The sequence below is a fragment of the Gallinula chloropus genome (assembly GCF_964237585.1).
Source record: "Gallinula chloropus genome assembly, chromosome: 6".
NCBI classification, from domain to species: domain Eukaryota; kingdom Metazoa; phylum Chordata; class Aves; order Gruiformes; family Rallidae; genus Gallinula; species Gallinula chloropus.
In genome coordinates this window covers 24,326,849-24,468,218 of record NC_140091.1, presented here as the reverse complement: position 1 = coordinate 24,468,218, position 141,370 = coordinate 24,326,849, and the positions used below count along the sequence as shown (strand labels likewise).

At 51.7% G+C, this 141,370-nt stretch overlaps 8 protein-coding genes and 2 long non-coding RNA genes across 10 annotated transcripts; all 10 read right to left on the bottom strand.

Moving 5' to 3' along the window:
• Positions 1–27,178: 27,178 nt before the first annotated feature.
• LOC311193459 (histone H2A.V-like) lies at positions 27,179–28,194 on the bottom strand (the record flags this gene model as incomplete). Its single annotated transcript, XM_084266289.1, has 4 exons — positions 27,179–27,252; positions 27,459–27,588; positions 27,675–27,788; positions 28,087–28,194. The coding sequence occupies 4 exons, from the start codon at positions 28,192–28,194 to the stop codon at positions 27,179–27,181; spliced, it is 426 nt and encodes a 141-aa protein (XP_084122415.1).
• A 3,996-nt stretch (positions 28,195–32,190) lies between these two features.
• On the bottom strand, positions 32,191–33,206 carry LOC311193458 (histone H2A.V-like; the record flags this gene model as incomplete). The annotated part of the gene is made up of 4 exons (XM_084266288.1): positions 32,191–32,264; positions 32,471–32,600; positions 32,687–32,800; positions 33,099–33,206. The coding sequence occupies 4 exons, from the start codon at positions 33,204–33,206 to the stop codon at positions 32,191–32,193; spliced, it is 426 nt and encodes a 141-aa protein (XP_084122414.1).
• A 163-nt stretch (positions 33,207–33,369) lies between these two features.
• LOC311193457 (histone H2A.V-like) lies at positions 33,370–39,547 on the bottom strand (the record flags this gene model as incomplete). Its single annotated transcript, XM_084266287.1, has 5 exons — positions 33,370–33,401; positions 37,472–37,601; positions 37,687–37,800; positions 38,120–38,197; positions 39,482–39,547. 5 exons carry the CDS (start codon positions 39,545–39,547, stop codon positions 33,370–33,372), a joined length of 420 nt encoding a protein of 139 aa, XP_084122413.1.
• Positions 39,548–43,256, bottom strand: LOC311193456 (histone H2A.V-like; the record flags this gene model as incomplete). The annotated part of the gene is made up of 4 exons (XM_084266286.1): positions 39,548–39,558; positions 42,501–42,630; positions 42,716–42,829; positions 43,149–43,256. 4 exons carry the CDS (start codon positions 43,254–43,256, stop codon positions 39,548–39,550), a joined length of 363 nt encoding a protein of 120 aa, XP_084122412.1.
• A 163-nt stretch (positions 43,257–43,419) lies between these two features.
• On the bottom strand, positions 43,420–49,274 carry LOC311193455 (histone H2A.V-like; the record flags this gene model as incomplete). Its single annotated transcript, XM_084266285.1, has 5 exons — positions 43,420–43,451; positions 47,538–47,667; positions 47,754–47,867; positions 48,188–48,265; positions 49,200–49,274. 5 exons carry the CDS (start codon positions 49,272–49,274, stop codon positions 43,420–43,422), a joined length of 429 nt encoding a protein of 142 aa, XP_084122411.1.
• A 5,969-nt stretch (positions 49,275–55,243) lies between these two features.
• Positions 55,244–57,401, bottom strand: LOC311193283. The gene is made up of 2 exons (XR_014617380.1): positions 57,286–57,401; positions 55,244–56,035 (listed from the first exon to the last, which is right to left on the bottom strand). It is a non-coding gene; the product is annotated as an uncharacterized lncRNA (long non-coding RNA).
• Positions 57,402–98,726: 41,325 nt separating this feature from the next.
• On the bottom strand, positions 98,727–99,742 carry LOC311193454 (histone H2A.V-like; the record flags this gene model as incomplete). Its single annotated transcript, XM_084266284.1, has 4 exons — positions 98,727–98,800; positions 99,007–99,136; positions 99,223–99,336; positions 99,635–99,742. The coding sequence occupies 4 exons, from the start codon at positions 99,740–99,742 to the stop codon at positions 98,727–98,729; spliced, it is 426 nt and encodes a 141-aa protein (XP_084122410.1).
• A 4,000-nt stretch (positions 99,743–103,742) lies between these two features.
• LOC311193453 (histone H2A.V-like) lies at positions 103,743–104,758 on the bottom strand (the record flags this gene model as incomplete). The annotated part of the gene is made up of 4 exons (XM_084266283.1): positions 103,743–103,816; positions 104,023–104,152; positions 104,239–104,352; positions 104,651–104,758. 4 exons carry the CDS (start codon positions 104,756–104,758, stop codon positions 103,743–103,745), a joined length of 426 nt encoding a protein of 141 aa, XP_084122409.1.
• Positions 104,759–104,921: 163 nt separating this feature from the next.
• Positions 104,922–110,763, bottom strand: LOC311193452 (histone H2A.V-like; the record flags this gene model as incomplete). The annotated part of the gene is made up of 5 exons (XM_084266282.1): positions 104,922–104,953; positions 109,027–109,156; positions 109,243–109,356; positions 109,677–109,754; positions 110,689–110,763. 5 exons carry the CDS (start codon positions 110,761–110,763, stop codon positions 104,922–104,924), a joined length of 429 nt encoding a protein of 142 aa, XP_084122408.1.
• A 5,966-nt stretch (positions 110,764–116,729) lies between these two features.
• Positions 116,730–118,887, bottom strand: LOC311193316. Its single transcript, XR_014617383.1, has 2 exons — positions 118,772–118,887; positions 116,730–117,521 (listed from the first exon to the last, which is right to left on the bottom strand). It is a non-coding gene; the product is annotated as an uncharacterized lncRNA (long non-coding RNA).
• Positions 118,888–141,370: the final 22,483 nt, after the last annotated feature.

The following is a 141,370-nucleotide window of genomic DNA, read 5'->3' as shown; positions in this document are numbered from 1 at the left end:
TGTGAACATTCAGCTACTACAAAAAAGTGACTGTGCCCCTTCCCCGACCAGGAAGGAGTGGGCACCATGTTTTCAGAAGGATCAATAGAAAGCAGCAAGCGTGCCTTAAGCAGTGTCAAGCTGCTCAAAATCGTAGAGTGATAATAATACAAGTGTCATTTGCGTGGTGCTGGGAGCCTGCTGGCCACGTGCTCAACAAGAAGCTGAGGGCACCCCTGCTTCCAAGCAAATTTCTGCTACAGAATACGCAACTCTGGAATTGGGAAATGAGGTGCTGAAGTGATCACTGACCTTTGAGAGGGAGACAGGAGAAAAACTATGAATTTGAGTAGATAAGCTCGTGAGTGAAAATAGTTAGGAGAGGGTAAATCTTCTATTAGATAAAATGGAACCTTCTGCTCCAGTCAGGCAGATTCGTAGATTCATGTCTAGCATCAACCCTGAAACTTGGAATGGAGATACCTGGTCTGACAGTGATGATGCTGAGTTCAAAGGAACCCCTGTTTCTGAACCTCAACCCCAATTCCCATTAGACCTCTGCTGAAAGCTAAAACTGCTGCTGGCAGTGATGACCAGAGTCACACCACTGCCGGTACAATTCCAGGCTCACCAGCGGAGCCGGCAAAGATGCAGGACAAATTCTCCAGGTGGTCGGGGCAGTCGGGCGGGGACTGTGTGTGGCAAGTTTCTCTTGCAGGGAGAGACAGGATTATGTGAAATGAGGAGGAAGATGGAGGGTACGGGGGGCCACGAGTATTTTTAACCCCCATGCCAGGAGACCACGATTATTCCTTGACCGCACAAGCTGCACACTGAGCAGGTGTCATAAATCCACAGGAGAGAGAGGGGCTGCTGGAGATTAAAGCCACAGGCTACTCCCATCTGGCAGAGGTGGTACAAAAAGCAGCCTGCATACAAGCACTGTATGAAAGAGACGTGTGTAAGGAAATCCCTGATGTTAGCTCCCATTGACCCAGCACGATTAACCCCTCTTATTCGTGGTCTTTCTGATTGTCTTCAGAAGTTTGTAGAAAATACTCAAGACTGCATTCAAACTGGTCATGAAAAAGCCAGTCACAAAAGCCAGCACAGCCCTATACCCACCGGGACCAACTTTGTACGAGAAATAGATAAATACAGACACTGAATAGGCTGGGTCAGTTCACCCAGGGGAAAATCTCCAGGCCTTGCCCAGCGAGCCTGCCAACTCTGCACCCAAAGCCCTGAAGCCGGTGGGAGATTTGGACCGAACAAGGAATGCAGTGAGTCCTGGCACAAAGCCCTGAATCTGGGTGTACCTCGACAATTCCTGCATGGGGCCACTACCGAGGACCTCTGCTCCTGAGTCCAATCTCTGTGCAAAAGCTGTAACTCAGCAGAGGGAAACTCTCTAGCTCCTAACATCCAAATCCATCAAGAAAGTGCTCCTTCTGCACCAGAGCACAATCTAACTGAAATGGGACCCCAGCACAGCAGACAGCAAAATATTTCTGTCCCCAGAGAGGGTAGCGAGCCACCCTGCCTGGCTGCTACTGGAAATTCAGTGGCACTCTGATAAAAGCCACTGAATTTCCAGGAGCACTGTTGCTATTCCCATTGCACCCTGAAGAAGATCGGTAGATTTTCTCATTGTTACAGGGGCCTAAATGCCAATAATCACCACAGAAACAGTACAGACCTTCAGCATAAAACCTGGGTGATGCGAGGTTAGAACCACCGGAATTGAGGAAACAGTGAAAAATGCCCCACTGCAAAAGTAACTCTCTGGCTGCCAGGAGAGCAGAGGTTAACCAGAGCAGAAGTATTGGGTGGTGCCACAAACACTGACATTTTAGGATTTGAAATAAGAGGGAATCAGGCACAATGAAACCGAGACTGTCAGAAACCTCTGGACTCTTACCCCCTCCACAATCACTAATGTTCAGCAACATCCGTTGCCAGCAATTGCCGTTGCAAGGACTGACTGGGGGGTAACAGCACTGGAAGAAGGGATGTAATGAAAAGAACTTACTGGCTTTACAATTCACCGCTATGGCCAGTAAGGAAACCTACCAGGCACTGGTGTTTTACAGTGGACTTTCGACAATTAAGTGTTGACACCACGCCTTGAACTGCCACAGTGCCAAACACTGCTCAGAAAGGAACATTACTACAGGGAACTGCCTGCTCATGTGAAGTTTCTCCTCCACCAGAACCCTCAGGTCCTTCTCAGCAGGGCTGCCCTGCAAGAGCTCTTGTCCCAGTCTGCAAATATGTCTGGGATTCCTCTGGCCCAAGTGCAAGACCTGACACTTTGCAGTGTTGAACCCCATTAGGTTCCCCCTGGAGCCCCATGAGGTTCCCACCTTTCCAGCCTGTCATTCCCGAGGACAGCTTACATAGGATGGTCAGCATGGCTGCACAGAAGGACTCTCATTTCTCAGAAATGATCAGAAATGTGACAGGGTTTTTTTAGGAACAGGAATAGGAGGTTAAACAGCATCGCTGCCAATGAAGTAGCTGCAGAAACCAGTGACCTAAACGGATTGAAATTTCAAGCCCTTACAACCTTCTCTTTCAACGCTGGCATTTAACTGCATATCACATGTACTATAGCATCTATTACCTCTGTGGGGAGAAGTAAATTGGAGACCACCAATTAAATAGAGATACACTTAACGTTGCCCAAAATCGCGTTTCCCTGGCCCTTGTTTCTAAGCTTGGCTGCGGATACAAGCAATGGCAGCAGCAATTATATGGGAAGGTGAGGAAGACGCCCGACTCACCGAAATTTGCAAAGTAAAGTGGGCTAACCACTGATCCACATCACTTCTGTCTTCATCGCTGTCACTGGCCACAGAAGGCAGTCCTGATGAGCTGTGGCATTCAGATGGAGACCGTGACCTAGGGTGGAAGAGTTCCACCTCTCCACCCTCTTCACACAGCTCAACATCATCCGGCTCAACATCGTCCGGCTCAAAATCGTCCTCGTACTCTGAAATAAAAGACCCAGACTGTGAGACAAGAAACACCCTTGGGCAAACTTTCAGCAAGGGCAGCCTTTCTCCAGTCTGCCTGTTGAAATCTCCCTCAACAGAAAGGAGACGGGGCTCAAGCCAAGGGGCATGGTCAGCCAGCTACAACAGGCAGAGGGAGCACTGGGGAAGGGGCAGTCGCCCCCATGGTTGGAGCAGGGACGGTAGGAAAGGTGAGATGACAGGCCTGGAGCAGAGGGAACAAATGCTCAGGCAGGTGAGGAGGCTAGAGGGTCAGGCGGGTGTCAGCAAAGCGCTGCCTGGGGCAGTGTGGTGGGGAAGGCACTGGGAAGAGCCTTAAGCCAAACAGGTCTCTCACTCCCACTGCCCACAGGCAGAAGAGCAAATATCTGGTGATAAATCTTGCCTGTACCTTGCTGCTGTGTGCTCTCCCCATACCCCTCCCCTTCTGCACCAATCGCTCATGTCCTGTCTCCCTTAGGAGCTCATCTCAGACTCGCTGCCGCACAGCCAGTCCCCTTGCTACCTTCTGCCCTATGGGTCCTCCGCCTGCTACTGCTCTCCTCTCCACTGTGGACCCTTTGCTGTGCCCTGCTTTCCTCCTGCTTTCCCACGTAGCTCAGGCTGCTGTTTCAGCGCCTCAGACCTTCTTTACTCAGTTCCATGGCACTTGCACAATCTTGCCTCCTGCTGCTTGGCTCAAAGGAGCCCCCCCCCTTTTCCTGCGCAGGCACAGGCACCACCACATTGCGCACGTGTGAGGTGTTTGAGAAGAGGATGCTCCAGGCAAAGCTGGAGGCCCACGAGCCCAGGATCACCCTGCTTGTCCTTTGGAATACCGTACCATTTGGGCAGGTGTCTTCCTCACTGTCTTCCTGCTCTCCATCAGAGAGGCTTTTCTCTTCTTCTTCTTCCTCAATGATTTGTTCATCAGTGATGACTTCTTCATCAATGACAACTTCTCTATCGATCACATATTCCTCAATGATTTCTTGGACAATTTCTTCAACTAAGATTTCTTCCAGAATGATGTCTTCAATAACTTCTTCCTCTTCTTCTTTGACTTTTTTGCCAACAATTTCTTCGATGTCATCGATTTCATCCTGGTCTTCTCTGTCATAAACTTTGTTGTCTTCTTCATCATTGTATTCTTCTTCATCGTTGTCATCTTTGTCATCATCATCATCTTCTCTGTACTCCCAGCATTTCTCCATTTTTTCCTCAGGAGCTCCTGTGCTCTCTTCACTTCCTTCTGAGTCCACATACCTCTCCTTGTTGTTGTCTGTCCTCTTTGTGGGAGGGGATGGCTTTTTGTCCATACCCCTGGAAAGTATGCACCTATAAAAACCCAAGGCAAACAGGAAAATGTCACATTGTGCTGTCTCTGCACGATGGTAGGGCAGCCAGCACATGGAGCTCTTCAGCTTGTCACCAGCAGTGACGTGATGTACCTGTCTGCCTCGGCACTGCCACTCAGACAACACCGTAACTGAGACGGACTGGCTGGGAGAAGCACCCTAAAATCTGCAAGTGCTCCTCAGACAGTGATGCAGTTCCTCCTTGAAGGAGAGCAACACTCTCTGCATGTCAAGCTGGCAATGCAGCTTCAAGCCAGAATTATCCCAGGTGTCTGCTAATGTCAAACTGCACTGAGCTCCTTTTCCCCCCTGTGTTGTTATGGAAGGCTTGATTGCCCTCATTGTCCCTCATGTTCTGGCTGTTCACAAGTGCTCTGCAATATCCTACAGTCAGTCACTCTAGGAATCCTTCCATTTTGCAGTCAGGCACTGTAGGCAATGTGACCATTTGTGAAGAGAGCCCTGCCTATGAATTATTTGTCCATGCTCTATTTTTCAGGGGCCTTGGAGATACTGAAGCACTTCTATTGTTCAGAAAGGCTGGACCAAGGCAAGCGGGAAACTCTCACCTAGGTCAGAATTAGCCAGTTTCTGGAGACTCTGGAGTTCACTAAACTGACTGCAGGTCTTCCTAGGGGTTGCACAGAAGCTGAGATTTGGGCAGTTCCTAAGCTCTAGAGTCATTAAACCCATTTGAATTTGTGTGCTACTGGGAACATACCAAGTTGCACATTGACGTAAATCACGTTTGGTGCCAGAGTGGAGTAGAAAAAATAGGGTACATTAACAAGGAATTCTTTTACTAACCACTGGGTCCTTAGTGAAAACGGGGACTAGACCACTGTGGAGGTTCTCTTCTTCCAACTGCTTGCTGCTCCATGTGTGCAAAAGTTTTCCTCTCTGGCGTGACTTTGTAATCACGCAAGAGGAAGATTTGAGTCAAATCAAATCTTTGTGGCAAAACGGCAGCTGTTGCTCACAGCACTGACTTTTGCCTCAAACCATGAGCCTTCTGCACACATTTGCCATCTGAGATGTGGCTAAAAGTGAACAGCGTCTGATTCTGCAGCCAGGGGAATTACCACAGGGTCTCATGTTACAGGCAGAGCAGTTTAGAAATACCTTCTCCTCACCATCCAAAGGAAGCCCTGGAAACTACAGGGAACTCAGCAGCACTGAAGACAATTCGTTCCCTCTCGCTTCCACCAGAAGCATGCAAGTGACACCACGTGCACATGTGCCACCCTACCCCTGTTCCCCCACACTCAGCTGCTGAGGAAGTGCTGGCTGCCACCTGACCAGCTGACATATCCAGTGCAAACATGGTGCGTGGCTGCACACACTCGCCAGAGAGGCTCAGGAGGCACAAACAAGCAGAGGCCTCGGGTGGCATCCTGGCCTGTGGGACTCTGAGGGATAAGCTCAATTCTGCATGTTTCAAGGGACAGATGAGGCTCTACAGAGCTGTGGGGTGCCGGGAACATTCAAAAAGAGGAGACGAGAGAGAAACCCGCTAAGAAGCAGGACACTGAGTCCTTGTGAGCAAGCAGCGTGCATTTGTCTCTGTACCTGTAGCAAGGAGACGCTCCCTCCACCTTGAGGAACGCAAAGGATCCACTTCTGCCTCCCACCCAGCAGCGCTTCCGATGTTTGTACTCGCAGCACGTGCTCAACCGGTCCACCCGCAGCCCATTGAGGAAGAAGGTGAGGCTGAATGGGAAACCGTGGTGCCTCCAGGAGATGAACTGAAAGCTTTCTGCAATCGCAGAGGAAAGGGTTCACAGAAAGTGGTTATGCTTTGCTGTCAGCCTCTTGCCATCATCACATCCCATCCCCACAAAAGCAGCCAGCCCTCCCAGGTCAGGTACTTTGGCTCTCGGCTCTATCAATCGGGTGGCAAAAGTCCACCTCCTCCCCACACCACAGCATTGGCTCTTTCTAACCCCACACTACCAAGCTGGGCAGGCCTGTGACATGCAAATCCATCCTCAGCAGGGCCGCTCGCTCTGCAGCGGAACAGAACCCAGAGCCTCACGGCCCAGCAAGGTGCCCTCTGCCACCTGCCCTATGAGAGCGTGCGGTATGTGCAGGAAGGTTGGGACACCCGGCGTGTGCCTGCCTTGATGGGGCCGTGCAGCAGCGAGCCAGAGCTCCTGCAGTGTAATGCAGGCGTTCCTCAGCGGGCGCCTCCTTGCAGAGTGCAGCCAGGCTCCCGATGGGGACAGCGGCCATGCCAGGGGCTCTGGGCCCGCACTAGTACGCTGGGACTTGTGCGCACATTTTAGCCAGTTGCCTGGATCAGCAGGAACTCTCTGTCTCTGGGCCCTTACCTCCTTCCAGCAGGTTGCCTTTGTAAACACAGATGTTTTCTCCTCCACAGTGCTGCTGGTAGACTGCGATTTTGTCTCTGTAATCATCAGCACTGCGAGACAAACGGACACGTTTCCCTAGGAAGACCATGGTAACACGTGCGTTGCTGCGGAGCAGGGCCTGGGGGGATCCTCTGGCATTCTGAGGCAGGAGAGACACAAAAAGCACGTTCATTCACCTTCCAGCTCTGACTGAAGCTGAACACAATAACCAAGCTGTGGTAGATGCAGACATGGGTGGCACTTCTGTGTTTTGATAGCTACAAGCTGTCTGTCATTCAGGATTGTGGTACAGGCAGCTTTCAGCATCAGACAAACACTTACCCTTCTTAGAGGTGCCTCTGTGTCATTTGGTGTGGCGATGGGATGATATCGTCTCCCTCGGTATATGACACTTCTCGCTGCCTTGGTGGGTTCAGCTCTCTTTTTCAGGGGTGGATGTGGCACTGGTACCATAGGTTTTTTTATGGTGGGGATATGACAGGGGGATATACCAGCCACAGCTCCCACAGAGATCCTATGGTTTAAGCCATTCCATTCCTCCTGCAGAAAGGATTTAACCAGGTCAAACAGGCTCTGCAATAGTAGCTATGGAGCATAGGAAATGTACCAGGGTCTGCCCTGTAACTCGATGCTCTGAAGTTTGGTCATGAAAACAGTCCTGGGCTGTGCCTCTTTCCTTTCCTTTGCCAGGCTACAGGCTGATTGCTTGAAAATGTCTCCCCCAGATACACAAGACACTGTGAGCCAGGTAGTGCTCATCCCCATGCATCGTTCTAGTCACTAGCAGACAGAGTCCTTCTCAGCCCCTACAGCCCTGCTCTGCGCTCTCAGCTGGCAAGCCAATTCCCAAGCAGCCAGAATCTTCCAACAGGAAGATCCCTGGCATCAATCATACAAGATGTGGGTCAGAAGGCTTCTTGCCCATTTCTAGGGAGCTCTAGGCCTCTTTTGGGATGAAATGCCAATGGAGTGACGAGGCCCTGCAAAGCAAGAGATATTAGAGAAGAAATGCTGCAAATGTTGCATGATCTGGATCCAAGCTCAGCATCGTGCCTTTATGCCCTGGGACTGACTGAGCTGTCTTGGCAGTGGTGAGCATGGAAGAGATCACCTTAATAACCACCACTTGACGCAAATTCTTGGAAAAAGACTCATGAGCATCACGACACGGAGCCAACGTGGTGCAGGAGGGAGCTGTTCTTATACTGTCTGCCACTCCTCAGTAGCAGGTCACAGTCCCATTCTAAATCCGATGGTCCCACAGAACTCCTCACACAAAGTCAATCCCGTTCTTTTGTTCTAAACCAGAAGGCAAGTCCAAAACTCACCTGAAAGCAACCGTGTGCACATCACGATCACATTTGGCTACTCCCAAAAAGGGAGTAGAAAAGGATGAGCCCCTAAGCAGGAAGAGTGGTGGCAGGAGATGCTCTAGGCTAAGCCCCAAGGGGCCAGAGGTGTTATGTGCACACTTTCCCTGTGTGTGCTTACACACAGCACATGGAGTGCTGGGGGAAACTCACCGGTTGAAAGTGAGCAGCTGGTTCTCCAGCCACAAATGCTGGGAACCCACCCCTTCTGGGACCAGCTGGTGGATGTGGCAAGTGAACAGGTCCAGCACCTTCCACTGCTCTTCTGGATGGCTCCACCTGAGCGAAAGGAAATGTAGGTCGTTGAGGTACCACATACTCTAGCAGCAATGCCTGAGCTCGCCTTCTGTCCGCCTGTCACTTCCTCCCTGCTCCAAAGAGCTGCCATTCTCTGAACCTGTGAGGGCGACTTAGCAGGAGGAATGGCAAAAAAGAGAAAGGCCTGTTTTGCTGCTATACAGCTGTAGATGAAATCTCGACACACGGTGTGAACACATCCAAAGCTACTGACATCAACGGGGCCCTGGCTCCCTCTCCGTGTGACAGAAAATCTGTTCAGAGAGAGAAAATTTGCTTGCAGAGAGATTTTATACTATGGGAGATAAGCCGACCTAGTTTTCCTCACTGTGATGATGATGATGATGGGCCATTAGACCAGGAAAACAACATCTTAGATTCTAAGGGAAGGTTCAAAAGGCGAGTTAAAATAAAAGCTGATGGCCTTTAGGACAGCAAGTTGCCCGCACTATACAGTTCCAGGAGCTAAACTATTTCAGCAGCATTATCCAGCTGTCCCTACAATTCTCTTATTTTCAGAAGGAAACGCGGCCTCACCGCACTGGCAAACTGCTGAACACGGTCACGTACCCAGCACTCTTGGTTAAAGCCTGAACTCTTCGCCGCAGACCCAGCACAGCTGCGAACTGGTGGGAAACGAAGTGGCTGCTGCAGATTTCCTGGAGCTGTATGTGGTCTCCAGGAACTCCAGGAACTCTAGAAAAGGAAAAAAACCAGCTGGAGTCCAGTCACGAATGGTGTGCCCCAGGACTTAGTCCTGGATCCAGTCTTGTTCAACATCTTTATCTATCACCTAGATGAAGGGATTGAATGCTCCCTCAGTAAGTTTGCAGATGACACTAAGCTAGGAGGAAGTGTTGATCTGCCTGAGGGTAGGGAGGCTCTTCAGAGGGATCTGAACAGACTGGACCGATGGGCTGTGACCAATGGGATGAAGTTCAACGAGGCCAAGTGTAGAGTTCTGCACGTGGGACACAACAACCCCGAGCAGCGCTACAGGCTTGGGGGATTCTGGCTGGAGAGCTGTCAGGCAGAGATGGACCTGGGGGTGTTGGGTGACTGTCAACTGAACACAAGGCAGCAGTGTGTCCAGGTGGCCATGTAGGGCAATGGCATCCTGGCTTGTATCAGAAACACTGTGGCCAGCAGGTCTAGGGAGGTGACTGTGCCATTGTACTCAGCATTGGTGAGGCTGCACCTTGAGTGCTGTGCCCAGTTGTGGGCTCCTCACCATGAGGAGGACATTGAGGTCCTGCAGCGAGTCCAGAGAAGGGTGACCAGGCTGGGGAAGGGGCTGAGGGCAGATCCTATAAGGAGCGGCTGAGGGAGCTGGGGGTGTTCATCCTGGAGAAGAGAAGGCTGAGGGGAGACCTTATCACTGCCTACAACTACCTAACAGGAGGTTCCAGAGAGGTGGGCGATGGTCTCTTCAGCCAGGGGACAGGAGATGGGACAAGGGGAAATGGCATGAAGCTGTGCCAGGGCAGGGGCAGACCACATGTTAGGAAAAAAAATTGTACTGAAAGAGTTGTCAGGGCCTGGCACAGGCTGCCCAGGGAGAGGACTGAGTCACCTTCCCTGGATGTGTTGAAAAAAAGGGTAGATGAGGTGCTCGGGGATATGGTTTAACACAGGACAGGTACGGTTGGACTGGATGATCTTAAAGGTCTTTTCCAACCTTGTGATTCCGTGAAAAACAGCGGCAAAGTCTCAGTGTACAGTTTCCAGTACAGAACAGCATTGTAAAGAGGAAAAAAATCACCAACCAAACCCCAGAAAAGCAAAATAGCACTGGTGGAGAGATTTGGGAGGGATGAGTGATTCTCAGGTTCCTTCAGGAAATGACATTTGCTAGTCTGCCTCTGAAAAGCCAGAGCCCTTTAGTCATATCTAGCAGAGCATGCAACACCTGGAGCATCCAAAAGAACCCTTAGCATAAACCCAGGGGTTGCTGCTGTCTCTTGCCAGTGTGGCCCTGAAGCAAACAAGGCACTCGCAGAACCTGGGGCACGATGCTCTTTTGGTGGCTTCAGCACATGGGCAATGAGACCACGTACGACAAAAGCATGACTTCCTGCTCAATGCTCAGCATTTCTCTGGCTTTTTCTATTTCATCTTTTCCTTGCATGCCCTTCGGAATGCTGAGTTAAAACATTAACACCTCCAAACCCCATTTAACTGAGTTAACTTACTTCCTTAGTAAGGACGGGTTCCTTGCATCGGCGCTGGTGAGAAGGATGTCCACCAGCATCACCAACTAGAGGTCCAGGTGCCCTCTGCATAGAGAGAGGAAGGGCATTCAGGACTGGAAGAGCCTCTTCAACCTGCACCATCTATCTTACTCAAAGCGGGTCAAGAATAGGGCACAAAGACGATCAGGGGGCTGGAGCACCTCCCCATCGAGGACAGGCTGAGTGTTGGGGATGTTCAGCCTGGAGAAGAGAAGGCTTTGTGGGGACACACCTTAGAGCAGCCCCCCCATACACAGAGGGGGCTGTAGGAAAGCTGGGGAGGGACTTCTCACAGGGTCGTGTAACAATAGGACAAGAGGCAATGGCTACAAGCTGGAAGAGGGCAGGTTCAGGCTAGACAGAAGGATGACATATTTCACTGTAGGCTGGTGAGCCATTAGCACAGGGTGCCCAGGGAAGTGGTGTCTGCCCCCTCCCTGGCAGGGTTCAAGGCAAAGCTGGATGGGGCTTTAAGCGACCTGGGCTGGTGGGGGGTGTCCCTGCCCATGGCAGGGGGCTTGGCACAAGATGATCTCTAAGGGCCCCTCCAACCCCAACCATTCCGCAATTCTGTGAAATGCAGAACCAGTTAAAACTGAACGGTGTATTTCACCGCTGACTTTAGTTTCCTCGTAGTTCAAGACTACAATAAAATTCCTCCTCTGCCTGTTCCACAGAAGAAGTGCCTTCTGAGCCAGATCTCCAAAGCAGGGCTGCTGGAATAAGCTTTAGTTGGACTTGACACCTGCAACTCTGCTTCCTAAAAGTCCTCCCTCGCTCTCAGGACTTTACAGCACAGGGAAACTTGCTGACAGCCACGCTGACAATCCTGAATGTACTGACACCGGCCTAACCTTGGGTGACAAGGCTGACAAAATGGAAAGATCAGAGCCCACTTCTCACAAAGATGAACTCTTTTATCCCAGGCTCTGACATGCCATGTTGGCATCCTCAGCTTATCCAGATCTCTCTTTAATGACACGATCCCAGAAAAGGGCAGCCAGCCTCAAGGGAGGATGGATGAGCCCCTAAGCAGGAAGAGTGGTGGCAGGAGATGCTCTAGGCTAAGCCCCAAGGGGCCAGAGGTGTTATGTGCACACTTTCCCTGTGTGTGCTTACACACAGCACATGGAGCGCTGGGGGAAACTCACCGGTTGAAAGCGAGCAGCTGGTTCTCCAGCCACGAATGCCGGGAACCCACCCCTTCTGGGACCAGCTGGTGGATGTGGCAAGCGAACAGGTCCAGCACCTTCCACTGCTCTTCTGGATGGTTCCACCTGAGCGAACAGAAATGTAGGTCGTTGAGGTACCACATACTCTAGCAGCAATGCCTGAGCTCGCCTTCTGTCCACCTGTCACTTCCTCCCTGCTCCAAAGAGCTGCCATTCTCTGAACCCGTGAGGGCGACTTAGCAGGAGGAATGGCAAAAAAGAGAAAGGCCCGTTTTGCTGCTATACAGCTGTAGATGAAAACTCGACAGACAGTGTGAACACCTCGACCTGCTTAACTTGGAACGTGTTGTCTAACATGCAGAAGGGCAGAGAAATATCTTGAGTGGAAAAGCCTTTGCAGGAGCCAAAACTGGCTGGAGAAGCAGCGTACCAGGTGACCTTTTCATACACTTGAGGGGTTTCAGACACCCTTCTGAAGTCCTGGCACCAGCTAGGGCCAGAGATGGGGGCAGGCTGACTAAAATCATAGGAAGGGAGGTTTTAAGCTAGAGTTCCTGTGGTGCCATTGTTCAAGCCTCTTTCCTGCCCCACAAGTGCTGTGGTAGATACAGCCATGGGTGGCATTTCTATATTTTGGTAGCTACAAGCTGTCTGTCATTCAGGATTGCGGTACAGGCAGCTTTCAGCATCAGGCAAACACTTACCCTTCGTAGAGGTGCCTCTGTGTCATTTGGTGTGGCGATGGGACGATATCGTCTCCCTCGGTATATGACACTTCTCGCTGCCTTGGTGGGTTCAGCTCCCTTTTCAAGGGGTGGATGTGGCACTGGTACCGTAGGAGTCTCTGTGGTGGGGATGTGACAGGGGGATGTACCAGCCACAGCTCCCACAGAGATCCTATGGTTTAAGCCATTCCATTCCTCCTGCAGAAAGGATTTAACCAGGTCAAACAGGCTCTGCAAAAATAGCTACTGAGCATAGCAAATGCACCAGGGTCAGCCTGCGCTTTACATTTAGGAACACACATAGCTCTGGAACAGCCCTGTAACTCTGTGCTCTCAGGTTTGGTCATGAAAACAGTCCTGGGCTGTGCCCCTTTCCTTTCCTTTGCCAGGTTTGGCACATTTGGCTACTCCCAAAAAGGGAGTAGATAAGGATGAGCCCCTATGCAGGAAGAGTGGTGGCAGGAGATGCTCTAGGCTAAGCACCAAGGGGCCAGAGGTGTTATGTGCACACTTTCCCTGTGTGTGCTTACACACAGCACATGGAGCGCTGGGGGAAACTCACCAGTTGAAAGCGAGCAGCTGGTTCTCCAGCCACGAATGCTGGGAACCCACCCCTTCTGGGACCAGCTGGTGGATGTGGCAAGTGAACAGGTCCAGCACCTTCCACTGCTCTTCTGGATGGTTCCACCTGAGCGAACAGAAATGTAGGTCCTGAGGTACCACATACTCTAGCAGCAATGCCTGAGCTCCCGTCATCGGATGGCTGTGACCACTGGCGTGCCTAGACCCAGTGGAACATGCAAAAGACATGCAAAACCACGAATCCTTTTTTCTTTTGTATTCAGAGAAAAGAAACTTTTCAATCTCACCAGTCCTGATCTCTGAAGATGTCTTCTTAAGCTAAGATTGCTTAAATATCCCGACAAGTCTTTGTCCATAATGATGTTCCTCGTCGCAAGAAATCTGAAATGAAATCAACACACACACATATAATCCCCTTGAGAGCCAAATTCATCCAGCTTAATTTACAAAGACCTTGCCTGGGCTGCTCAGCCTTTCGGCTTCAGACAGGCAGCAGCCCCAGTCTTTACCACACCACTCACTCTCCAGTATCATTTACTCTGCCAGGGCCACACCTTAGCTGCCCGTTCAAAGAATCACATCTCTCTCACTGGAGCCAAGTCGTCTTTTGTCCCACCTGTCTGGAGCACTAGGTACTACTTCTCAAGAGAGACCTTCCCGCACCACCCTTTTCCAAAGGCTCTAGAAGAATCCAGGCATGCTGCAGGGAGGTTCCAATCTGGAACACAACTTTGAGGTGGGTTGTACAGCCACGGTTAAGTTCTGACACTAGTTCCTTCTTTGACGCATTTCCCACAAAAACAGGACGTGCCGTGTTTTGTCAGGGAGAGCCGCAGAGGTCTGCGGTTCCTTGGTATCACTAACACCCATCCCTTCAGGGATGCCCAGGTGCTCAGAAACTCACAACCTGGGCACCTGCAGCCAGGTACTGCCACAAGGCAACGCCTGGCATCAGTGGTTCCCTTCCCTGCCACTCCACCTGCCCGCTCCCAGAACAAAGGACCCGCCTCAGCGCAGGGCTCTGCGGCACAGAGAGCTCCTGGGTCAGGAGGCATTTGTCCCTGCCCAGCCTGACCCGCAAACCCCCGGTCCCCACGTTTCCCAGGCAGGGCAGCCTGACTCCAGACAGAGCCCCCACCCCCTGCCCCACTCACCTCAGCGCTGGGCCACTAATGGTGGTTGTGACCCAGGTGCAGCTGCCAGCTCTCCAAGAAGCTGATCTGCAGCTGCTGAAGTAGCTGAGATGACTCTCCTCGATTGGACGCTAGCGTCCCTCGAACCAACGGCACAGCCTGCGACACCCAGGAGCAACTCCACTGGTGTCCCTCACAGACTGCAGCAAATCTTGGTTTGCGCTGCTCCCCAAAGCTCGGGCTGCTCTCCCCAAGTGACGGACCAATCAGTGCCCCTCACCTTCTGTGAGCCAGGCACTGCCCCAGCCAATAGGAATGACCGTCGCCCTTTACCTAACAACCACCGGTGACGTCACGCGTCACTTACACTAGGCCAAGCGTTCCTGAGCCTCCAAGGAGCAGCACAGCTCCCTACTCCTGTGCCAAGGGCAGCCCACGAGGAAACCAGCTTCTGGGCCTATGCACCACCTCGAGCGAGGAAGGGCCCTGGGGAAGCCGCAGGCCACCAGGAGCCACAGTGCTGAGTTACTGCAAAATACAAACACTGACTTAAATCCCACTGAGCTAATTCATGGTGTTGGGATGAGTGTGTGCATCTCTGTAGAAATGGGGACAGCCAAAAATTCATTTTTTTCTCCTCTCTGTGATTCCCAGAGGCGCTGTGACCGTCAGCGACTGGCTTGGCCCTGGTCAGCAGCAACTCTGGCCTTGAATCAGCTGATGTACGTCTAGGGAGGAAGATGGCATGAGGGTTCCTGGCTATATCCCCTCCCAAAAAGCAGGGTTTCCTCTATAGACACCACAGAGTTCTGGGTCTGATGGCTTGGCTCCCAAGGGCCTGATGGATTCCTAACAGCCTGGGCTGTTAATAGATCTAGACCTCACATATTCTGGGGCCCTACTGCCACTGTGGGTCACAGTGCTCTTTTCCTTTGGCCGGGTCAGTTTGATCCTGGCTACTGTGAGCTGGTCTTTCCCAGTGATGCCAGTGATGGCCAACCTCACGCCTACAGCTCCCACTGTGCCCCGGGGTGCTCCTTACTGCACGGACACTGTCCCTCAGCCCAGCCTGGCTCTCACAGGCACACATGGCTGCCTCCCTGGGGCTGCCCCAGCCCAGACCGACTAACAGCAGATGGACAAAGGAGTGGTGGGTGCTGCGATGGAGAGATGGGACACAACCTGATGCAAGCAAAAGTCCATTTATTGTACACAATTATTCCTTGAAATATGCTCAGAAGATGGTGTGCTTTAAACAGATTGGTCCTTTTGTACATACACTGCTCGTGGGGCTGCATCTGATTGGTCAGTGGTATACTGTCCCGCTAGCAACCCTATGTTATCTTGAGAACACAACTTCTAAGATCTCCCCAGACAACGGGCATAGCTTATCTTTGAGGACAGGATACTTAAGGCCCCTTCTGGCGCCTGTCTTGGCGGGGGGGCCTGGAACTTTGCTTGTCCCAATCTTGCCACATCCCATGGTTTATGGCCTAAAGGTCCCATCACATCCTCATCTATTAACCTAGCAATGCTTGAGGCTTTGTCTTTCAAGCCCCATGCCACAGGTGAGAACAGGGGCCAGTGAGCAGAGGGAATAGACATGCAGAAGCAGAGAGCAGGAAGGAGACGGAGAGGGGGGGGTGCAGGAGGAAACTTGTGCTAAGCAGCAGCCCAGAGCTACAGAGAGAGGAGCAGAAGGGTGGGAAGGAGGATAAAAGGAGGGAGTAACACAGGCTGGGCGAGGGGGCACAGAAAGAGGGTGAAGATGGACAGAAAACAGCGAAGGGCAGGGAGCTGTAGAGACGTATGGGAAAAAGACAAATGGAACAACAGGCTACAGGACAGATGGGGAGGGATTAGAAGGGACAGACAGGCAGTCAGGGAAAGACAACATTAGCAAGGGTCCCTGTTCCCGTAGCGGCTTACATCGCTTTTAGGTTCTACCTTCCAAAGTCATAAACATCCAGCAATAGCTTGCAAACAAAAGGTGCCAAGGCTGAAAGATATTTCTGGCCTGAAACCACCCCAGGTAGCCCGTGAGCAGCCTCAGGAACACTGGGGCTCAGGGCTTTCCTAGCCATGGGAACGGAGTGGTCCTAACAGTGCCTTACATCCCTTTTTTGTCACGAGAGACTAACAGAGGAGCAGGAAGGAGGGACAGTGAGAGACAGAATGAAAGAGACACAGTGAGAAAGACAAAAAGAGCAGTAAGGAGGGAGAGAGATAAATGGCAGGACATGGAGCGACATGTACAGGCAGAGAGAGGAAAAGAATGCCTTGGAACAGGCATGAGATGTTCTGGGGAAGAAGGAAGGAAAAAGGGACTTGGGGGAGCTGCTGGAGGGGAGGGGACTGGCTCACAGCAGAAGGGGAGGAGGCCCAGAATCCGTGTGTCTAATAGACAGTTTTACTTGGAGGTCCACCACAGGGGCGGAACAGTTTCCCCGAGTGTATACAAAGCCCAATATCAGTGTCTGGCAGCCATCCTGCTGAAGTACCTGGGAAGTGTCATAAGTTTGGCTTCTCAGGCTGAAGTTCTTTCAGTCTCTTGCTTTGTCTGTATGAGGGATCATACAGCACATGTAGACAGGCATTTTTTGTGTGCATGCCATATACCTGCAGAAATCATTCTTTATGGTAGTGCTTCTGCGCTTTCTTTGATCTAAAGTGATCCTACGGACGACAGAAAAGCTAAAGAAAACAAAAACCCCAAAGCTACGAGTCATGTCACTTTCTTGAAGAAAAATCCTTAAGTCCCAGTTGCTATCTAATCACAAAGGCTTTTTCTTGCTAATCACAGAACCACAGAACATTAGGAGTTGGAAGGGACCTCGAAAGGTCATCTAGTCCAACCCCCTGCCAGAGCAGGATCAGGCAGACTAAATCACACAGGAACACAGCCAGGCAGGGTTTGCATGTCTCCAGAGAAGCAGACTCCACACCCTCTCTGGGCAGCCTGTCCCTTACAGTGAAAAAGTTCCTCCTCATATTCCCATGGAACTTCCTCTGCTCCAGCTTGCACTCGCTGCCCCTTGTCCTGTCTCTGGCCATCACTGAGAAGAGCCTGGCTCTGGCTGTTCTTCTCTATTTATAAACATTGATGAGGTCACCCCTCAGTCACCTCCAGGCTAAAGAGGCCTTTCCTCATAAGGAAGGTGTTCCACTCCCTCCATCACCTTGGTGGCCCTGTGCTGGACTCCTTCAAGGAGTTCAGTATCCCTCTTGAACTCAGGGTCTCATAACTGGACAAAATATTCCAGGTGCAGCCTCACCAAGGCAGAGTAGAGTGGGAGGAAGAATGTCTCTTGACCTACTAACCACACCCCTTCTAATACACCCCAGGATACCATTGGCCTTCTTGGCCACGAGGGCACAGTGCTGGCTCATGGCCATCCTGCTGTCCACCAGCACCTCCAGGTCCCTCTCCCCTACGCTGCTCTCCAACAGGCCAGTCCCCAACCTATACTGCTACCTGGGGCTGTTCTCTAGATGCAAGACCCTACACTTGCCCTTGTTAAATCTCATTAAACTTCTCCCTGCCCAACTCTCCAGCCTGTCTAAGTCTTGTTGGATGGCAGCACAGCCCCTGGGGTGTCAGCCACCCCTCCTAGGGTTGTGTCATCAGCAGACTTGCTGACCGCACACTCTATTCCCTCGTCCAGGTCACCAATAAACATACTGAATAGTACAGGTCCCAGTACCGAGCCCTGAGGGACTCCACTAGGTACAGGCCTCCAGACAGACTCTGGAGACCAGACTCCATTCCTCAAAACTCACTGGCTTCTTCCCTTCAAGCAGCTCTCAGTCCACCTCACTACTTGGCCTCTCAGACCACACTTCCTCAGTCTGGCCACGAGGATGCTGTGGGAGACGGTGCCAGATGCTTTACTGAGCTCAAGGTAGAACACATCTACGGCCCTACCAACACCTATCCACTCAGTTATATCCTCATAAAAGGTGATTAGATGAGGCAAGCAGGACTTCCTCTTGGTAAAGCCATGTTGGCTGCTCCTAACAACCCTCTTACCCTTGATATGCCTGGAGACAGCACCAAGGATACGTCCTGCCATCGCCTTCCCAGGGATGGAAGTGAGGCGGACCGGTTTGGCTCCCTCCCATCTCAGCATGGTTATGAATGAGTGTGTTGCAGGGAAAGTGTTTTTCACCACAACTGTGTGGGACCGGCCTTCAACCAGTTTTTAACCCAGCACAGAGTATACCCATCTAATCCACAAGTGGCTAGTTTCTCCAGGAGGATGTCCTCCAAGAAGACGACAGCTGCGCCCCAGAGCCCACTGGGGTCCCAGGCAGCCCTGGCCATGTGGGGCAGGGGGAGGAGCCCTGGGGGCCTGGCCCAGCCTGCCCCCCCACTTTGCATAGGGGAGCACACCCCTGGTATTTGCATAGGGGCGGGGACATGGCTGCATTTGGCATGGGACAGGCTGCCCCACCGCCAAGGGAAGCCAGTTACCTCCCTCCCTTTGTGCCCTAACCCACCCATGGCTGCCCCAGCACCCCTCCCTAACCCTGAACAACCCCTGCATGCCCCAAGAAAGGTGGACTTCAGCAGGGATTCTTGTAAAAAAACCTTTATCCAACCCATTTTCATATAAAACGCCAGGGAGCAGATGACCCCCTTGCTTAAACCAAGATACCACTTTTTCTCTCCTCCCCGAAACTCAAGCCCAAACCCAGGTTTCCTCCTCCGACAGACAATGGTCTCTGATCTCCCTTTTATTTATTACAACAATAAAAACAACCACAAAAACAACAGCAACAACAACAACAAGAACAACGAATTCCCAACGTTTCTTCTGTCCCAGAGATGGTAAAAGAGGAGGGAGCGGGCTGCTTGTTAGTTCTTCCCTCTGCGCCGTCTTCTGCTGCCCTGCTTTCCAGTCAGGCACTTGTGGATGTGAGGGACGACACCTGCACATACAAGAGGAGGATTCCCATCAGACATCCTAAAAGCCTCTTAGAGACACTCTCAATTCCCAGCCGAATTTGGTGACGTGTCTCCTCCCGCCGTGGCTCCGATATTTCCCATTGGTGCTATATTCCCGTGGTCCCACAGTTCTCCCCTCTAAAATTCCCCGCGGGAAGGAGGGAAAGGGAGCAGCAAGGGCGATCCCCACCTCCTCCAGGAATGGTGGCTTTGACTAGGGAATCCAGCTCCTGGTCTCCACGAATAGCCAGCTGCAAATGGCGAGGGGTGATGCGCTTGGCTTTCAAGTCCTTCGAGACTTTCCCTGCCAGCTCTAACAGCTGCAAAGACACTGGGGATGATGCTGAGGGAAAGGACGGGTCTCCCACCTTTGTGCCCCCAACACAAATACAAGAGCGGGCGGCGCGGGGGCGGCAGCGACGGGGCGGCGAGGAAGCGGCGCGCCCCCCCCCGCCTCCCTCGCCGCCCGCCCCCCCCTCCGCCGCTGCCTCGGACTGGCCTCCCGCCCGCCCCCCCCCCGCCTCCCTCGCCGCCCGCCCCCCTCCTCCGCCGCGGACTCACCGGCCGCCTTCCCGCAGCCCCGTCTCTGCCGCTGCCGCCTCGCCAGCCCCGCGGCGGGGAGAGGGCAGAGGGCAGAGGCGCGTGTGGGGCCGGCCCCGCGCAGCCCCACAGGAAGCCGCCGGTGCCGCCCAGGGGCCGAGGGCTCGGCAAGGAGCGCGCTGGCCGATGTTTAGTCTTCGGAGCCTGCAGAGCGCTCTAACTGCTCCTTACAGCGGTCATTCTCTGCAGTGCTTGGTCTGTCCCAGCACCCATCTATGCAGAACTGCGACAGAGCCTAAGAAAAACCCAAAACAATGAGATTTACAGACAAATACTTCAGCAGCTAGCAGCAGTACAAACACGGGATGATGATGATTTTCAACCTTAGTGACAGCAGTGGAGGCAGAATGACCACATTTCTCCTAGTAACCTTTCTCCCAAGACATTGGCCAACACGGCCCTATAGGACTGAGCTTTTTCACTACAAGCTCTCTGGTTTCCACCCTAATTTCTCCAGAGACCTGCAAGTCCCTCCTGCTTGCATGCTTCCGTGCACCTCAGTGGTGATGCTCCAGGTCTTGTACCCAGAGTAGAGTGCAGACACAGGTCCTGTTGCAACAAGGGCGCCTTTCCAGAGCAGAGCTGTGCACTCTCAGTGTGGGCTTTCAAACCTTCTCCACCGCAGAAAACATTCCCACTGCAGAAAGCGCTGTGCAGGCAGCGCTCAGGCTGAGGACTTCAACAGGATGGAAAGGATTTTCTTAGCAAGAGTTTAACTCCACAGAAGTCCCATCCTCGGAGTCACTGACAGGATCTCCAGTGCTGATGTCTTCATCGCTGTCACTGGCCACAGAAGGCAGTCCTGATGAGCTGTGGCATTCAGATGGAGACTGTGACCTAGGGTGAAAGAGTTCCACCTCTCCACCCTCTTCGTACAGCTCAACATCGTCCGGCTCATCATCGTCCGGCTCAAAATCGTCCAACTCAAAATCGTCCAACTCAAAATCGTCCAACTCAAAATCGTCCTCGTACTCTGAAATAAAAGACCCAGACTGTGAGATAGGAAACAGAATTCACAGCTCAAACATCCGGTCTGTTTAGGCAGATTGACTTAAGTCATCTCTTGTCGCCTTTGCCAAGCAGATGCACCAGTGTTAACAACAAAGCCATTTAACGCACTGTGCTGTGGGGACTCTGATTAAGACCTGGGCAGGCTCAGAAACAAAATGCAAGAAGGTCTTTTCTTTTATTCCAGGAGAAAAACGTCTTGCAAGAAACACCCTTGGGCAAACTTTCAGCAGGGGCAGCCTTTCTCCAGTCTGCCTGTTGAAATCTCCCTCAACAGAAAGGAGACGGGGCTCAAGCCAAGGGGCATGGTCAGCCAGCTACAACAGGCAGAGGGAGCGCTGGGGAAGGGACAGTCGCCCCCATGGTTGGAGCAGGGACGGTAGGAAAGGTGAGATGACAGGCCTGGAGCAGAGGGAACAAATGCTCAGGCAGGTGAGAAGAGGATTCTCCAGGCAAAGCTGGAGGCCCACGAGCCCATACCTGCCCCAGGATCACCCTGCATGTCTTTTAAATACCGTACCATTTGGGCAGGTGTCTTCCTCACTGTCTTCCTGCTCTCCATCAGAGAGGCTTTTCCCTTCTTCTTCTTCTTCCTCAATGATTTGTTCATCAATGATGACTTCTTCATCAATGACAACTTCTCTATCGATCACATCTTCCTCAATGATTTCTTTGACGATTTCTTCAACTAAGATTTCTTCCAGAATGATGTCTTCAATAACTTCTTCCTCTTCTTCTTTGACTTTTTTGTCAACAATTTCTTCGATGTCATCGATTACATCCTGGTCTTCTCCGTCATAAACTTTGTTGTCTTCTTCATCATTGGACTCTTCTTCATCGTTGTCATCTTTGTCATCATCATCATCTTCTCTGTACTCCTGGCATTTCTCCATTTTTTCCTCAGGAGCTCCTGTGCTCTCTTCACTTCCTTCTGAGTCCACATACCTCTCCTTGTTGTCGTCTGTCCTCTTTGTGGGAGGGGATGGCTTTTTGTCCATACCCCTGGAAAGTATGCACCTATAAAAACCCAAGGCGAACAGGAAAATGTCACATTGTGCTGACTCTGCACGATGGTAGGGCAGCCAGCACACGGAGCTCTTCAGCTTGTCACCAGCAGTGACATGATGTACCTGTCTGCCTCGGCACTGCCACTCAGACAACACCGTAACTGAGACGGACTGGCTGGGAGAAGCACCCTAAAATCTGCAAGTGCTCCTCAGACAGTGATGCAGTTCCTCCTTGAAGGAGAGCAACACTCTCTGCATGTCAAGCTGGCAATGCAGCTTCAAGCCAGAATTATCCCAGGTGTCTGCTAATGTCAAACTACACGGAGCTCCTTTTTCCCCCTGTGTGTTATTATAGAAGGCTTGATCGCCCTAAATGTCAGACTCACTGTCTTCCTGCTCTGCATCAGAGAGGCTTTTCCCTTCTTCTTCCTCAATGATGTGTTCACTCTTTAATCCTTCTACAGAGCACCAGAAAACAACTGGTTCAAAACTCATTTCACTTACACAAACAGTTTAAATCTGCCATTCACTTTGTCTGTCTCCAGCTGCTCTCCCTGTGGAGACACAGCACTCGTCCCGCAGTCAGACTGCGTCTTGTTCACCGAAAAACTCTCACACAAACCTCTCCTACAATACACGGTACCGGGCACAAAAACGTATTGCATGCACCAAGCCTAACAATGGTTATGAAAATCCCAATTCTAACCACAACGATGTAAATTTCAATTCCCATGGGCTGCAGAATGTTATAAATGATAGCTATGCCACATTGCTTCTGCTAGCCCAAATAGCAAGAAGCCCAGACCACCAAAGGGTCTCACATATGCGCGCAAACCTCCTTTACCAGATTCGAATCCACCCGTGGGGCGAGCACCAAAGCTCTTTACCTCGCGTAGGACGTCTCCTCACGACTTACAGGTATCCCCAAGAAGACATGTCTTTCCATCCTCCCTAAGGGACTGTATGGAGGAAGGTTTCCATCGGTTCTCTCCCCAACCCCTATTTTCTTTGAAAGCCGGCTATCCTTATTTCCCATTCGGTCCCTTGGAGACTTTAACAACAAATCCACCTTTTGCTTTGTGGAAATACTGGGCTCACTGGATTCACGCATGCGTGAGCTTCCTTTTCTAGTACTTTCTGTGGGGAGGTGGTGAGGGTAAACTGCGCATGTGCATTTCCAAAAGCACACAGTTACGTGAATAAGCACTGGAGCAGCAGAAAATGGCTGGCATTGGTGAGGAGGAGACCCCAAATCCCTCCCCCGAACCTCATGCTTCAACTCCAGGAGTGGTAAGGTTTCCTTTCTACAGCACTATAGCCAGGCAGTAGGGACAATGTCCTTGCTATGGCTATAGTGGTGTATTGTTCCCCTTCCATTAGACTTTCAGGTCGTCACAGCATACTCAACATGTGCGGTTTCACCTCCCGGAGCAACCAGAGAGGTGGGTGTTACTGAGACTGAGGGGGCTCTTAAACTCAGATAGTTGGTTTAGAAAGAATCAAGGTTTTCCTGTTCTGTTATTGCTTTCCTTCTAGGCAAAGGACCCATGCTTCTCGTCGCAGAGTTGCAGATGCCGTGGCGATTTGTGAACGATGCCGTATGATAGAATTCTATGAATTGTTAGGAGCTCTTGTTTTTTTGGTTTTGGTTTTGGTTGTGGCTGGTTTCTATTGTTGTTACAGCTGTGTTGACCAATAAAGTTCAGTTTTGTTCAGTTAACCAAGAGTTTGAATATAACCTGAATTCTTCTACAGAAAATGCAATAACCCTTTTAAATTTGCAAAAGCAACATTTCCCAGCATTTTCCACACGGGGGACTGCTGGTCCCAGCTCCCATGGGAATTACTGGGGGTGGAGGAGATTTGCCAAGATCCCCTTCTCCAGGGGCTTGGATTTCACGTGATGGAAACTAACTGTCAGCCCCATTCACCCGTACTCAAAACTGAAGTCCTCCTCCTGGCCTTTGCAGACACATGGGAGCTGCAGCTCTTGCTGGGCATCTACCTGGCTGCTCTCCTGAGCAAGAGTTTAAGGATCATTGTTGTAGCCTACGACTCCACAGGCCCATTAACTTCTTTGTTTTCAACCTCTTGTTGAGTGTGTGGTGGGCTGACCTGGCAGCAGGCCTGGCGGCGGCCTAGCTCTCTTCACCAAAGACATAGGCCCTGACAATACCCTCGTGTTCCCCTGAGACAGGAAAAGTTACTCATGTTGAGAGGATTTTAATAATCACATTCTCCAAACACAGCAGCCTTGATGACAGGGGTACAGACTGCCCTAAACCAAGGAGAGGTTATGGGAAGGTACATGGGAGTAACAGAACATGTTAAGAACCAGCCATAATATGACCAATGGTAAACTAACGATATTTAGCGATGTTTATCAGAACTCGTTGTAATCACTAACCAATCGGTGTGGTGTAAACAGTGTATGCAACCAATTAGCAGTTTTTTAGCTTGCCAAAGCAAGCTAAGACTAGGCCCCTTTCAGGCCTGTGTGCTCCATCTGCCCCCCTGTTGGTTGCATCATGCACGTTCCATAGGGCACATTGCACGGGCCCTGCTCTGAGTCCCCCTTCCTCCCTGGGCTGGGATGGGCTGCTGCCAGGGACCCATGCCGCTGCCAAATTCCCTTGTTTTGCAATAGTTCAGAGATCTTGCCGTTTTCCTTTTGCCAGACAGGTACTCGGTTGACTTCCCACCCTTTCCATTCCCAAGGGAAGCCATTCAGTACATCCCTTGAATATAGAGAAAGAGTCGGGATAGGTATGGACAGGAGAAGGAGATTGTGCCTCGTGGTGAAACACACCCCATGCTGCTGCCAGTTCTCCTCCTTGAACACGACCCTCCCCTTCAGTGATGATATTTTGCAGGGCAACAGCTCGATGTTCCCATGTTTTGCCCTCTCTTTTAGCAGAAGCATCTGTAAACCAAGCATTCAGTAACTGTTCTGAAAATGGGGGGGAGGTGTGTGTGTGGTATGACTTACACCCCAGGGGAATTTGTTCTGGTTTCGGTTTCTAAAGCAGCTCTTTCCTGAAGAGCCAGGGTTTTGGCTGCACCCTCTGAAACTGTAAAGCTCTTACAGTGACATTCTATCCAAGAGCAGCGTTTTCTCCCTGAAGCTCTTGGAGACACCCTGTCAGGGGGTGGTGTCCCAGCCGATACAGATTTTATTACTTTGAATGCACCCCTAAGTACAACTGCTTGTTTACGTAGGGTGCATTTGGTTTCTCACAAGGCTAGGCTAAGCACAAACCTCCCTTTTTCCCAGGTAGAATAGCGCTTCTCAGCACCCTTAAAGCTTCGAGAATAAGGCCTGTGCACTTGGCAGAGGAGCTGCTCCTGGGCAGAGCTGTCTCCCGGCAGTGCTGTGGGTTGGCATGAGCATAGTCCCTCTATCCCAGGAGCCCAGCCCAGCTCAGCAGGAAAAGACCAGTTCTTGTAGGCTCCCTCCTGGTGTCTCAGGCCTCATGGGGATCATTCTACGCTGTCAACTCTGACGTTGCCTCCCTTGGCGGGGGAGAAATCCTTCTGTCCAGCAGAGTTGTTTCTCCTGCTCAAACCAGAGCTAGGCAGGAGAAGCAATGTTCCTGGTCTGGATCCACATGAGACAGGACCCCCAGGCAGGGACCGGGAGGGGACTCTTTCCCCTGTGAAAGGAAGGGAGTCAGGCAAGTCACTCCAGTCACCTCATCCTTGCTTTGAGGCCTGTGGCTGGAAGGGGATGCAGCTCTGGCCTATGACTTTCACAAACCCAGCGGAAATGGGATTCCTCTTCCCCAGTTCTGGTGGGCACAAACTAGGCACCTTCTTCCAGGGTCCCAGCTCCCATGGGGTGGGAGGAGATTTGCCAAGATCCCCTTCTCCAGGGGCTTGGATTTCACATGATGGAAACTAACTGTCAGCCCCATTCACCCGTACCCAAAACTGAAGTCCTCCTCCTGGCCTTTGCAGACACATGGGAGCTGCAGCTCTTGCTGGGCATCTACCTGGCTGCTCTCCTGAGCAAGAGTTTAAGGATCATTGTTGTAGCCTACGACTCCACAGGCCCATTAACTTCTTTGTTTTCAACCTCTTGTTGAGAGTGTGGTGGGCTGACCTGGCAGCAGGCCTGGCGGCGGCCTAGCTCTCTTCACCAAAGACATAGGCCCTGACAATACCCTCGTGTTCCCCTGAGACAGGAAAAGTTACTCATGTTGAGAGGATTTTAATAATCACATTCTCCAAACACAGCAGCCCTGATGACAGGGGTACAGACTGCCCTAAACCAAGGAGAAGTTATGGTGAAGATTGATCCCAGGCGAAGGACAGAGAGGTTGAGGAGAAAGAAGTAGTACGTGGGGGTGTGGAGGCTGGAGGATGCCAGGAGGAGGAACTCGGTCACTGAGCTGCCATTGGACATTTGCTTTCTCTGAGCAAGGGACACTGTCAAAAGAGAAGACAGTGACAAGTTCGGGTAGTCTTCTCTGAGCCATGTCTCTTGGACCTTTGTTCTTGGACAGCTCCCTGCCACCCACCCACCCACCCTTTTAATTCTCTAGATCTTCAGCTCTGTGGCTTGAGCTCTGTTTGGTGCTGGCTGAGCATGCAATGGAAGTAGGGCCTTGCCCACATGCTTCTAAAGACTCAGATCTGCTCTCCAGCAGCAGATTCATGGGAACATTCAGGCAAGGAAGATCCTAGTGTTTGTTTTTCTTCTGGTTAAAGTGTTTCTAACACAGAAAGGCTTGTCAATACCTGTACTCCCAGTGCTAAGACAGGGGTATGACAGAAAAGAGCCTGAGAGATTGTTTTTTAATGCATTCCTCCATCTCACCTGTGGAATATTCTTGGAGATCAGAAACAATCAGCATTTCTGCCACACTCAAGGAGAACACAGTGAGGCTTGTGAGTCAAGAGGAGAGCTTGTGGATAATTATTTGGAATTTGCATAGGGGTGGGGACACGGATGCATTTGGCATGGGACAGGCTGCCCCACCGCCCAGGGAAGCCAGATACCCCCACCCCACACCTCCCTTCCTTTGTGCCCTAACCCACCCATGGCTGCCCCAGCACCCCTCCCTAACCCTGAACAACCCCTGCATGCCCCAAGAAAGGTGGACATCAGCAGGGATTCTTATAAAAAAATGTTTATCTATCCCATTTTCATATAAAACGCCAGGGAGCAGACGACCCCCTTGCTTAAACCAAGATACCACTTTTTCTCTCCTCCCCCAAACTCAAGCCCAAACCCGTCTTTCCTCCTCTGACAGACAATGGTCTCTGATCTCCCTTTTATTTATTACAACAATAAAAAAAACAAAAATCCAGCAGCAACAACAGCAGCAACAACAACAATGAATTCCCAACATTTCTTCTGTCCCAGGGATGGCAAAAGAGGAGGGAGCGGGCTGCTTCTCAGTTCTTCCCTCTGCGCCGTCTTCTGCTGCCCTGCTTTCCAGTCAGGCACTTGTGGATGTGGGGGATGACACCTGCACATACAAGAGGAGGATTCCCATCAGACTTCCTAAAAGCCTCTTAGAGACACCCTCAATTCCCAGCCGAATTTGGTGACGTGTCTCCTCCTGCCGTGGCTCCGGTATTTCCCGTCATTGCCAAATTCCTGTTTTCCCACAGTTCTCCCCTCTAAAATTCCCCGCGGGAAGGAGGGAAAGGGAGCAGCAAGGGCGATCCCCACCTCCTCCAGGAATGGTGGCTTTGACTAGGGAATCCAGCTCCTGGTCTCCACGAATAGCCAGCTGCAAATGGCGAGGGGTGATGCGCTTGGCTTTCATGTCCTTTGAGACTTTCCCTGCCAACTCTAACACCTGCAAAGACACTGGGGATGATGCTGAGGGAAAGGACGGGTCTCCCAGCTCCCCGCCCAGGCCTCCGCAGGAAGGCGAGGACCTACCTCGGCAGTGATATATTCCAGCACGGCTGCGCTGTAGACAGCAGCTGTAGCGCCCACTCGCCGACGGCTGGTTGTGCGAGTTTTTAAATGCCTGTGGATCCTTCCCACATGGAACTGGGGTGAAAAAACCAACACTTCATTGGCACCTGTAGCCCCTTAGAAATTTGCATACTAAAGCCCCTTACCTAGCCACCAATTTTTAACCCCACCCCGCCTATCCACAGCTTCTGGGAGCTCCTGTAACGCGTCTGCCGCGACGACACAAATCCCAAAAGATTACATTTCCCACGCACTCAAAAACCAAACAAAGACAAAAAAAGGAGGGGAGAGGCCGAGGCGTGCCCCCAGAAGTGGAGGTCCCCCACCCAGGGATGCGTGGTTTCCCTCACCAGCCTGAGTGGCTGGGCCATACCTGGAGTCCTGCTCTCTGGGAGCGTGACACGGCCTTTGCTTTGGCCTTGCCACTATGCTTCCCCACTTTTCCACCCGCCTGCAATGGAGAAATCCACCTATTAATCATCGTAATTCATCCTGAGAAACCTGCTGCACCATAATCCAGAGGCAAATATGCTCTTGGCCACAACAGGAAACTCGTGGCCTCTCAAACTATCCAAAAAGAGGGAAATTTGAGGGGATGAGGCAGGTGTGAGGGGTGTGGCGGCTGCTTTATCACTCCAGGGGTCTCATTTTCTGCTCCCACTGTTCCTCTTATTTTCTAGAAAAAGCCAAAAAGGGGGGGAAACAGCCCCAAACACCCCCCAGATTTTGCTGTGTTTTCGGGGTGGGTTTGGGATTTTCTCCAGCCACAGTGAGAACGGTTTGATTCCAGATTCATTTTCTCAGCATGGAAGGGACGTGTGAGTCGGAAAGTAAACCCTGACCTGCAGGATTCCAGGGCAATTCCCATCCTGCTCAGCAAGTAGCAGCAAAAAGGGAGCAGCTTCCCTCCCAAACCATAACCGGGGAGGTAAAGGCAGCCGCCGCGCCTCCCATCCTTTGACAGCCCCAGGGACACAGTGGCTCAACCACTCGCCTGCCACTGACCCGATCGGCGGGGTTCAGGGCTGTGGGGAAGCAGCACACATCCTCTCTGGGATGGGCTCGCCAGTGCCGGCGAGACGCTTTGATTGTACAACATGGCAGCCCTGTGGAGCACGAGGGCAATGGGGGAAGGGGGCCGAGGAGCAGTTTTTAGCTGGCTTCCCGGCATCCCGTCACGGGAAGGCTCCCGGGGAGTCCCTTGGGAAGGGCAGGTCATGGCACCGTGACCACCGGCATCCCCAGAAGATCCCAGTAGACCTGGCCTGGCCACCGCTCTCACCCCTCACCATTTTAGCACCATCCTCTCTTGAGTTCGGGTTCCAAGTTGGCACTGCAGCTGCCTCAGGAGGTACTGGAAAATAACCCTCCGGAAGATGAGGAGGAAGCCCGGCCTGCCACAGCCACCTGAAGCCCATCAAGGCATCCCATATGGATCTGAACATTTTCCTGCTCGCAGTACTGGTCCTCGGTCTCTCACAGGAGTTCCGCCTTGCAGACAGCTCCACGGCTGTGGCGCCTCTGCCCAGGGCACACAGGGAATGAGGGCAAGAGGCTGCTCGACGGCTGGAGCCATGGGGCATGGTGATGCGGGCACTTGGCAGCACAGTGCCCACTGGACGGGCAGCCCGTGGAGCCAGTGTTTTGGCCGCCCCCCTTGTTTGTTGCATCACGCAACCAGGGACCCATGCCGCTGCCAAATTCCCTTGCTTTTCAATAGTTCAGAGATCTTGCCGTTTTCCTTTTGCCATACAGGTACTCGGTTGACTTCCCACCCTTTCCATTCCCAAGGGAAGCCATTCAGTACATCCCTTGAATACAGAGAAAGAGTCGGGATAGGTATGGACAGGAGAAGGAGATTGTGCCTCGTGGTGAAACACACCCCATGCTGCTGCCAGTTCTCCTCCTTGAACACGACCCTCCCCTTCAGCGACGATATTTTGCAAGGCAACCGCTCGATGTTCCCATGTTTTGCCCTCTCTTTTAGCAGAAACATCTGTAAACCAAGCATTCAGTAACTGTTCTGAAAATGGGGGGGAGGTGTGTGTGTGGTATGACTTACACCCCAGGGGAATTTGTTCTGGTTTCGGTTTCTAAAGCAGCTCTTTCCTGAAGAGCCAGGGTTTTGGCTGCACCCTCTGAAACTGTAAAGCTCTTACAGTGACATTCTATCCAAGAGCAGCGTTTTCTCCCTGAAGCTCTTGGAGACACCCTGTCAGGGGGTGGTGTCCCAGCCGATACAGATTTTATTACTTTGAATGCACCCCTAAGTACAACTGCTTGTTTACGTAGGGTGCATTTGGTTTTTCACAAGGCTAGGCTAAGCACAAACCTCCCTTTTTCCCAGGTAGAATAGCGCTTCTCAGCACCCTTAAAGCTTCGAGAATAAGGCCTGTGCGCTTGGCAGAGGAGCTGCTCCTGGGCAGAGCTGTCTCCCGGCAGTGCTGTGGGTTGGCATGAGCATAGTCCCTCTATCCCAGGAGCCCAGCCCAGCTCAGCAGGAAAAGACCAGTTCTTGTAGGCTCCCTCCTGGTGTCTCAGGCCTCATGGGGATCATTCTACGCTGTCAACTCTGACGTTGCCTCCCTTGGCGGGGGAGAAATCCTTCTGTCCAGCAGAGTTGTTTCTCCTGCTCAAACCAGAGCTAGGCAGGAGAAGCAATGTTCCTGGTCTGGATCCACATGAGACAGGACCCCCAGGCAGGGACCGGGAGGGGACTCTTTCCCCTGTGAAAGGAAGGGAGTCAGGCAAGTCACTCCAGTCACCTCATCCTTGCTTTGAGGCCTGTGGCTGGAAGGGGATGCAGCTCTGGCCTATGACTTTCACAAACCCAGCGGAAATGGGATTCCTCTTCCCCAGTTCTGGTGGGCACAAACTAGGCACCTTCTTCCAGGGTCCCAGCTCCCATGGGGTGGGAGGAGATTTGCCAAGATCCCCTTCTCCAGGGGCTTGGATTTCACGTGATGGAAACTAACTGTCAGCCCCATTCACCCGTACCCAAAACTGAAGTCCTCCTCCTGGCCTTTGCAGACACATGGGAGCTGCAGCTCTTGCTGGGCATCTACCTGGCTGCTCTCCTGAGCAAGAGTTTAAGGATCATTGTTGTAGCCTACGACTCCACAGGCCCATTAACTTCTTTGTTTTCAACCTCTTGTTGAGAGTGTGGTGGGCTGACCTGGCAGCAGGCCTGGCGGCGGCCTAGCTCTCTTCACCAAAGACATAGGCCCTGACAATACCCTCGTGTTCCCCTGAGACAGGAAAAGTTACTCATGTTGAGAGGATTTTAATAATCACATTCTCCAAACACAGCAGCCCTGATGACAGGGGTAGAGACTGCCCTAAACCAAGGAGAAGTTATGGTGAAGATTGATCCCAGGCGAAGGACAGAGAGGTTGAGGAGAAAGAAGTAGTATGTGGGGGTGTGGAGGCTGGAGGATGCCAGGAGGAGGAACTCGGTCACTGAGCTGCCATTGGACACTTGCTTTCTCTGAGCATGGGACACTGTCAAAAGAGAAGACAGTGACAAGTTCGGGTAGTCTTCTCTGAGCCATGTCTCTTGGACCTTTGTTCTTGGACAGCTCCCTGCCACCCACCCACCCACCCACCCTTTTAATTCTCTAGATCTTCAGCTCTGTGGCTTGAGCTCTGTTTGGTGCTGGCTGAGCATGCAATGGAAGTAGGGCCTTGCCCACATGCTTCCAAAGACTCAGATCTGCTCTCCAGCAGCAGATTCATGGGAACATTCAGGCAAGGAAGATCCTAGTGTTTGTTTTTCTTCTGGTTAAAGTGTTTCTAACACAGAAAGGCTTGTCAATACCTGTACTCCCAGTGCTAAGACAGGGGTATGACACAAGAGAGCCTGAGAGTTTGTTTTTTAATGCATTCCTCCATCTCACCTGTGGAATATTCTTGGAGATCAGAAACAATCAGCATTTCTGCCACACTCAAGGAGAACACAGTGAGGCTTGTGAGTCAAGAGGAGAGCTTGTGGATAATTATTTGGAATTTGCATAGGGGTGGGGACACGGATGCATTTGGCATGGGACAGGCTGCCCCACCGCCCAGGGAAGCCAGATACCCCCACCCCACACCTCCCTTCCTTTGTGCCCTAACCCACCCATGGCTGCCCCAGCACCCCTCCCTAACCCTGAACAACCCCTGCATGCCCCAAGAAAGGTGGACATCAGCAGGGATTCTTATAAAAAAATGTTTATCTATCCCATTTTCATATAAAACGCCAGGGAGCAGACGACCCCCTTGCTTAAACCAAGATACCACTTTTTCTCTCCTCCCCCAAACTCAAGCCCAAACCCGTCTTTCCTCCTCTGACAGACAATGGTCTCTGATCTCCCTTTTATTTATTACAACAATAAAAAAAACAAAAATCCAGCAGCAACAACAGCAGCAACAACAACAATGAATTCCCAACATTTCTTCTGTCCCAGGGATGGCAAAAGAGGAGGGAGCGGGCTGCTTCTCAGTTCTTCCCTCTGCGCCGTCTTCTGCTGCCCTGCTTTCCAGTCAGGCACTTGTGGATGTGGGGGATGACACCTGCACATACAAGAGGAGGATTCCCATCAGACTTCCTAAAAGCCTCTTAGAGACACCCTCAATTCCCAGCCGAATTTGGTGACGTGTCTCCTCCTGCCGTGGCTCCGGTATTTCCCGTCATTGCCAAATTCCTGTTTTCCCACAGTTCTCCCCTCTAAAATTCCCCGCGGGAAGGAGGGAAAGGGAGCAGCAAGGGCGATCCCCACCTCCTCCAGGAATGGTGGCTTTGACTAGGGAATCCAGCTCCTGGTCTCCACGAATAGCCAGCTGCAAATGGCGAGGGGTGATGCGCTTGGCTTTCATGTCCTTTGAGACTTTCCCTGCCAACTCTAACACCTGCAAAGACACTGGGGATGATGCTGAGGGAAAGGACGGGTCTCCCAGCTCCCCGCCCAGGCCTCCGCAGGAAGGCGAGGACCTACCTCGGTAGTGATATATTCCAGCACGGCTGCGCTGTAGACAGCAGCTGTAGCGCCCACTCGCCGACGGCTGGTTGTGCGAGTTTTTAAATGCCTGTGGATCCTTCCCACATGGAACTGGGGTGAAAAAACCAACACTTCATTGGCACCTGTAGCCCCTTAGAAATTTGCATACTAAAGCCCCTTACCTAGCCACCAATTTTTAACCCCACCCCGCCTATCCACAGCTTCTGGGAGCTCCTGTAACGCGTCTGCCGCGACGACACAAATCCCAAAAGATTACATTTCCCACGCACTCAAAAACCAAACAAAGACAAAAAAAGGAGGGGAGAGGCCGAGGCGTGCCCCCAGAAGTGGAGGTCCCCCACCCTGGGATGCGTGGTTTCCCTCACCAGCCTGAGTGGCTGGGCCATACCTGGAGTCCTGCTCTCTGGGAGCGTGACACGGCCTTTGCTTTGGCCTTGCCACTATGCTTCCCCACTTTTCCACCCGCCTGCAATGGAGAAATCCACCTATTAATCATCGTAATTCATCCTGAGAAACCTGCTGCACCATAATCCAGAGGCAAATATGCTCTTGGCCACAACAGGAAACTCGTGGCCTCTCAAACTATCCAAAAAGAGGGAAATTTGAGGGGATGAGGCAGGTGTGAGGGGTGTGGCGGCTGCTTTATCACTCCAGGGGTCTCATTTTCTGCTCCCACTGTTCCTCTTATTTTCTAGAAAAAGCCAAAAAGGGGGGGAAACAGCCCCAAACACCCCCCAGATTTTGCTGTGTTTTCGGGGTGGGTTTGGGATTTTCTCCAGCCACAGTGAGAACGGTTTGATTCCAGATTCATTTTCTCAGCATGGAAGGGACGTGTGAGTCGGAAAGTAAACCCTGACCTGCAGGATTCCAGGGCAATTCCCATCCTGCTCAGCAAGTAGCAGCAAAAAGGGAGCAGCTTCCCTCCCAAACCATAACCGGGGAGGTAAAGGCAGCCGCCGCGCCTCCCATCCTTTGACAGCCCCAGGGACACAGTGGCTCAACCGCTCGCCTGCCACTGACCCGATCGGCGGGGTTCAGGGCTGTGGGGAAGCAGCACACATCCTCTCTGGGATGGGCTCGCCAGTGCCGGCGAGACGCTTTGATTGCACAACATGGCAGCCCTGTGGAGCACGAGGGCAATGGGGGAAGGGGGCCGAGGAGCAGTTTTTAGCTGGCTTCCCGGCATCCCGTCACGGGAAGGCTCCCGGGGAGTCCCTTGGGAAGGGCAGGTCATGGCACCGTGACCACCGGCATCCCCAGAAGATCCCAGTAGACCTGGCCTGGCCACCGCTCTCACCCCTCACCATTTTAGCACCATCCTCTCTTGAGTTCGGGTTCCAAGTTGGCACTGCAGCTGCCTCAGGAGGTACTGGAAAATAACCCTCCGGAAGATGAGGAGGAAGCCCGGCCTGCCACAGCCACCTGAAGCCCATCAAGGCATCCCATATGGATCTGAACATTTTCCTGCTCGCAGTACTGGTCCTCGGTCTCTCACAGGAGTTCCGCCTTGCAGACAGCTCCACGGCTGTGGCGCCTCTGCCAAGGGCACACAGGGAATGAGGGCAAGAGGCTGCTCGGCGGCTGGAGCCATGGGGCATGGTGATGCGGGCACTTGGCAGCACAGTGCCCACTGGACGGGCAGCCCGTGGAGCCAGTGTTTTGGCCGCCCCCCTTGTTTGTTGCATCACGCAACCAGGGACCCATGCCGCTGCCAAATTCCCTTGCTTTGCAATAGTTCAGAGATCTTGCCGTTTTCCTTTTGCCATACAGGTACTCGGTTGACTTCCCACCCTTTCCATTCCCAAGGGAAGCCATTCAGTACATCCCTTGAATACAGAGAAAGAGTCGGGATAGGTATGGACAGGAGAAGGAGATTGTGCCTCGTGGTGAAACACACCCCATGCTGCTGCCAGTTCTCCTCCTTGAACACGACCCTCCCCTTCAGCGACGATATTTTGCAAGGCAACCGCTCGATGTTCCCATGTTTTGCCCTCTCTTTTAGCAGAAACATCTGTAAACCAAGCATTCAGTAACTGTTCTGAAAATGGGGGGGAGGTGTGTGTGTGGTATGACTTACACCCCAGGGGAATTTGTTCTGGTTTCGGTTTCTAAAGCAGCTCTTTCCTGAAGAGCCAGGGTTTTGGCTGCACCCTCTGAAACTGTAAAGCTCTTACAGTGACATTCTATCCAAGAGCAGCGTTTTCTCCCTGAAGCTCTTGGAGACACCCTGTCAGGGGGTGGTGTCCCAGCCGATACAGATTTTATTACTTTGAATGCACCCCTAAGTACAACTGCTTGTTTACGTAGGGTGCATTTGGTTTTTCACAAGGCTAGGCTAAGCACAAACCTCCCTTTTTCCCAGGTAGAATAGCGCTTCTCAGCACCCTTAAAGCTTCGAGAATAAGGCCTGTGCGTTTGGCAGAGGAGCTGCTCCTGGGCAGAGCTGTCTCCCGGCAGTGCTGTGGGTTGGCATGAGCATAGTCCCTCTATCCCAGGAGCCCAGCCCAGCTCAGCAGGAAAAGACCAGTTCTTGTAGGCTCCCTCCTGGTGTCTCAGGCCTCATGGGGATCATTCTACGCTGTCAACTCTGACGTTGCCTCCCTTGGCGGGGGAGAAATCCTTCTGTCCAGCAGAGTTGTTTCTCCTGCTCAAACCAGAGCTAGGCAGGAGAAGCAGTGTTCCTGGTCTGGATCCACATGAGACAGGACCCCCAGGCAGGGACCGGGAGGGGACTCTTTCCCCTGTGAAAGGAAGGGAGTCAGGCAAGTCACTCCAGTCACCTCATCCTTGCTTTGAGGCCTGTGGCTGGAAGGGGATGCAGCTCTGGCCTATGACTTTCACAAACCCAGCGGAAATGGGATTCCTCTTCCCCAGTTCTGGTGGGCACAAACTAGGCACCTTCTTCCAGGGTCCCAGCTCCCATGGGGTGGGAGGAGATTTGCCAAGATCCCCTTCTCCAGGGGCTTGGATTTCACGTGATGGAAACTAACTGTCAGCCCCATTCACCCGTACCCAAAACTGAAGTCCTCCTCCTGGCCTTTGCAGACACATGGGAGCTGCAGCTCTTGCTGGGCATCTACCTGGCTGCTCTCCTGAGCAAGAGTTTAAGGATCATTGTTGTAGCCTACGACTCCACAGGCCCATTAACTTCTTTGTTTTCAACCTCTTGTTGAGAGTGTGGTGGGCTGACCTGGCAGCAGGCCTGGCGGCGGCCTAGCTCTCTTCACCAAAGACATAGGCCCTGACAATACCCTCGTGTTCCCCTGAGACAGGAAAAGTTACTCATGTTGAGAGGATTTTAATAATCACATTCTCCAAACACAGCAGCCCTGATGACAGGGGTACAGACTGCCCTAAACCAAGGAGAAGTTATGGTGAAGATTGATCCCAGGCGAAGGACAGAGAGGTTGAGGAGAAAGAAGTAGTATGTGGGGGTGTGGAGGCTGGAGGATGCCAGGAGGAGGAACTCGGTCACTGAGCTGTCATTGGACACTTGCTTTGTCTGAGCATGGGACACTGTCAAAAGAGAAGACAGTGACAAGTTCGGGTAGTCTTCTCTGAGCCATGTCTCTTGGACCTCTGTTCTTGGACAGCTCCCTGCCACCCACCCACCCACCCTTTTAATTCTCTAGATCTTCAGCTCTGTGGCTTGAGCTCTGTTTGGTGCTGGCTCAGCATGCAGTGGAAATAGGGCCTTGCCCACATGCTGCCAAAGACTCAGATCTGCTCTCCAGCAGCAGATTCATGGGAACATTCAGGCAAGGAAGATCCTAGTGTTTGTTTTTCTTCTGGTTAAAGTGTTTCTAACACAGAAAGGCTTGTCAATACCTGTACTCCCAGTGCTAAGACAGGGGTATGACAGAAAAGAGCCTGAGAGATTGTTTTTTAATGCATTCCTCCATCTCACCTGTGGAATATTCTTGGAGATCAGAAACAATCAGCATTTCTGCCACACTCAAGGAGAACACAGTGAGGCTTGTGAGTCAAGAGGAGAGCTTGTGGATAATTATTTGGAATTTGCATAGGGGTGGGGACACGGATGCATTTGGCATGGGACAGGCTGCCCCACCGCCCAGGGAAGCCAGATACCCCCACCCCACACCTCCCTTCCTTTGTGCCCTAACCCACCCATGGCTGCCCCAGCACCCCTCCCTAACCCTGAACAACCCCTGCATGCCCCAAGAAAGGTGGACTTCAGCAGGGATTCTTGTAAAAAAATGTTTATCCCATTTTCATATAAAACGCCAGGGAGCAGACGACCCCCTTGCTTAAACCAAGATACCACTTTTTCTCTCCTCCCCCAAACTCAAGCCCAAACCCATCTTTCCTCCTCTGACAGACAATGGTCTCTGATCTCCCTTTTATTTATTACAACAATAAAAACAAAAATCCAGCAGCAACAACAGCAGCAACAACAACAATGAATTCCCAACATTTCTTCTGTCCCAGGGATGGCAAAAGAGGAGGGAGCGGACTGCTTGTCAGTTCTTCCCTCTGCGCCATCTTCTGCTGCCCTGCTTTCCAGTCAGGCACTTGTGGATGTGGGGGACGACACCTGCACATACAAGAGGAGGATTCCCATCAGACTTCCTAAAAGCCTCTTAGAGACACCCTCAATTCCCAGTAGAATTTGGTGACGTGTCTCCTCCTGCCGTGGCTCCGCTATTTCCCGTCATTGCCAAATTCCCGTTTTCCCACAGTTCTCCCCTCTAAAATTCCCCGCGGGAAGGAGGGAAAGGGAGCAGCAAGGGCAATCCCCACCTCCTCCAGGAATGGTGGCTTTGACTAGGGAATCCAGCTCCTGGTCTCCACGAATAGCCAGCTGCAAATGGCGAGGGGTGATGCGCTTGGCTTTCATGTCCTTTGAGACTTTCCCTGCCAGCTGTAACACCTGCAAAGACACTGGGGATGATGCTGAGGGAAAGGACGGTCTCCCAGCTCCCCGCCCAGGCCTCCGCAGGAAGGCGAGGACCTACCTCGGCAGTGATATATTCCAGCACGGCTGCGCTGTAGACAGCAGCTGTAGCGCCCACTCGCCGATGGCTGGTTGTGTGAGATTTTAAATGCCTGTGGATCCTTCCCACAGGGAACTGGGGTGAAAAAGACCAACACTTCATTGGCACCTGTAGCCCCTTAGAAATTTGCATACTAAAGCCCCTTATCCATTTGCATAATTACACTGTATGCCATCAATTTTTAACCCCACCCCGCCTATCCACAGCTTCTGGGAGCTCCTGTAACGCGTCTGCCGCGACAACACAAATCCCAAAATATTACATTTCCCACGCACTCAAAAACCAAACAAAGACAAAAAAAGGAGGGGAGAGGCCGAGGCGTGCCCCCAGAAGTGGAGGTCCCCCACCCAGGGAGGCGTGGTTTCCCTCACCAGCGTGAGCGGCTGGGCCTTACCTGGAGTCCTGCTCTCTGGGAGCGTGACACGGCCTTTGCTTTGGCCTTGCCACTATGCTTCCCCGCTTTTCCACCCGCCTGCAAGGGAGAAATCCACCTATTAATCATCTTAATTCATCCTGAGAAACCTGCTGCACCATAATCCAGAGGCAAATATGCTCTTGGCCACAACAGGAAACTCGTGGCCTCTCAAACTATCCAAAAAGAGGGAAATTTGAGGGGATGAGGCAGGTGTGAGGGGTGTGGCGGCTGCTTTATCACTCCAGGGGTCTCATTTTCTGCTCCCACTGTTCCTCTTATTTTCTAGAAAAAGCCAAAAAGGGGGGGAAACAGCCCCAAACGCCCCCCAGGTTTTGCTGTGGTTTCGGGGTGGGTTTGGGATTTTCTCCAGCCACAGTGAGAACGGTTTGATTCCAGATTCATTTTCTCAGCATGGAAGGGACGTGTGAGTCGGAAAGTAAACCCTGACCTGCAGGATTCCAGGGCAATTCCCATCCTGCTCAGCAAGTAGCAGCAAAAAGGGAGCAGCTTCCCTCCCAAACCATAACCGGGGAGGTAAAGGCAGCCGCCGCGCCTCCCATCCTTTGACAGCCCCAGGGACACAGTGGCTCAACCGCTCGCCTGCCACTGACCCGATCGGCGGGGTTCAGGGCTGTGGGGAAGCAGCACACATCCTCTCTGGGATGGGCTCGCCAGTGCCGGTGAGACGTTTTGATTGCACAACATCGCAGCCCTGTGGAGCACGAGGGCAATGGGGGAAGGGGGCCGAGGAGCAGTTTTTAGCTGGCTTCCCGGCATCCCGTCACGGGAAGGCTCCCGGGGAGTCCCTTGGGAAGGGCAGGTCATGGCACCGTGACCACCGGCATCCCCAGAAGATCCCAGTAGACCTGGCCTGGCCACCGCTCTCACCCCTCACCATTTAAGCACCGTCCTCTCTTGAGTTCAGGTTCCAAGTTGGCACTGCAGCTGCCTCAGGAGGTACTGGAAAATAACCCTCCGGAAGATGAGGAGGAAGCCCGGCCTGCCACAGCCACCTGAAGCCCATCAAGGCATCCCATATGGATCTGAACATTTCCCTGCTCGCAGTACTGGTCCTCGGTCTCTCACAGGAGTTCCGCCTTGCAGACAGCTCCACGGCTGTGGCGCCTCTGCCCAGGGCACACAGGGAATGAGGGCAAGAGGCTGCTCGGCGGCTGGAGCCATGGGGCATGGTGATGCGGGCACTTGGCAGCACAGTGCCCACTGGACGGGCAGCCCGTGGAGCCAGTGTTTTGGCCGCCCCCCCTTGTTTGTTGCATCACGCAACCAGGGACCCATGCCGCTGCCAAATTCCCTTGCTTTTCAATAGTTCAGAGATCTTGCCGTTTTCCTTTTGCCATACAGGTACTCGGTTGACTTCCCACCCTTTCCATTCCCAAGGGAAGCCATTCAGTACATCCCTTGAATACAGAGAAAGAGTCGGGATAGGTATGGACAGGAGAAGGAGATTGTGCTTCGTGGTGAAACACACCCCATGCTGCTGCCAGTTCTCCTCCTTGAACACGACCCTCCCCTTCAGTGATGATATTTTGCAAGGCAACCGCTCGATGTTCCCATGTTTTGCCCTCTCTTTTAGCAGAAGCATCTGTAAACCAAGCATTCAGTAACTGTTCTGAAAATGGGGGGGAGGTGTGTGTGTGGTATGACTTACACCCCAGGGGAATTTGTTCTGGTTTCGGTTTCTAAAGCAGCTCTTTCCTGAAGAGCCAGGGTTTTGGCTGCACCCTCTGAAACTGTAAAGCTCTTACAGTGACATTCTATCCAAGAGCAGCGTTTTCTCCCTGAAGCTCTTGGAGACACCCTGTCAGGGGGTGGTGTCCCAGCCGATACAGATTTTATTACTTTGAATGCACCCCTAAGTACAACTGCTTGTTTACGTAGGGTGCATTTGGTTTCTCACAAGGCTAGGCTAAGCACAAACCTCCCTTTTTCCCAGGTAGAATAGCGCTTCTCAGCACCCTTAAAGCCTCGAGAATAAGGCCTGTGCGCTTGGCAGGGGAGCTGCTCCTGGGCAGATCTGTCTCCCAGCAGCGCTGTGGGTTGGCATGAGCATAGTCCCTCTATCCCAGGAGCCCAGCCCAGCTCAGCAGGAAAAGACCAGTTCTTGTAGGCTCCCTCCTGGTGTCTCAGGCCTCATGGGGATCATTCTACGCTGTCAACTCTGACGTTGCCTCCCTTGGCGGGGGAGAAATCCTTCTGTCCAGCAGAGTTGTTTCTCCTGCTCAAACCAGAGCTAGGCAGGAGAAGCAATGTTCCTGGTCTGGATCCACATGAGACAGGACCCCCAGGCAGGGACCGGGAGGGGACTCTTTCCCCTGTGAAAGGAAGGGAGTCAGGCAAGTCACTCCAGTCACCTCATCCTTGCTTTGAGGCCTGTGGCTGGAAGGGGATGCAGCTCTGGCCTATGACTTTCACAAACCCAGCGGAAATGGGATTCCTCTTCCCCAGTTCTGGTGGGCACAAACTAGGCACCTTCTTCCAGGGTCCCAGCTCCCATGGGGTGGGAGGAGATTTGCCAAGATCCCCTTCTCCAGGAGCTTGGATTTCACGTGATGGAAACTAACTGTCAGCCCCATTCACCCGTACTCAAAACTGAAGTCCTCCTCCTGGCCTTTGCAGACACATGGGAGCTGCAGCTCTTGCTGGGCATCTACCTGGCTGCTCTCCTGAGCAAGAGTTTAAGGATCATTGTTGTAGCCTACGACTCCACAGGCCCATTAACTTCTTTGTTTTCAACCTCTTGTTGAGAGTGTGGTGGGCTGACCTGGCAGCAGGCCTGGCGGCGGCCTAGCTCTCTTCACCAAAGACATAGGCCCTGACAATACCCTCGTGTTCCCCTGAGACAGGAAAAGTTACTCATGTTGAGAGGATTTTAATAATCACATTCTCCAAACACAGCAGCCCTGATGACAGGGGTACAGACTGCCCTAAACCAAGGAGAAGTTATGGTGAAGATTGATCCCAGGCGAAGGACAGAGAGGTTGAGGAGAAAGAAGTAGTACGTGGGGGTGTGGAGGCTGGAGGATGCCAGGAGGAGGAACTCGGTCACTGAGCTGCCATTGGACACTTGCTTTCTCTGAGCATGGGACACTGTCAAAAGAGAAGACAGTGACAAGTTCGGGTAGTCTTCTCTGAGCCATGTCTCTTGGACCTCTGTTCTTGGACAGCTCCCTGCCACCCACCCACCCACCCTTTTAATTCTCTAGATCTTCAGCTCTGTGGCTTGAGCTCTGTTTGGTGCTGGCTGAGCATGCAATGGAAGTAGGGCCTTGCCCACATGTTTCCAAAGACTCAGATCTGCTCTCCAGCAGCAGATTCATGGGAACATTCAGGCAGGGAAGATCCTAGTGTTTGTTTTTCTTCTGGTTAAAGTGTTTCTAACACAGAAAGGCTTGTCAGTACCTGTACTCCCAGTGCTAAGACAGGGGTATGACACAAGAGAGTCAGAGAGATTGTTTTTTAATGCATTCCTCCATCTCACCTGTGGAATATTCTTGGAGATCAGAAACAATCAGCATTTCTGCCACACTCAAGGAGAACACAGTGAGGCTTGTGAGTCAAGAGGAGAGCTTGTGGATAATTATTTGGAATTTGCATAGGGGTGGGGACACGGATGCATTTGGCATGGGACAGGCTGCCCCACCGCCCAGGGAAGCCAGATACCCCCACCCCACACCTCCCTTCCTTTGTGCCCTAACCCACCCATGGCTGCCCCAGCACCCCTCCCTAACCCTGAACAACCCCTGCATGCCCCAAGAAAGGTGGACTTCAGCAGGGATTCTTGTAAAAAAATGTTTATCTATCCCATTTTCATATAAAACGCCAGGGAGCAGACGACCCCCTTGCTTAAACCAAGATACCACTTTTTCTCTCCTCCCCCAAACTCAAGCCCAAACCCATCTTTCCTCCTCTGACAGACAATGGTCTCTGATCTCCCTTTTATTTATTACAACAATAAAAACAACAAAAATCCAGCAGCAACAACAGCAGCAACAACAACAATGAATTCCCAACATTTCTTCTGTCCCAGGGATGGCAAAAGAGGAGGGAGCGGGCTGCTTGTCAGTTCTTCCCTCTGCGCCATCTTCTGCTGCCCTGCTTTCCAGTCAGGCACTTGTGGATGTGGGGGACGACACCTGCACATACAAGAGGAGGATTCCCATCAGACTTCCTAAAAGCCTCTTAGAGACACCCTCAATTCCCAGTAGAATTTGGTGACGTGTCTCCTCCTGCCGTGGCTCCGGTATTTCCCGTCATTGCCAAATTCCCGTTTTCCCACAGTTCTCCCCTCTAAAATTCCCCGCGGGAAGGAGGGAAAGGGAGCAGCAAGGGCAATCCCCACCTCCTCCAGGAATGGTGGCTTTGACTAGGGAATCCAGCTCCTGGTCTCCACGAATAGCCAGCTGCAAATGGCGAGGGGTGATGCGCTTGGCTTTCATGTCCTTTGAGATTTTCCCTGCCAGCTGTAACACCTGCAAAGACACTGGGGATGATGCTGAGGGAAAGGACGGTCTCCCAGCTCCCCGCCCAGGCCTCCGCAGGAAGGCGAGGACCTACCTCGGTAGTGATATATTCCAGCACGGCTGCGCTGTAGACAGCAGCTGTAGCGCCCACTCGCCGATGGCTGGTTGTGTGAGATTTTAAATGCCTGTGTATCCTTCCCACAGGGAACTGGGGTGAAAAAGACCAACACTTCATTGGCACCTGTAGCCCCTTAGAAATTTGCATACTAAAGCCCCTTATCCATTTGCATAATTACACTGTATGCCATCAATTTTTAACCCCACCCCGCCTATCCACAGCTTCTGGGAGCTCCTGTAACGCGTCTGCCGCGACAACACAAATCCCAAAAGATTACATTTCCCACGCACTCAAAAACCAAACAAAGACAAAAAAAGGAGGGGAGAGGCCGAGGCGTGCCCCCAGAAGTGGAGGTCCCCCACCCAGGGAGGCATGGTTTCCCTCACCAGCGTGAGCGGCTGGGCCTTACCTGGAGTCCTGCTCTCTGGGAGCGTGACACGGCCTTTGCTTTGGCCTTGCCACTATGCTTCCCCGCTTTTCCACCCGCCTGCAATGGAGAAATCCACCTATTAATCATCTTAATTCATCCTGAGAAACCTGCTGCACCATAATCCAGAGGCAAATATGCTCTTGGCCACAACAGGAAACTCGTGGCCTCTCAAACTATCCAAAAAGAGGGAAATTTGAGGGGATGAGGCAGGTGTGAGGGGTGTGGCGGCTGCTTTATCACTCCAGGGGTCTCATTTTCTGCTCCCACTGTTCCTCTTATTTTCTAGAAAAAGACAAAAAGGGGGGGAAACAGCCCCAAACGCCCCCCAGGTTTTGCTGTGGTTTCGGGGTGGGTTTGGGATTTTCTCCAGCCACAGTGAGAACGGTTTGATTCCAGATTCATTTTCTCAGCATGGAAGGGACGTGTGAGTCGGAAAGTAAACCCTGACCTGCAGGATTCCAGGGCAATTCCCATCCTGCTCAGCAAGTAGCAGCAAAAAGGGAGCAGCTTCCCTCCCAAACCATAACCGGGGAGGTAAAGGCAGCCGCCGCGCCTCCCATCCTTTGACAGCCCCAGGGACACAGTGGCTCAACCGCTCGCCTGCCACTGACCCGATCGGCGGGGTTCAGGGCTGTGGGGAAGCAGCACACATCCTCTCTGGGATGGGCTCGCCAGTGCCGGTGAGACGTTTTGATTGCACAACATCGCAGCCCTGTGGAGCACGAGGGCAATGGGGGAAGGGGGCCGAGGAGCAGTTTTTAGCTGGCTTCCCGGCATCCCGTCACGGGAAGGCTCCCGGGGAGTCCCTTGGGAAGGGCAGGTCATGGCACCGTGACCACCGGCATCCCCAGAAGATCCCAGTAGACCTGGCCTGGCCACCGCTCTCACCCCTCACCATTTAAGCACCGTCCTCTCTTGAGTTCAGGTTCCAAGTTGGCACTGCAGCTGCCTCAGGAGGTACTGGAAAATAACCCTCCGGAAGATGAGGAGGAAGCCCGGCCTGCCACAGCCACCTGAAGCCCATCAAGGCATCCCATATGGATCTGAACATTTCCCTGCTCGCAGTACTGGTCCTCGGTCTCTCACAGGAGTTCCGCCTTGCAGACAGCTCCACGGCTGTGGCGCCTCTGCCCAGGGCACACAGGGAATGAGGGCAAGAGGCTGCTCGGCGGCTGGAGCCATGGGGCATGGTGATGCGGGCACTTGGCAGCACAGTGCCCACTGGACGGGCAGCCCGTGGAGCCAGTGTTTTGGCCGCCCCCCTTGTTTGTTGCATCACGCAACCAGGGACCCATGCCGCTGCCAAATTCCCTTGCTTTTCAATAGTTCAGAGATCTTGCCGTTTTCCTTTTGCCATACAGGTACTCGGTTGACTTCCCACCCTTTCCATTCCCAAGGGAAGCCATTCAGTACATCCCTTGAATACAGAGAAAGAGTCGGGATAGGTATGGACAGGAGAAGGAGATTGTGCTTCGTGGTGAAACACACCCCATGCTGCTGCCAGTTCTCCTCCTTGAACACGACCCTCCCCTTCAGTGATGATATTTTGCAAGGCAACCGCTCGATGTTCCCATGTTTTGCCCTCTCTTTTAGCAGAAGCATCTGTAAACCAAGCATTCAGTAACTGTTCTGAAAATGGGGGGGAGGTGTGTGTGTGGTATGACTTACACCCCAGGGGAATTTGTTCTGGTTTCGGTTTCTAAAGCAGCTCTTTCCTGAAGAGCCAGGGTTTTGGCTGCACCCTCTGAAACTGTAAAGCTCTTACAGTGACATTCTATCCAAGAGCAGCGTTTTCTCCCTGAAGCTCTTGGAGACACCCTGTCAGGGGGTGGTGTCCCAGCCGATACAGATTTTATTACTTTGAATGCACCCCTAAGTACAACTGCTTGTTTACGTAGGGTGCATTTGGTTTCTCACAAGGCTAGGCTAAGCACAAACCTCCCTTTTTCCCAGGTAGAATAGCGCTTCTCAGCACCCTTAAAGCCTCGAGAATAAGGCCTGTGCGCTTGGCAGGGGAGCTGCTCCTGGGCAGATCTGTCTCCCAGCAGCGCTGTGGGTTGGCATGAGCATAGTCCCTCTATCCCAGGAGCCCAGCCCAGCTCAGCAGGAAAAGACCAGTTCTTGTAGGCTCCCTCCTGGTGTCTCAGGCCTCATGGGGATCATTCTACGCTGTCAACTCTGACGTTGCCTCCCTTGGCGGGGGAGAAATCCTTCTGTCCAGCAGAGTTGTTTCTCCTGCTCAAACCAGAGCTAGGCAGGAGAAGCAATGTTCCTGGTCTGGATCCACATGAGACAGGACCCCCAGGCAGGGACCGGGAGGGGACTCTTTCCCCTGTGAAAGGAAGGGAGTCAGGCAAGTCACTCCAGTCACCTCATCCTTGCTTTGAGGCCTGTGGCTGGAAGGGGATGCAGCTCTGGCCTATGACTTTCACAAACCCAGCGGAAATGGGATTCCTCTTCCCCAGTTCTGGTGGGCACAAACTAGGCACCTTCTTCCAGGGTCCCAGCTCCCATGGGGTGGGAGGAGATTTGCCAAGATCCCCTTCTCCAGGAGCTTGGATTTCACGTGATGGAAACTAACTGTCAGCCCCATTCACCCGTACTCAAAACTGAAGTCCTCCTCCTGGCCTTTGCAGACACATGGGAGCTGCAGCTCTTGCTGGGCATCTACCTGGCTGCTCTCCTGAGCAAGAGTTTAAGGATCATTGTTGTAGCCTACGACTCCACAGGCCCATTAACTTCTTTGTTTTCAACCTCTTGTTGAGAGTGTGGTGGGCTGACCTGGCAGCAGGCCTGGCGGCGGCCTAGCTCTCTTCACCAAAGACATAGGCCCTGACAATACCCTCGTGTTCCCCTGAGACAGGAAAAGTTACTCATGTTGAGAGGATTTTAATAATCACATTCTCCAAACACAGCAGCCCTGATGACAGGGGTACAGACTGCCCTAAACCAAGGAGAAGTTATGGTGAAGATTGATCCCAGGCGAAGGACAGAGAGGTTGAGGAGAAAGAAGTAGTACGTGGGGGTGTGGAGGCTGGAGGATGCCAGGAGGAGGAACTCGGTCACTGAGCTGCCATTGGACATTTGCTTTCTCTGAGCAAGGGACACTGTCAAAAGAGAAGACAGTGACAAGTTCGGGTAGTCTTCTCTGAGCCATGTCTCTTGGACCTTTGTTCTTGGACAGCTCCCTGCCACCCACCCACCCACCCACCCACCCTTTTAATTCTCTAGATCTTCAGCTCTGTGGCTTGAGCTCTGTTTGGTGCTGGCTGAGCATGCAATGGAAGTAGGGCCTTGCCCACATGCTTCCAAAGACTCAGATCTGCTCTCCAGCAGCAGATTCATGGGAACATTCAGGCAAGGAAGATCCTAGTGTTTGTTTTTCTTCTGGTTAAAGTGTTTCTAACACAGAAAGGCTTGTCAGTACCTGTACTCCCAGTGCTAAGACAGGGGTATGACAGAAAAGAGCCTGAGAGTTTGTTTTTTAATGCATTCCTCCATCTCACCTGTGGAATATTCTTGGAGATCAGAAACAATCAGCATTTCTGCCACACTCAAGGAGAACACAGTGAGGCTTGTGAGTCAAGAGGAGAGCTTGTGGATAATTATTTGGAATTTGCATAGGGGTGGGGACACGGATGCATTTGGCATGGGACAGGCTGCCCCACCGCCCAGGGAAGCCAGATACCCCCACCCCACACCTCCCTTCCTTTGTGCCCTAACCCACCCATGGCTGCCCCAGCACCCCTCCCTAACCCTGAACAACCCCTGCATGCCCCAAGAAAGGTGGACTTCAGCAGGGATTCTTATAAAAAAATGTTTATCTATCCCATTTTCATATAAAACGCCAGGGAGCAGACGACCCCCTTGCTTAAACCAAGATACCACTTTTTCTCTCCTCCCCCAAACTCAAGCCCAAACCCATCTTTCCTCCTCTGACAGACAATGGTCTCTGATCTCCCTTTTATTTATTACAACAATAAAAACAACAACAAAAACAACAGCTACAACAACAACAAAAACAACAACAAATTCCCAATGTTTCTTCTGTCCCAGGGATGGCAAAAGAGGAGGGAGCGGGCTGCTTGTCAGTTCTTCCCTCTGCGCCGTCTTCTTCTGCCCTGCTTTCTAATCAGGCACTTGTGGATGTGAGGGACGGCACCTGCACATACAAGAGGAGGATTCCCATCAGACATCCTAAAAGCCTCTTAGAGACACCTGCAATTCCCAGTAGAATTTGGTGACGTGTCTCCTCCTGCCGTGGCTCAGGTATTTCCCGTCGTTGCCAAATTCCCGTGGTCCCACAGTTCTCCCCTCTAAAATTCCCCGCGGGAAGGAGGGAAAGGGAGCAGCAAGGGCGATACCCACCTCCTCCAGGAATGGTGGCTTTGATTAGGGAATCCAGCTCCTGGTCTCCACGAATAGCCAGCTGCAAATGGCGAGGGGTGATGCGCTTGGCTTTCATGTCCTTTGAGATTTTCCCTGCCAGCTGTAACACCTGCAAAGACACTGGGGATGATCCTGAGGGAAAGGACGGGTCTCCCAGCTCCCCGCCCAGGCCTCCGCAGGAAGGCGAGGACCTACCTCGGCAGTGATATATTCCAGCACGGCTGCGCTGTAGACAGCAGCTGTAGCGCCCACTCGCCGACGGCTGGTTGTGCGAGTTTTTAAATACCTGTGGATCCTTCCCACAGGGAACTGGGGTGAAAACGACCAACACTTCATTGGCACCTATAGCCCCTTAGAAATTTGCGTACTAAAGCCCCTTATCCATTTGCATAATTACACTGTATGCCACCAATTTTTAACCCCACCCCGCCTATCCACAGCTTCTGGGAGCTCCTGTAACGCAGCTGCCGTGACGACACAAATCCCAAAAGACTACATTTGCCACGCACTCAAAAACCAAACAAAGACAAAAAAAGGGGGGGGAGAGGCCGAGGCGTGCCCCCAGAAGTGGAGGTCCCCCACCCAGGGAGGCGTGGTTTCCCTCACCAGCGTGAGCGGCTGGGCCTTACCTGGAGTCCTGCTCTCTGGGAGCGTGACACGGCCTTTGCTTTGGCCTTGCCACTATGCTTCCCCGCTTTTCCACCCGCCTGCAATGGAGAAATCCACCTATTAATCATCTTAATTCATCCTGAGAAACCTGCTGCACCATAATCCAGGGGCAAATATGCTCTTGGCCACAACAGGAAACTCGTGGCCTCTCAAACTATCCAAAAAGAAGCAAACTTGAGGGGATGAGGCAGGTGTGAGGGGTGTGGCGGCTGCTTTATCACCCCAGGGGTCTCATTTCCTGCTCCATATATTCCCGTTGTTTTCCAAAAAGAGCCAAAAAGGGGGGAAAACAGCTCCCAACGCCCCCCAGGTTTTGCTGTTGTTTCGGGGTGGGTTTGGGATTTTCTCCAGCCACAGTGAGAATGGTTTGATTCCAGACTCATTTTCTCAGCTTGGAAGGGACGTGCGAGTCGGAAAGTAAACCCTGACCTGCAGGATTCCAGGGCAATTCCCATCCTGCTCAGCAAGTAGCAGCAAAAAGGGAGCAGCTTCCCTCCCAAACCATAACCGGGGAGGTAAAGGCAGCCGCCGCGCCTCCCATCCTTTGACAGCCCCAGGGACACAGTGGCTCAACCGCTCGCCTGCCACTGACCCGATCGGCGGGGTTCAGGGCTGTGGGGAAGCAGCACACATCCTCTCTGGGAGGGGCTCGCCAGTGCCGGCGAGACGTTTTGATTGTACAACATGGCAGCCCTGTGGAGCACGAGGGCAATGGGGGAAGGGGGCCGAGGAGCAGTTTTTAGCTGGCTTCCCGGCATCCCGTCATGGGAAGGCTCCCGGGTAGTACTTTGGGAAGGGCAGGGTATGGCACTGTGACCAAGGTCACAGATCGGTGACAGGAACCCATCACCAGACCTGCCTGTTGTTCCCGTGTCCCCCCCACCCCCGCAGCAGCTCAGGCCCCTTGCTGAGTGGAGCTGCGGCTCTGCGCGACTCCGGCCATGGCTCCCCACTGGCAGTGGCAGCTCCAACCTTCACCCGAACAGCCCTGTCACCTCCAGGCTGGTGCCGGATGCCCTGCCCAGGCTGCCGCACTGCTGCACTCATCCTCCTATCGGCACCAGTACTGGCCTCGGTACCCACCCTGCAACCCTCTCCAGCAACCCCAGAGGATCCCAGTAGATCCGGCCTGGCCAGCGCTCTCACCCCTCACCATTTTACCACCATCCTCTCTTGAGTTTGGGTCCCAAGTTGCCACTGCATGTGCCTCAGGAGGTGCCGGAGAATAACCCACCGGAGTGTGAGGAGGAAGCGCGGCCTGCCACAGCCACCCGAAGGCCATCAAGGCATCCCATATGGATCTGAACATTTCCCTGCTCGCAGTACTGGTCCTCGGTCTCTCCCAGGAGTTCTGCCTTGCAGACAGCTCCACAGCTGTGGCGCCTCTGCCAAGGGCACACAGGGAATGAGGGCAAGAGGCTGCTCGGCAGCTGGAGCCATGGGGCAAGGTGACGCGGGCACTTGGCAACGCAGTGCCCACTGGACGGGCAGCCCGTGGAGCCAATGGGAGAAGAGCCCTTTCAGGCCTGTGTGCTCCACCCGCCCCCCTGTTTGTTGCATCATGCACGTTCCATGGGCCACATGCCATGGGCCCTGCTCTGAGCCCCCCTTCTCCCCTGGGCTGGGCTGCTGCCAGGGACCCATGCCGCTGCCAAATTCCCTTGCTTTTCAATAGTTCAGAGATCTTGCCGTTTTCCTTTTGCCATACAGGTACTCGGTTGACTTCCCACCCTTTCCATTCCCAAGGGTAGCCATTCAGTACGTGCCTTGAATACAGAGAAAGAGTCGGGATAGGTATGGACAGGAGAAGGAGATTGTGCCTCGTGGTGAAACACACCCCATGCTGCTACCAGTTCTCCTCCTTGAACATGACCCTTCAGCGATGGTATTTTATTTGGTCTTTATTTGCAAGGCAACCGCTCGATATTCCCATGTTTTGCCCTCTCTTTTAGCAGAAGCATCCGTAAACCAAGAATTCAGTAACTGTTCCGAAAGGAATGACTCTTTGGGAGCCCATGGGAGAGGCTTCTGCTCCTCATGCACACCTGGGAGTTTGTGAGACAAATCCAGCATTTTAGTTTTCATTGTGATAAATCTCTCCTAACTTCTGTTGTTCACTTCTGCAACACTTTTCTATAGCCAGAGGCAGCAGATGTCCAACAGCAGCTCCATCAGCCTTTTTTTTTCCCTCATTCCCTTCGCTTCTTTTATTGTTTTTCCCCTTTTATCTGCTGCTTCTTCTCTCTAAGCCTGTCTCTGAGCCAAAGCAATTTGCATGCATCCAAGGAAGGATCTGCCATTAGTGCTGATCTGTCTGTCCTCTTAGTTAAGATATATTTAGCCATCGCCTCTGGGGCTTTTTTTGTTGGGTTGTTGGGGGTTTTTGTATTGTTTTGTTGGGGTGTTTGTTTGGTTTTTTTTTTTGTTTTTGTTTTTGGGGTTTTTTTTTGCTGTTCAGTGGCTTTAAGGAGCAGGTGCCAGCAACAGAATGACAAGATTAAAAATACCTGCTGTCAGATAGCTCTCCCTATGCAGATGCTTATTGCTTAACCCTACTGAAGAGCTCTGAATAATAGAAATATTGCACCTACTGCATCCCATGCTGGTGCCCTGCCCATCCTTGCACAGCATCTCCCTCCCCATCGAAGGGGCTGACCCATGGGAGCTGAGCTGCTAGCTGGGGGGTTGCTGGGGTTGTGGGGGGGTGGTGGCGGCCACAGCAGAGAGTCTGTCCTGGCCTTAGTGGGGAGGATGTCATCAGAACAGCCCAACCCTGTTCCTGCACCTGAGTTCAGCGCCCACGAGAACATGCGCGATCTACTGCGCACGCGCCGACTCCTGCCCGCAGCGCTCCCAGTTACCCGCCAGGCGCATGCGCAAGGTGCACCTCCCGGCGTGTCGGGGGGCGGCACTCCGGGCAGCTTCAGCGCACTTTACTGCGCATGCTCCTCGCTCCTGCGGCGCTACCGCGGCACCGTCACTACGCAGCGTCCGAGCGCCGCTTTAAAGCCGCGCGCTTCAGCCACAGCCAGTCCCGCGCAGCAGCAGCAGCACCAGCACCGGCAGCAGCGGCGGCAGCAGCTGCAGCACCGGCAGCGGCAGCAGCGGCGGCAGCAGCTGCAGCACCGGCAGCGGCAGCGGCACCAAGCTTTTGCCCTCAGCTGTGCACGGCCTTAAGGCAAGAGCAGTGCCCCTCACACAGCCCTGCTTTTAGCTGCTGCCCAGCAGTCACACACTTGCCAGCTTCTCGTACTGCCCGGCTACAGAACCGGCGTGGGGACACCCAGGAAGCGGGGAGGGGACAGGGACAGGGCACGTCACCCAAACTAAGCAGAGGGGGACTCCACACCAGTGACATCGTGCTTGGTGTAAAGGGAGGCTGGTGGGGGGGAGGGCAGCAGGGGGCTGGAGCGCACGGCTCCAGGGTGTGTGCTCTGGGGACAGTCCGGCTTTGGGGCAGCTCTGAGCTGTACAGCCTGAGCCCTGCAGTTTGGGGAGAAGCTGCACCGTGCATCACCAGTTTCAATCTATTTTGCTACAAAGTCCTCTTTTTGCTAATTCTCTATTACTTCCAGCTAAACTCTCCTCATCCCTGCACAGTAGAATTGCACCTTTGGTTTTCTTTTCCCTCCCCTTTCCAGCCCCCTCCCCCTTGCATGGAGCACCCATGCGTGCGGCCCTACCAACCCCCTTTGCTCATGTTCTGAAAGGAGCCTGAACTAGACTGACACCACATTTTAGTCCTGAACTGGGCTCTCTCTGCTCCTTCTCTTCCGATTTCCTCTTCTGACCCACCGGCTTCCGTCAAGACCAACAGACACAAACACTGACCCAGACCGCGATACGCCCAGCTCAAATAACAGTGCTGGAACCCCCAGCCCTGGGGTTACGGTGCCACGTTCTCATGGGGAACACGAGGTCCCTGATATGGGGCTTTCTAACAAGGTGCTCGCAAAGGGCTAAAGGGCACTTGCTAACAAGATCCTTGTTAAAGGGGGGCTTACTAACAGGATGGTTTGAAGTGCCATAGTGGTTATGTCAGAGGTGACCCTGCCTAAACAATGTCTCACTTGAACAACTCCTAGTTAGTCTTGAGTGATTAGTGTTCTTGAGATAATTTAAAGCGGACCCAGGACTGATAAGGAGGTGGCATCCCAAGGAAGATGGTGCCTGCGACAGAGAAGGAGGAAACATCCCAAGGATAATTGTGCCCATCTGGAACAATCACAACTACGCATGTGCCAGGGGAAGGAGGTGAAAAAGTTCAACCCGATGAAGACTTTGAGCCTTCCTTGCTGAGACCCCCTGACGACCACCACCATGAGACAATGCACAGGTGCAGTTGGGAGGAGTGTATGGAAATGACTTCTTGGGACTCATTTTAACACAAAGCAGGACAGGTTACGCATATGTATAGGTGTGTTGGGAAATGCCATTAATATGTAACATTCTATTGTACATAGTTCAGGTGAATTGCCGTGTTTGGTGTGCATGTCTGTGGTGGAGCAACCCCCATGCACCCAGTGCTGAATAAACACACCTGCTTTGTAACTCTCTGTGCGTTGTGAAGTTTCTGCACATCATTCCTGAGCTCTCCCCTGTAGCAGGGAAAGAAGAGAAACCTCAGAGACTTTCAGTGCAATGCTCTAAAGCCAGCCAGAGATTCGTTCCTGCATCTGAAACGTTAAAATCCCACTTGGAGTTACAGAATTCTCTCTCTCATTAAAAAAATACCTCAAAAAACGACCCTGACAGTTTACCTGCAACTGCTGTAACATGGTACTCGTTGTAAAAATCAGCTCACTGAATATTGTCATCATGAGTGGCCAGTGTATAAATGAAATAACAGAAAGTGACCTTCGAATGGAACCTTGAACTGTAACACTGTTCTGGAGTTAATATCATTTTGTAAAAGAAAAGGAAAATGGGACAAGGTGCCCTATGTGGATTTACACTTTTACTTAAGAGAGAAAGAGTGGAAAAAGAATGCAAATCCATCAACCAAGAAATGTCTCTTACCATCAAAGACAAAAAGGTTCAAGGACTTTGCTCTGCATGTACCTCTACCAAAACATGCTGTAAACATTTGGCCTTAAGAGGAATTGACAGAATTAGATATTGCTACCACTGCCCCAGTAATTCCTGCTGTACCTTCCTCTGAGCATGGAAGATTTAAAATAAGCTAAAAAGAGAAAAAAGAAGAAACAGGTTACATTTCTGGTGGACATGGGAGCAGCGTTCTCAGTGTCGGTTCTCAGTGTCGAATAAACAAAAGGGAAAACTGGAATTAAAATGGCAAATATGGTGGGAACCACAGGGAAAGGGGAAAACTGGCCCTTCTTACAACCCTTGAATTTGCAATTTGGAAACAAACTTTTAACTTGTAAATTGCTGTATGTTCCAGAAAGTCCAATACCCTTAATTGGAATGAATCTATTATCTAAACTGAACACATAAATTGTTTCTGAAAAGGGGGAATTGTTGTTAAAAATCAAAAGATACAAGAAATAACCCCAGAAATAAGTTATGCAGTGGTCCTTGCCCTATGGAAAACCAACATCCCAGGGAAATCTAAATTAGCATAGCCAGTACAAACTGAATTGCAAGAAAGTGCAAAACCAGTTAGGATTAAACAATAGCCAGTGAAACCTGAGGCAAAACAGGGAATAAAAAAAGTTGATAGTTTTTGAAATATAAGATTTTAAGAGAGTGTGAATTTTGCAGTTGTTGTGAGTGGTTTGAGAAGCAATCCTGCACTGTAAAGCACATCAAGTGAAAAGAACAAAAATAGCAAAAATTCAGAAGGACGGTGAACAACTATCAAGAGTCAGGTAACATTGCCTCCCTTAATCATGAGAGAAATATTGCAAACAAGACATCAAAATGCCATCGTGGTGCAGATGCCCTTGTGATGTTCCTAAGGAGGCACTTGGTGTCAGTCTGAATGCTGGAAAGGGCTGAGTCAGTAACAGCAAACTGCAAGGTATGTTTAAACAATCCAGTAGGACAACAGAAAACTCAAATGGGTAAGTTAAAGACAGGGGTGAATCTGGGAGATTACTGATGTTACAGAGGTACCTAAATGTAATGGCCAGAAGTATGTTTTGGTTGGGCTTGACACTTTTCCTGGATGGCCAGAAGCCTTTCCCTGTCGCACCAATCAAGCTAAGGAAACAGTGAATTGGCTCCTACGGGAGATTATTCCTAGATCTGGAATACCTTTTGGGATACCACCTGATAGAGGACCACATTTTGTGGCCACAGCGGTGCAGAACATGGGCAAAATCCTAGGAATGCCCTGGGATTCGCACGCCTCCTGAAGACCGTGGCCTAGTGGGAAAGCGGAAAAGAGGAATCCAACTTTGAAACGACAAATTGGCTTCTCGACAGATATTGCTAAATTGAAAGGGCCTCAGGCACTTCCACTGACACTGTTATGAAGAATAAAACCCCGAAGCAGAATGTCAGTAAGTCAAAGTATGGAAAACCACATGAAACTCCTAATGCAAATACGCACGTCACGGAAAAACAGGATGTGTCATCATTTGCTGTCTCCTGGAAAGACTCCAGCCAGACTCCACAGAGCGTAGCGGTGTAGAGTCGACCCCTGACGCTGGAGAATCCAGCACACAAGTTTCGACCTGAAGACCTGGAATGAAAAACCTCACAAGGAAAGCAGAATGGACCCTACCAAGTGTCGTTAAGCACCTTTACTCCAATCAAGATTGCTGAATCAGATGCTTGGATCCACGACACCACAGCGAAGCAGGCGACACCCACTAGCTGGACAATGGTTGGAAATCCAGAGACTTTAAAGTTAACGTGATTAACAAACTTGTTTTTCTGTTTGCTCTGCAGTCTAGGATGGTGGAAGCACGAATAAAAGAGAAATCATCATCAAACCAAGAGCAGGTAGCAAATAGTACTCAGAGACAAACCTGTATCTTGAGTGATTGAGAAATAAAAGGAGGTGAACAAGCTCAGACAAGGAAATAAATACAAACCAAATACCAATAGAAGTAAAAAAAAAAGTAATTATAATTTGATTAAAGAACTTGTAAATTGGCAAAATATATCACAAATTACTTTAGGACGGCCTATATTATGCTCCATTGGAAGAAATCTCCCTTTAAAGGAAATAAAACTTGGCATCTGGCACAAGTGACAATTTGACATTCAGTAAAGCAGCAATTTGATTATGTGAAAGCACTGAGTATAATTATCAATACTTTCAAAGGGGGGAAATGTTACAGTCACCCTAGTAAGACACTTTAATGTCTAGGTTATTTTGGTTGTAGTTTAGGATATGATTTGGATTTTAAAGGAGCTACAGCTGCTATGAGAATATACAGCACGTTAGGACTTTTAGGAACAAGAAAGAAAGAACTCCCCTCAAAAGGGAGAATCAGGCAGCTGGGTTTCCTCCCCCGAAAGGCAAGCCTGGGTCTGGAGGAGCAGCGGGGAACCCCAGCCACGCGAAGCACCGTAACTTATTCTCCAGAGCTCCTAAACCCGTCTGCAGACTCTCAGCAGCAGCAGCAGGACTTGCTTTTCCAGTGAATGTGTTTTCTGCACGGTCACCAACTTGACTTGAATCTTTTCAACGCCCACGAAGTCTGGTGTGGGAAGAAGCACGCCCGGTTCCTGAGGATTCCTCTGCCGCACCAGCTGCGGGTTTTCCTGTAGCTCTTTCCAAGACGCATCTGCAGCGTGAAACTCTGCAGTTTCAACGTCGCTTCAGTGGGGCCCTTCAACGGCTTCAGAAGACGCTTGCGCACGGCCTTCTCCAGGACAGCATTTGCCAGCATCTGCAAGGGCAAAGCACAAGTCCAGCTCAGCTCCTCCTCTCCAGCAGAGCTGAGCCCAACGTAACCATTCCCAAAACAGACACCCGAGTGTGAAACCTACATGCTGGCCCCACTCGTTACACCAGCTGAGGTTGCAGATGTTTGCTGACAAGGAAACAGAAGGCAGAGCAGAATTTGCACTGTTTTCATTTACAGTGATGTGGTAAAGAAATAACCCCCCCCATCCAACGCCTGAGCCCACCCAGACCAGAAAAACAAAAATTAAAATTAAAGAAAACCCTGCAAGCCATGGAAACCCCAAAAACCCAATTAAAAAAAAAACCCAAATCCCAAACAAACCCAAACCAACCCAAAATAAGAAAAACACAAACCAAAATCACCTCCAAACCAAAAGCCAAGAAACCCGGAAACCCCGGACACCACAGAAACCACAACAGAAACCCTAAGGCCTCCTCCACCCAAACAACCCCCCCGAGACAGCAAACCCACAAGCCGCAAGTATGAAGAGACACAAACCCACACAAACCCCGCAGACACCCCCCGTGTCCCCAAAACCCTGAAAAACCCGCCAGCCCCAAAGCGACCTCCCCTATCCCACTAAAACAGCCCCACAAGCCTGCACCGGCCCCACTAACCCCAGGCCCAAGGCAAAGCCCCACAGAACCCCGATAGTCCCAACACCCAGCGAAAACCACAAGCCTGAACAGAAACCCCGCACCGCCTCCTTCCCCCCCGCCTCCCCGACCCCGCCGAGCACCAAACCCAAACAGCTGCCGAGCGCGGCCCCAACGGCAGCCCCGACCCCACGCCCCGGACACGCTCAGAATGCTCGGGAAGGGCTCAGCAGCGCCCCGCCCCGCCCGCCCCCTTCCACGGGGGAGCGATGGCAGGCGCTGAGGAACCTGCCCGGGCTGACTCGCCTCACCCGTGCCGGCTGCTCGGGGAAGGGGAGCTCTGGCCTGGTCGCACCCCCCGAGCCCCCGCGGCGACCCGCGGCGCGCACGGCCCGCGAAACGCGGAGCTCCCCCCTCCCGGCCCAGACACCCCGCCGGAAGCCGCGCAGAAACGTCCCGGCAACGGACCGGCGCCGGGAGAACGCCGGCCGCGGGCGGCGGAAGAGAAGGCGCGGCGCCTCGCCGCCCGCGGGCCCCGCACCGGCCCCGCGGAGCCCCGGCCCGCCGCGACCCCTCGCGCCGCGAACCGCTGGGCCCCGGACGACCCCGCGCGGGGCGGCGGAGGCGGCGCCTCACCGGGAGGGAGCGCGGAGCCGGCGGCAGCGCTCGGCACGCAGCGCGGCGTCACGCAGCCGGGACCGGCGGCCAGAACCCCGGCCAAGTTCGCGCGCTCCTTCCACGGCGGATGCCCGGCCGGGTGCGAGCCCGACTGTGCGTGCACCGGGCGCAACTCCCGGCATCCCGCGGGACGCCACAGCGCCCCAGAGCGCATGCGCAGGATACTCCGGGCAGCTTCAGCGCGCCCTGCTGCGCATGCTCATCGGTCCCGCGGCGCTACCGCGGCGCGGTCGCCAGGCATGGCACGCGCTTTTAAGCGCTCTGCCGCTCGAGCCGCGACGCCCGGCCGCAGCACCGCAGCGAGTCCGTAAGGAGGCAGAACGCAGCGGGTTTCGTGCGCTGCACCACCCGGCCGCAGCACCGAGCTCATTGTGCCCGCTCTCCTGCGCATGCGCAAAGTACACGGTCCCGGCTTCCGCGGGGCATCACATCGCCCCAGAGCGCATGCGCAGAGTACTCCGGGCAGCTTCACCCCGCTCTAGTGCGCATGCTCCTCCGGCCCGCGTCGTGGTCGCTAGGCAACGGCCGCGCGCTCGTTCTGTCCCCAGGAAGCTGGGAGGGGACAGGGACAGGGCAGTGCACCCGAACTCTGAGCACAGTTAAAAACGACCCCGACGGTTTACCTGCAACTACTGTAGCATTTCCGTGACAGATGGCAGAGCCATAGAGTCTGCTTCACACAGATTCGTAGCTGAACCTCTGCCAGCTTCTGCCTTCCTGTCTCAATCCTGTTTGGGGAGTTTCACATTCCAACCGTGCCATAGAGAGCTAAACAGACAAAGCCACGGCTCCACCAAGACATTAACCCCCTCCATAGTTCCTTGTAAGTTTGTGCACTGGGCAATGTCTGACCTAAGAAGGTGAAGAGACTTGCTAAGGGCCAGGTGCACACCTGTTGCATGATGATATACATACACAAGGACATATGTTGCCCCATATGAATTGAAATATGATGAAAGACTGAAATATAGATGTCTCTGCCTATTCTTTGTGCTAAGAACATCTGTTACCCTTATTCTGATCTGGAATAGTAATAGTCTAAAAAAATACCAGAGTGCACTTACGCTCCTTTAAAGCTTCTGCAGTCAACTTGCTGGTTTACTGAGGAAGAACATGTGTGTGGAAAAACAGAACATTCTCCTGCCTATGGCTATCTTTAGGATAGGCTCCTTCTTACTGTTTTGTGCACGTCCTTGATTTTGCCTGCTAAAGAAAAAATCTAAGGTCTTCTGAAAGCCCGAGTGACCATCAGTAACACTGATGCTCTTGAGAAAGAGCAGATTTTCTTGTGAACAGTGGTTTGGAAAGCTATGAAAACAAAGAACATTGAATGAATCTGAGAGATACATACTATTCTTTGAGAAGTGTATAACAAATATATGGGACCTGAAAAGCCACAAGAGAAGAGAGATTAGAATGACTGGTTCTTGTGCCAGAGGTATATGTAAAATATATCTATAGTGATATATTCATTATACAGCTATAGCACTAATCCTGGGCTGCTAAAGAAAAAAAAGATTATGACCTGAAGCTGAAATCAAAGAAGAACCTTTAGTTAAAAGGAAGGAAATGTAACAAACTACTCACATAGCTTTACTTAATCTGTATTTTTTCCTCTTACTCTCCAGGCTACTGATCCAAGAAGCCGTGGATCACTCAGCAAATAATCCATTTCGCTAAGTATCTGCATCTTGACACAATATCAAAGCACTAATACTTCTCACACCTGATACTAACATCTGCCACGGTCTTGAATGGCATTAGATGGGATACCTAGTTCGGAATTTTAGCACTTGATTTTCTCAGAGAGTATGATTTGCATGGATTTTTAAAGTCTGTGATCAAAAACAGCAATGCAGAGGAGCTCCAGAGCTGTAAATGCCACTTCAGGTGCATCATTTTAACACATTTGAGTGCAGTCTGATTGCCTTATCAAGTCACTGAAAAACAGGTCACAATTTGAACCAACCCTGTGGAAATAAAAGGAGCTATGAAAAAAACTGACCAACCTTTCTAGTGTGGAGTTCAATACAGAGACTGGAGAGAAACAGTATCAGTGCACATTAAGGGGGCTCAGGATTCACACCTAAAGGTATTAAAGGCATTTTTATGTCAGAAATGATTTCCAACTCAGTTGCACCACAGTACGTACTGAAGTGAGGCAAACTACCTTTCGCGTTCATCTCCGCAGCACATCTGACAGCAGGAACACCCCAGCATTCCCCACCCTCCCTACCAGCATCTCCTCCTCTTCCTCCCTTCTGCCAGCCCCGAGTCTTGCTGTTGCTTTGGCCCTCATCTCTAGCATCAGCATCCCTCAGTAGGGCTTTGCCTGCTGATCCTGACGCGGGCAGGACAGGCAGCTTCAGGGCGTCACGGGTGTTCTTCACTGAACACAAGTATGGACCACATCCATCACCAAAGTCTGTAGATTTAAAAACCCAACAGGCTAGCAAGAAAGAAGTCTAGTGAAGCCCCTGGACTACATTTTGGTTTGAACTCAAATGGTTTTAGAAAATTCAGCTGAAGCTGAATTTCTGACTCAGAGAGCTCAGCATTACAGAATCACAGAATCACAAGGTTGGAAGAGACCTTTGAACATCGTCAAGTCCAACCATTCCCATCCTGTGCTAAACCATATCCCTAAGTACCTCATCAACCCTTTTTTGAACACATCCAGGGAAGGTGACTCAACCCCCTCCCTGGGCAGCCTGTTCCAGGCCCTGACAACTCTTTCAGTAAAACGTTTTTTTCTAATATCCAATCTGCCCCTGCCCTGGCACAGCTTCTTGCCATTTCCCCTTGTCCTATCTCCTGTCACCTGGCTGAAGAGACCATCGCCCACCTCTCTACAACCTGCCTTCAGGTAGTTGTAGGTGGTGATAAGGTCTCCCCTCAGCCTCCTCTCCCCCAAGCTAAACAGCCCCAGCTCCCTCAGCTGTTCCTCATATGATTTGCACTGCAGCCCCTTCACCAGCCTGGTTGCCCTTCTCTGCACTCGCTCGAGGACCTCAATGTCCTTTATATGGTGGGGAGCCCAGGCTGGAGCAGTCAGTGGCTGAAGGGCTGCACCCCATTCAAGTGACCCAACCTGGAGCAGTTGGTGATCATCTGAAGCTACATGGGAAGGACTCACGTTGGAGGGGTTCATGGAGGACCATCTCCTGAGGGTGGAACCCAATGCTGGAGCGGGGAGAGGGCAGAGGCGCGTGTGGGGCCGGCCCCGCGCAGCCCCACAGGAAGCCGTGGGTGCCGCCCAGGGGCCGAGGGCTCGGCAAGGAGCGCGCTGGCTGGGGGGGGATGTAACACGCGCCCCGCTCAGGGCTCGGGAGGAGCAGAGTTGTGTTTCCACGGGGAGAATAGAACAGGAAAAAATAAAAAAAAAAAAAAACCAGAAAAACCCCACTGAGCTGATGTGGGGGAAAAGCCCCCAGACAAACCAACACCAACAGCGCCGGGGGTGGCTGCTGGGATTCTCAGTTCCGCACTCGCTGCCTCTGAGCCCCGCGACGGGCAGTGGGCTGAGACCAGGAAGGAACCTGAAGAACCAGGAAGAGGAAGGGGCTTCTCCTTGGTCTATAAGGGTACCCCGAGAGTTTCAGTATATGGCAAAGACCTCATGATGTTTTGCATGGGATGGATTGGAATTTTCAGTAGATCCAATTGTGTGATAGACAAGAGCAGCAGCACAAGCGTAAAGGAGAAGGCAGTCCCTTGGTGGCAGCTTGAACAGATACACAACTGGAGTATGGGAAGCCAAGCAATCCAACCTATACCTCCTTTGGCAGCAGCTTTAAAATTTGGCTGTTTCTGTCAAGGATTGAAAACTACCTGAAACGTAACTAGACTCTGGAAAGTTTGCTGCCAGAGGTGTATGTTTCTGAGTCCTGGGCATTTGGTCTGGGCAATGAGCAATAGTACCCGGACACCTCAACTACCAGGAGATGGGAAAGTTAAACAAATTACTTTGGGATTGCCTACACTGTGCCCAGTTTGGAAAAAATCTCCCTTTCAAAGCTTCCCCAAAGACATCCTTTGAAGATCCTGCCCCATCTCTCACCTCCATGAAGACAGGGGGTTCTGAAGCCCAAATGCACTTCTAAGTCCCGTGCTGCTCTACCTTCCTTCCCTGCAGACCCTTCCACCTCCAAACTCTCCCCAGGCTCTAAGGAAGGGCAGAAACACCCTGTGTGCGCCCCACTGCAGAGACAAACCTTCTACACCGATCTGAATTGCCACACTTTTTACTACGTTTGTCCTTCTTCCCCACCCACCCCCCACCCTTCCGGTTTTGCCATCTTCCCCTGAACCTGCACTCTATAAATACAGGTGTACGCTGGGTTTCCCCAGTTACTCTTCACAAGCAGTTTGATATATGAAAAGGCTCTGGGAAACGGCACATCCTGTGAAGAGGGGGAAGAAGAAATGGGGGTGTTAAGAGCAGCAATGCAGCCCTGCTCCTGCCCCTCAAGGAGCTCCTGAAAGGTGGGGGGGGGTCAGCTGTGGAAATCTGAGGCTCACTGCTGGGGAAGCTGGGGACATGGAAAGGGGCATGGCACCTGGCATCCTCTGCATGCCATCCCTGCTGGGGTTCAGTCTCCCTTCCTTCTGCCCCTTCCCTCTGCTTCTCACCCCGTGCTGACTGAGAAGCTGCGGAGGGACATCTACACGTGGGGCAGCTGCTGTGCAACCCCACCAAGCTGCCGGTGTCTGTGCTGCCTGCCTTCCTCCTGGCAGGCACGAACACTTTAGTTATTTTCATGGCTATGCAACTTTTGACTTAATGGAACGCGAAGTGTCCAATGACTAGAAAACCTCCACAGGCTGAAAAGAAATCGTCAGACATGCAATTCCTTCAGTTTTAATAGATGTGTGTAGCATATTTCCCAAATGAATTTGCTGTCCCTCTGCAATATTGCCAAACCCAAGGACTTAAAAAACACAAGTCAGAATCCAATATTCTGGATAAAAGGAACTTCTTGTGAGGTTTTTCCTCTGGGGTCCCACCCATGGCAGACAGTCCATCACAACGTTCTCCAACGTGACTCCTTTCCTTAAGGGCTTCAGCTCTTCACCAGCCGCCCCAGTGTGGGTCACTGCTGTGGATGCAGTCATAAATCACAATGTCTTTCAGTCCCAGTCCTCCATGGGGTCACAAGCGCGCCCCTCCAGTAAACCTGCTCCATCACGAATCTCTCCCTCGCTCATCTCTGTGTCTCTGTCTCTGTCCACAGGCTGCAAGTGCTGGCAGGGGCTTGCTCCTCCTCCTCCTTCTCCTCCTCCTCCTCCTCCTCCTCCTCCTCCTCCTTCTCTTCCTCCTCCTCCTCCTCCTCCTTCTCTTCCTCCTCCTCCTCCTCCTCCTTCTCTTCCTCCTCCTCCTCCTCCTCCTCCTCCCCCTCCTTCACTGGCCTTGGTGTTGGCACAGTTCATTACATCTTCTCACTTCCTTCTCCGGTGGTAAAATGCAGCTGCCTGCGGGTTTTTTTCTCCTCACGGTGACTCCCAGACGCACTGTGACCATTGCTGATGGGCTCGGCCTTGTTCAGCAGCGATTTTGGCCTTGGATTGGCCGATGTTTAGTCTTCGGAGCCTGCAGAGAGCTCTAACTGCTCCTTACAGCAGTCATTTTCTGCAGTGCTTGGTCTCTCACAGCACCCATCTATGCAGAACTGCGACAGAGCCTAAGAAAAACCCAAAACAATGAGATTTACAGACAAATACTTCAGCAGCTAGCAGCAGTACAAACACGGGATGATGATGATTTTCAACCTTAGTGACAGCAGTGGAGGCAGAATGACTTAGAAACTGAAGGTCACTAAAACCCAGTTACTTGTTATTTCTAGACAGAGTCTCTATATAAACAAGTGTTCCAGTTTTGGAGGTGCCTATGTTGAAAATTTCCTCTGCAGAATACACTGAAAAAATATGCTCTTTACAGGAGTTTGGGGCATCTTGGGGTTTGAACTTTTGTAACAGAGAACTTTCCTGCCACATTGAATTTCCATTTCTGTTTCTGGTGTGGTATCAGTGCCGTGCCTTCTCCCTAAGGTTTTGTTTGGCCTTAAGAGAAGTGATAGAGAGAGAGGCGGTGAGGTGCTGTGGCGTGTTCTTGGAGGCCTGAGGATGAAAATCAGCCCTGGTGGAAACATGCCGGTCCCCTAAATACCTGCATGGCCAATTGTTTATAACTCTTTCTCCTATCTGGGTCCTACTGAGAGAACAGAGCCCTTTGCCCCTCCTCCTGCCTTCGAGAGGGGTTTGCAATCCTACGTGCTGTCTCTAGCTAAGCAGACTGGAAGCAAACATGGGTGCACACCTGGTCATTCTACACCTTGAGTTACGTGGAGGGAAATACTGTCGTCAAAGCAAACTCCCATTCCGTTATCTTTACTCACTCTCTTCTATGGCAATATTGCAGACAATTAATCATCATTTGACTAGATTCACTCTCTTTTTAGGACCCATCAACCTCTGCTGTTTGTAAGGGTGAACATGAAGGCGGGTACTCCCTCTGCCATGGGAGTGCAGAGTTCGGCACCTGCGACAGACGCTCTGAATAGCAGCTTTCCTGCAGGAAGGGGTGATTAGCCATAAGCCAGAGTCTCTCTTGAAAAAGGCTGTATGTAAAGCTGTGATCTCAGAAGAGGAGGTCAGCTCAGTCTTAGGCACATAAACGTTACAAGCCTGGTACACATTTTTCCAGTGTTTGGTGTGCCCAAGCTGAAAGGCGGCTAGATCCTAGTGACCATACCCTAAGTGTCCTCCTGTTGATCTGTTTCTCAAGAACCTTACCAGCATTCAAATACTAACAGAGCACTGTGCTGACAGATCTTTTTTCCTCGTGTTTCGCTGTCATTATAAAAAGCCCCTATATGCCTTCATCTGAGTTGGAGCTTCCATATTTTTCCTGTGTCATGGGGCGCTCCTATGGTAGTTTTGCTAGAAACCCCCTAATAAATCCTGGTGTGTGTGTGTCTTTCGAGTCACATAGGGTTATGATTTCTTACGTTGTCTCCAAATGAATCCCCCAGGAAGCATTCCTGGGGGAAGCTCTGGCTGGTGTCCCAGAGGTGCCAGGGCAGGGAGAGCTCCAGGACACATGGTGGCAAGGTGCACACTGCAAGGCCACCCATGAACCCTCTCAAGGGCTGTCTTATTTCTGACAGCCAAAGGCCTCTCTTGGAGAGCTCTCCAGAAAGCTGCTCACCTACCAGCCCCAAATGTCACTCTTTTCCTTAATCACCAAAGGCCTGATAAGTGCAGACACAGGTCCTGTCCCACCAAGGGTGCCTGTCCAGAGCAGAGCTCTGCACTCTCAGTGTGGACTTTAAACCTTCTCCACCGCAGAAAACATTCCCACTGCAGAAAGCGCTGTGCAGGCAGCGCTCAGGCTGAGGACTTCAACAGGATGGAAAGGATTTTCTTAGCAAGTTTACCTCCACAGAAGTCCCATCCTCGGACTCAGTGACAGGATCTCAAGTGCTGATGTCTTCATCGCTGTCACTGGCCACAGAAGGCAGTCCTGATGAGCTGTGGCATTCAGATGGAGACTGTGACCTAGGGTGAAAGAGTTCCACCTCTCCACCCTCTTCGCACAGCTCAACATCGTCTGGCTCATCATCATCCGGCTGAACATTGTCCGGCTCAAAATCGTCCAACTCAAAATCGTCCTCGTACTCTGAAATAAAAGACCCAGACTGTGAGACAGGAAACAGAATTCACAGCTCAAACATCTGGTCTGTTTAGGCAGATTGACTTAAGTCATCTCTTGTTGCCTTTGCCAAGCAGATGCACCAGTGTTAACAACAAAGCCATTTAACGCACTGTGCTGTGGGGACTCTGATTAAGACCTGGGCAGGCTCAGAAACAAAATACAAGACAGTCTTTTCTTTTATTACAGGAGAAAAACATACCATTTTGGCAGGTGTCTTCCTCACTGACTTCCTGCTCTCTGTCAAAGAGGCTTTTCCCTTCTTCTTCTTCCTCAATCATTTGTTCATCAATGATGACAGGATCTCCAGTGCTGATGTCTTCATCGCTGTCACTGGCCACAGAAGGCAGTCCTGATGAGGTGTGGCATTCAGATGGAGACTGTGACCTAGGGTGAAGGAGTTCCACCTCTCCACCCTCTTCGCACAGCTCAACATCGTCCGGCTCATCATCGTCCGGCTCAAAATCGTCCGGCTCAAAATCATCCTCGTACTCTGAAATAAAAGACCCAGACTGTGAGACAGGAAACGGAATTCACAGCTCAAACATCTGGTCTGTTTAGGCAGATTGACTTAAGTCATCTCTTGTCGCCTTTGCCAAGCAGATGCACCAGTGTTAACAACAAAGCCATTTAACGCACTGTGCTATGGGGACTCTGATTAAGACCTGGGCAGGCTCAGAAACAAAATGCAAGACGGTCTTTTCTTTTATTCCAGGAGAAAAACGTCTTGCAAGAAACACCCTTGGGCAAACTTTCAGCAAGGGCAGCCTTTCTCCAGTCTGCCTGTTGAAATCTCCCTCAACAGAAAGGAGACGGTGCTCAAGCCAAGGGGCATTGTCAGCCAGCTACAACAGGCAGAGGGAGCGCTGGGGAAGGGACAGTCGCCCCCATGGTTGGAGCAGGGACGGTAGGAAAGGTGAGATGACAGGCCTGGAGCAGAGGGAACAAATGCTCAGGCAGGCGAGAAGACGATTCTCCAGGCAAAGCTGGAGGCCCACGAGCCCATACCTGCCCCAGGATCACCCTGCATGTCTTTTGGAATACCGTACCATTTGGGCAGGTGTCTTCCTCACTGTCTTCCTGCTCTCCATCAGAGAGGCTTTTCCCTTCTTCTTCTTCCTCAATGATTTGTTCATCAATGATGACTTCTTCATCAATGACAACTTCCTCAATGATTTCTTTGACGATTTCTTCAACTAAGATTTCTTCCTCCATGATTTCTTCAATAACTTGTTCCTCTTCTTCTTTGACTTTTTTGTCAACAATTTCTTCGATGTCATCGATTACATCCTGGTCTTCTCGGTCATAAACTTTGTTGTCTTCTTCGTCATTGTGCTCTTCTTCATCATTGTCATCTTTGTCATCATCATCATCTTCTCCATACTCCTGGCATTTCTCCATTTTTTCCTCAGGAGCTCCTGTGCTCTCTTCACTTCCTTCTGAGTCCACATACCTCTCCTTGTTGTTGTCTGTCCTCTTTGTGGGAGGGGATGGCTTTTTGTCCATACCCCTGGAAAGTATGCACCTATAAAAACCCAAGGCGAACAGGAAAATGTCACATTGTGCTGACTCTGCACGATGGTAGGGCAGCCAGCACACGGAGCTCTTCAGCTTGTCACCAGCAGTGGCGTGATGTACCTTTCTGCCTCGGCACTGCCACTCAGACAACACCGTAACTGAGATGGACTGGCTGGGAGAAGCACCCTAAAATCTGCAAGGGCTCCTCAGACAGTGATGCAGTTCCTCCTTGAAGGAGAGCAACACTCTCTGCACTGCAAGCTGGCAATGCAGCTTCAAGCCCGAATTATCCCAGGTGTCTGCTAATGTCAAACTACACTGAGCTCCTTTTTCCCCCTGTGTTATTATGGAAGGCTTGATCGCCCTCATTGTCCCTCATGTTCTGGCTGTTCACAAGTGCTCTGCAATATCCTACACTCTAGGAATCCTTCCATTTTGCAGGCAGGGACTGTAGGCAATGTGACCATTTGTGAAGAGAGCCCTGCCTATGAATTATTTGTCCATGCTCTATTTTTCAGGGGCCTTGGAGATACTGAAGCACTTCTACTGTACAGAAAGGCCAGACCTAGGCAAGCGGGAAACTCTCACCTAGGTCAGAATTAGCCACTATTTGGAGACTCTGGAGTTCACCAAACTGACTGCAGGTCTTCCTTGTGGGCAAGAAGCGGGACACTAGGTCCTTGTGAGCAAGCAACGTGCATTTGTCTCTGTACCTGTAGCAAGGAGACGCTCCCTCCACCTTGAGGAACGCAAAGGATCCACTTCTGCCTCCCACCCTGCAGCGCTTCCGATGTTTGTACTCGCAGCACGTGCTCAACTGGTCCACCCGCAGCCCATTGAGGAAGAAGGTGAGGCTGAATGGGAAACCGTGGCGCCTCCTGGAGATGAACTGAAAGCTTTCTGCAATCGCAGAGAGGAAAGGGTTCACAGAAAGAGGTTATGCTTTGCTGTCAGCCTCTTGCCATCATCACATCCCATCCCCACAAAAGCAGCCAGCCCTCCCACGTCAGGTACTTTGGCTCTCGGCTCTATTAATCGGGTGGCAAAAGTCCACCTCCTCCCCACACCACAGCATTGGCACTTTCCAGCCCCACACTACCAAGCTGGGCAGGCCTGTGACATGCAAATCCATCCTCAGCTGGGCCGCTCGCTCTGCAGCGGAACAGAACCCAGAGCCTCACGGCCCAGCAAGGTGCCCTCTGCCACCTCCCCTATGAGAGCGTGTCCACATTTTAGCCAGTTGCCTGGATCAGCAGGAACTCTCTGTCTCTGGGCCCTTACCTCCTTCCAGCAGGTTGCCTTTGTAAACACAGATGTTTTCTCCTCCACAGTGCTGCTGGTAGACTGCGATTTTGTCTCTGTAATCATCAACACTGCGAGACAAACGGACACGTTTCCCTAGGAAGACCATTGTAACACGTGCGTTGCTGCGGAGCAGGGCCTGGGGGGATCCTCTGGCATTCTGAGGCAGGAGAGACACAAAAAGCACGTTCATTCACCTTCCAGCTCTGACTGAAGCTGAACACAATAACCAAGCTGCGGTAGATACAGCCATGGGTGGCACTTCTGTGTTTTGATAGCTACAAGCTGTCTGTCTTTCAGGATTGCGGTACAGGCAGCTTTCAGCATCAGGCAAACACCCTTCTTAGAGGTGCCTCTGTGTCATTTGGTGTGGTGATGGGACGATATCGTCTCCCTCGGTGTATGACACTTCTCGCTGCCTTGGTGGGTTCAGCTCTCTTTTTCAGGGGTGGATGTGGCACTGGTACCATAGGATTTTTTATGGTGGGGATATGACAGGGGGATGTACCAGCCAGAGCTCCCACAGAGAACCTACGGTTTAAGCCACGCCATTCCTCCTGCAAAAATGATTTAACCAGGTCAAACAGGCTCTGCAATAGTAGCTATGGAGCATAGGAAATGTACCAGGGTCTACCCTGTAACTCGATGCTTTCAAGTTTGGTCATGAGACCACCACTTGACGCAAATTCTTGGAGAAAGACTCATGAGCATCACGACACGGAGCCAACGTGGAGCAGGAGGGAGCTGTTCATATACTGTCTGCCACTCCTCAGTAGCAGGTCACAGTCTCATTCTAAATCCAATGGTCCCACAGAACTCCTCACACAAAGTCAATCCCATTCTTTTGTTCTAAACCAGAAGGCAAGACCAAAACTCACCTGAAAGCAACCGTGTGCACATCAAGATCACATTTGACTACTCCCAAAAAGGGAGTAGAAAAGGATGAGCCCCTAAGCAGGAAGAGTGGTGGCAGGACATGCTCTAGGCTAAGCACCACGGTGCCAGATGTGTTATGTGCCCACTTCCCCTGTGTGTGCTTACACACAGCACATGGAGCGCTGGGGTAAACTCACCGGTTGAAAGCGAGCAGCTGGTTCTCCAGCCACAAATGCTGGGAACCCACCCCTTCTGGGACCAGCTGGTGGATGTGGCAAGCGAACAGGTCCAGCACCTTCCACTGCTCTTCTGGATGGTTCCACCTGAGCGAACAGAAATGTAGGTCCTGAGGTACCACATACTCTAGCAGCAATGCCTGAGCTCGCCTTCTGTCCGCCTGTCACTTCCTCCCTGCTCCAAAGAGCTGCCATTCTCTGAACCCGTGAGGGCGACTTAGCAGGAGGAATGGCAAAAAAGAGAAAGGCCCGTTTTGCTGCTATACAGCTGTAGATGAAAACTCGACAGACAGTGTGAACACCTTGACCTGCTTAACTTGGAACGTGTTGTCTAACATGCAGAAGGGCAGAGAAATATCTTGAGTGGAAAAGCCTTTGCAGGAGCCAAAACTGGCTGGAGAAGCAGCGTACCAGGTGACCTTTTCATACACTTGAGGGGTTTCAGACACCCTTCTGAAGTCCTGGCACCAGCTAGGGCCAGAGACGGGGGCAGGCTGACTAAAGTCATAGGAAGGGAGGTTTTAAGCTAGAGTTCCTGTGGTGCCATTGTTCAAGCCTCTTTCCTGCCCCACAAGTGCTGTGGTAGATACAGCCATGGGTGGCACTTCTATATTTTGGTAGCTACAAGCTGTCTGTGTTTCAGGATTGCGGTACAGGCAGCTTTCAGCATCAGGCAAACACTTACCATACTTAGAGGTGCCTCTGTGTCATTTGGTGTGGCGATGGGACGATATCGTCTCCCTCGGTGTATGACATTTCTCGCTGCCTTGGTGGGTTCAGCTCCCTTTTTCAGGGGTGGATGTGGCACTGGTACCATAGGATTTTTTATAGTGGGGATGTGACAGGGGGATATACCAGCCACAGCTCCCACAGAGATCCTATGGTTTAAGCCATTCCATTCCTCCTGCAAAAATGATTTAACCAGGTCAAACAGGCTCTGCAAAAATAGCTACTGAGGATATGAAATGTACCAGCTTCTGCCTGCGCTTTACATTGAGAAACATTGTGGAATAATTACTGGAGGTGACTTAAAAATTAAAACTTATGTTCACACTTCAAGCAAAGGTTCAGCATCCAGGAAACTCCTGTGTTGCCAATAGTCCACTTCACAAAATGTTCCCTAGGCAATCTTGGAGGTTGGCAACATCAGGGGAGCTTGATGTGCTACCCCTGAGAGAACAGTACATGCAGGAGGCACTGTGGCGCAGCTCTCAGATCTACGGGCGCCTCTGTACAGCCGTGCTGCATTATTTCTGCCCAGAGTGAGAACTGAAGCAGAACCCAGCTGGAAATTCATCATTTTCCTGGCAGGATTGTGTTCTTCAGGTCAGCTGTTGCTCATTATAATATCATTAGAAAACAAAACCACACCTCCATCCCAAAAGCTACCTGCCTCTAAGGTAGGACCACCACCCCTCACTGAGCACACGCTCTGAATTTCTGTTAGCCTGGACCTTTAAACATGAAGTGAGGAAAATTTACACCAAGCTCAACAAAGATACGCATGACTAGAGTCACTCAAACTCCACCTGGCAGGGAAAAATAGCATAAAAGTAGCCCCAAACCAGAGGCATGTTAGGGAAGAAACCATCACGAGGCATCGCTGACTTCTGGGACCTGTCGACAGAGCGAGCCTCTCTCCCCCACCCCAGGGCGCCTTGGGGGAGATGTGAACATTCAGCTACTACAAAAAAGTGACTGTGCCCCTTCCCCGACCAGGAAGGAGTGGGCACCATGTTTTCAGAAGGATCAACAGAAAGCAGCAAGCGTGCCTTAAGCAGTGTCAAGCTGCTCAAAATCGTAGACTGATAATAACACAAGTGTCATTTGCGTGGTGCTGGGAGCCTGCTGGCCACGTGCTCAACAAGAAGCTGAGGGCACCCCTGCTTCCAAGCAAATTTCTGCTACAGAATACGCAACTCTGGAATTGGGAAATGAGGTGCTGAAGTGATCACTGACCTTTGAGAGGGAGACAGGAGAAAAACTATGAATTTGAGTAGATAAGCTCGTGAGTGAAAATAGTTAGGAGAGGGTAAATCTTCTATTAGATAAAATGGAACCTTCTGCTCCAGTCAGGCAGATTCGTAGATTCATGTCTAGCATCAACCCTGAAACTTGGAATGGAGATACCTGGTCTGACAGTGATGATGCTGAGTTCAAAGGAACCCCTGTTTCTGAACCTCAACCCCAATTCCCATTAGACCTCTGCTGAAAGCTAAAACTGCTGCTGGCAGTGATGACCAGATTCACACCACTGCCGGTACAATTCCAGGCTCACCAGCGGAGCCGGCAAAGATGCAGGACAAATTCTCCAGGTGGTCGGGGCAGTCGGGCGGGGACTGTGTGTGGCAAGTTTCTCTTGCAGGGAGAGACAGGATTATGTGAAATGAGGAGGAAGATGGAGGGTACGGGGGGCCACGAGTATTTTTAACCCCCATGCCAGGAGACCACGATTATTCCTTGACCGCACAAGCTGCACACTGAGCAGGTGTCATAAATCCACAGGAGAGAGAGGGGCTGCTGGAGATTAAAGCCACAGGCTACTCCCATCTGGCAGAGGTGGTACAAAAAGCAGCCTGCATACAAGCACTGTATGAAAGAGACGTGTGTAAGGAAATCCCTGATGTTAGCTCCCATTGACCCAGCACGATTAACCCCTCTTATTCGTGGTCTTTCTGATTGTCTTCAGAAGTTTGTAGAAAATACTCAAGACTGCATTCAAACTGGTCATGAAAAAGCCAGTCACAAAAGCCAGCACAGCCCTATACCCACCGGGACCAACTTTGTACGACAAATAGATAAATACAGACACTGAATAGGCTGGGAAAATCTCCAGGCCTTGCCCAGCGAGCCTGCCAACTCTGCACCCAAAGCCCTGAAGCTGGTGGGAGATTTGGACCGAACAAGGAATGCAGTGAGTCCTGGCACAAAGCCCTGAATCTGGGTGTACCTCGACAATTCCTGCATGGGGCCACTACCGAGGACCTCTGCTCCTGAGTCCAATCTCTGTGCAAAAGCTGTAACTCAGCAGAGGGAAACTCTCTAGCTCCTAACATCCAAATCCATCAAGAAAGTGCTCCTTCTGCACCAGAGCACAATCTAACTGAAATGGGACCCCAGCACAGCAGACAGCAAAATATTTCTGTCCCCAGAGAGGGTAGCGAGCCACCCTGCCTGGCTGCTACTGGAAATTCAGTGGCACTCTGATAAAAGCCACTGAATTTCCAGGAGCACTGTTGCTATTCCCATTGCACCCTGAAGAAGATCGGTAGATTTTCTCATTGTTACAGGGGCCTAAATGCCAATAATCACCACAGAAACAGTACAGACCTTCAGCATAAAACCTGGGTGATGCGAGGTTAGAACCACCGGAATTGAGGAAACAGTGAAAAATGCCCCACTGCAAAAGTAACTCTCTGGCTGCCAGGAGAGCAGAGGTTAACCAGAGCAGAAGTATTGGGTGGTGCCACAAACACTGACATTTTAGGATTTGAAATAAAAGGGAATCAGGCACAATGAAACCTCTGGACTCTTACCCCCTCCACAATCACTAATGTTCAGCAACATCCGTTGCCAGCAATTGCCGTTGCAAGGACTGACTGGGGGGTAACAGCACTGGAAGAAGGGATGTAATGAAAAGAACTTACTGGCTTTACAATTCACCGCTATGGCCAGTAAGGAAACCTACCAGGCACTGGTGTTTTACAGTGGACTTTCGACAATTAAGTGTTGACACCGCGCCTTGAGCTGCCACAGTGCCAAACACTGCTCAGAAAGGAACATTACTACAGGGAGCTGCCTGCTCATGTGAAGTTTCTCCTCCACCAGAACCCTCAGGTCCTTCTCAGCAGGGCTGCCCTGCAAGAGCTCTTGTCCCAGTCTGCAGATATGTCTGGGATTCCTCTGGCCCAAGTGCAAGACCTGACACTTTGCAGTGTTGAACCCCATTAGGTTCCCCCTGGAGCCCCATGAGGTTCCCACCTTTCCAGCCTGTCATTCCCGAGGACAGCTTACATAGGATGGTCAGCATGGCTGCACAGAAGGACTCTCATTTCTCAGAAATGATCAGAAATGTGACAGGGTTTTTTTAGGAACAGGAATAGGAGGTTAAACAGCATCGCTGCCAATAAAGTAGCTGCAGAAACCAGTGACCTAAACGGATTGAAATTTCAAGCCCTTACAACCTTCTCTTTCAACGCTGGCATTTAACTGCATATCACATGTACTATAGCATCTATTACCTCTGTGGGGAGAAGTAAATTGGAGACCACCAATTAAATAGAGATACACTTAACGTTGCCCAAAATCGCGTTTCCCTGGCCCTTGTTTCTAAGCTTGGCTGCGGATACAAGCAATGGCAGCAGCAATTATATGGGAAGGTGAGGAAGACGCCCGACTCACCGAAATTTGCAAAGTAAAGTGGGCTAACCACTGATCCACATCACTTCTGTCTTCATCGCTGTCACTGGCCACAGAAGGCAGTCCTGATGAGCTGTGGCATTCAGATGGAGACCGTGACCTAGGGTGGAAGAGTTCCACCTCTCCACCCTCTTCACACAGCTCAACATCATCCGGCTCAACATCGTCCGGCTCAAAATCGTCCTCGTACTCTGAAATAAAAGACCCAGACTGTGAGACAGGAAACGGAATTCACAGCTCAAACATCTGGTCTGTTTAGGCAGATTGACTTAAGTCATCTCTTGTTGCCTTTGCCAAGCAGATGCACCAGTGTTAACAACAAAGCCATTTAACGCACTGTGCTATGGGGACTCTGATTAAGACCTGGGCAGGCTCAGAAACAAAATGCAAGACGGTCTTTTCTTTTATTCCAGGAGAAAAACATCTTGCAAGAAACACCCTTGGGCAAACTTTCAGCAAGGGCAGCCTTTCTCCAGTCTGCCTGTTGAAATCTCCCTCAACAGAAAGGAGACAGGGCTCAAGCCAAGGGGCATGGTCAGCCAGCTACAACAGGCAGAGGGAGCACTGGGGAAGGGGCAGTCGCCCCCATGGTTGGAGCAGGGACGGTAGGAAAGGTGAGATGACAGGCCTGGAGCAGAGGGAACAAATGCTCAGGCAGGTGAGGAAGCTAGAGGGTCAGGCGGGTGTCAGCAAAGCGCTGCCTGGGGCAGTGTGGTGGGGAAGGCACTGGGAAGAGCCTTAAGCCAACCAGGTCTCTCACTCCCACTGCCCACAGGCAGAAGAGCAAATATCTGGTGCTAAATCTTGCCTGTACCTTGCTGCTGTGCGCTCTCCCCATACCCCTCCCCTTCTGCACCAATCGCTCATGTCCTGTCTCCCTTAGGAGCTCATCTCAGACTCGCTGCCGCACAGCCAGTCCCCTTGCTACCTTCTGCCCTATGGGTCCTCCGCCTGCTACTGCTCTCCTCTCCACTGTGGACCCTTTGCTGTGCCCTGCTTTCCTCCTGCTTTCCCACGTAGCTCAGGCTTCAGCTTCAGCGCCTCAGACCTTCTTTACTCAGTTCCATGGCACTTGCACAATCTTGCCTCCTGCTGCTTGGCTCAAAGGAGCCCCCCGCCTTTTCCTGCCCAGGCACAGGCACCACCACATTGCGCACGTGTGAGGTGTTTGAGAAGAGGATGCTCCAGGCAAAGCTGGAGGCCCACGAGCCCAGGATCACCCTGCTTGTCCTTTGGAATACCGTACCATTTGGGCAGGTGTCTTCTTCACTGTCTTCCTGCTCTCCATCAGAGAGGCTTTTCCCTTCTTCTTCTTCCTCAATGATTTGTTCATCAATGATGACTTCTTCATCAATGACAACTTCTCTATCGATGACATCTTCCTCAATGATTTCTTTGACAATTTCTTCAACTAAGATTTCTTCCTCCATGATTTCTTCAATAACTTCTTCCTCCTCTTCTTTGACTTTTTTGTCAACAATTTCTTCGATGTCATCGATTACATCCTGGTCTTCTTCATCATAAACTTTGTTGTCTTCTTCATCATTGTGCTCTTCTTCATCGTTGTCATCTTTGTCATCATCATCATCTTCTCCATACTCCTGGCATTTCTCCATTTTTTCCTCAGGAGCTCCTGTGCTCTCTTCACTTCCTTCTGAGTCCACATACCTCTCCTTGTTGTTGTCTGTCCTCTTTGTGGGAGGGGATGGCTTTTTGTCCATACCCCTGGAAAGTATGCACCTATAAAAACCCAAGGCGAACAGGAAAATGTCACATTGGGCTGTCTCTGCACGATGGTAGGGCAGCCAGCACATGGAGCTCTTCAGCTTGTCACCAGCAGTGACGTGATGTACCTGTCTGCCTCGGCACTGCCACTAAGACAACACCGTAACTGAGATGGACTGGCTGGGAGAAGCACCCTAAAATCTGCAAGTGCTCCTCAGACAGTGATGCAGTTCCTCCTTGAAGGAAAGCAACACTCTCTGCACTTCAAGCTGGCAATGCAGCTTCAAGTCAGAATTATCCCAGGTGTCTGCTAATGTCAAACTACACGGAGCTCCTTTTTCCCCCTGTGTGTTATTATAGAAGGCTTGATCGCCCTCATTGTCCCTCATGTTCCGGCTGTTCACAAGTGCTCTGCAATATCCTACAGTCAGTCACTCTAGGAATCCTTCCATTTTGCAGGCAGGGACTGTAGGCAATGTGACCATTTGTGAAGAGAGCCCTGCCTATGAATTATTTGTCCATGCTCTATTTTTCAGGGGCCTTAGAGATACTGAAGCACTTCTACTGTACAGAAAGGCCAGACCTAGGCAAGCAGCAAACTCTCACCTAGGTCAGAATTAGCCACTATTTGGAGACTCTGGAGTTCACCAAACTGACTGCAGGTCTTCCTTGTGGGCAAGAAGCGGGACACTAGGTCCTTGGGAGCAAGCAACGTGCATTTGTCTCTGTACCTGTAGCAAGGAGACGCTCCCTCCACCTTGAGGAACGCAAAGGATCCACTTCTGCCTCCCACCCAGCAGCGCTTCCGATGTTTGTACTCGCAGCACGTGCTCAACTGGTCCACCCGCAGCCCATTGAGGAAGAAAGTGAGGCTGAATGGGAAACCGTGGTGCCTCCAGGAGATGAACTGAAAGCTTTCTGCAATCGCAAAGGAAAGATTTCACAGAAAGAGGTTATGCTTTGCTGTCAGCCTCTTGCCATCATCACATCCCATCCCCACAAAAGCAGCCAGCCCTCCCACGTCAGGTACTTTGGCTCTCGGCTCTATCAATCGGGTGGCAAAAGTCCACCTCCTCCCCACACCACAGCACTGGCACTTTCCAGCCCCATACTACCAAGCTGGGCAGGCCTGTCACATGCAAATCCATCCTCAGCAGGGCCGCTCGCTCTGCAGCGGAACAGAACCCAGAGCCTCACGGCCCAGCAAGGTGCCCTCTGCCACCTGCCCTATGAGAGCGTGTGGTATGTGCAGGAAGGTTGGGACCCCCGGCATGTGCCTGCCTTGATGGGGCCGTGCAGCAGCGAGCCAGAGCTCCCGCAGTGTAATGCAGGCGTTCCTCAGCGGGCGCCTCCTTGCAGAGTGCAGCCAGGCTCCCGATGGGGACAGCGGCCATGCCAAGGGCTCTGGGCCCGCACTAGTACGCTGGTTGCCTGGATCAGCAGGAACTCTCTGTCTCTGGGCCCTTACCTCCTTCCAGCAGGTTGCCTTTGTAAACACAGATGTTTTCTCCTCCACAGTGCTGCTGGTAGACTGCGATTTTGTCTCTGTAATCATCAGCACTGCGAGACAAACGGACACGTTCCCCTAGGAAGACCATGGTAACACGTGCGTTGCTGCGGAGCAGGGCCTGGGGGGATCCTCTGGCATTCTGAGGCAGGAGAGACACAAAAAGCACGTTCATTCACTGTCCAGCTCTGACTGAAGCTGAACACAATAACCAAGCTGCGGTAGATACAGCCATGGGTGGCACTTCTGTGTTTCGGTAGCTACAAGCTGTCTGTCTTTCAGGATTGCGGTACAGGCAGCTTTCAGCATCAGGCAAACACTTACCATACTTAGAGGTGCCTCTGTGTCATTTGGTGTGGCGATGGGACGATATCGTCTCCCTCGGTATATGACACTTCTCGCTGCCTTGGTGGGTTCAGCTCTCTTTTTCAGGGGTGGATGTGGCACTGGTACCATAGGATTTTTTATGGTGGGGATATGACAGGGGGATGTACCAGCCACAGCTCCCACAGAGAACCTACAGTTTAAGCCACGCCATTCCTCCTGCAGAAAGGATTTAACCAGGTCAAACAGGCTCTGCAATAGTAGCTCTGGAGCATAGGAAATGCACCATGGTCTGCCCTGTAACTCGATGCTCTCAGGTTTGGTCACGAGAACAGTCCTGGGCTGTGCCCCTTTCTTTTCCTTTGCCAGGCTACAGGCAGATTGCTTGAAAATGTCTCCCCCAGATACACACGACACTGTGAGCCAGGTAGTTCTCATCCCCATGCATCGTTCTGGTCACTAGCAGACAGAATCCTGATCAGACCCTACAGCCCTGCTCTGCACTCTCAGCTGGCAAGCCAATTAATTCCAGAGCAGCCAGAATTTATCAACAGGAAGATCCCTGGCATCAATCATACAAGATGTGGGTCAGAAGGCTTCTTGCCCAGCTCTAGGCCTCTTTTGGGATGAAATGCCAATGGAGTGACGAGGCCCTGAAAAGCAAGAGATACTAGAGAAGAAATTCTGCAAATGTTGCATGATCTGGATCCAAGCTCAGCATCGTGCCTTTATGCCCTAGGACTGACTGAGCTGTCTTGGCAGTGGTGAGCATGGAAGAGATCACCTTAATAACCACCACTTGACGCAAATTCTTGGAGAAAGACTCATGAGCATCACGACACGGAGCCAACGTGGAGCAGGAGGGAGCTGTTCTTATACTGTCTGCCACTCCTCAGTAGCAGGTCACAGTCCCATTCTAAATCCGATGGTCCCACAGAACTCCTCACACAAAGTCAATCCCGTTCTTTTGTTCTAAACCAGAAGGCAATTCCAAAACTCACCTGAAAGCAACCGTGTGCACATCAAGATCACATCTGGCTACTCCCAAAAAGGGAGTAGAAAAGGATGAGCCCCTAAGCAGGAAGAGTGGTGGCAGGACATGCTCTAGGCTAAGCCCCAAGGGGCCAGAGGTGTTATGTGCACACTTTCCCTGTGTGTGCTTACACACAGCACATGGAGCGCTGGGGTAAACTCACCGGTTGAAAGCGAGCAGCTGGTTCTCCAGCCACGAATGCCGGGAACCCACCCCTTCTGGGACCAGCTGGTGGATGTGGCAAGCGAACAGGTCCAGCACCTTCCACTGCTCTTCTGGATGGTTCCACCTGAGCGAACAGAAATGTAGGTCCTGAGGTACCACATACTCTAGCAGCAATGCCTGAGCTCGCCTTCTGTCCGCCTGTCACTTCCTCCCTGCTCCAAAGAGCTGCCATTCTCTGAACCCGTGAGGGCGACTTAGCAGGAGGAATGGCAAAAAAGAGAAAGGCCCGTTTTGCTGCTATACAGCTGTAGATGAAAACTCGACAGACAGTGTGAACACCTCGACCTGCTTAACTTGGAACGTGTTGTCTAACATGCAGAAGGGCAGAGAAATATCTTGAGTGGAAAAGCCTTTGCAGGAGCCAAAACTGGCTGGAGAAGCAGCGTACCAGGTGACCTTTTCATACACTTGAGGGGTTTCAGACACCCTTCTGAAGTCCTGGCACCAGCTAGGGCCAGAGATGGGGGCAGGCTGACTAAAGTCATAGGAAGGGAGGTTTTAAGCTAGAGTTCCTGTGGTGCCATTGTTCAAGCCTCTTTCCTGCCCCACAAGTGCTGCGGTAGGTACAGCCATGGGTGGCACTTCTATATTTTGGTAGCTACAAGCTGTCTGTGTTTCAGGATTGCGGTACAGGCAGCTTTCAGCATCAGGCAAACACTTACCCTTCTTAGAGGTGCCTCTGTGTCAATTGGTGTGGCGATGGGATGATATCGTCTCCCTCGGTATATGACACTTCTCGCTGCCTTGGTGGGTTCAGCTCCCTTTTCAAGGGGCGGATGTGGCACTGGTACCGTAGGAGTCTCTGTGGTGGGGATGGGAGAGGAGGATGTACCAGCCACAGCTCCCACAGAGATCCTATGGTTTAAGCCACGCCATTCCTCCTGCAGAAAGGATTTAACCAGGTCAAACAGGCTCTGCAAAAATAGCTACTGAGCATAGCAAATGCACCAGGGTGAGCCTGCGCTTTACATTTAGGAACACACATAGCTCTGGAACAGCCCTGTAACTCGATGCTCTCAGGTTTGGTCACGAGAACAGTCCTGGGCTGTGCCCCTTTCTTTTCCTTTGCCAGGCTACAGGCAGATTGCTTGAAAATGTCTCCCCCAGATACACACGACACTGTGAGCCAGGTAGTGCTCATCCCCATGCATCGTTCTGGTCACTAGCAGACAGAATCCTGATCAGCCCCTACAGCCCTGCTCTGCGCTCTCAAATGACAAGCCAATTAATTCCAGAGCAGCCAGAATCTTCCAACAGGAAGATCCCTGGCATCAATCATACAAGATGTGGGTCAGAAGGCTTCTTGCCCATTTCTAGGGAGCTCTAGGCCTCTTTTGGGATGAAATGCAAACGCAGTGACAAGGCCCTGAAAAGCAAGAGATATTAGAGAAGAAATTCTGCAAATGTTGCATGATCTGGATCCAAGCTCAGCATCGTGCCTTTATGCCCTAGGACTGACTGAGCTGTCTTGGCAGTGGTGAGCATGGAAGAGATCACCTTAATAACCACCACTTGATGCAAATTCTTGGAGAAAAACTCATGAGCATCACGACACGGAGCCAACGTGGAGCAGGAGGGAGCTGTTCATATACTGTCTGCCACTCCTCAGTAGCAGGTCACAGTCCCATTCTAAATCCGATGGTCCCACAGAACTCCTCACACAAAGTCAATCCCGTTCTTTTGTTCTAAACCAGAAGGCAATTCCAAAACTCACCTGAAAGCAACCGTGTGCACATCAAGATCACATCTGGCTACTCCCAAAAAGGGAGTAGAAAAGGATGAGCCCCTAAGCAGGAAGAGTGGTGGCAGGACATGCTCTAGGCTAAGCCCCAAGGGGCCAGAGGTGTTATGTGCACACTTTCCCTGTGTGTGCTTACACACAGCACATGGAGTGCTGGGGTAAACTCACCGGTTGAAAGCGAGCAGCTGGTTCTCCAGCCACGAATGCCGGGAACCCACCCCTTCTGGGACCAGCTGGTGGATGTGGCAAGTGAACAGGTCCAGCACCTTCCACTGCTCTTCTGGATGGCTCCACCTGAGCGAAAGGAAATGTCGGTCGCTGAGGTACCACATACTCTAGCAGCAATGCCTGAGCTCGCCTTCTGTCCGCCTGTCACTTCCTCCCTGCTCCAAAGAGCTGCCATTCTCTGAACCCGTGAGGGCGATTTAGCAGGAGGAATGGCAAAAAAGAGAAAGGCCTGTTTTGCTGCTATACATCTGTAGATGAAAACTCGACACACGGTGTGAACACATCCAAAGCTACTGACATCAACGGGGCCCTGGCTCCCTCTCTGTATGATAGAAAATCTGTTCAGAGAGAGAAAATTCGCTTGCAGAGAGATTTTATACTATGGGAGATAAGCCGCCCTAGTTTTCCTCACTGTGATGATGATGATGATGGGCCATTAGACCAGGAAAACAACATCTTAGATACTAAGGGAAGGTTCAAAAGGCGAGTTAAAATAAAAGCTGATGGCCTTTAGGACAGCAAGTTGCCAGCACTATACAGTTCCAGGAGCTAAACTATTTCAGCAGCATTATCCAGCTGTCCCTACAATTCTCTGATTTTCAGAAGGAAACGCGGCCTCACCGCACTGGCAAACTGCTGAACACGGTCACGTACCCAGCACTCTTGGTTAAAGCCTGAACTCTTCGCCGCAGACCCAGCACAGCTGCGAACTGGTGGGAAACGAAGTGGCTGCTGCAGATTTCCTGGAGCTGTATGTGGTCTCCAGGAACTCCAGGAACTCTAGAAAAGGAAAAAAACCAGCTGGAGTCCAGTCACGAATGGTGTGCCCCAGGACTCAGTCCTGGATCCAGTCTTGTTCAACATCTTTATCTATCACCTAGATGAAGGGATTGAATGCTCCCTCAGTAAGTTTGCAGATGACACTAAACTAGGAGGAAGTGTTGATCTGCCTGAGGGTAGGGAGGCTCTTCAGAGGGATCTGAACAGACTGGACCGATGGGCTGTGACCAATGGGATGAAGTTTAACGAGGCCAAGTGTAGAGTTCTGCACGTGGGACACAACAACCCCGAGCAGCGCTACAGGCTTGGGGGATTCTGGCTGGAGAGCTGTCAGGCAGAGATGGACCTGGGGGTGTTGGGTGACTGTCAACTGAACACAAGGCAGCAGTGTGTCCAGGTGGCCATGTAGGGCAATGGCATCCTGGCTTGTATCAGAAACACTGTGGCCAGCAGGTCTAGGGAGGTGACTGTGCCATTGTACTCAGCATTGGTGAGGCTGCACCTTGAGTGCTGTGCCCAGTTGTGGGCTCCTCACCATGAGGAGGACATTGAGGTCCTGCAGCGAGTCCAGAGAAGGGTGACCAGGCTGGGGAAGGGGCTGAGGGCAGATCCTATAAGGAGCGGCTGAGGGAGCTGGGGGTGTTCAGCCTGGAGAAGAGGAGGCTGAGGGGAGACCTTATCACTGCCTACAACTACCTAACAGGAGGTTCCAGAGAGGTGGGCGATGGTCTCTTCAGCCAGGAGACAGGAGATGGGACAAGGGGAAATGGCATGAAGCTGTGCCAGGGCAGGGGCAGACCACATGTTAGGAAAAAAATTTGTACTGAAACAGTTGTCAGGGCCTGGCACAGGCTGCCCAGGGAGAGGACTGAGTCACCTTCCCTGGATGTGTTGAAAAAAAGGGTAGATGAGGTGCTCGGGGATATGGTTTAACACAGGACAGGTACGGTTGGACTGGATGATCTTAAAGGTCTTTTCCAACCTTGTGATTCCGTGAAAAACAGCGGCAAAGTCTCAGTGTACAGTTTCCAGTACAGAACAGCATTGTAAAGAGGAAAAAAATCACCAACCAAACCCCAGAAAAGCAAAATAGCCCTGGTGGAGAGATTTGGGAGGGATGAGTGATTCTCAGGTTCCTTCAGGAAATGACATTTGCTAGTCTGCCTCTGAAAAGCCAGAGCCCTTTAGTCATATCTAGCAGAGCATGCAACACCTGGAGCATCCAAAAGAACCCTTAGCATAAACCCAGGGGTTGCCGCTGTCTCTTGCCAGTGTGGCCCTGAAGCAAACAAGGCACTCGCAGAACCTGGGGCACGATGCTCTTTTGGTGGCTTCAGCACATGGGCAACAAGACCATGTACGACAAAAGCATGACTTCCTGCTCAATGCTCAGCATTTCTCTGGCTTTTTCTATTTCATCTTTTCCTTGCATGCCCTTCGGAATGCTGAGTTAAAACATTAACACCTCCAACCCCCATTTAACTGAGTTAACTTACTTCCTTAGTAAGGACGGGTTCCTTGCATCGGCGCTGGTGAGAAGGATGTCCACCAGCATCACCAACTAGAGGTCCAGGTGCCCGCTGCATAGAGAGAGGAAGGGCATTCAGGACTGGAAGAGCCTCTTCAACCTGCACCATCTATCTTACTCAAAGCGGGTCAAGAATAGGGCACAAAGACGATCAGAGGGCTGGAGCACCTCCCCATCGAGGACAGGCTGAGTGTTGGGGATGTTCAGCCTGGAGAAGAGAAGGCTTTGTGGGGACACACCTTAGAGCAGCCCCCCCATACACAGAGGGGGCTGTAGGAAAGCTGGGGAGGGACTTCTCACAGGGTCGTGTAACAATAGGACAAGAGGCAATGGCTACAAGCTGGAAGAGGGCAGGTTCAGGCTAGACAGAAGGATGACATATTTCACTGTAGGCTGGTGAGCCATTAGCACAGGGTGCCCAGGGAAGTGGTGTCTGCCCCCTCCCTGGCAGGGTTCAAGGCAAAGCTGGATGGGGCTTTAAGCGACCTGGGCTGGTGGGGGGTGTCCCTGCCCATGGCAGGGGGCTTGGCACAAGATGATCTCCAAGGGCCCCTCCAACCCCAACCCCAAGTTCAAGACTACAATAAAATTCCTCCTCTGCCTGTTACACAGAGGAAGAGGCTTCTGAGCCAGATCTCCAAAGCAGGGCTGCTGGAATAAGCTTTAGTTGGACTTGACACCTGCAACTCTGCTTCCTAAAAGTCCTCCCTCGCTCTCAGGACTTTACAGCACGGGGAAACTTGCTGACAGCCACGCTGACAATCCTGAATGTACTGACACAGGCCTAACCTTGGGTGACAAGGCTGACAAAAGGGAAAGATCAGAGCCCACTTCTCACAAAGACGAACTCTTTTATCCCAGGCTCTGACATGCCATGTTGGCATCGTCAGTTTATCCAGATCTCTCTTTAATGACACGATCCCAGAAAAGGGCAGCCAGCCTCAAGGGAGGAAGGATGAGCCCCTAAGCAGGAAGAGTGGTGGCAGGACATGCTCTAGGCTAAGCACCAAGGGGCCAGAGGTGTTATGTGCACACTTTCCCTGTGTGTGCTTACACACAGCACATAGAGCGCTGGGGGAAACTCACCGGTTGAAAGCGAGCAGCTGGTTCTCCAGCCACGAATGCCGGGAACCCACCCCTTCTGGGACCAGCTGGTGGATGTGGCAAGCGAACAGGTCCAGCACCTTCCACTGCTCTTCTGGATGGTTCCACCTGAGTGAACAGAAATGTAGGTCCTGAGGTACCACATACTCTAGCAGCAATGCCTGAGCTCGCCTTCTGGCCGCCCGACAGACAGTGTGAACACCTTGACCTGCTTAACTTGGAACGTGTTGTCTAACATGCAGAAGGGCAGAGAAATATCTTGAGTGGAAAAGCCTTTGCAGGAGCCAAAATTGGCTGGAGAAGCAGCGTACCAGGTGACCTTTTCATACACTTGAGGGGTTTCAGACACCCTTCTGAAGTCCTGGCACCACCTAGGGCCAGAGATGGGGGCAGGCTGACTAAAGTCATAGGAAGGGAGGTTTTAAGCTAGAGTTCCTGTGGTGCCATTGTTCAAGCCTCTTTCCTGCCCCACAAGTGCTGCGGTAGGTACAGCCATGGGTGGCACTTCTATATTTTGGTAGCTACAAGCTGTCTGTCTTTCAGGATTGTGGTACAGGCAGCTTTCAGCATCAGGCAAACACTTACCCTTCTTAGAGGTGCCTCTGTGTCAATTGGTGTGGCGATGGGACGATATCGTCTCCCTCGGTATATGACACTTCTCGCTGCCTTGGTGGGTTCAGCTCCCTTTTCAAGGGGCGGAGGTGGCACTGGTACCGTAGGAGTCTCTATGGTGGGGATGGGACAGGGGGATGTACCAGCCACAGCTCCCACAGAGAACCTACGGTTTAAGCCATTCCATTCCTCCTGCAGAAAGGATTTAACCAGGTCAAACAGGCTCTGCAAAAATAGCTACTGAGCATAGCAAATGCACCAGGGTCAGCCTGCGCTTTACATTTAGGAACACACATAGCTCTGGAACAGCCCTGTAACTCTGTGCTCTCAGGTTTGGTCATGAAAACAGTCCTGGGCTGTGCCCCTTTCCTTTCCTTTGCCAGGTTTGGCACATTTGGCTACTCCCAAAAAGGGAGTAGATAAGGATGAGCCCCTATGCAGGAAGAGTGGTGGCAGGAGATGCTCTAGGCTAAGCACCAAGGGGCCAGAGGTGTTATGTGCACACTTTCCCTGTGTGTGCTTACACACAGCACATGGAGCGCTGGGGGAAACTCACCGGTTGAAAGCGAGCAGCTGGTTCTCCAGCCACGAATGCTGGGAACCCACCCCTTCTGGGACCAGCTGGTGGATGTGGCAAGCGAACAGGTCCAGCACCTTCCACTGCTCTTCTGGATGGTTCCACCTGAGCGAAAGGAAATGTCGGTTGCTGAGGTACCACATACTCTAACGGGAATACCTGAGCTCCCGTCATCGGATGGCTGTGACCACTGGCGTGCCTAGACCCAGTGGAACATTGAAAAGACATGCAAAACCAGGAATCCTTTTTTCTTTTGTATTCAGAGAAAAGAAACTTTTCAATCTCACCAGTCCTGATCTCTGAAGATGTCTTCTTAAGCTAGGATCGCTTAAATATCCCGACAAGTCTTTGTCCATAATGATGTTCCTCGTCGCAAGAAATCTGAAATGAAATCAACACACACACATATAATCCCCTTGAGAGCCAATTTCATCCAGCTTAATTTACAAAGACCTTGCCTGGGCTGCTCAGCCTTTCAGCTTCAGACAGGCAGCAGCCCCAGTCTTTACCACACCACTCACTCTCCAGTATCATTTACTCTGCCAGGGCCACACCTTAGCTGCCCGTTCAAAGAATCACATCTCTCTCACTGGAGCCAAGTCGTCTTTTGTCCCACCTGTCTGGAGCACTAGGTACTACTTCTCAAGAGAGACCTTCCCGCACCACCCTTTTCCAAAGGCTCTAGAAGAATCCAGGCATGCTGCAGGGAGGTTCCAATCTGGAACACAACTTTGAGGTGGGTTGTACGGCCACGGTTAAGTTCTGACACTAGTTCCTTCTTTGACGCATTTCCCACAAAAACAGGACGTGCCGTGTTTTGTCAGGGAGAGCCGCAGAGGTCTGCGGTTCCTTGGTATCACTAACACCCATCCCTTCAGGGATGCCCAGGTGCTCAGAAACTCACAACCTGGGCACCTGCAGCCAGGTACTGCCACAAGGCAACGCCTGGCATCAGTGGTTCCCTTCCCTGCCACTCCACCTGCCCGCTCCCAGAACAAAGGACCCACCTCAGCGCAGGGCTCTGCGGCGCAGAGAGCTCCTGGGTCAGGAGGCATTTGTCCCTGCCCAGCCTGACCCGCAAACCCCCGGTCCCCACGTTTCCCAGGCAGGGCAGCCTGACTCCAGACAGAGCCCCCACCCCCTGCCCCACTCACCTCAGCGCTGGGCCACTAATGGTGGTTGTGACCCAGGTGCAGCTGCCAGCTCTCCAAGAAGCTGATCTGCAGCTGCTGAAGTAGCTGAGATGACTCTCCTCGATTGGACGCTAGCGTCCCTCGAACCAACGGCACAGCCTGCGACACCCAGGAGCAACTCCACTGGTGTCCCTCACAGACTGCAGCAAATCTTGGTTTGCGCTGCTCCCCAAAGCTCGGGCTGCTCTCCCCAAGTGACGGACCAATCAGTGCCCCTCACCTTCTGTGAGCCAGGCACTGCCCCAGCCAATAGGAATGACCGTCGCCCTTTACCTAACAACCACCGGTGACGTCACGCGTCACTTACACTAGGCCAAGCGTTCCTGAGCCTCCAAGGAGCAGCACAGCTCCCTACTCCTGTGCCAAGGGCAGCCCACGAGGAAACCAGCTTCTGGGCCTATGCACCACCTCGAGCGAGGAAGGGCCCTGGGGAAGCCGCAGGCCACCAGGAGCCACAGTGCTGAGTTACTGCAAAATACAAACACTGACTTAAATCCCACTGAGCTAATTCATGGTGTTGGGATGAGTGTGTGCATCTCTGTAGAAATGGGGACAGCCAAAAATTCATTTTTTTCTCCTCTCTGTGATTCCCAGAGGCGCTGTGACCGTCAGCGACTGGCTTGGCCCTGGTCAGCAGCAACTCTGGCCTTGAATCAGCTGATGTACGTCTAGGGAGGAAGATGGCATGAGGGTTCCTGGCTATATCCCCTCCCAAAAAGCAGGGTTTCCTCTATAGACACCACAGAGTTCTGGGTCTGATGGCTTGGCTCCCAAGGGCCTGATGGATTCCTAACAGCCTGGGCTGTTAATAGATCTAGACCTCACATATTCTGGGGCCCTACTGCCACTGTGGGTCACAGTGCTCTTTTCCTTTGGCCGGGTCAGTTTGATCCTGGCTACTGTGAGCTGGTCTTTCCCAGTGATGCCAGTGATGGCCAACCTCACGCCTACAGCTCCCACTGTGCCCCGGGGTGCTCCTTACTGCACGGACACTGTCCCTCAGCCCAGCCTGGCTCTCACAGGCACACATGGCTGCCTCCCTGGGGCTGCCCCAGCCCAGACCGACTAACAGCAGATGGACAAAGGAGTGGTGGGTGCTGCGATGGAGAGATGGGACACAACCTGATGCAAGCAAAAGTCCATTTATTGTACACAATTATTCCTTGAAATATGCTCAGAAGATGGTGTGCTTTAAACAGATTGGTCCTTTTGTACATACACTGCTCGTGGGGCTGCATCTGATTGGTCAGTGGTATACTGTCCCGCTAGCAACCCTATGTTATCTTGAGAACACAACTTCTAAGATCTCCCCAGACAACGGGCATAGCTTATCTTTGAGGACAGGATACTTAAGGCCCCTTCTGGCGCCTGTCTTGGCGGGGGGGCCTGGAACTTTGCTTGTCCCAATCTTGCCACATCCCATGGTTTATGGCCTAAAGGTCCCATCACATCCTCATCTATTAACCTAGCAATGCTTGAGGCTTTGTCTTTCAAGCCCCATGCCACAGGTGAGAACAGGGGCCAGTGAGCAGAGGGAATAGACATGCAGAAGCAGAGAGCAGGAAGGAGACGGAGAGGGGGGGGTGCAGGAGGAAACTTGTGCTAAGCAGCAGCCCAGAGCTACAGAGAGAGGAGCAGAAGGGTGGGAAGGAGGATAAAAGGAGGGAGTAACACAGGCTGGGCGAGGGGGCACAGAAAGAGGGTGAAGATGGACAGAAAACAGCGAAGGGCAGGGAGCTGTAGAGACGTATGGGAAAAAGACAAATGGAACAACAGGCTACAGGACAGATGGGGAGGGATTAGAAGGGACAGACAGGCAGTCAGGGAAAGACAACATTAGCAAGGGTCCCTGTTCCCGTAGCGGCTTACATCGCTTTTAGGTTCTACCTTCCAAAGTCATAAACATCCAGCAATAGCTTGCAAACAAAAGGTGCCAGGGCTGAAAGATATTTCTGGCCTGAAACCACCCCAGGTAGCCCGTGAGCAGCCTCAGGAACACTGGGGCTCAGGGCTTTCCTAGCCATGGGAACGGAGTGGTCCTAACAGTGCCTTACATCCCTTTTTTGTCACGAGAGACTAACAGAGGAGCAGGAAGGAGGGACAGTGAGAGACAGAATGAAAGAGACACAGTGAGAAAGACAAAAAGAGCAGTAAGGAGGGAGAGAGATAAATGGCAGGACATGGAGCGACATGTACAGGCAGAGAGAGGAAAAGAATGCCTTGGAACAGGCATGAGATGTTCTGGGGGAGAAGGAAAGAAAAAGGGACTTGGGGGAGCTGCTGGAGGGGAGGGGACTGGCTCACAGCAGAAGGGGAGGAGGCCCAGAATCCGTGTGTCTAATAGACAGTTTTACTTGGAGGTCCACCACAGGGGCGGAACAGTTTCCCCGAGTGTATACAAAGCCCAATATCAGTGTCTGGCAGCCATCCTGCTGAAGTACCTGGGAAGTGTCATAAGTTTGGCTTCTCAGGCTGAAGTTCTTTCAGTCTCTTGCTTTGTCTGTATGAGGGATCATACAGCACATGTAGACAGGCATTTTTTGTGTGCATGCCATATACCTGCAGAAATCATTCTTTATGGTAGTGCTTCTGCGCTTTCTTTGATCTAAAGTGATCCTACGGACGACAGAAAAGCTAAAGAAAACAAAAACCCCAAAGCTACGAGTCATGTCACTTTCTTGAAGAAAAATCCTTAAGTCCCAGTTGCTATCTAATCACAAAGGCTTTTTCTTGCTAATCACAGAACCACAGAACATTAGGAGTTGGAAGGGACCTCGAAAGGTCATCTAGTCCAACCCCCTGCCAGAGCAGGATCAGGCAGACTAAATCACACAGGAACACAGCCAGGCAGGGTTTGCATGTCTCCAGAGAAGCAGACTCCACACCCTCTCTGGGCAGCCTGTCCCTTACAGTGAAAAAGTTCCTCCTCATATTCCCATGGAACTTCCTCTGCTCCAGCTTGCACTCGCTGCCCCTTGTCCTGTCTCTGGCCATCACTGAGAAGAGCCTGGCTCTGGCTGTTCTTCTCTATTTATAAACATTGATGAGGTCACCCCTCGGTCACCTCCAGGCTAAAGAGGCCTTTCCTCATAAGGAAGGTGTTCCACTCCCTCCATCACCTTGGTGGCCCTGTGCTGGACTCCTTCAAGGAGTTCAGTATCCCTCTTGAACTCAGGGTCTCAGAACTGGACAAAATATTCCAGGTGCAGCCTCACCAAGGCAGAGTAGAGTGGGAGGAAGAATGTCTCTTGACCTACTAACCACACCCCTTCTAATACACCCCAGGATACCATTGGCCTTCTTGGCCACGAGGGCACAGTGCTGGCTCATGGCCATCCTGCTGTCCACCAGCACCTCCAGGTCCCTCTCCCCTACGCTGCTCTCCAACAGGCCAGTCCCCAACCTATACTGCTACCTGGGGCTGTTCTCTAGATGCAAGACCCTACACTTGCCCTTGTTAAATCTCATTAAACTTCTCCCTGCCCAACTCTCCAGCCTGTCTAAGTCTTGTTGGATGGCAGCACAGCCCCTGGGGTGTCAGCCACCCCTCCTAGGGTTGTGTCATCAGCAGACTTGCTGACCGCACACTCTATTCCCTCGTCCAGGTCACCAATAAACATACTGAATAGTACAGGTCCCAGTACCGAGCCCTGAGGGACTCCACTAGGTACAGGCCTCCAGACAGACTCTGGAGACCAGACTCCATTCCTCAAAACTCACTGGCTTCTTCCCTTCAAGCAGCTCTCAGTCCACCTCACTACTTGGCCTCTCAGACCACACTTCCTCAGTCTGGCCACGAGGATGCTGTGGGAGACGGTGCCAGATGCTTTACTGAGCTCAAGGTAGAACACATCTACGGCCCTACTAACACCTATCCACTCAGTTATATCCTCATAAAAGGTGATTAGATGAGGCAAGCAGGACTGCCTCTTGGTAAAGCCATGTTGGGTGCTCCTAACAACCCTCTTACCCTTGATATGCCTGGAGACAGCACCAAGGATACGTCCTGCCATCGCCTTCCCAGGGATGGAAGTGAGGCGGACCGGTTTGGCTCCCTCCCATCTCAGCATGGTTATGAATGAGTGTGTTGCAGGGAAAGTGTTTTTCACCACAACTGTGTGGGACCGGCCTTCAACCAGTTTTTAACCCAGCACAGAGTATACCCATCTAATCCACAAGTGGCTAGTTTCTCCAGGAGGATGTCCTCCAAGAAGACGACAGCTGCGCCCCAGAGCCCACTGGGGTCCCAGGCAGCCCTGGCCATGTGGGGCAGGGGGAGGAGCCCTGGGGGCCTGGCCCAGCCTGCCCCACCACTTTGCATAGGGGAGCAGGGGAGCACACCCCTGGTATTTGCATAGGGGCGGGGACACGGCTGCATTTGGCATGGGACAGGCTGCCCCACCGCCCAGGGAAGCCAGTTACCTCCCTCCCTTTGTGCCCTAACCCACCCATGGCTGCCCCAGCACCCCTCCCTAACCCTGAACAACCCCTGCATGCCCCAAGAAAGGTGGACTTCAGCAGGGATTCTTGTAAAAAAACCTCTATCCAACCCATTTTCATATAAAACGCCAGGGAGCAGACGACCCCCTTGCTTAAACCAAGATACCACTTTTTCTCTCCTCCCCCAAACTCAAGCCCAAACCCAGGTTTCCTCCTCCGACAGACAATGGTCTCTGATCTCCCTTTTATTTATTACAACAATAAAAACAACAACAAAAACAACAGCAACAACAACAACAACAACGAATTCCCAATGTTTCTTCTGTCCCAGGGATGGTAAAAGAGGAGGGAGTGGGCTGCTTCTCAATTCTTCCCTCTGCGCCGTCTTCTGCTGCCCTGCTTTCCAGTCAGGCACTTGTGGATGTGAGGGACGGCACCTGCACATACAAGAGGAGGATTCCCATCAGACTTCCTAAAAGCCTCTTAGAGACACCCTCAATTCCCAGCCGAATTTGGTGACGTGTCTCCTCCTGCCGTGGCTCCGGTATTTCCCGTCGTTGCCAAATTCCCGTGGTCCCACAGTTCTCCCCTCTAAAATTCCCCGCGGGAAGGAGGGAAAGGGAGCAGCAAGGGCGATCCCCACCTCCTCCAGCAATGGTGACTTTGACTAGGGAATCCAGCTCCTGGTCTCCACGAATAGCCAGCTGCAAATGGCGAGGGGTGATGCGCTTGGCTTTCAAGTCCTTCGAGACTTTCCCTGCCAACTGTAACACCTGCAAAGACACTGGGGATGATGCTGAGGGAAAGGACGGGTCTCCCACCTTTGTGCCCCCAACACAAATACAAGAGCGGGCGGCGCGGGGGCGGCAGCGACGGGGCGGCGAGGAAGCGGCGCGCCCCCTCCCGCCTCCCTCGCCGCCCGCCCCCCCCTCCGCCGCTGCCTCGGACTGGCCTCCCGCCCGCCCCCCCCCCGCCTCCCTCGCCGCCCGCCCCCCTCCTCCGCCGCGGACTCACCGGCCGCCTTCCCGCAGCCCCGTCTCTGCCGCTGCCGCCTCGCCAGCCCCGCGGCGGGGAGAGGGGAGAGGGCAGAGGCGCGTGTGGGGCCGGCCCCGCGCAGCCCCACAGGAAGCCGCCGGTGCCGCCCAGGGGCCGAGGGCTCGGCAAGGAGCGCGCTGGCCGATGTTTAGTCTTCGGAGCCTGCAGAGCGCTCTAACTGCTCCTTACAGCGGTCATTCTCTGCAGTGCTTGGTCTGTCCCAACACCCATGACCACATTTCTCCTAGTAACCTTTCTCCCAAGACATTGGCCAACACGGCCCTATAGGACTGAGCTTTTTCACTACAAGCTCTCTGGTTTCCACCCTAATTTCTCCAGAGACGTGCAAGTCCCTCCTGCTTGCATGCTTCCGTGCACCTCAGTGGTGATGCTCCAGGTCTTGTACCCAGAGTAGAGTGCAGACACAGGTCCTGTTGCACCAAGGGCGCCTTTCCAGAGCAGAGCTCTGCACTCTCAGTGTGGGCTTTCAAACCTTCTCCACCGCAGAAAACATTCCCACTGCAGAAAGCGCTGTGCAGGCAGCGCTCAGGCTGAGGACTTCAACAGGATGGAAAGGATTTTCTTAGCAAGAGTTTAACTCCACAGAAGTCCCATCCTCGGAGTCACTGACAGGATCTCCAGTGCTGATGTCTTCATCGCTGTCACTGGCCACAGAAGGCAGTCCTGATGAGCTGTGGCATTCAGATGGAGACTGTGACCTAGGGTGAAAGAGTTCCACCTCTCCACCCTCTTCGTACAGCTCAACATCGTCCGGCTCATCATCGTCCGGCTCAAAATCGTCCAACTCAAAATCGTCCAACTCAAAATCGTCCTCGTACTCTGAAATAAAAGACCCAGACTGTGAGACAGGAAACGGAATTCACAGCTCAAACATCTGGTCTGTTTAGGCAGATTGACTTAAGTCATCTCTTGTCGCCTTTGCCAAGCAGATGCACCAGTGTTAACAACAAAGCCATTTAACGCACTGTGCTGTGGGGACTCTGATTAAGACCTGGGCAGGCTCAGAAACAAAATGCAAGACAGTCTTTTCTTTTATTCCAGGAGAAAAACGTCTTGCAAGAAACACCCTTGGGCAAACTTTCAGCAGGGGCAGCCTTTCTCCAGTCTGCCTGTTGAAATCTCCCTCAACAGAAAGGAGACGGGGCTCAAGCCAAGGGGCATTGTCAGCCAGCTACAACAGGCAGAGGGAGCGCTGGGGAAGGGGCAGTCGCCCCCATGGTTGGAGCAGGGACGGTAGGAAAGGCGAGATGACAGGCCTGGAGCAGAGGGAACAAATGCTCAGGCAGGCGAGAAGAGGATTCTCCAGGCAAAGCTGGAGGCCCACGAGCCCATACCTGCCCCAGGATCACCCTGCATGTCTTTTGGAACACCGTACCATTTGGGCAGGTGTCTTCCTCACTGTCTTCCTGCTCTCCATCAGAGAGGCTTTTCCCTTCTTCTTCTTCTTCCTGAATGATTTGTTCATCAGTGATGACTTCTTCATCAATGACAACTTCTCAATCGATGACAACTTCCTCAATGATTTCTTTGACGATTTCTTCAACTAACATTTCTTCCAGAATGATTTCTTCAATAACTTGTTCCTCTTCTTCTTTGACTTTTTTGCCAACAATTTCTTCGATGTCATCGATTTCATCCTGGTCTTCTCCGTCATAAACTTTGTTGTCTTCTTCATCATTGTACTCTTCTTCATCGTTGTCATCTTTGTCATCATCATCATCTTCTCCGTACTCCTGGCATCTCTCCATTTTTTCCTCAGGAGCTCCTGTGCTCTCTTCACTTCCTTCTGAGTCCACATACCTCTCCTTGTTGTCTGTCCTCTTTGTGGGAGGGGATGGCTTTTTGTCCATACCCCTGGAAAGTATGCACCTACAAAAACCCAAGGCGAACAGGAAAACGTCACATTGGGCTGTCTCTGCACGATGGTAGGGCGGCCATCACACTGAGCTCTTCAGCTTGTCACCAGCAGTGACATGATGTACCTGTCTGCCTCGGCACTGCCACTCAGACAACACCGTAACTGAGACGGACTGGGTGGGAGAAGCACCCTAAAATCTGCAAGTGCTCCTCAGACAGTGATGCAGTTCCTCCTTGAAGGAGAGCAACACTCTCTGCATGTCAAGCTGGCAATGCAGCTTCAAGTCAGAATTATCCCAGGTGTTTGCTAATGTCAAACTGCACTGAGCTCCTTTTTCCCCCTGTGTGTTATAGAAGGCTTGATCGCCCTAAATGTCAGACTCACTGTCTTCCTGCTCTGCATCAGAGAGGCTTTTCCCTTCTTCTTCCTCAATGATGTGTTCACTCTTTAATCCTTATACAGAGCACCAGAAAGCAACTGGTTCAAAACTCATTTCACTTACACAAACAGTTTAAATCTGCCATTCACTTTGTCTGTCTCCAGCTGCTCTCCCTGTGGAGACACAGCACTCGTCCCGCAGTCAGACTGCGTCTTGTTCACCGAAAAACTCTCACACAAACCTCTCCTACAATACACGGTACCGGGCACAAAAACGTATTGCATGCACCAAGCCTAACAATGGTTATGAAAATCCGAATTCTAACCACAACGATGTAAATTTCAATTCCCATGGGCTGCAGAATGTTATAAATGATAGCTATGCCACATTGCTTCTGCTAGCCCAAATAGCAAGAAGCCCAGACCACCAAAGGGTCTCACATAAGCGCGCAAACCTCCTTTACCAGATTCGAATCCACCCGTGGGGCGAGCACCAAAGCTCTTTACCTCGCGTAGGACGTCTCCTCACGACTTACAGGTATCCCCAAGAAGACATGTCTTTCCATCCTCCCTAAGGGACTGTATGGAGGAAGGTTTCCATCGGTTCTCTCCCCAACCCCTATTTTCTTTGAAAGCCGGCTATCCTTATTTCCCATTCGGTCCCTTGGAGACTTTAACAACAAATCCACCTTTTGCTTTGCGGAAATACTGGGCTCACTGGATTCACGCATGCGTGAGCTTCCTTTTCTAGTACTTTCTGTGGGGAGGTGGTGAGGGTAAACTGCGCATGTGCATTTCCAAAAGCACACAGTTACGTGAATAAGCACTGGAGCAGCAGAAAATGGCTGGCATTGGTGAGGAGGAGACCCCAAATCCCTCCCCCGAACCTCATGCTTCAACTCCAGGAGTGGTAAGGTTTCCTTTCTACAGCACTATAGCCAGGCAGTAGGGACAATGTCCTTGCTATGGCTATAGTGGTGTATTGTTCCCCTTCCATTAGACTTTCAGGTCGTCACAGCATACTCAACAGGTGCGGTTTCACCTCCCGGAGCAACCAGAGAGGTGGGTGTTACTGAGACTGAGGGGGCTCTTAAACTCAGATAGTTGGTTTAGAAAGAATCAAGGTTTTCCTGTTCTGTTATTGCTTTCCTTCTAGGCAAAGGACCCATGCTTCTCGTCACAGAGTTGCAGATGCCGTGGCAATTTGTGAACAATGCCATATGATAGAATTCTATGAATTGTTAGGAGCTCTTGTTATTTTGGTTTTGGTTTTGGTTGTGGCTGGTTTCTATTGTTGTTACAGCTGTGTTGACCAATAAAGTTCAGTTTTGTTCAGTTAACCAAGAGTTTGAATATAACCTGAATTCTTCTACAGAAAATGCAATAACCCTTTTAAATTTGCAAAAGCAACATTTCCCAGCATTTTCCACACGGGGGACTGCTGGTCCCAGCTCCCATGGGAATTACTGGGGGTGGAGGAGATTTGCCAAGATCCCCTTCTCCAGGGGCTTGGATTTCACGTGATGGAAACTAACTGTCAGCCCCATTCACCCGTACTCAAAACTGAAGTCCTCCTCCTGGCCTTTGCAGACACATGGGAGCTGCAGCTCTTGCTGGGCATGTACCTGGCTGCTCTCCTGAGCAAGAGTTTAAGGATCATTGTTGTAGCCTACGACTCCACAGGCCCATTAACTTCTTTGTTTTCAACCTCTTGTTGAGTGTGTGGTGGGCTGACCTGGCAGCAGGCCTGGCGGCGGCCTAGCTCTCTTCACCAAAGACATAGGCCCTGACAATACCCTCGTGTTCCCCTGAGACAGGAAAAGTTACTCATGTTGAGAGGATTTTAATAATCACATTCTCCAAACACAGCAGCCTTGATGACAGGGGTACAGACTGCCCTAAACCAAGGAGAGGTTATGGGAAGGTACATGGGAGTAACAGAACATGTTAAGAACCAGCCATAATATGACCAATGGTAAACTAACGATATTTAGCGATGTTTATCAGAACTCGTTGTAATCACTAACCAATCGGTGTGGTGTAAACAGTGTATGCAACCAATTAGCAGTTTTTTAGCTTGCCAAAGCAAGCTAAGACTAGGCCCCTTTCAGGCCTGTGTGCTCCACCCGCCCCCCTGTTGGTTGCATCATGCACGTTCCATGGGCCACATGCCACGGGCCCTGCTCTGAGTCCCCCTTCCCCCCTGGGCTGGGCTGGGCTGCTGCCAGGGACCCATGCCGCTGCCAAATTCCCTTGTTTTGCAATAGTTCAGAGATCTTGCCGTTTTCCTTTTGCCAGACAGGTACTCGGTTGACTTCCCACCCTTTCCATTCCCAAGGGAAGCCATTCAGTACATCCCTTGAATATAGAGAAAGTGTCGGGATAGGTATGGACAGGAGAAGGAGATTGTGCCTCGTGGTGAAACACACCCCATGCTGCTGCCAGTTCTCCTCCTTGAACACGACCCTCCCCTTCAGCGATGATATTTTGCAGGGCAACAGCTCGATGTTCCCATGTTTTGCCCTCTCTTTTAGCAGAAGCATCTGTAAACCAAGCATTCAGTAACTGTTCTGAAAATGGGGGGGAGGTGTGTGTGTGGTATGACTTACACCCCAGGGGAATTTGTTCTGGTTTCGGTTTCTAAAGCAGCTCTTTCCTGAAGAGCCAGGGTTTTGGCTGCACCCTCTGAAACTGTAAAGCTCTTACAGTGACATTCTATCCAAGAGCAGCGTTTTCTCCCTGAAGCTCTTGGAGACACCCTGTCAGGGGGTGGTGTCCCAGCCGATACAGATTTTATTACTTTGAATGCACCCCTAAGTACAACTGCTTGTTTACGTAGGGTGCATTTGGTTTCTCACAAGGCTAGGCTAAGCACAAACCTCCCTTTTTCCCAGGTAGAATAGCGCTTCTCAGCACCCTTAAAGCTTCGAGAATAAGGCCTGTGCACTTGGCAGAGGAGCTGCTCCTGGGCAGAGCTGTCTCCCGGCAGTGCTGTGGGTTGGCATGAGCATAGTCCCTCTATCCCAGGAGCCCAGCCCAGCTCAGCAGGAAAAGACCAGTTCTTGTAGGCTCCCTCCTGGTGTCTCAGGCCTCATGGGGATCATTCTACGCTGTCAACTCTGACGTTGCCTCCCTTGGCGGGGGAGAAATCCTTCTGTCCAGCAGAGTTGTTTCTCCTGCTCAAACCAGAGCTAGGCAGGAGAAGCAATGTTCCTGGTCTGGATCCACATGAGACAGGACCCCCAGGCAGGGACCGGGAGGGGACTCTTTCCCCTGTGAAAGGAAGGGAGTCAGGCAAGTCACTCCAGTCACCTCATCCTTGCTTTGAGGCCTGTGGCTGGAAGGGGATGCAGCTCTGGCCTATGACTTTCACAAACCCAGCGGAAATGGGATTCCTCTTCCCCAGTTCTGGTGGGCACAAACTAGGCACCTTCTTCCAGGGTCCCAGCTCCCATGGGGTGGGAGGAGATTTGCCAAGATCCCCTTCTCCAGGGGCTTGGATTTCACGTGATGGAAACTAACTGTCAGCCCCATTCACCCGTACCCAAAACTGAAGTCCTCCTCCTGGCCTTTGCAGACACATGGGAGCTGCAGCTCTTGCTGGGCATCTACCTGGCTGCTCTCCTGAGCAAGAGTTTAAGGATCATTGTTGTAGCCTACGACTCCACAGGCCCATTAACTTCTTTGTTTTCAACCTCTTGTTGAGAGTGTGGTGGGCTGACCTGGCAGCAGGCCTGGCGGCGGCCTAGCTCTCTTCACCAAAGACATAGGCCCTGACAATACCCTCGTGTTCCCCTGAGACAGGAAAAGTTACTCATGTTGAGAGGATTTTAATAATCACATTCTCCAAACACAGCAGCCCTGATGACAGGGGTACAGACTGCCCTAAACCAAGGAGAAGTTATGGTGAAGATTGATCCCAGGCGAAGGACAGAGAGGTTGAGGAGAAAGAAGTAGTACGTGGGGGTGTGGAGGCTGGAGGATGCCAGGAGGAGGAACTCGGTCACTGAGCTGCCATTGGACATTTGCTTTCTCTGAGCAAGGGACACTGTCAAAAGAGAAGACAGTGACAAGTTCGGGTAGTCTTCTCTGAGCCATGTCTCTTGGACCTTTGTTCTTGGACAGCTCCCTGCCACCCACCCACCCACCCACCCACCCTTTTAATTCTCTAGATCTTCAGCTCTGTGGCTTGAGCTCTGTTTGGTGCTGGCTGAGCATGCAATGGAAGTAGGGCCTTGCCCACATGCTTCCAAAGACTCAGATCTGCTCTCCAGCAGCAGATTCATGGGAACATTCAGGCAAGGAAGATCCTAGTGTTTGTTTTTCTTCTGGTTAAAGTGTTTCTAACACAGAAAGGCTTGTCAGTACCTGTACTCCCAGTGCTAAGACAGGGGTATGACAGAAAAGAGCCTGAGAGTTTGTTTTTTAATGCATTCCTCCATCTCACCTGTGGAATATTCTTGGAGATCAGAAACAATCAGCATTTCTGCCACACTGACAGAGAACACAGTGAGGCTTGTGAGTCAAGAGGAGAGCTTGTGGATAATTATTTGGAATTTGCATAGGGGTGGGGACACGGATGCATTTGGCATGGGACAGGCTGCCCCACCGCCCAGGGAAGCCAGATACCCCCACCCCACACCTCCCTTCCTTTGTGCCCTAACCCACCCATGGCTGCCCCAGCACCCCTCCCTAACCCTGAACAACCCCTGCATGCCCCAAGAAAGGTGGACTTCAGCAGGGATTCTTATAAAAAAATGTTTATCTATCCCATTTTCATATAAAACGCCAGGGAGCAGACGACCCCCTCGCTTAAACCAAGATACCACTTTTTCTCTCCTCCCCCAAACTCAAGCCCAAACCCATCTTTCCTCCTCTGACAGACAATGGTCTCTGATCTCCCTTTTATTTATTACAACAATAAAAACAACAAAAATCCAGCAGCAACAACAGCAGCAACAACAACAATGAATTCCCAACATTTCTTCTGTCCCAGGGATGGCATAAGAGGAGGGAGCGGGCTGCTTGTCAGTTCTTCCCTCTGCGCCGTCTTCTGCTGCCCTGCTTTCCAGTCAGGCACTTGTGGATGTGGGGGATGACACCTGCACATACAAGAGGAGGATTCCCATCAGACTTCCTAAAAGCCTCTTAGAGACACCCTCAATTCCCAGCCGAATTTGGTGACGTGTCTCCTCCTGCCGTGGCTCCGGTATTTCCCGTCATTGCCAAATTCCTGTTTTCCCACAGTTCTCCCCTCTAAAATTCCCCGCGGGAAGGAGGGAAAGGGAGCAGCAAGGGCGATCCCCACCTCCTCCAGGAATGGTGGCTTTGACTAGGGAATCCAGCTCCTGGTCTCCACGAATAGCCAGCTGCAAATGGCGAGGGGTGATGCGCTTGGCTTTCATGTCCTTTGAGACTTTCCCTGCCAACTCTAACACCTGCAAAGACACTGGGGATGATGCTGAGGGAAAGGACGGGTCTCCCAGCTCCCCGCCCAGGCCTCCGCAGGAAGGCGAGGACCTACCTCGGTAGTGATATATTCCAGCACGGCTGCGCTGTAGACAGCAGCTGTAGCGCCCACTCGCCGACGGCTGGTTGTGCGAGTTTTTAAATGCCTGTGGATCCTTCCCACATGGAACTGGGGTGAAAAAACCAACACTTCATTGGCACCTGTAGCCCCTTAGAAATTTGCATACTAAAGCCCCTTACCTAGCCACCAATTTTTAACCCCACCCCGCCTATCCACAGCTTCTGGGAGCTCCTGTAACGCGTCTGCCGCGACGACACAAATCCCAAAAGATTACATTTCCCACGCACTCAAAAACCAAACAAAGACAAAAAAAGGAGGGGAGAGGCCGAGGCGTGCCCCCAGAAGTGGAGGTCCCCCACCCAGGGATACGTGGTTTCCCTCACCAGCCTGAGTGGCTGGGCCATACCTGGAGTCCTGCTCTCTGGGAGCGTGACACGGCCTTTGCTTTGGCCTTGCCACTATGCTTCCACACTTTTCCACCCGCCTGCAATGGAAAAATCCACCTATTAATCATCGTAATTCATCCTGAGAAACCTGCTGCACCATAATCCAGAGGCAAATATGCTCTTGGCCACAACAGGAAACTCGTGGCCTCTCAAACTATCCAAAAAGAGGGAAATTTGAGGGGATGTGTCAGGTGTGAGGGGTGTGGCGGCTGCTTTATCACTCCAGGGGTCTCATTTTCTGCTCCCACTGTTCCTCTTATTTTCTAGAAAAAGCCAAAAAGGGGGGGAAACAGCCCCAAACACCCCCCAGATTTTGCTGTGTTTTCGGGGTGGGTTTGGGATTTTCTCCAGCCACAGTGAGAACGGTTTGATTCCAGATTCATTTTCTCAGCATGGAAGGGACGTGTGAGTCGGAAAGTAAACCCTGACCTGCAGGATTCCAGGACAATTCCCATCCTGCTCAGCAAGTAGCAGCAAAAAGGGAGCAGCTTCCCTCCCAAACCATAACCGGGGAGGTAAAGGCAGCCGCCGCGCCTCCCATCCTTTGACAGCCCCAGGGACACAGTGGCTCAACCGCTCGCCTGCCACTGACCCGATCGGCGGGGTTCAGGGCTGTGGGGAAGCAGCACACATCCTCTCTGGGATGGGCTCGCCAGTGCCGGTGAGACGTTTTGATTGCACAACATGGCAGCCCTGTGGAGCACGAGGGCAATGGGGGAAGGGGGCCGAGGAGCAGTTTTTAGCTGGCTTCCCGGCATCCCGTCACGGGAAGGCTCCCGGGGAGTCCCTTGGGAAGGGCAGGTCATGGCACTGTGACCACCGGCATCCCCAGAAGATCCCAGTAGACCTGGCCTGGCCACCGCTCTCACCCCTCACCATTTAAGCACCGTCCTCTCTTGAGTTCAGGTTCCAAGTTGGCACTGCAGCTGCCTCAGGAGGTACTGGAAAATAACCCTCCGGAAGATGAGGAGGAAGCCCGGCCTGCCACAGCCACCTGAAGCCCATCAAGGCATCCCATATGGATCTGAACATTTCCCTGCTCGCAGTACTGGTCCTCGGTCTCTCACAGGAGTTCCGCCTTGCAGACAGCTCCACGGCTGTGGCACCTCTGCCCAGGGCACACAGGGAATGAGGGCAAGAGGCTGCTCGGCGGCTGGAGCCATGGGGCATGGTGATGCGGGCACTTGGCAGCACAGTGCCCACTGGACGGGCAGCCCGTGGAGCCAGTGTTTTGGCCGCCCCCCTTGTTTGTTGCATCACGCAACCAGGGACCCATGCCGCTGCCAAATTCCCTTGCTTTTCAATAGTTCAGAGATCTTGCCGTTTTCCTTTTGCCATACAGGTACTCGGTTGACTTCCCACCCTTTCCATTCCCAAGGGAAGCCATTCAGTACATCCCTTGAATACAGAGAAAGAGTCGGGATAGGTATGGACAGGAGAAGGAGATTGTGCTTCGTGGTGAAACACACCCCATGCTGCTGCCAGTTCTCCTCCTTGAACACGACCCTCCCCTTCAGCGACGATATTTTGCAAGGCAACCGCTCGATGTTCCCATGTTTTGCCCTCTCTTTTAGCAGAAGCATCTGTAAACCAAGCATTCAGTAACTGTTCTGAAAATGGGGGGGAGGTGTGTGTGTGGTATGACTTACACCCCAGGGGAATTTGTTCTGGTTTCGGTTTCTAAAGCAGCTCTTTCCTGAAGAGCCAGGGTTTTGGCTGCACCCTCTGAAACTGTAAAGCTCTTACAGTGACATTCTATCCAAGAGCAGCGTTTTCTCCCTGAAGCTCTTGGAGACACCCTGTCAGGGGGTGGTGTCCCAGCCGATACAGATTTTATTACTTTGAATGCACCCCTAAGTACAACTGCTTGTTTACGTAGGGTGCATTTGGTTTCTCACAAGGCTAGGCTAAGCACAAACCTCCCTTTTTCCCAGGTAGAATAGCGCTTCTCAGCACCCTTAAAGCTTCGAGAATAAGGCCTGTGCACTTGGCAGAGGAGCTGCTCCTGGGCAGAGCTGTCTCCCGGCAGTGCTGTGGGTTGGCATGAGCATAGTCCCTCTATCCCAGGAGCCCAGCCCAGCTCAGCAGGAAAAGACCAGTTCTTGTAGGCTCCCTCCTGGTGTCTCAGGCCTCATGGGGATCATTCTACGCTGTCAACTCTGACGTTGCCTCCCTTGGCGGGGGAGAAATCCTTCTGTCCAGCAGAGTTGTTTCTCCTGCTCAAACCAGAGCTAGGCAGGAGAAGCAATGTTCCTGGTCTGGATCCACATGAGACAGGACCCCCAGGCAGGGACCGGGAGGGGACTCTTTCCCCTGTGAAAGGAAGGGAGTCAGGCAAGTCACTCCAGTCACCTCATCCTTGCTTTGAGGCCTGTGGCTGGAAGGGGATGCAGCTCTGGCCTATGACTTTCACAAACCCAGCGGAAATGGGATTCCTCTTCCCCAGTTCTGGTGGGCACAAACTAGGCACCTTCTTCCAGGGTCCCAGCTCCCATGGGGTGGGAGGAGATTTGCCAAGATCCCCTTCTCCAGGGGCTTGGATTTCACGTGATGGAAACTAACTGTCAGCCCCATTCACCCGTACCCAAAACTGAAGTCCTCCTCCTGGCCTTTGCAGACACATGGGAGCTGCAGCTCTTGCTGGGCATCTACCTGGCTGCTCTCCTGAGCAAGAGTTTAAGGATCATTGTTGTAGCCTACGACTCCACAGGCCCATTAACTTCTTTGTTTTCAACCTCTTGTTGAGAGTGTGGTGGGCTGACCTGGCAGCAGGCCTGGCGGCGGCCTAGCTCTCTTCACCAAAGACATAGGCCCTGACAATACCCTCGTGTTCCCCTGAGACAGGAAAAGTTACTCATGTTGAGAGGATTTTAATAATCACATTCTCCAAACACAGCAGCCCTGATGACAGGGGTACAGACTGCCCTAAACCAAGGAGAAGTTATGGTGAAGATTGATCCCAGGCGAAGGACAGAGAGGTTGAGGAGAAAGAAGTAGTACGTGGGGGTGTGGAGGCTGGAGGATGCCAGGAGGAGGAACTCGGTCACTGAGCTGCCATTGGACATTTGCTTTCTCTGAGCAAGGGACACTGTCAAAAGAGAAGACAGTGACAAGTTCGGGTAGTCTTCTCTGAGCCATGTCTCTTGGACCTTTGTTCTTGGACAGCTCCCTGCCACCCACCCACCCACCCACCCACCCTTTTAATTCTCTAGATCTTCAGCTCTGTGGCTTGAGCTCTGTTTGGTGCTGGCTGAGCATGCAATGGAAGTAGGGCCTTGCCCACATGCTTCCAAAGACTCAGATCTGCTCTCCAGCAGCAGATTCATGGGAACATTCAGGCAAGGAAGATCCTAGTGTTTGTTTTTCTTCTGGTTAAAGTGTTTCTAACACAGAAAGGCTTGTCAGTACCTGTACTCCCAGTGCTAAGACAGGGGTATGACAGAAAAGAGCCTGAGAGTTTGTTTTTTAATGCATTCCTCCATCTCACCTGTGGAATATTCTTGGAGATCAGAAACAATCAGCATTTCTGCCACACTCAAGGAGAACACAGTGAGGCTTGTGAGTCAAGAGGAGAGCTTGTGGATAATTATTTGGAATTTGCATAGGGGTGGGGACACGGATGCATTTGGCATGGGACAGGCTGCCCCACCGCCCAGGGAAGCCAGATACCCCCACCCCACACCTCCCTTCCTTTGTGCCCTAACCCACCCATGGCTGCCCCAGCACCCCTCCCTAACCCTGAACAACCCCTGCATGCCCCAAGAAAGGTGGACTTCAGCAGGGATTCTTATAAAAAAATGTTTATCTATCCCATTTTCATATAAAACGCCAGGGAGCAGACGACCCCCTCGCTTAAACCAAGATACCACTTTTTCTCTCCTCCCCCAAACTCAAGCCCAAACCCATCTTTCCTCCTCTGACAGACAATGGTCTCTGATCTCCCTTTTATTTATTACAACAATAAAAACAACAAAAATCCAGCAGCAACAACAGCAGCAACAACAACAATGAATTCCCAACATTTCTTCTGTCCCAGGGATGGCATAAGAGGAGGGAGCGGGCTGCTTGTCAGTTCTTCCCTCTGCGCCGTCTTCTGCTGCCCTGCTTTCCAGTCAGGCACTTGTGGATGTGGGGGATGACACCTGCACATACAAGAGGAGGATTCCCATCAGACTTCCTAAAAGCCTCTTAGAGACACCCTCAATTCCCAGCCGAATTTGGTGACGTGTCTCCTCCTGCCGTGGCTCCGGTATTTCCCGTCATTGCCAAATTCCTGTTTTCCCACAGTTCTCCCCTCTAAAATTCCCCGCGGGAAGGAGGGAAAGGGAGCAGCAAGGGCGATCCCCACCTCCTCCAGGAATGGTGGCTTTGACTAGGGAATCCAGCTCCTGGTCTCCACGAATAGCCAGCTGCAAATGGCGAGGGGTGATGCGCTTGGCTTTCATGTCCTTTGAGACTTTCCCTGCCAACTCTAACACCTGCAAAGACACTGGGGATGATGCTGAGGGAAAGGACGGGTCTCCCAGCTCCCCGCCCAGGCCTCCGCAGGAAGGCGAGGACCTACCTCGGTAGTGATATATTCCAGCACGGCTGCGCTGTAGACAGCAGCTGTAGCGCCCACTCGCCGACGGCTGGTTGTGCGAGTTTTTAAATGCCTGTGGATCCTTCCCACATGGAACTGGGGTGAAAAAACCAACACTTCATTGGCACCTGTAGCCCCTTAGAAATTTGCATACTAAAGCCCCTTACCTAGCCACCAATTTTTAACCCCACCCCGCCTATCCACAGCTTCTGGGAGCTCCTGTAACGCGTCTGCCGCGACGACACAAATCCCAAAAGATTACATTTCCCACGCACTCAAAAACCAAACAAAGACAAAAAAAGGAGGGGAGAGGCCGAGGCGTGCCCCCAGAAGTGGAGGTCCCCCACCCAGGGATACGTGGTTTCCCTCACCAGCCTGAGTGGCTGGGCCATACCTGGAGTCCTGCTCTCTGGGAGCGTGACACGGCCTTTGCTTTGGCCTTGCCACTATGCTTCCACACTTTTCCACCCGCCTGCAATGGAAAAATCCACCTATTAATCATCGTAATTCATCCTGAGAAACCTGCTGCACCATAATCCAGAGGCAAATATGCTCTTGGCCACAACAGGAAACTCGTGGCCTCTCAAACTATCCAAAAAGAGGGAAATTTGAGGGGATGTGTCAGGTGTGAGGGGTGTGGCGGCTGCTTTATCACTCCAGGGGTCTCATTTTCTGCTCCCACTGTTCCTCTTATTTTCTAGAAAAAGCCAAAAAGGGGGGGAAACAGCCCCAAACACCCCCCAGATTTTGCTGTGTTTTCGGGGTGGGTTTGGGATTTTCTCCAGCCACAGTGAGAACGGTTTGATTCCAGATTCATTTTCTCAGCATGGAAGGGACGTGTGAGTCGGAAAGTAAACCCTGACCTGCAGGATTCCAGGACAATTCCCATCCTGCTCAGCAAGTAGCAGCAAAAAGGGAGCAGCTTCCCTCCCAAACCATAACCGGGGAGGTAAAGGCAGCCGCCGCGCCTCCCATCCTTTGACAGCCCCAGGGACACAGTGGCTCAACCGCTCGCCTGCCACTGACCCGATCGGCGGGGTTCAGGGCTGTGGGGAAGCAGCACACATCCTCTCTGGGATGGGCTCGCCAGTGCCGGTGAGACGTTTTGATTGCACAACATGGCAGCCCTGTGGAGCACGAGGGCAATGGGGGAAGGGGGCCGAGGAGCAGTTTTTAGCTGGCTTCCCGGCATCCCGTCACGGGAAGGCTCCCGGGGAGTCCCTTGGGAAGGGCAGGTCATGGCACCGTGACCACCGGCATCCCCAGAAGATCCCAGTAGACCTGGCCTGGCCACCGCTCTCACCCCTCACCATTTAAGCACCGTCCTCTCTTGAGTTCAGGTTCCAAGTTGGCACTGCAGCTGCCTCAGGAGGTACTGGAAAATAACCCTCCGGAAGATGAGGAGGAAGCCTGGCCTGCCACAGCCACCTGAAGCCCATCAAGGCATCCCATATGGATCTGAACATTTCCCTGCTCGCAGTACTGGTCCTCGGTCTCTCACAGGAGTTCCGCCTTGCAGACAGCTCCACGGCTGTGGCGCCTCTGCCCAGGGCACACAGGGAATGAGGGCAAGAGGCTGCTCGGCGGCTGGAGCCATGGGGCATGGTGATGCGGGCACTTGGCAGCACAGTGCCCACTGGACGGGCAGCCCGTGGAGCCAGTGTTTTGGCCGCCCCCCTTGTTTGTTGCATCACGCAACCAGGGACCCATGCCGCTGCCAAATTCCCTTGCTTTTCAATAGTTCAGAGATCTTGCCGTTTTCCTTTTGCTATACAGGTACTCGGTTGACTTCCCACCCTTTCCATTCCCAAGGGAAGCCATTCAGTACATCCCTTGAATACAGAGAAAGAGTCGGGATAGGTATGGACAGGAGAAGGAGATTGTGCTTCGTGGTGAAACACACCCCATGCTGCTGCCAGTTCTCCTCCTTGAACACGACCCTCCCCTTCAGCGACGATATTTTGCAAGGCAACCGCTCGATGTTCCCATGTTTTGCCCTCTCTTTTAGCAGAAGCATCTGTAAACCAAGCATTCAGTAACTGTTCTGAAAATGGGGGGGAGGTGTGTGTGTGGTATGACTTACACCCCAGGGGAATTTGTTCTGGTTTCGGTTTCTAAAGCAGCTCTTTCCTGAAGAGCCAGGGTTTTGGCTGCACCCTCTGAAACTGTAAAGCTCTTACAGTGACATTCTATCCAAGAGCAGCGTTTTCTCCCTGAAGCTCTTGGAGACACCCTGTCAGGGGGTGGTGTCCCAGCCGATACAGATTTTATTACTTTGAATGCACCCCTAAGTACAACTGCTTGTTTACGTAGGGTGCATTTGGTTTCTCACAAGGCTAGGCTAAGCACAAACCTCCCTTTTTCCCAGGTAGAATAGCGCTTCTCAGCACCCTTAAAGCTTCGAGAATAAGGCCTGTGCGCTAGGCAGGGGAGCTGCTCCTGGGCAGATCTGTCTCCCGGCAGCGCTGTGGGTTGGCATGAGCATAGTCCCTCTATCCCAGGAGCCCAGCCCAGCTCAGCAGGAAAAGACCAGTTCTTGTAGGCTCCCTCCTGGTGTCTCAGGCCTCATGGGGATCATTCTACGCTGTCAACTCTGACGTTGCCTCCCTTGGCGGGGGAGAAATCCTTCTGTCCAGCAGAGTTGTTTCTCCTGCTCAAACCAGAGCTAGGCAGGAGAAGCAATGTTCCTGGTCTGGATCCACATGAGACAGGACCCCCAGGCAGGGACCGGGAGGGGACTCTTTCCCCTGTGAAAGGAAGGGAGTCAGGCAAGTCACTCCAGTCACCTCATCCTTGCTTTGAGGCCTGTGGCTGGAAGGGGATGCAGCTCTGGCCTATGACTTTCACAAACCCAGCGGAAATGGGATTCCTCTTCCCCAGTTCTGGTGGGCACAAACTAGGCACCTTCTTCCAGGGTCCCAGCTCCCATGGGGTGGGAGGAGATTTGCCAAGATCCCCTTCTCCAGGGGCTTGGATTTCACGTGATGGAAACTAACTGTCAGCCCCATTCACCCGTACCCAAAACTGAAGTCCTCCTCCTGGCCTTTGCAGACACATGGGAGCTGCAGCTCTTGCTGGGCATCTACCTGGCTGCTCTCCTGAGCAAGAGTTTAAGGATCATTGTTGTAGCCTACGACTCCACAGGCCCATTAACTTCTTTGTTTTCAACCTCTTGTTGAGAGTGTGGTGGGCTGACCTGGCAGCAGGCCTGGCGGCGGCCTAGCTCTCTTCACCAAAGACATAGGCCCTGACAATACCCTCGTGTTCCCCTGAGACAGGAAAAGTTACTCATGTTGAGAGGATTTTAATAATCACATTCTCCAAACACAGCAGCCCTGATGACAGGGGTACAGACTGCCCTAAACCAAGGAGAAGTTATGGTGAAGATTGATCCCAGGCGAAGGACAGAGAGGTTGAGGAGAAAGAAGTAGTACGTGGGGGTGTGGAGGCTGGAGGATGCCAGGAGGAGGAACTCGGTCACTGAGCTGCCATTGGACACTTGCTTTCTCTGAGCAAGGGACACTGTCAAAAGAGAAGACAGTGACAAGTTCGGGTAGTCTTCTCTGAGCCATGTCTCTTGGACCTTTGTTCTTGGACAGCTCCCTGCCACCCACCCTTTTAATTCTCTAGATCTTCAGCTCTGTGGCTTGAGCTCTGTTTGGTGCTGGCTGAGCATGCAATGGAAGTAGGGCCTTGCCCACATGCTTCCAAAGACTCAGATCTGCTCTCCAGCAGCAGATTCATGGGAACATTCAGGCAGGGAAGATCCTAGTGTTTGTTTTTCTTCTGGTTAAAGTGTTTCTAACACAGAAAGGCTTGTCAATACCTGTACTCCCAGTGCTAAGACAGGGGTATGACACAAGAGAGTCAGAGAGATTGTTTTTTAATGCATTCCTCCATCTCACCTGTGGAATATTCTTGGAGATCAGAAACAATCAGCATTTCTGCCACACTCAAGGAGAACACAGTGAGGCTTGTGAGTCAAGAGGAGAGCTTGTGGATAATTATTTGGAATTTGCATAGGGGTGGGGACACGGATGCATTTGGCATGGGACAGGCTGCCCCACCGCCCAGGGGAGCCAGATACCCCCAACCTGCACCTCCCTTCCTTTGTGCCCTAACCCACCCATGGGTGCACCAGCACCCCTCCCTAACCCTGAACAACCCCTGCATGCCCCAAGAAAGGTGGACTTCAGCAGGGATTTTTGTAAAAAAACGTTTATCCATCCCATTTTCATATAAAACGCCAGGGAGCAGACGACCCCCTCGCTTAAACTGAGATACAACTTTGTCTCACCTCCCCGAAACTCAAGCCCAAACCCATCTTTCCTCCTCTGACAGACAATGGTCTCTGATCTCCCTTTTATTTATTACAACAATAAAAACAACAACAAAAACAACAGCTACAACAACAACAACAAAAACAACAACGAATTCCCAATGTTTCTTCTGTCCCAGGGATGGTAAAAGAGGAGGGAGCGGGCTGCTTCTCAGTTCTTCCCTCTGCGCCGTCTTCTTCTGCCCTGCTTTCTAATCAGGCACTTGTGGATGTGAGGGACGGCACCTGCACATACAAGAGGAGGATTCCCATCAGACATCCTAAAAGCCTCTTAGAGACACCCGCAATTCCCAGCCGAATTTGGTGACGTGTCTCCTCCTGCCGTGGCTCAGGTATTTCCCGTCGTTGCCAAATTCCCGTGGTCCCACAGTTCTCCCCTCTAAAATTCCCCGCGGGAAGGAGGGAAAGGGAGCAGCAAGGGCGATACCCACCTCCTCCAGCAATGGTGGCTTTGATTAGGGAATCCAGCTCCTGGTCTCCACGAATAGCCAGCTGCAAATGGCGAGGGGTGATGCGCTTGGCTTTCATGTCCTTTGAGATTTTCCCTGCCAGCTGTAACACCTGCAAAGACACTGGGGATGATGCTGAGGGAAAGGACGGGTCTCCCAGCTCCCCGCCCAGGCCTCCGCAGGAAGGCGAGGACCTACCTCGGCAGTGATATATTCCAGCACGGCTGCGCTGTAGACAGCAGCTGTAGCGCCCACTCGCCGACGGCTGGTTGTGCGAGTTTTTAAATACCTGTGGATCCTTCCCACAGGGAACTGGGGTGAAAACGACCAACACTTCGTTAGCACCTATAGCCCCTTAGAAATTTGCGTACTAAAGCCCCTTATCCATTTGCATAATTACACTGTATGCCACCAATTTTTAACCCCACCCCGCCTATCCACAGCTTCTGGGAGCTCCTGTAACCCAGCTGCCGTGACGACACAAATCCCAAAAGACTACATTTCCCACGCACTCAAAAACCAAACAAAGACAAAAAAAGGGGGGGGAGAGGCCGAGGCGTGCCCCCAGAAGTGGAGGTCCCCCACCCAGGGAGGCGTGGTTTCCCTCACCAGCGTGAGCGGCTGGGCCTTACCTGGAGTCCTGCTCTCTGGGAGCGTGACACGGCCTTTGCTTTGGCCTTGCCACTATGCTTCCCCGCTTTTCCACCCGCCTGCAATGGAGAAATCCACCTATTAATCATCTTAATTCATCCTGAGAAACCTGCTGCACCATAATCCAGGGGCAAATATGCTCTTGGCCACAACAGGAAACTCGTGGCCTCTCAAACTATCCAAAAAGAAGCAAACTTGAGGGGATGAGGCAGGTGTGAGGGGTGTGGCGGCTGCTTTATCACCCCAGGGGTCTCATTTCCTGCTCCATATATTCCCGTTGTTTTCCAAAAAGAGCCAAAAAGGGTGGAAAACTGCTCCCAACGCCCCCCAGGTTTTGCTGTGGTTTCGGGGTGGGTTTGGGATTTTCTCCAGCCACAGTGAGAATGGTTTGATTCCAGACTCATTTTCTCAGCTTGGAAGGGACGTGCGAGTCGGAAAGTAAACCCTGACCTGCAGGATTCCAGGGCAATTCCCATCCTGCTCAGCAAGTAGCAGCAAAAAGGGAGCAGCTTCCCTCCCAAACCATAACCGGGGAGGTAAAGGCAGCCGCCGCGCCTCCCATCCTTTGACAGCCCCAGGGACACAGTGGCTCAACCGCTCGCCTGCCACTGACCCGATCGGCGGGGTTCAGGGCTGTGGGGAAGCAGCACACATCCTCTCTGGGAGGGGCTCGCCAGTGCCGGCGAGACGTTTTGATTGTACAACATGGCAGCCCTGTGGAGCACAAGGGCAATGGGGGAAGGGGGCCGAGGAGCAGTTTTTAGCTGGCTTCCCAGCATCCCGTCACGGGAAGGCTCCCGGGTAGTACTTTGGGAAGGGCAGGGTATGGCACTGTGACCAAGGTCACAGATCGGTGACAGGAACCCATCACCAGACCTGCCTGTTGTTCCCGTGTCCCCCCCACCCCCGCAGCAGCTCAGGCCCCTTGCTGAGTGGAGCTGCGGCTCTGCGCGACTCCGGCCATGGCTCCCCACTGGCAGTGGCAGCTCCAACCTTCACCCGAACAGCCCTGTCACCTCCAGGCTGGTGCCGGATGCCCTGCCCAGGCTGCCGCACTGCTGCATTCATCCTCCTATCGGCCCCAGTACTGGCCTCGGTACCCACCCTGCAACCCTCTCCAGCAACCCCAGAGGATCCCAGTAGATCCGGCCTGGCCAGCGCTCTCACCCCTCACCATTTTACCACCATCCTCTCTTGAGTTTGGGTCCCAAGTTGCCACTGCATGTGCCTCAGGAGGTGCCGGAGAATAACCCACCGGAGTGTGAGGAGGAAGCGCGGCCTGCCACAGCCACCCAAAGGCCATCAAGGCATCCCATATGGATTTGAACATTTCCCTGCTCGCAGTACTGGTCCTCGGTCTCTCCCAGGAGTTCTGCCTTGCAGACAGCTCCACAGCTGTGGCGCCTCTGCCAAGGGCACACAGGGAATGAGGGCAAGAGGCTGCTCGGCAGCTGGAGCCATGGGGCAAGGTGACGCGGGCACTTGGCAACGCAGTGCCCACTGGACGGGCAGCCCGTGGAGCCAATGGGAGAAGAGCCCTTTCAGGCCTGTGTGCTCCACCCGCCCCCCTGTTTGTTGCATCATGCACGTTCCATGGGCCACATGCCATGGGCCCTGCTCTGAGCCCCCCTTCCCCCCTGGGCTGGGCTGCTGCCAGGGACCCATGCCGCTGCCAAATTCCCTTGCTTTTCAATAGTTCAGAGATCTTGCCGTTTTCCTTTTGCCATACAGGTACTCGGTTGACTTCCCACCCTTTCCATTCCCAAGGGTAGCCATTCAGTACGTGCCTTGAATACAGAGAAAGAGTCGGGATAGGTATGGACAGGAGAAGGAGATTGTGCCTCGTGGTGAAACACACCCCATGCTGCTACCAGTTCTCCTCCTTGAACATGACCCTTCAGCGATGGTATTTTATTTGGTCTTTATTTGCAAGGCAACCGCTCGATATTCCCATGTTTTGCCCTCTCTTTTAGCAGAAGCATCCGTAAACCAAGAATTCAGTAACTGTTCCGAAAGGAATGACTCTTTGGGAGCCCATGGGAGAGGCTTCTGCTCCTCATGCACACCTGGGAGTTTGTGAGACAAATCCAGCATTTTAGTTTTCATTGTGATAAATCTCTCCTAACTTCTGTTGTTCACTTCTGCAACACTTTTCTATAGCCAGAGGCAGCAGATGTCCAACAGCAGCTCCATCAGCCTTTTTTTTTTCCCTCATTCCCTTCGCTTCTTTTATTGTTTTTCCCCTTTTATCTGCTGCTTCTTCTCTCTAAGCCTGTCTCTGAGCCAAAGCAATTTGCATGCATCCAAGGAAGGATCTGCCATTAGTGCTGATCTGTCTGTCCTCTTAGTTAAGATATATTTAGCCATCGCCTCTGGGGCTTTTTTTGTTGGGTTGTTGGGGGTTTTTGTATTGTTTTGTTGGGGTGTTTGTTTGGTTTTTTTTTTTTTGTTTTTGGGTTTTTTTTTTGCTGTTCAGTGGCTTTAAGGAGCAGGTGCCAGCAACAGAATGACAAGATTAAAAATACCTGCTGTCAGATAGCTCTCCCTATGCAGATGCTTATTGCTTAACCCTACTGAAGAGCTCTGAATAATAGAAATATTGCACCTACTGCATCCCATGCTGGTGCCCTGCCCATCCTTGCACAGCATCTCCCTCCCCATCGAAGGGGCTGACCCATGGGAGCTGAGCTGCTAGCTGGGGGGTTGCTGGGGTTGTGGGGGGGTGGTGGCGGCCACAGCAGAGAGTCTGTCCTGGCCTTAGTGGGGAGGATGTCATCAGAACAGCCCAACCCTGTTCCTGCACCTGAGTTCAGCGCCCACGAGAACATGCGCGATCTACTGCGCACGCGCCGACTCCTGCCCGCAGCGCTCCCAGTTACCCGCCAGGCGCATGCGCAAGGTGCACCTCCCGGCGTGTCGGGGGGCGGCACTCCGGGCAGCTTCAGCGCACTTTACTGCGCATGCTCCTCGCTCCTGCGGCGCTACCGCGGCACCGTCACTACGCAGCGTCCGAGCGCCGCTTTAAAGCCGCGCGCTTCAGCCACAGCCAGTCCCGCGCAGCAGCAGCAGCACCAGCACCGGCAGCAGCGGCGGCAGCAGCTGCAGCACCGGCAGCGGCAGCAGCGGCGGCAGCAGCTGCAGCACCGGCAGCGGCAGCGGCACCAAGCTTTTGCCCTCAGCTGTGCACGGCCTTAAGGCAAGAGCAGTGCCCCTCACACAGCCCTGCTTTTAGCTGCTGCCCAGCAGTCACACACTTGCCAGCTTCTCGTACTGCCCGGCTACAGAACCGGCGTGGGGACACCCAGGAAGCGGGGAGGGGACAGGGACAGGGCACGTCACCCAAACTAAGCAGAGGGGGACTCCACACCAGTGACATCGTGCTTGGTGTAAAGGGAGGCTGGTGGGGGGGAGGGCAGCAGGGGGCTGGAGCGCACGGCTCCAGGGTGTGTGCTCTGGGGACAGTCCGGCTTTGGGGCAGCTCTGAGCTGTACAGCCTGAGCCCTGCAGTTTGGGGAGAAGCTGCACCGTGCATCACCAGTTTCAATCTATTTTGCTACAAAGTCCTCTTTTTGCTAATTCTCTATTACTTCCAGCTAAACTCTCCTCATCCCTGCACAGTAGAATTGCACCTTTGGTTTTCTTTTCCCTCCCCTTTCCAGCCCCCTCCCCCTTGCATGGAGCACCCATGCGTGCGGCCCTACCAACCCCCTTTGCTCATGTTCTGAAAGGAGCCTGAACTAGACTGACACCACATTTTAGTCCTGAACTGGGCTCTCTCTGCTCCTTCTCTTCCGATTTCCTCTTCTGACCCACCGGCTTCTGTCAAGACCAACAGACACAAACACTGACCCAGACCGCGATACGCCCAGCTCAAATAACAGTGCTGGAACCCCCAGCCCTGGGGTTACGGTGCCACGTTCTCATGGGGAACACGAGGTCCCTGATATGGGGCTTTCTAACAAGGTGCTCGCAAAGGGCTAAAGGGCACTTGCTAACAAGATCCTTGTTAAAGGGGGGCTTACTAACAGGATGGTTTGAAGTGCCATAGTGGTTATGTCAGAGGTGACCCTGCCTAAACAATGTCTCACTTGAACAACTCCTAGTTAGTCTTGAGTGATTAGTGTTCTTGAGATAATTTAAAGCGGACCCAGGACTGATAAGGAGGTGGCATCCCAAGGAAGATGGTGCCTGCGACAGAGAAGGAGGAAACATCCCAAGGATAATTGTGCCCATCTGGAACAATCACAACTACGCATGTGCCAGGGGAAGGAGGTGAAAAAGTTCAACCCGATGAAGACTTTGAGCCTTCCTTGCTGAGACCCCCTGACGACCACCACCATGAGACAATGCACAGGTGCAGTTGGGAGGAGTGTATGGAAATGACTTCTTGGGACTCATTTTAACACAAAGCAGGACAGGTTACGCATATGTATAGGTGTGTTGGGAAATGCCATTAATATGTAACATTCTATTGTACATAGTTCAGGTGAATTGCCGTGTTTGGTGTGCATGTCTGTGGTGGAGCAACCCCCATGCACCCAGTGCTGAATAAACACACCTGCTTTGTAACTCTCTGTGCGTTGTGAAGTTTCTGCACATCATTCCTGAGCTCTCCCCTGTAGCAGGGAAAGAAGAGAAACCTCAGAGACTTTCAGTGCAATGCTCTAAAGCCAGCCAGAGATTCGTTCCTGCATCTGAAACGTTAAAATCCCACTTGGAGTTACAGAATTCTCTCTCTCATTAAAAAAATACCTCAAAAAACGACCCTGACAGTTTACCTGCAACTGCTGTAACATGGTACTCGTTGTAAAAATCAGCTCACTGAATATTGTCATCATGAGTGGCCAGTGTATAAATGAAATAACAGAAAGTGACCTTCGAATGGAACCTTGAACTGTAACACTGTTCTGGAGTTAATATCATTTTGTAAAAGAAAAGGAAAATGGGACAAGGTGCCCTATGTGGATTTACACTTTTACTTAAGAGAGAAAGAGTGGAAAAAGAATGCAAATCCATCAACCAAGAAATGTCTCTTACCATCAAAGACAAAAAGGTTCAAGGACTTTGCTCTGCATGTACCTCTACCAAAACATGCTGTAAACATTTGGCCTTAAGAGGAATTGACAGAATTAGATATTGCTACCACTGCCCCAGTAATTCCTGCTGTACCTTCCTCTGAGCATGGAAGATTTAAAATAAGCTAAAAAGAGAAAAAAGAAGAAACAGGTTACATTTCTGGTGGACATGGGAGCAGCGTTCTCAGTGTCGGTTCTCAGTGTCGAATAAACAAAAGGGAAAACTGGAATTAAAATGGCAAATATGGTGGGAACCACAGGGAAAGGGGAAAACTGGCCCTTCTTACAACCCTTGAATTTGCAATTTGGAAACAAACTTTTAACTTGTAAATTGCTGTATGTTCCAGAAAGTCCAATACCCTTAATTGGAATGAATCTATTATCTAAACTGAACACATAAATTGTTTCTGAAAAGGGGGAATTGTTGTTAAAAATCAAAAGATACAAGAAATAACCCCAGAAATAAGTTATGCAGTGGTCCTTGCCCTATGGAAAACCAACATCCCAGGGAAATCTAAATTAGCATAGCCAGTACAAACTGAATTGCAAGAAAGTGCAAAACCAGTTAGGATTAAACAATAGCCAGTGAAACCTGAGGCAAAACAGGGAATAAAAAAAGTTGATAGTTTTTGAAATATAAGATTTTAAGAGAGTGTGAATTTTGCAGTTGTTGTGAGTGGTTTGAGAAGCAATCCTGCACTGTAAAGCACATCAAGTGAAAAGAACAAAAATAGCAAAAATTCAGAAGGACGGTGAACAACTATCAAGAGTCAGGTAACATTGCCTCCCTTAATCATGAGAGAAATATTGCAAACAAGACATCAAAATGCCATCGTGGTGCAGATGCCCTTGTGATGTTCCTAAGGAGGCACTTGGTGTCAGTCTGAATGCTGGAAAGGGCTGAGTCAGTAACAGCAAACTGCAAGGTATGTTTAAACAATCCAGTAGGACAACAGAAAACTCAAATGGGTAAGTTAAAGACAGGGGTGAATCTGGGAGATTACTGATGTTACAGAGGTACCTAAATGTAATGGCCAGAAGTATGTTTTGGTTGGGCTTGACACTTTTCCTGGATGGCCAGAAGCCTTTCCCTGTCGCACCAATCAAGCTAAGGAAACAGTGAATTGGCTCCTACGGGAGATTATTCCTAGATCTGGAATACCTTTTGGGATACCACCTGATAGAGGACCACATTTTGTGGCCACAGCGGTGCAGAACATGGGCAAAATCCTAGGAATGCCCTGGGATTCGCACGCCTCCTGAAGACCGTGGCCTAGTGGGAAAGCGGAAAAGAGGAATCCAACTTTGAAACGACAAATTGGCTTCTCGACAGATATTGCTAAATTGAAAGGGCCTCAGGCACTTCCACTGACACTGTTATGAAGAATAAAACCCCGAAGCAGAATGTCAGTAAGTCAAAGTATGGAAAACCACATGAAACTCCTAATGCAAATACGCACGTCACGGAAAAACAGGATGTGTCATCATTTGCTGTCTCCTGGAAAGACTCCAGCCAGACTCCACAGAGCGTAGCGGTGTAGAGTCGACCCCTGACGCTGGAGAATCCAGCACACAAGTTTCGACCTGAAGACCTGGAATGAAAAACCTCACAAGGAAAGCAGAATGGACCCTACCAAGTGTCGTTAAGCACCTTTACTCCAATCAAGATTGCTGAATCAGATGCTTGGATCCACGACACCACAGCGAAGCAGGCGACACCCACTAGCTGGACAATGGTTGGAAATCCAGAGACTTTAAAGTTAACGTGATTAACAAACTTGTTTTTCTGTTTGCTCTGCAGTCTAGGATGGTGGAAGCACGAATAAAAGAGAAATCATCATCAAACCAAGAGCAGGTAGCAAATAGTACTCAGAGACAAACCTGTATCTTGAGTGATTGAGAAATAAAAGGAGGTGAACAAGCTCAGACAAGGAAATAAATACAAACCAAATACCAATAGAAGTAAAAAAAAAAGTAATTATAATTTGATTAAAGAACTTGTAAATTGGCAAAATATATCACAAATTACTTTAGGACGGCCTATATTATGCTCCATTGGAAGAAATCTCCCTTTAAAGGAAATAAAACTTGGCATCTGGCACAAGTGACAATTTGACATTCAGTAAAGCAGCAATTTGATTATGTGAAAGCACTGAGTATAATTATCAATACTTTCAAAGGGGGGAAATGTTACAGTCACCCTAGTAAGACACTTTAATGTCTAGGTTATTTTGGTTGTAGTTTAGGATATGATTTGGATTTTAAAGGAGCTACAGCTGCTATGAGAATATACAGCACGTTAGGACTTTTAGGAACAAGAAAGAAAGAACTCCCCTCAAAAGGGAGAATCAGGCAGCTGGGTTTCCTCCCCCGAAAGGCAAGCCTGGGTCTGGAGGAGCAGCGGGGAACCCCAGCCACGCGAAGCACCGTAACTTATTCTCCAGAGCTCCTAAACCCGTCTGCAGACTCTCAGCAGCAGCAGCAGGACTTGCTTTTCCAGTGAATGTGTTTTCTGCACGGTCACCAACTTGACTTGAATCTTTTCAACGCCCACGAAGTCTGGTGTGGGAAGAAGCACGCCCGGTTCCTGAGGATTCCTCTGCCGCACCAGCTGCGGGTTTTCCTGTAGCTCTTTCCAAGACGCATCTGCAGCGTGAAACTCTGCAGTTTCAACGTCGCTTCAGTGGGGCCCTTCAACGGCTTCAGAAGACGCTTGCGCACGGCCTTCTCCAGGACAGCATTTGCCAGCATCTGCAAGGGCAAAGCACAAGTCCAGCTCAGCTCCTCCTCTCCAGCAGAGCTGAGCCCAACGTAACCATTCCCAAAACAGACACCCGAGTGTGAAACCTACATGCTGGCCCCACTCGTTACACCAGCTGAGGTTGCAGATGTTTGCTGACAAGGAAACAGAAGGCAGAGCAGAATTTGCACTGTTTTCATTTACAGTGATGTGGTAAAGAAATAACCCCCCCCATCCAACGCCTGAGCCCACCCAGACCAGAAAAACAAAAATTAAAATTAAAGAAAACCCTGCAAGCCATGGAAACCCCAAAAACCCAATTAAAAAAAAAACCCAAATCCCAAACAAACCCAAACCAACCCAAAATAAGAAAAACACAAACCAAAATCACCTCCAAACCAAAAGCCAAGAAACCCGGAAACCCCGGACACCACAGAAACCACAACAGAAACCCTAAGGCCTCCTCCACCCAAACAACCCCCCCGAGACAGCAAACCCACAAGCCGCAAGTATGAAGAGACACAAACCCACACAAACCCCGCAGACACCCCCCGTGTCCCCAAAACCCTGAAAAACCCGCCAGCCCCAAAGCGACCTCCCCTATCCCACTAAAACAGCCCCACAAGCCTGCACCGGCCCCACTAACCCCAGGCCCAAGGCAAAGCCCCACAGAACCCCGATAGTCCCAACACCCAGCGAAAACCACAAGCCTGAACAGAAACCCCGCACCGCCTCCTTCCCCCCCGCCTCCCCGACCCCGCCGAGCACCAAACCCAAACAGCTGCCGAGCGCGGCCCCAACGGCAGCCCCGACCCCACGCCCCGGACACGCTCAGAATGCTCGGGAAGGGCTCAGCAGCGCCCCGCCCCGCCCGCCCCCTTCCACGGGGGAGCGATGGCAGGCGCTGAGGAACCTGCCCGGGCTGACTCGCCTCACCCGTGCCGGCTGCTCGGGGAAGGGGAGCTCTGGCCTGGTCGCACCCCCCGAGCCCCCGCGGCGACCCGCGGCGCGCACGGCCCGCGAAACGCGGAGCTCCCCCCTCCCGGCCCAGACACCCCGCCGGAAGCCGCGCAGAAACGTCCCGGCAACGGACCGGCGCCGGGAGAACGCCGGCCGCGGGCGGCGGAAGAGAAGGCGCGGCGCCTCGCCGCCCGCGGGCCCCGCACCGGCCCCGCGGAGCCCCGGCCCGCCGCGACCCCTCGCGCCGCGAACCGCTGGGCCCCGGACGACCCCGCGCGGGGCGGCGGAGGCGGCGCCTCACCGGGAGGGAGCGCGGAGCCGGCGGCAGCGCTCGGCACGCAGCGCGGCGTCACGCAGCCGGGACCGGCGGCCAGAACCCCGGCCAAGTTCGCGCGCTCCTTCCACGGCGGATGCCCGGCCGGGTGCGAGCCCGACTGTGCGTGCACCGGGCGCAACTCCCGGCATCCCGCGGGACGCCACAGCGCCCCAGAGCGCATGCGCAGGATACTCCGGGCAGCTTCAGCGCGCCCTGCTGCGCATGCTCATCGGTCCCGCGGCGCTACCGCGGCGCGGTCGCCAGGCATGGCACGCGCTTTTAAGCGCTCTGCCGCTCGAGCCGCGACGCCCGGCCGCAGCACCGCAGCGAGTCCGTAAGGAGGCAGAACGCAGCGGGTTTCGTGCGCTGCACCACCCGGCCGCAGCACCGAGCTCATTGTGCCCGCTCTCCTGCGCATGCGCAAAGTACACGGTCCCGGCTTCCGCGGGGCATCACATCGCCCCAGAGCGCATGCGCAGAGTACTCCGGGCAGCTTCACCCCGCTCTAGTGCGCATGCTCCTCCGGCCCGCGTCGTGGTCGCTAGGCAACGGCCGCGCGCTCGTTCTGTCCCCAGGAAGCTGGGAGGGGACAGGGACAGGGCAGTGCACCCGAACTCTGAGCACAGTTAAAAACGACCCCGACGGTTTACCTGCAACTACTGTAGCATTTCCGTGACAGATGGCAGAGCCATAGAGTCTGCTTCACACAGATTCGTAGCTGAACCTCTGCCAGCTTCTGCCTTCCTGTCTCAATCCTGTTTGGGGAGTTTCACATTCCAACCGTGCCATAGAGAGCTAAACAGACAAAGCCACGGCTCCACCAAGACATTAACCCCCTCCATAGTTCCTTGTAAGTTTGTGCACTGGGCAATGTCTGACCTAAGAAGGTGAAGAGACTTGCTAAGGGCCAGGTGCACACCTGTTGCATGATGATATACATACACAAGGACATATGTTGCCCCATATGAATTGAAATATGATGAAAGACTGAAATATAGATGTCTCTGCCTATTCTTTGTGCTAAGAACATCTGTTACCCTTATTCTGATCTGGAATAGTAATAGTCTAAAAAAATACCAGAGTGCACTTATGCTCCTTTAAAGCTTCTGCAGTCAACTTGCTGGTTTACTGAGGAAGAACATGTGTGTGGAAAAACAGAACATTCTCCTGCCTATGGCTATCTTTAGGATAGGCTCCTTCTTACTGTTTTGTGCACGTCCTTGATTTTGCCTGCTAAAGAAAAAATCTAAGGTCTTCTGAAAGCCCGAGTGACCATCAGTAACACTGATGCTCTTGAGAAAGAGCAGATTTTCTTGTGAACAGTGGTTTGGAAAGCTATGAAAACAAAGAACATTGAATGAATCTGAGAGATACATACTATTCTTTGAGAAGTGTATAACAAATATATGGGACCTGAAAAGCCACAAGAGAAGAGAGATTAGAATGACTGGTTCTTGTGCCAGAGGTATATGTAAAATATATCTATAGTGATATATTCATTATACAGCTATAGCACTAATCCTGGGCTGCTAAAGAAAAAAAAGATTATGACCTGAAGCTGAAATCAAAGAAGAACCTTTAGTTAAAAGGAAGGAAATGTAACAAACTACTCACATAGCTTTACTTAATCTGTATTTTTTCCTCTTACTCTCCAGGCTACTGATCCAAGAAGCCGTGGATCACTCAGCAAATAATCCATTTCGCTAAGTATCTGCATCTTGACACAATATCAAAGCACTAATACTTCTCACACCTGATACTAACATCTGCCACGGTCTTGAATGGCATTAGATGGGATACCTAGTTCGGAATTTTAGCACTTGATTTTCTCAGAGAGTATGATTTGCATGGATTTTTAAAGACTGTGATCAAAAACAGCAATGCAGAGGAGCTCCAGAGCTGTAAATGCCACTTCAGGTGCATCATTTTAACACATTTGAGTGCAGTCTGATTGCCTTATCAAGTCACTGAAAAACAGGTCACAATTTGAACCAACCCTGTGGAAATAAAAGGAGCTATGAAAAAAACTGACCAACCTTTCTAGTGTGGAGTTCAATACAGAGACTGGAGAGAAACAGTATCAGTGCACATTAAGGGGGCTCAGGATTCACACCTAAAGGTATTAAAGGCATTTTTATGTCAGAAATGATTTCCAACTCAGTTGCACCACAGTACGTACTGAAGTGAGGCAAACTACCTTTCGCGTTCATCTCCGCAGCACATCTGACAGCAGGAACACCCCAGCATTCCCCACCCTCCCTACCAGCATCTCCTCCTCTTCCTCCCTTCTGCCAGCCCCGAGTCTTGCTGTTGCTTTGGCCCTCATCTCTAGCATCAGCATCCCTCAGTAGGGCTTTGCCTGCTGATCCTGACGCGGGCAGGACAGGCAGCTTCAGGGCGTCACGGGTGTTCTTCACTGAACACAAGTATGGACCACATCCATCACCAAAGTCTGTAGATTTAAAAACCCAACAGGCTAGCAAGAAAGAAGTCTAGTGAAGCCCCTGGACTACATTTTGGTTTGAACTCAAATGGTTTTAGAAAATTCAGCTGAAGCTGAATTTCTGACTCAGAGAGCTCAGCATTACAGAATCACAGAATCACAAGGTTGGAAGAGACCTTTGAACATCGTCAAGTCCAACCATTCCCATCCTGTGCTAAACCATATCCCTAAGTACCTCATCAACCCTTTTTTGAACACATCCAGGGAAGGTGACTCAACCCCCTCCCTGGGCAGCCTGTTCCAGGCCCTGACAACTCTTTCAGTAAAACGTTTTTTTCTAATATCCAATCTGCCCCTGCCCTGGCACAGCTTCTTGCCATTTCCCCTTGTCCTATCTCCTGTCACCTGGCTGAAGAGACCATCGCCCACCTCTCTACAACCTGCCTTCAGGTAGTTGTAGGTGGTGATAAGGTCTCCCCTCAGCCTCCTCTCCCCCAAGCTAAACAGCCCCAGCTCCCTCAGCTGTTCCTCATATGATTTGCACTGCAGCCCCTTCACCAGCCTGGTTGCCCTTCTCTGCACTCGCTCGAGGACCTCAATGTCCTTTATATGGTGGGGAGCCCAGGCTGGAGCAGTCAGTGGCTGAAGGGCTGCACCCCATTCAAGTGACCCAACCTGGAGCAGTTGGTGATCATCTGAAGCTACATGGGAAGGACTCACGTTGGAGGGGTTCATGGAGGACCATCTCCTGAGGGTGGAACCCAATGCTGGAGCGGGGAGAGGGCAGAGGCGCGTGTGGGGCCGGCCCCGCGCAGCCCCACAGGAAGCCGTGGGTGCCGCCCAGGGGCCGAGGGCTCGGCAAGGAGCGCGCTGGCTGGGGGGGGATGTAACACGCGCCCCGCTCAGGGCTCGGGAGGAGCAGAGTTGTGTTTCCACGGGGAGAATAGAACAGGAAAAAATAAAAAAAAAAAAAAACCAGAAAAACCCCACTGAGCTGATGTGGGGGAAAAGCCCCCAGACAAACCAACACCAACAGCGCCGGGGGTGGCTGCTGGGATTCTCAGTTCCGCACTCGCTGCCTCTGAGCCCCGCGACGGGCAGTGGGCTGAGACCAGGAAGGAACCTGAAGAACCAGGAAGAGGAAGGGACTTCTCCTTGGTCTATAAGGGTACCCCGAGAGTTTCAGTATATGGCAAAGACCTCATGATGTTTTGCATGGGATGGATTGGAATTTTCAGTAGATCCAATTGTGTGATAGACAAGAGCAGCAGCACAAGCGTAAAGGAGAAGGCAGTCCCTTGGTGGCAGCTTGAACAGATACACAACTGGAGTATGGGAAGCCAAGCAATCCAACCTATACCTCCTTTGGCAGCAGCTTTAAAATTTGGCTGTTTCTGTCAAGGATTGAAAACTACCTGAAACGTAACTAGACTCTGGAAAGTTTGCTGCCAGAGGTGTATGTTTCTGAGTCCTGGGCATTTGGTCTGGGCAATGAGCAATAGTACCCGGACACCTCAACTACCAGGAGATGGGAAAGTTAAACAAATTACTTTGGGATTGCCTACACTGTGCCCAGTTTGGAAAAAATCTCCCTTTCAAAGCTTCCCCAAAGACATCCTTTGAAGATCCTGCCCCATCTCTCACCTCCATGAAGACAGGGGGTTCTGAAGCCCAAATGCACTTCTAAGTCCCGTGCTGCTCTACCTTCCTTCCCTGCAGACCCTTCCACCTCCAAACTCTCCCCAGGCTCTAAGGAAGGGCAGAAACACCCTGTGTGCGCCCCACTGCAGAGACAAACCTTCTACACCGATCTGAATTGCCACACTTTTTACTACGTTTGTCCTTCTTCCCCACCCACCCCCCACCCTTCCGGTTTTGCCATCTTCCCCTGAACCTGCACTCTATAAATACAGGTGTACGCTGGGTTTCCCCAGTTACTCTTCACAAGCAGTTTGATATATGAAAAGGCTCTGGGAAACGGCACATCCTGTGAAGAGGGGGAAGAAGAAATGGGGGTGTTAAGAGCAGCAATGCAGCCCTGCTCCTGCCCCTCAAGGAGCTCCTGAAAGGTGGGGGGGGGTCAGCTGTGGAAATCTGAGGCTCACTGCTGGGGAAGCTGGGGACATGGAAAGGGGCATGGCACCTGGCATCCTCTGCATGCCATCCCTGCTGGGGTTCAGTCTCCCTTCCTTCTGCCCCTTCCCTCTGCTTCTCACCCCGTGCTGACTGAGAAGCTGCGGAGGGACATCTACACGTGGGGCAGCTGCTGTGCAACCCCACCAAGCTGCCGGTGTCTGTGCTGCCTGCCTTCCTCCTGGCAGGCACGAACACTTTAGTTATTTTCATGGCTATGCAACTTTTGACTTAATGGAACGCGAAGTGTCCAATGACTAGAAAACCTCCACAGGCTGAAAAGAAATCGTCAGACATGCAATTCCTTCAGTTTTAATAGATGTGTGTAGCATATTTCCCAAATGAATTTGCTGTCCCTCTGCAATATTGCCAAACCCAAGGACTTAAAAAACACAAGTCAGAATCCAATATTCTGGATAAAAGGAACTTCTTGTGAGGTTTTTCCTCTGGGGTCCCACCCATGGCAGACAGTCCATCACAACGTTCTCCAACGTGACTCCTTTCCTTAAGGGCTTCAGCTCTTCACCAGCCGCCCCAGTGTGGGTCACTGCTGTGGATGCAGTCATAAATCACAATGTCTTTCAGTCCCAGTCCTCCATGGGGTCACAAGCGCGCCCCTCCAGTAAACCTGCTCCATCACGAATCTCTCCCTCGCTCATCTCTGTGTCTCTGTCTCTGTCCACAGGCTGCAAGTGCTGGCAGGGGCTTGCTCCTCCTCCTCCTTCTCCTCCTCCTCCTCCTCCTCCTCCTCCTTCTCTTCCTCCTCCTCCTCCTCCTCCTTCTCTTCCTCCTCCTCCTCCTCCTCCTTCTCTTCCTCCTCCTCCTCCTCCTCCTCCTCCCCCTCCTTCACTGGCCTTGGTGTTGGCACAGTTCATTACATCTTCTCACTTCCTTCTCCGGTGGTAAAATGCAGCTGCCTGCGGGTTTTTTTCTCCTCACGGTGACTCCCAGACGCACTGTGACCATTGCTGATGGGCTCGGCCTTGTTCAGCAGCGATTTTGGCCTTGGATTGGCCGATGTTTAGTCTTCGGAGCCTGCAGAGAGCTCTAACTGCTCCTTACAGCAGTCATTTTCTGCAGTGCTTGGTCTCTCACAGCACCCATCTATGCAGAACTGCGACAGAGCCTAAGAAAAACCCAAAACAATGAGATTTACAGACAAATACTTCAGCAGCTAGCAGCAGTACAAACACGGGATGATGATGATTTTCAACCTTAGTGACAGCAGTGGAGGCAGAATGACTTAGAAACTGAAGGTCACTAAAACCCAGTTACTTGTTATTTCTAGACAGAGTCTCTATATAAACAAGTGTTCCAGTTTTGGAGGTGCCTATGTTGAAAATTTCCTCTGCAGAATACACTGAAAAAATATGCTCTTTACAGGAGTTTGGGGCATCTTGGGGTTTGAACTTTTGTAACAGAGAACTTTCTTGCCACATTGAATTTCCATTTCTGTTTCTGGTGTGGTATCAGTGCCGTGCCTTCTCCCTAAGGTTTTGTTTGGCCTTAAGAGAAGTGATAGAGAGAGAGGCGGTGAGGTGCTGTGGCGTGTTCTTGGAGGCCTGAGGATGAAAATCAGCCCTGGTGGAAACATGCCGGTCCCCTAAATACCTGCATGGCCAATTGTTTATAACTCTTTCTCCTATCTGGGTCCTACTGAGAGAACAGAGCCCTTTGCCCCTCCTCCTGCCTTCGAGAGGGGTTTGCAATCCTACGTGCTGTCTCTAGCTAAGCAGACTGGAAGCAAACATGGGTGCACACCTGGTCATTCTACACCTTGAGTTACGTGGAGGGAAATACTGTCGTCAAAGCAAACTCCCATTCCGTTATCTTTACTCACTCTCTTCTATGGCAATATTGCAGACAATTAATCATCATTTGACTAGATTCACTCTCTTTTTAGGACCCATCAACCTCTGCTGTTTGTAAGGGTGAACATGAAGGCGGGTACTCCCTCTGCCATGGGAGTGCAGAGTTCGGCACCTGCGACAGACGCTCTGAATAGCAGCTTTCCTGCAGGAAGGGGTGATTAGCCATAAGCCAGAGTCTCTCTTGAAAAAGGCTGTATGTAAAGCTGTGATCTCAGAAGAGGAGGTCAGCTCAGTCTTAGGCACATAAACGTTACAAGCCTGGTACACATTTTTCCAGTGTTTGGTGTGCCCAAGCTGAAAGGCGGCTAGATCCTAGTGACCATACCCTAAGTGTCCTCCTGTTGATCTGTTTCTCAAGAACCTTACCAGCATTCAAATACTAACAGAGCACTGTGCTGACAGATCTTTTTTCCTCGTGTTTCGCTGTCATTATAAAAAGCCCCTATATGCCTTCATCTGAGTTGGAGCTTCCATATTTTTCCTGTGTCATGGGGCGCTCCTATGGTAGTTTTGCTAGAAACCCCCTAATAAATCCTGGTGTGTGTGTGTCTTTCGAGTCACATAGGGTTATGATTTCTTACGTTGTCTCCAAATGAATCCCCCAGGAAGCATTCCTGGGGGAAGCTCTGGCTGGTGTCCCAGAGGTGCCAGGGCAGGGAGAGCTCCAGGACACATGGTGGCAAGGTGCACACTGCAAGGCCACCCATGAACCCTCTCAAGGGCTGTCTTATTTCTGACAGCCAAAGGCCTCTCTTGGAGAGCTCTCCAGAAAGCTGCTCACCTACCAGCCCCAAATGTCACTCTTTTCCTTAATCACCAAAGGCCTGATAAGTGCAGACACAGGTCCTGTCCCACCAAGGGTGCCTGTCCAGAGCAGAGCTCTGCACTCTCAGTGTGGACTTTAAACCTTCTCCACCGCAGAAAACATTCCCACTGCAGAAAGCGCTGTGCAGGCAGCGCTCAGGCTGAGGACTTCAACAGGATGGAAAGGATTTTCTTAGCAAGTTTACCTCCACAGAAGTCCCATCCTCGGACTCAGTGACAGGATCTCAAGTGCTGATGTCTTCATCGCTGTCACTGGCCACAGAAGGCAGTCCTGATGAGCTGTGGCATTCAGATGGAGACTGTGACCTAGGGTGAAAGAGTTCCACCTCTCCACCCTCTTCGCACAGCTCAACATCGTCTGGCTCATCATCATCCGGCTGAACATTGTCCGGCTCAAAATCGTCCAACTCAAAATCGTCCTCGTACTCTGAAATAAAAGACCCAGACTGTGAGACAGGAAACAGAATTCACAGCTCAAACATCTGGTCTGTTTAGGCAGATTGACTTAAGTCATCTCTTGTTGCCTTTGCCAAGCAGATGCACCAGTGTTAACAACAAAGCCATTTAACGCACTGTGCTGTGGGGACTCTGATTAAGACCTGGGCAGGCTCAGAAACAAAATACAAGACAGTCTTTTCTTTTATTACAGGAGAAAAACATACCATTTTGGCAGGTGTCTTCCTCACTGACTTCCTGCTCTCTGTCAAAGAGGCTTTTCCCTTCTTCTTCTTCCTCAATCATTTGTTCATCAATGATGACAGGATCTCCAGTGCTGATGTCTTCATCGCTGTCACTGGCCACAGAAGGCAGTCCTGATGAGGTGTGGCATTCAGATGGAGACTGTGACCTAGGGTGAAGGAGTTCCACCTCTCCACCCTCTTCGCACAGCTCAACATCGTCCGGCTCATCATCGTCCGGCTCAAAATCGTCCGGCTCAAAATCATCCTCGTACTCTGAAATAAAAGACCCAGACTGTGAGACAGGAAACGGAATTCACAGCTCAAACATCTGGTCTGTTTAGGCAGATTGACTTAAGTCATCTCTTGTCGCCTTTGCCAAGCAGATGCACCAGTGTTAACAACAAAGCCATTTAACGCACTGTGCTATGGGGACTCTGATTAAGACCTGGGCAGGCTCAGAAACAAAATGCAAGACGGTCTTTTCTTTTATTCCAGGAGAAAAACGTCTTGCAAGAAACACCCTTGGGCAAACTTTCAGCAAGGGCAGCCTTTCTCCAGTCTGCCTGTTGAAATCTCCCTCAACAGAAAGGAGACGGTGCTCAAGCCAAGGGGCATTGTCAGCCAGCTACAACAGGCAGAGGGAGCGCTGGGGAAGGGACAGTCGCCCCCATGGTTGGAGCAGGGACGGTAGGAAAGGTGAGATGACAGGCCTGGAGCAGAGGGAACAAATGCTCAGGCAGGCGAGAAGACGATTCTCCAGGCAAAGCTGGAGGCCCACGAGCCCATACCTGCCCCAGGATCACCCTGCATGTCTTTTGGAATACCGTACCATTTGGGCAGGTGTCTTCCTCACTGTCTTCCTGCTCTCCATCAGAGAGGCTTTTCCCTTCTTCTTCTTCCTGAATGATTTGTTCATCAATGATGACTTCTTCATCAATGACAACTTCCTCAATGATTTCTTTGACGATTTCTTCAACTAAGATTTCTTCCTCCATGATTTCTTCAATAACTTGTTCCTCTTCTTCTTTGACTTTTTTGTCAACAATTTCTTCGATGTCATCGATTACATCCTGGTCTTCTCGGTCATAAACTTTGTTGTCTTCTTCGTCATTGTGCTCTTCTTCATCATTGTCATCTTTGTCATCATCATCATCTTCTCCATACTCCTGGCATTTCTCCATTTTTTCCTCAGGAGCTCCTGTGCTCTCTTCACTTCCTTCTGAGTCCACATACCTCTCCTTGTTGTTGTCTGTCCTCTTTGTGGGAGGGGATGGCTTTTTGTCCATACCCCTGGAAAGTATGCACCTATAAAAACCCAAGGCGAACAGGAAAATGTCACATTGTGCTGACTCTGCACGATGGTAGGGCAGCCAGCACACGGAGCTCTTCAGCTTGTCACCAGCAGTGGCGTGATGTACCTTTCTGCCTCGGCACTGCCACTCAGACAACACCGTAACTGAGATGGACTGGCTGGGAGAAGCACCCTAAAATCTGCAAGGGCTCCTCAGACAGTGATGCAGTTCCTCCTTGAAGGAGAGCAACACTCTCTGCACTGCAAGCTGGCAATGCAGCTTCAAGCCAGAATTATCCCAGGTGTCTGCTAATGTCAAACTACACTGAGCTCCTTTTTCCCCCTGTGTTATTATGGAAGGCTTGATCGCCCTCATTGTCCCTCATGTTCTGGCTGTTCACAAGTGCTCTGCAATATCCTACACTCTAGGAATCCTTCCATTTTGCAGGCAGGGACTGTAGGCAATGTGACCATTTGTGAAGAGAGCCCTGCCTATGAATTATTTGTCCATGCTCTATTTTTCAGGGGCCTTGGAGATACTGAAGCACTTCTACTGTACAGAAAGGCCAGACCTAGGCAAGCGGGAAACTCTCACCTAGGTCAGAATTAGCCACTATTTGGAGACTCTGGAGTTCACCAAACTGACTGCAGGTCTTCCTTGTGGGCAAGAAGCGGGACACTAGGTCCTTGTGAGCAAGCAACGTGCATTTGTCTCTGTACCTGTAGCAAGGAGACGCTCCCTCCACCTTGAGGAACGCAAAGGATCCACTTCTGCCTCCCACCCTGCAGCGCTTCCGATGTTTGTACTCGCAGCACGTGCTCAACTGGTCCACCCGCAGCCCATTGAGGAAGAAGGTGAGGCTGAATGGGAAACCGTGGCGCCTCCTGGAGATGAACTGAAAGCTTTCTGCAATCGCAGAGAGGAAAGGGTTCACAGAAAGAGGTTATGCTTTGCTGTCAGCCTCTTGCCATCATCACATCCCATCCCCACAAAAGCAGCCAGCCCTCCCACGTCAGGTACTTTGGCTCTCGGCTCTATTAATCGGGTGGCAAAAGTCCACCTCCTCCCCACACCACAGCATTGGCACTTTCCAGCCCCACACTACCAAGCTGGGCAGGCCTGTGACATGCAAATCCATCCTCAGCTGGGCCGCTCGCTCTGCAGCGGAACAGAACCCAGAGCCTCACGGCCCAGCAAGGTGCCCTCTGCCACCTCCCCTATGAGAGCGTGTCCACATTTTAGCCAGTTGCCTGGATCAGCAGGAACTCTCTGTCTCTGGGCCCTTACCTCCTTCCAGCAGGTTGCCTTTGTAAACACAGATGTTTTCTCCTCCACAGTGCTGCTGGTAGACTGCGATTTTGTCTCTGTAATCATCAACACTGCGAGACAAACGGACACGTTTCCCTAGGAAGACCATTGTAACACGTGCGTTGCTGCGGAGCAGGGCCTGGGGGGATCCTCTGGCATTCTGAGGCAGGAGAGACACAAAAAGCACGTTCATTCACCTTCCAGCTCTGACTGAAGCTGAACACAATAACCAAGCTGCGGTAGATACAGCCATGGGTGGCACTTCTGTGTTTTGATAGCTACAAGCTGTCTGTCTTTCAGGATTGCGGTACAGGCAGCTTTCAGCATCAGGCAAACACCCTTCTTAGAGGTGCCTCTGTGTCATTTGGTGTGGTGATGGGACGATATCGTCTCCCTCGGTGTATGACACTTCTCGCTGCCTTGGTGGGTTCAGCTCTCTTTTTCAGGGGTGGATGTGGCACTGGTACCATAGGATTTTTTATGGTGGGGATATGACAGGGGGATGTACCAGCCAGAGCTCCCACAGAGAACCTACGGTTTAAGCCACGCCATTCCTCCTGCAAAAATGATTTAACCAGGTCAAACAGGCTCTGCAATAGTAGCTATGGAGCATAGGAAATGTACCAGGGTCTACCCTGTAACTCGATGCTTTCAAGTTTGGTCATGAGACCACCACTTGACGCAAATTCTTGGAGAAAGACTCATGAGCATCACGACACGGAGCCAACGTGGAGCAGGAGGGAGCTGTTCATATACTGTCTGCCACTCCTCAGTAGCAGGTCACAGTCTCATTCTAAATCCAATGGTCCCACAGAACTCCTCACACAAAGTCAATCCCATTCTTTTGTTCTAAACCAGAAGGCAAGACCAAAACTCACCTGAAAGCAACCGTGTGCACATCAAGATCACATTTGACTACTCCCAAAAAGGGAGTAGAAAAGGATGAGCCCCTAAGCAGGAAGAGTGGTGGCAGGACATGCTCTAGGCTAAGCACCACGGTGCCAGATGTGTTATGTGCCCACTTCCCCTGTGTGTGCTTACACACAGCACATGGAGCGCTGGGGTAAACTCACCGGTTGAAAGCGAGCAGCTGGTTCTCCAGCCACAAATGCTGGGAACCCACCCCTTCTGGGACCAGCTGGTGGATGTGGCAAGCGAACAGGTCCAGCACCTTCCACTGCTCTTCTGGATGGTTCCACCTGAGCGAACAGAAATGTAGGTCCTGAGGTACCACATACTCTAGCAGCAATGCCTGAGCTCGCCTTCTGTCCGCCTGTCACTTCCTCCCTGCTCCAAAGAGCTGCCATTCTCTGAACCCGTGAGGGCGACTTAGCAGGAGGAATGGCAAAAAAGAGAAAGGCCCGTTTTGCTGCTATACAGCTGTAGATGAAAACTCGACAGACAGTGTGAACACCTTGACCTGCTTAACTTGGAACGTGTTGTCTAACATGCAGAAGGGCAGAGAAATATCTTGAGTGGAAAAGCCTTTGCAGGAGCCAAAACTGGCTGGAGAAGCAGCGTACCAGGTGACCTTTTCATACACTTGAGGGGTTTCAGACACCCTTCTGAAGTCCTGGCACCAGCTAGGGCCAGAGACGGGGGCAGGCTGACTAAAGTCATAGGAAGGGAGGTTTTAAGCTAGAGTTCCTGTGGTGCCATTGTTCAAGCCTCTTTCCTGCCCCACAAGTGCTGTGGTAGATACAGCCATGGGTGGCACTTCTATATTTTGGTAGCTACAAGCTGTCTGTGTTTCAGGATTGCGGTACAGGCAGCTTTCAGCATCAGGCAAACACTTACCATACTTAGAGGTGCCTCTGTGTCATTTGGTGTGGCGATGGGACGATATCGTCTCCCTCGGTGTATGACATTTCTCGCTGCCTTGGTGGGTTCAGCTCCCTTTTTCAGGGGTGGATGTGGCACTGGTACCATAGGATTTTTTATAGTGGGGATGTGACAGGGGGATATACCAGCCACAGCTCCCACAGAGATCCTATGGTTTAAGCCATTCCATTCCTCCTGCAAAAATGATTTAACCAGGTCAAACAGGCTCTGCAAAAATAGCTACTGAGGATATGAAATGTACCAGCTTCTGCCTGCGCTTTACATTGAGAAACATTGTGGAATAATTACTGGAGGTGACTTAAAAATTAAAACTTATGTTCACACTTCAAGCAAAGGTTCAGCATCCAGGAAACTCCTGTGTTGCCAATAGTCCACTTCACAAAATGTTCCCTAGGCAATCTTGGAGGTTGGCAACATCAGGGGAGCTTGATGTGCTACCCCTGAGAGAACAGTACATGCAGGAGGCACTGTGGCGCAGCTCTCAGATCTACGGGCGCCTCTGTACAGCCGTGCTGCATTATTTCTGCCCAGAGTGAGAACTGAAGCAGAACCCAGCTGGAAATTCATCATTTTCCTGGCAGGATTGTGTTCTTCAGGTCAGCTGTTGCTCATTATAATATCATTAGAAAACAAAACCACACCTCCATCCCAAAAGCTACCTGCCTCTAAGGTAGGACCACCACCCCTCACTGAGCACACGCTCTGAATTTCTGTTAGCCTGGACCTTTAAACATGAAGTGAGGAAAATTTACACCAAGCTCAACAAAGATACGCATGACTAGAGTCACTCAAACTCCACCTGGCAGGGAAAAATAGCATAAAAGTAGCCCCAAACCAGAGGCATGTTAGGGAAGAAACCATCACGAGGCATCGCTGACTTCTGGGACCTGTCGACAGAGCGAGCCTCTCTCCCCCACCCCAGGGCGCCTTGGGGGAGATGTGAACATTCAGCTACTACAAAAAAGTGACTGTGCCCCTTCCCCGACCAGGAAGGAGTGGGCACCATGTTTTCAGAAGGATCAACAGAAAGCAGCAAGCGTGCCTTAAGCAGTGTCAAGCTGCTCAAAATCGTAGACTGATAATAACACAAGTGTCATTTGCGTGGTGCTGGGAGCCTGCTGGCCACGTGCTCAACAAGAAGCTGAGGGCACCCCTGCTTCCAAGCAAATTTCTGCTACAGAATACGCAACTCTGGAATTGGGAAATGAGGTGCTGAAGTGATCACTGACCTTTGAGAGGGAGACAGGAGAAAAACTATGAATTTGAGTAGATAAGCTCGTGAGTGAAAATAGTTAGGAGAGGGTAAATCTTCTATTAGATAAAATGGAACCTTCTGCTCCAGTCAGGCAGATTCGTAGATTCATGTCTAGCATCAACCCTGAAACTTGGAATGGAGATACCTGGTCTGACAGTGATGATGCTGAGTTCAAAGGAACCCCTGTTTCTGAACCTCAACCCCAATTCCCATTAGACCTCTGCTGAAAGCTAAAACTGCTGCTGGCAGTGATGACCAGATTCACACCACTGCCGGTACAATTCCAGGCTCACCAGCGGAGCCGGCAAAGATGCAGGACAAATTCTCCAGGTGGTCGGGGCAGTCGGGCGGGGACTGTGTGTGGCAAGTTTCTCTTGCAGGGAGAGACAGGATTATGTGAAATGAGGAGGAAGATGGAGGGTACGGGGGGCCACGAGTATTTTTAACCCCCATGCCAGGAGACCACGATTATTCCTTGACCGCACAAGCTGCACACTGAGCAGGTGTCATAAATCCACAGGAGAGAGAGGGGCTGCTGGAGATTAAAGCCACAGGCTACTCCCATCTGGCAGAGGTGGTACAAAAAGCAGCCTGCATACAAGCACTGTATGAAAGAGACGTGTGTAAGGAAATCCCTGATGTTAGCTCCCATTGACCCAGCACGATTAACCCCTCTTATTCGTGGTCTTTCTGATTGTCTTCAGAAGTTTGTAGAAAATACTCAAGACTGCATTCAAACTGGTCATGAAAAAGCCAGTCACAAAAGCCAGCACAGCCCTATACCCACCGGGACCAACTTTGTACGACAAATAGATAAATACAGACACTGAATAGGCTGGGAAAATCTCCAGGCCTTGCCCAGCGAGCCTGCCAACTCTGCACCCAAAGCCCTGAAGCTGGTGGGAGATTTGGACCGAACAAGGAATGCAGTGAGTCCTGGCACAAAGCCCTGAATCTGGGTGTACCTCGACAATTCCTGCATGGGGCCACTACCGAGGACCTCTGCTCCTGAGTCCAATCTCTGTGCAAAAGCTGTAACTCAGCAGAGGGAAACTCTCTAGCTCCTAACATCCAAATCCATCAAGAAAGTGCTCCTTCTGCACCAGAGCACAATCTAACTGAAATGGGACCCCAGCACAGCAGACAGCAAAATATTTCTGTCCCCAGAGAGGGTAGCGAGCCACCCTGCCTGGCTGCTACTGGAAATTCAGTGGCACTCTGATAAAAGCCACTGAATTTCCAGGAGCACTGTTGCTATTCCCATTGCACCCTGAAGAAGATCGGTAGATTTTCTCATTGTTACAGGGGCCTAAATGCCAATAATCACCACAGAAACAGTACAGACCTTCAGCATAAAACCTGGGTGATGCGAGGTTAGAACCACCGGAATTGAGGAAACAGTGAAAAATGCCCCACTGCAAAAGTAACTCTCTGGCTGCCAGGAGAGCAGAGGTTAACCAGAGCAGAAGTATTGGGTGGTGCCACAAACACTGACATTTTAGGATTTGAAATAAAAGGGAATCAGGCACAATGAAACCTCTGGACTCTTACCCCCTCCACAATCACTAATGTTCAGCAACATCCGTTGCCAGCAATTGCCGTTGCAAGGACTGACTGGGGGGTAACAGCACTGGAAGAAGGGATGTAATGAAAAGAACTTACTGGCTTTACAATTCACCGCTATGGCCAGTAAGGAAACCTACCAGGCACTGGTGTTTTACAGTGGACTTTCGACAATTAAGTGTTGACACCGCGCCTTGAACTGCCACAGTGCCAAACACTGCTCAGAAAGGAACATTACTACAGGGAGCTGCCTGCTCATGTGAAGTTTCTCCTCCACCAGAACCCTCAGGTCCTTCTCAGCAGGGCTGCCCTGCAAGAGCTCTTGTCCCAGTCTGCAGATATGTCTGGGATTCCTCTGGCCCAAGTGCAAGACCTGACACTTTGCAGTGTTGAACCCCATTAGGTTCCCCCTGGAGCCCCATGAGGTTCCCACCTTTCCAGCCTGTCATTCCCGAGGACAGCTTACATAGGATGGTCAGCATGGCTGCACAGAAGGACTCTCATTTCTCAGAAATGATCAGAAATGTGACAGGGTTTTTTTAGGAACAGGAATAGGAGGTTAAACAGCATCGCTGCCAATAAAGTAGCTGCAGAAACCAGTGACCTAAACGGATTGAAATTTCAAGCCCTTACAACCTTCTCTTTCAACGCTGGCATTTAACTGCATATCACATGTACTATAGCATCTATTACCTCTGTGGGGAGAAGTAAATTGGAGACCACCAATTAAATAGAGATACACTTAACGTTGCCCAAAATCGCGTTTCCCTGGCCCTTGTTTCTAAGCTTGGCTGCGGATACAAGCAATGGCAGCAGCAATTATATGGGAAGGTGAGGAAGACGCCCGACTCACCGAAATTTGCAAAGTAAAGTGGGCTAACCACTGATCCACATCACTTCTGTCTTCATCGCTGTCACTGGCCACAGAAGGCAGTCCTGATGAGCTGTGGCATTCAGATGGAGACCGTGACCTAGGGTGGAAGAGTTCCACCTCTCCACCCTCTTCACACAGCTCAACATCATCCGGCTCAACATCGTCCGGCTCAAAATCGTCCTCGTACTCTGAAATAAAAGACCCAGACTGTGAGACAGGAAACGGAATTCACAGCTCAAACATCTGGTCTGTTTAGGCAGATTGACTTAAGTCATCTCTTGTTGCCTTTGCCAAGCAGATGCACCAGTGTTAACAACAAAGCCATTTAACGCACTGTGCTATGGGGACTCTGATTAAGACCTGGGCAGGCTCAGAAACAAAATGCAAGACGGTCTTTTCTTTTATTCCAGGAGAAAAACATCTTGCAAGAAACACCCTTGGGCAAACTTTCAGCAAGGGCAGCCTTTCTCCAGTCTGCCTGTTGAAATCTCCCTCAACAGAAAGGAGACAGGGCTCAAGCCAAGGGGCATGGTCAGCCAGCTACAACAGGCAGAGGGAGCACTGGGGAAGGGGCAGTCGCCCCCATGGTTGGAGCAGGGACGGTAGGAAAGGTGAGATGACAGGCCTGGAGCAGAGGGAACAAATGCTCAGGCAGGTGAGGAAGCTAGAGGGTCAGGCGGGTGTCAGCAAAGCGCTGCCTGGGGCAGTGTGGTGGGGAAGGCACTGGGAAGAGCCTTAAGCCAACCAGGTCTCTCACTCCCACTGCCCACAGGCAGAAGAGCAAATATCTGGTGCTAAATCTTGCCTGTACCTTGCTGCTGTGCGCTCTCCCCATACCCCTCCCCTTCTGCACCAATCGCTCATGTCCTGTCTCCCTTAGGAGCTCATCTCAGACTCGCTGCCGCACAGCCAGTCCCCTTGCTACCTTCTGCCCTATGGGTCCTCCGCCTGCTACTGCTCTCCTCTCCACTGTGGACCCTTTGCTGTGCCCTGCTTTCCTCCTGCTTTCCCACGTAGCTCAGGCTTCAGCTTCAGCGCCTCAGACCTTCTTTACTCAGTTCCATGGCACTTGCACAATCTTGCCTCCTGCTGCTTGGCTCAAAGGAGCCCCCCGCCTTTTCCTGCCCAGGCACAGGCACCACCACATTGCGCACGTGTGAGGTGTTTGAGAAGAGGATGCTCCAGGCAAAGCTGGAGGCCCACGAGCCCAGGATCACCCTGCTTGTCCTTTGGAATACCGTACCATTTGGGCAGGTGTCTTCTTCACTGTCTTCCTGCTCTCCATCAGAGAGGCTTTTCCCTTCTTCTTCTTCCTCAATGATTTGTTCATCAATGATGACTTCTTCATCAATGACAACTTCTCTATCGATGACATCTTCCTCAATGATTTCTTTGACAATTTCTTCAACTAAGATTTCTTCCTCCATGATTTCTTCAATAACTTCTTCCTCCTCTTCTTTGACTTTTTTGTCAACAATTTCTTCGATGTCATCGATTACATCCTGGTCTTCTTCATCATAAACTTTGTTGTCTTCTTCATCATTGTGCTCTTCTTCATCGTTGTCATCTTTGTCATCATCATCATCTTCTCCATACTCCTGGCATTTCTCCATTTTTTCCTCAGGAGCTCCTGTGCTCTCTTCACTTCCTTCTGAGTCCACATACCTCTCCTTGTTGTTGTCTGTCCTCTTTGTGGGAGGGGATGGCTTTTTGTCCATACCCCTGGAAAGTATGCACCTATAAAAACCCAAGGCGAACAGGAAAATGTCACATTGGGCTGACTCTGCACGATGGTAGGGCAGCCAGCACATGGAGCTCTTCAGCTTGTCACCAGCAGTGACGTGATGTACCTGTCTGCCTCGGCACTGCCACTAAGACAACACCGTAACTGAGATGGACTGGCTGGGAGAAGCACCCTAAAATCTGCAAGTGCTCCTCAGACAGTGATGCAGTTCCTCCTTGAAGGAAAGCAACACTCTCTGCACTTCAAGCTGGCAATGCAGCTTCAAGTCAGAATTATCCCAGGTGTCTGCTAATGTCAAACTACACGGAGCTCCTTTTTCCCCCTGTGTGTTATTATAGAAGGCTTGATCGCCCTCATTGTCCCTCATGTTCCGGCTGTTCACAAGTGCTCTGCAATATCCTACAGTCAGTCACTCTAGGAATCCTTCCATTTTGCAGGCAGGGACTGTAGGCAATGTGACCATTTGTGAAGAGAGCCCTGCCTATGAATTATTTGTCCATGCTCTATTTTTCAGGGGCCTTAGAGATACTGAAGCACTTCTACTGTACAGAAAGGCCAGACCTAGGCAAGCAGCAAACTCTCACCTAGGTCAGAATTAGCCACTATTTGGAGACTCTGGAGTTCACCAAACTGACTGCAGGTCTTCCTTGTGGGCAAGAAGCGGGACACTAGGTCCTTGGGAGCAAGCAACGTGCATTTGTCTCTGTACCTGTAGCAAGGAGACGCTCCCTCCACCTTGAGGAACGCAAAGGATCCACTTCTGCCTCCCACCCAGCAGCGCTTCCGATGTTTGTACTCGCAGCACGTGCTCAACTGGTCCACCCGCAGCCCATTGAGGAAGAAAGTGAGGCTGAATGGGAAACCGTGGTGCCTCCAGGAGATGAACTGAAAGCTTTCTGCAATCGCAAAGGAAAGATTTCACAGAAAGAGGTTATGCTTTGCTGTCAGCCTCTTGCCATCATCACATCCCATCCCCACAAAAGCAGCCAGCCCTCCCACGTCAGGTACTTTGGCTCTCGGCTCTATCAATCGGGTGGCAAAAGTCCACCTCCTCCCCACACCACAGCACTGGCACTTTCCAGCCCCATACTACCAAGCTGGGCAGGCCTGTCACATGCAAATCCATCCTCAGCAGGGCCGCTCGCTCTGCAGCGGAACAGAACCCAGAGCCTCACGGCCCAGCAAGGTGCCCTCTGCCACCTGCCCTATGAGAGCGTGTGGTATGTGCAGGAAGGTTGGGACCCCCGGCATGTGCCTGCCTTGATGGGGCCGTGCAGCAGCGAGCCAGAGCTCCCGCAGTGTAATGCAGGCGTTCCTCAGCGGGCGCCTCCTTGCAGAGTGCAGCCAGGCTCCCGATGGGGACAGCGGCCATGCCAAGGGCTCTGGGCCCGCACTAGTACGCTGGTTGCCTGGATCAGCAGGAACTCTCTGTCTCTGGGCCCTTACCTCCTTCCAGCAGGTTGCCTTTGTAAACACAGATGTTTTCTCCTCCACAGTGCTGCTGGTAGACTGCGATTTTGTCTCTGTAATCATCAGCACTGCGAGACAAACGGACACGTTCCCCTAGGAAGACCATGGTAACACGTGCGTTGCTGCGGAGCAGGGCCTGGGGGGATCCTCTGGCATTCTGAGGCAGGAGAGACACAAAAAGCACGTTCATTCACTGTCCAGCTCTGACTGAAGCTGAACACAATAACCAAGCTGCGGTAGATACAGCCATGGGTGGCACTTCTGTGTTTCGGTAGCTACAAGCTGTCTGTCTTTCAGGATTGCGGTACAGGCAGCTTTCAGCATCAGGCAAACACTTACCATACTTAGAGGTGCCTCTGTGTCATTTGGTGTGGCGATGGGACGATATCGTCTCCCTCGGTATATGACACTTCTCGCTGCCTTGGTGGGTTCAGCTCTCTTTTTCAGGGGTGGATGTGGCACTGGTACCATAGGATTTTTTATGGTGGGGATATGACAGGGGGATGTACCAGCCACAGCTCCCACAGAGAACCTACAGTTTAAGCCACGCCATTCCTCCTGCAGAAAGGATTTAACCAGGTCAAACAGGCTCTGCAATAGTAGCTCTGGAGCATAGGAAATGCACCATGGTCTGCCCTGTAACTCGATGCTCTCAGGTTTGGTCACGAGAACAGTCCTGGGCTGTGCCCCTTTCTTTTCCTTTGCCAGGCTACAGGCAGATTGCTTGAAAATGTCTCCCCCAGATACACACGACACTGTGAGCCAGGTAGTTCTCATCCCCATGCATCGTTCTGGTCACTAGCAGACAGAATCCTGATCAGACCCTACAGCCCTGCTCTGCACTCTCAGCTGGCAAGCCAATTAATTCCAGAGCAGCCAGAATTTATCAACAGGAAGATCCCTGGCATCAATCATACAAGATGTGGGTCAGAAGGCTTCTTGCCCAGCTCTAGGCCTCTTTTGGGATGAAATGCCAATGGAGTGACGAGGCCCTGAAAAGCAAGAGATACTAGAGAAGAAATTCTGCAAATGTTGCATGATCTGGATCCAAGCTCAGCATCGTGCCTTTATGCCCTAGGACTGACTGAGCTGTCTTGGCAGTGGTGAGCATGGAAGAGATCACCTTAATAACCACCACTTGACGCAAATTCTTGGAGAAAGACTCATGAGCATCACGACACGGAGCCAACGTGGAGCAGGAGGGAGCTGTTCTTATACTGTCTGCCACTCCTCAGTAGCAGGTCACAGTCCCATTCTAAATCCGATGGTCCCACAGAACTCCTCACACAAAGTCAATCCCGTTCTTTTGTTCTAAACCAGAAGGCAATTCCAAAACTCACCTGAAAGCAACCGTGTGCACATCAAGATCACATCTGGCTACTCCCAAAAAGGGAGTAGAAAAGGATGAGCCCCTAAGCAGGAAGAGTGGTGGCAGGACATGCTCTAGGCTAAGCCCCAAGGGGCCAGAGGTGTTATGTGCACACTTTCCCTGTGTGTGCTTACACACAGCACATGGAGCGCTGGGGTAAACTCACCGGTTGAAAGCGAGCAGCTGGTTCTCCAGCCACGAATGCCGGGAACCCACCCCTTCTGGGACCAGCTGGTGGATGTGGCAAGCGAACAGGTCCAGCACCTTCCACTGCTCTTCTGGATGGTTCCACCTGAGCGAACAGAAATGTAGGTCCTGAGGTACCACATACTCTAGCAGCAATGCCTGAGCTCGCCTTCTGTCCGCCTGTCACTTCCTCCCTGCTCCAAAGAGCTGCCATTCTCTGAACCCGTGAGGGCGACTTAGCAGGAGGAATGGCAAAAAAGAGAAAGGCCCGTTTTGCTGCTATACAGCTGTAGATGAAAACTCGACAGACAGTGTGAACACCTCGACCTGCTTAACTTGGAACGTGTTGTCTAACATGCAGAAGGGCAGAGAAATATCTTGAGTGGAAAAGCCTTTGCAGGAGCCAAAACTGGCTGGAGAAGCAGCGTACCAGGTGACCTTTTCATACACTTGAGGGGTTTCAGACACCCTTCTGAAGTCCTGGCACCAGCTAGGGCCAGAGATGGGGGCAGGCTGACTAAAGTCATAGGAAGGGAGGTTTTAAGCTAGAGTTCCTGTGGTGCCATTGTTCAAGCCTCTTTCCTGCCCCACAAGTGCTGCGGTAGGTACAGCCATGGGTGGCACTTCTATATTTTGGTAGCTACAAGCTGTCTGTGTTTCAGGATTGCGGTACAGGCAGCTTTCAGCATCAGGCAAACACTTACCCTTCTTAGAGGTGCCTCTGTGTCAATTGGTGTGGCGATGGGATGATATCGTCTCCCTCGGTATATGACACTTCTCGCTGCCTTGGTGGGTTCAGCTCCCTTTTCAAGGGGCGGATGTGGCACTGGTACCGTAGGAGTCTCTGTGGTGGGGATGGGAGAGGAGGATGTACCAGCCACAGCTCCCACAGAGATCCTATGGTTTAAGCCACGCCATTCCTCCTGCAGAAAGGATTTAACCAGGTCAAACAGGCTCTGCAAAAATAGCTACTGAGCATAGCAAATGCACCAGGGTGAGCCTGCGCTTTACATTTAGGAACACACATAGCTCTGGAACAGCCCTGTAACTCGATGCTCTCAGGTTTGGTCACGAGAACAGTCCTGGGCTGTGCCCCTTTCTTTTCCTTTGCCAGGCTACAGGCAGATTGCTTGAAAATGTCTCCCCCAGATACACACGACACTGTGAGCCAGGTAGTGCTCATCCCCATGCATCGTTCTGGTCACTAGCAGACAGAATCCTGATCAGCCCCTACAGCCCTGCTCTGCGCTCTCAAATGACAAGCCAATTAATTCCAGAGCAGCCAGAATCTTCCAACAGGAAGATCCCTGGCATCAATCATACAAGATGTGGGTCAGAAGGCTTCTTGCCCATTTCTAGGGAGCTCTAGGCCTCTTTTGGGATGAAATGCAAACGCAGTGACAAGGCCCTGAAAAGCAAGAGATATTAGAGAAGAAATTCTGCAAATGTTGCATGATCTGGATCCAAGCTCAGCATCGTGCCTTTATGCCCTAGGACTGACTGAGCTGTCTTGGCAGTGGTGAGCATGGAAGAGATCACCTTAATAACCACCACTTGATGCAAATTCTTGGAGAAAAACTCATGAGCATCACGACACGGAGCCAACGTGGAGCAGGAGGGAGCTGTTCATATACTGTCTGCCACTCCTCAGTAGCAGGTCACAGTCCCATTCTAAATCCGATGGTCCCACAGAACTCCTCACACAAAGTCAATCCCGTTCTTTTGTTCT